This window comes from Peromyscus californicus, unplaced genomic scaffold, assembly GCF_007827085.1.
Source record: "Peromyscus californicus insignis strain IS unplaced genomic scaffold, ASM782708v3 Scaffold_6__1_contigs__length_162567912, whole genome shotgun sequence".
In the NCBI taxonomy this organism is placed as follows: domain Eukaryota; kingdom Metazoa; phylum Chordata; class Mammalia; order Rodentia; family Cricetidae; genus Peromyscus; species Peromyscus californicus.
In genome coordinates, this window is record NW_026294584.1 from 140,463,657 (window position 1) to 140,607,835 (window position 144,179).

General features: G+C 47.2%; 2 protein-coding genes and 1 long non-coding RNA gene across 12 annotated transcripts; all 3 read right to left on the bottom strand.

The window, feature by feature from the left end:
- Nucleotides 1-7,258: 7,258 nt before the first annotated feature.
- On the bottom strand, nt 7,259-10,305 carry Kcna5 (potassium voltage-gated channel subfamily A member 5). Its single transcript, XM_052721034.1, has one exon. It carries the CDS (start codon nt 9,854-9,856, stop codon nt 8,048-8,050), a length of 1,809 nt encoding a protein of 602 aa, XP_052576994.1. The 5' UTR covers nt 9,857-10,305; the 3' UTR covers nt 7,259-8,047.
- An 11,054-nt stretch (nt 10,306-21,359) lies between these two features.
- LOC128099414 (uncharacterized) lies at nt 21,360-64,610 on the bottom strand. 10 transcript variants are annotated; one of them, XR_008214517.1, is made up of 7 exons: nt 60,460-64,610; nt 57,690-57,789; nt 28,744-42,981; nt 28,239-28,300; nt 24,934-28,068; nt 23,753-23,939; nt 21,360-22,159 (listed from the first exon to the last, which is right to left on the bottom strand). It is a non-coding gene; the product is annotated as an uncharacterized LOC128099414 (long non-coding RNA). The 10 variants fall into 10 exon arrangements; XR_008214516.1 differs by lacking the exon at nt 57,690-57,789; XR_008214513.1 differs by having other exon boundaries at nt 28,744-57,789.
- Nucleotides 64,611-119,380: 54,770 nt separating this feature from the next.
- Kcna1 (potassium voltage-gated channel subfamily A member 1) lies at nt 119,381-127,604 on the bottom strand. Its single transcript, XM_052720203.1, has 2 exons — nt 127,039-127,604; nt 119,381-126,667 (listed from the first exon to the last, which is right to left on the bottom strand). The coding sequence occupies exon 2, from the start codon at nt 126,144-126,146 to the stop codon at nt 124,659-124,661; it is 1,488 nt and encodes a 495-aa protein (XP_052576163.1). The 5' UTR covers nt 126,147-126,667; nt 127,039-127,604; the 3' UTR covers nt 119,381-124,658.
- Nucleotides 127,605-144,179: the final 16,575 nt, after the last annotated feature.

Genomic DNA, 144,179 nt, shown 5'->3' on the forward strand with positions numbered 1-144,179 from the left:
GTGAAGGGAAAGTTTTCAGTCCTTAGAGACTGGATCCACCTGCAGTCGAAAAAGGCTAAATTCATTCTTAAGGTGCCTCTGAGTTTTCTTTCCACGGATCTACTTGAACCCACACACCCGTGCCACAAACACTTTGCGACATTTGGTGCCCAAGGTGTCATGTATCTAGCAAGAATCAACTCAAAGAGGAGTGTGTGTGGCTGGAGAGATGGGTCAGCAGTTTGAAAGTTAAAAACACTCTGTGAGTTCGAGGCCAGCCTGGGCTACAGAGTGAGATCCAGGAAAGGGGCAAAGAAACAGAGAAACCCTGTCTCGAAAAACCAAAAAAAGAAAAAAAAAAAAAGAAAAGAAAAAGTTAAAAGTACTGGTTGCTGTCCCAAAGACCTGGGTTTGATTCCCAGCACCCACATGGCAGCTCATAACCATCTGCAACACTGGGGGTCCAGGGCCTCTGAGGCCTTCTTCTGACTCCCTCAGGCTTACACTCATATGCATAAAATAACTTTTCTTTTTTTTTCTTTTTTTTTTTTTTTTTTAGAAGAAAGCTGTGAAAGGCTGTCTTCTGGAAATGGTATGGCCAACATACTCAAGAACTCACAGTGGCCGGGGTTACCTGCACAAAACCTGTACAAGATGGAGCCTGCGAACATTCCAGCATGGATGGGGTGGGCTCACAAAGCCTCACTCCTGGCTAAAGAGCTTTTGGCAGCCAAAGGCTGCAAGGGGAAGGCAAGTCATTTTATTCAGTAATATAGCCACATATGGTGTGTGTGTGTGTGTGTGTGTGTGTGAATGAAATTGTCCAAGAATAAACTCTAAAAAATTTAAATGTCAACCTGAGTGCCCAGTGCCAACTAAAAGAAAAATAACTTGACATTTGACATTTCAACAACAACAACAAAGCAGTGCATGAGCCGTAGAACTCTGGGGTCTTCTTGGCTATGCTGGCCAGTACAGTTTATTTTGAATTTGACATTCTTTCACTGCTTACTGTGTCACCAAGTCTTAAGCTGAGGATTGGATTGTGGCTGTAGGAATGGATTAAAGCCACAGAACATCTTGTTTAGACTGAAATCCCAGCATCCAGCCCAGCAGCTGGCACAGAGGAACTTAGAACATCTGTGGGGGCCTGGCTGAGCTTGGCTCTCCGGGCACTGCTACTGCTTTTATTGTCGTAAACTAGTCAAGTGACTCGGGGCTCCCAAAATAGAGCTGATAACAATGGAAGGAGAAAACGGTGCCTCCATGTTACTTCTACCTCCTCCTGAGTGCTCATGATAACATGTATGCCTGGGTTGTCCTTGGCAAACCAGACTGGATCACTCTCCCTGTCATCAGGGTGCTGACTTTCCATCCTTACTCCATAGCTCCCGCTTGGTCTCTGGAGCAGTGCCCTGAGTCCTTGTTCATAACTGTCCTTATGACTACCAGAAATCTCAGTTCACAAGACATGTTACATCCACCTGGACTGCATCCTTGGTGCACAGGGCAGAGCAAAGGGAAATGACCAGGGAATGAACGCCATTCTCCCACAGCTGCATGGATGCCAAGGGCATTACTTTCTCAATGACAATGTTTGTGCAGGAGCCTGGAAGTAATTGTATTTTGAGTCAAAAGAAGTCAATGTTATTAAAAAAAAAAAAAAAAAAAAAAAAAAAAAAAAGCTTGAGTACGTACTGTAGTCAGAAGTTTCTCTGGCCCTGCCCAGCCCCCATGGTCCTGTAACTGCTTCTAAGATAATCACTCAGAAGCTTATATTAATTATAACTGCTTGGCCATTAGCTCAGGCTTATTACTGACTAGCTCTTACACTTAAATGAACCCGTAATCCTTAATCTATGTTTTTCCATGTGTTCCATGGCTTACCAGCCTGCTGGTATGTTGTTGTTCCTTTGGCAGCAGCTGACATCTCCCCTCCCTCTGCCTTTCTTCTTCCTCCCTTTTTAGTTGGAATGTACCACCTAACCTTATTCTGCTTCACCATTGGTCAAACAGCTTTATTTATCAACCAATCAGAGAACACATATTCACAGCACACAGAAAGGCATCCCACAGAGGGTGGTGGGTTATAGTCTGCTCCTAAGAAGGAATTTGAGCTTGTGTGGAAGAGATGCAGGTAAGCCACCAGCCACCCACAGGCGAGTGGAATACATTTGTGAAGGAAACACCACAGAAGGAGAATGACCAGAGAGACTGGGGACAGCTTCACGGGGAAGAGGGATTTGGCATCACGCTCTGGGGAGCTTTCAAAGTCGGGCTCGGGACACTGACCAAAGTTTGGGAGCCCTGGACTGATGTGATGACAGGAACTGTTCTGAAAGTTACAGGCAGAGCAGCCTGGAGATGTGAAAGAGAAGCAGGAAGACCATCTGAGGAGGTGACTCCATAGATGACTCCACCCCAGATGATGTGGACTTCAGAGGTGACATCACTTCAGCCAAAGAGGAACAGCGAATCGCAACTGCATAATCAAGGGAGTTGGGTAGAGAAGAGATGTGTCAGCAAATGTCAGTTGCCCAGGATAGACACTCAGCGTGGATTGCAACTGATGTGGTGGCTCCTGAGTGCAAATGGGACCATTTGCCTCAGTCACCTAGGTGATCTCCACCTTAACAATGGAAGTGGCCTCAGTGGAGGACAGCTTGGAAGAGAAGCCAAAAACACACAGACACTGGACTCTCCTGTCAGTGGTGGGGGTTCTGAGGCACCATTCACACAGGAGTGATCTCAGTTGTCACAGTAGGCTACCAAGGGGACAGTTGTTAGAGACAAAGCTGCTAATCAGCTCTTGGGTTTCCAAATAGAGTGACGTGGAATTTTGTAATAGGCGTCACATTGCTGCGGTGTTATATTATTGGCTCTTGGGGCATCCTGAAGGTCAGGCTTAGGTTAAAACACAATTTATATGCTTACCAAGCAATGGAGCTGAAGAATTCTTGAAGGAGCCTATTTTAGGAGATGAATTTTTGTAAAACCCAAAGACTTAAAGCCCCAAAAGGCCACACTCTATTTTTTTTTTGAGTATGTGAACACAGTGTTCAACGACTTGCTATGACCTCTCACTATCATACCACAGGGACTTGACCTGTGTCAAAAATCACCACTGTCTAAGCCAAACAGCTCCCAGTCCAAGTCTAGAAGATAAGACACAGACAGGGGCCAAGAACCAGTTCAAAGGGCGAGTGCTTGGGGACAGCAGTGGAGTTGAGTGGAGGTTCCCCGGGCAGGAAAATGGACACCGTGCATTAGCTAACTCTAAAATGACGTGTTCTTCACTGTCTTCCAGACTTATGTCTCTGGGGTACTGGAAACTCGTTCTTTGGTTCTCACCTGGGTCTTCCATGTCCTCAGCTCTAGCAGAGCTCTACTGTTGTAAGGGAACATGGGACTCTCCTCTCAGTCCCCATGGACCCCACATTCCTGTCTGGACTCTGTGCCTTGTTAAGCTTCAATGTTGCGTCTTTAATAGCATGATCCCTCCAAGCCTAGAAATGCTAGAAATGAAATAAATACAACTTTATTTGTCTTAACAAGGATGCAGAAGTTGTTGTCCCAGAGAGCTGGGTGTTAGAATCATACAGGACAAGGATATGCCTCGGGAGCCTAGGCAAGAAACTTGCATGTAGGCTTCTAGAGAGAAATCCAGTCTTGGAGTCAGGGGAAAACAATTTTAATCTCACATGGACAAATACTAGGAATCATCTCTTTCCAGGTCTCAGTTTGCCTATCTGTAAAATGGGTGAGACAAACCAGGTAACATATAAGAGCTCTTCCAGATGAAACAATCCTTGTTGCACAGTTTGACACCAAGGAGGATAATGTATGTCTTGCTTTGTCTGGAGGTCTGTGGGCTGGAGTGGACTTACTCCAGGAGGGGCAGTGACACCTTCATCCATGCATAATGCTGTACACGTCCACACAATGTGCACATAGAGGCTGAACCAGCCCGAAGTCTCTATCTCCTCCTCCTCCTCCTCCTCCTCCTCCTCCTCCTCCTCCTCCTCCTCCTCCTCTCCTCTCTCTCTCTCTCTCTCTCTCTCTCTCTCTCTCTCTCTCTCTCTCTCTGTCTACACACACACACACACACACACACACACACACACACACACACACTCACACAGCAAAAAAAACCTCAGTTGAAGAAGGTCACTGAAGAACATCCTCTGGACTGCCTACGCAATGTCAAATGTCAAATGTGGGAAGGAGCGTCTCCACACTCTTGTAGGCTTCATCATTCTGCCAGCAACTTAAGGAAAACCCTGGACAAGATGTCCAGTGTGACATCTCCTCCCTCCTCACTGAACACAGAGCATCCTGCTCCACAGACAGGTGACAAAAGCCGACTTTCACAAAGTGGCAGGAAAAAGCTAAGTCTTTCTCAAAGGCATTTTCTTAGCAGGGCACTGCCCTCTCCACATCAGGATCTGGCATTGGCGATAAATACAAATAAAGCTGAATACAGAACATCAGGGGAACAGATCTGGGCTCACAAATGTGATGAAACCCCCAAGAGGCGACTCTGTGTGAAAACTAAGCCAAAGTGACAGCGCATGCAGCTCTCCAGCAGGGGCCGATGTTACGTTTGTAAAGGATTACATTCTGAATGGTTATATAAACACCTACAGTAGCTAGATTCTGCCTCAGCCCACAACACCTAAAACATTTTCAAACTGCTCCCTTTCAGAAATGTTGCCAACTAGTACCATAAAAGCCAAGCCTACCCCCTCACTCCTTAGCAAGATTGGAGCTTGCACTGTGGCCCTCAATCCTAAATCAAGACACCACCTGACATAGAGTAGTGTCTTCCTTTAGACTGTTACGGGGAATTCCACTTTGAGCTCTCTAGAACATCCCCGGTGGCCTAGATCAAACTCCTCACGACCCTCAACGATGACATTCCATCTGGGAATCCCTAGGAGGGATTTGACCACTTACTGTCTTGTGGGACTTGCTTTTGTTTTACACTGACTGGTCCTTTTCTCTGTGAGTTCAGAAGCCTTAGGAAGAAGGAATGGTGTCCCTCCATTTGTTCCCGATGTCCCACACCACATTGGAAGACAGTAGGCCCGCAACAGAGAGAAAAGAGCATGTTCCAGGACCAAACTCCATTGCAAACAAACTTGCCATTTCTGGAGGGTACTCAGAACAATGTGCCCCTTCCCCAAAGAAGTTCTGCTCCATCCACCCCAAGGAAGATAGTGTTGCATCATGCAGAATAATGCAATACAAACTCTGTGGAGAAGTCCTCAGGGACCAGCAGTTTGAACTGCTTGAATCCGCCTCCAGGGAGCAGCCCAGCTGGGCCAACCGAGGAAGGAGCTGGGGATTTTTAAAGAGAGTCAAAGATTCTTCTCTTTGCCCCACCTCAGACCCAAAGAAAACCTGTAAACAGTGAAAGAGAAGTGGGGCGGGGATGCAGCGCTCACCTCCCAGAGCACAGCCCCAGCTCTGTGCACACCTTATCCATGCAGAAGACAGGTTTCCTGCTGTGGGAGCCAGGAAGAAACAGCTGGACAAACAAGCATGGCTGACGTCACTTGATTTCATCTCTTCAAAGGAAAAGGATGTGGAAAAGCGAGGACACGGAGAAAAGGAGGATGGGACAGGGCTAGAAATAGCTCAGCAACAGTCTGGACCTCAGGTGGCTTTCCTGGTGACTGGGCACACGGCAAACCACAGTGGTGGGCTGGGTGACTGCAGCAATTTCCCGAATCAGTGCGGGGAGGGGAATGGGGGGGCACACTGAGGGTGTGGAAGGTCCCCTGCTGTCGATGTCTCAAGTAGGAGGCTGAACAGGGGACTGGGAAGCCTAGTTAAATCATCTTGGTCTCTTTTTGTAGACCTGAGCTAGGGGACCCCCAGCACCACCCCCCACACAGGCACAACAGTCAGTCCTGATTTTCTCATTTCCTGCACTCTGTCCCTAAGCATGTGCGGAGCACTGCGCCCATTCCCTGGACACATTAAAGATGAAGTCCTTGTAACCGGGCCAATACTTCATCAAACACCTAGATGAACCGGAAATCTGAGGGCAGCATGGCCGCCTCACTTAATCCTGCCTATCCCTGTTGCCTCTGTTTTGCTTTGCCGGGAAGGTGGAGCCCTAGGGGCTACCTCCCAGATCCAATTCCCAGGCCAGTGCCAAATCTCAAACATTAGCTTTCAAAGCACAGAGAGATCAGAGGTGACACTGTGGAGCAGGACTCTGGCAGGTGCCCTGCTTAGGCAAACTGCACATTGTCAACCAACAGGCCTCTTGCTCCTCCCACTAAGCTTTCGTGCACTGAAAGCCCACAGAGGCAGGCTTCTGGGTCCTTCTGTTTCCCTTGCAAATCATCAGCTACCAGAACAGCTCTTGACTAAAAGTGACTGGGCTTTCAGAAACTAGTTTTTATATCCCATCTTATTTATATCCACAGCTCTTAAATTTGAATTTAGTGAATCGGTAATAGGGAGGCCCAGCCACATTCTCAGAAGTAGCCACTAAGACCCAGTGTCATCTTGAAGCAGGGACCACTGGACCAGCAGCTTCCCCAGTGAGGCTGTAAAGCCACCAGCCTGTATCGTAGAAAAAGCAGCAGCAGGAACCCAGACAGCTCAGGAACCCAGAGAGAAACTGAAGCTGGAATAAGACTTGCTGTGTGGTTATACCACAAACCACCCAGCTGAAAGAGGAACAAAGAGATTCATTCTGAGTTTAGGGATTATGGGGGCGAACCCACGGGCTGTCCTTTAGCTGGAACAAGGAAGCCCTTCCATATTCCCCACCATGAAGGCATGGCTCACACCTCTGCCAAGCCAGGCTCCAGGGTAGTGAACAGGCCGGCGCTTTCCCGAGTGACCTTCACCAGACTACACTCCTCTGAATAGGCTTCTCTGTGAGCATAAGGCTTCTTCTCAGAGCTACTGAGAACAATAACATGAAGGACTTAGGACTTACAGTCAAGGAGACCACCTTGAGAAACTCAGAGCTGGTACCACTAAAGGACAGTTGCAGGGCGGGGTTCACCACCCCTTCCTTTAATCTCACTTCTACAGTCTGTGCTGACTCTAATACATCCATGTCACACAGCCTCGAGACAAGCAATCCATCTATCAGCCTTCTAAGCTCAGAGAGACCCATCAGAAAGAGCATGTTGAGCTTCTTAGTTTTCTAGCTCCATCGAAGCATTTGCACTGACTCTAAATCCAGATAGCAAGTGGCAGACTTCACTCATTAACATGCCAGAACACACATCAGCAGTAGAAAAACTAACACTTGCCCCAACGGAGTCGCATTTTATTTCCTGGTATCAAAATGAAAAGAATGAATTCCCAAATGTTTTCTTCCAGCATCATTAAAATGCTTCTGTGAAGAATGTCACAGGAAATGTTTAAGGGAAACCAAAAAATAAAATAAAATAAAAAGATGTGCTAGTCTTCCAGAATATTCTCTACCCTAGAAACAAAGCACCAATAGCACAGGAACCTGAACATCTTTTTCAGGGTCTCTGGCCCCAAGTGTCCTACGAAAAGATGACTCCACCTCTTTTGTAATTCAAAGTATATCTTAAGAACACACCCAAAAATTCTTCATGTGCACCGCTGTACAAAAATGCACTCATCAGCCATAAAAATATTTGCCCCATACACAAATATAATCACATGTAAAGTAAATTTGGAACACAGGGATAGGGAGGGCTGTGACTCTCTTGGGATCCGAGCTATTTAAAGTCATTTTTGTTTGAGTTATCCCTCTGCTGGGTATAGAAAACTGGCTACGAATACATCCATCTCACAGGGCCCACCATCTCAACAGCTCCTGCGTCATGGAATGTGATACTTCTTAAAAATAGGTGACCCTTGGTGTTCTGCAAAGAGGAGGGAAAAATGGGCAAGTTAGAGGGCAGGGTGGTGGGAAGGGTGAAAAGCAGAAAGGCAGGCAGGCATCCAGACATCGTGATCAGGTGGGCTTCTAATACTCTGTGGTATAAACAGCAGATGCCCAGGCTCCAGAGGGCCACCCCTGTTCCCAGCTCCACGGTCACCAATCTGCCTGGATTTCTCTTTACAAATCTGTTTCCCGGTTAGTGTCCAGACAGAGAGCATATAGGGACCTCCGCAAGTCCACGTTGCTCTTGGCCTTGAGGTGACACTTTTCTAGGGGGCAGCTACCCCTTCTGATACTGTCAGAACTCTCCAGGGAACCCCCAGTCTTGCAGAAGGAGGCCTTGCTGCAGCTGACCTTCCGCTGACCCCCTGTGTCCAGCCCAGACTCCCGCCTCTGGTTGCTCTGCTCTTCCTTCAGGGCAGCCTGCTCCTCATGGTCAGTCTCCCGATGATAGAAGTAATTAAAATTGGAGACGATGACAGGCACGGGAAGGGCGATGGTGAGGACCCCAGCGATGGCACACAGTGAGCCCACAATCTTGCCTCCCACAGTAATGGGCCTCATGTCCCCATAGCCTACAGTGGTCATAGTGACTACTGCCCACCAGAAGGCATCTGGGATACTGGAGAAATGGGACCCCTGGTTGTCTGCCTCTGCGAAGTAGACGGCGCTGGAGAAGAGGATGACTCCGATGAAGAGGAAGAAGATGAGTAGCCCCAGCTCCCGCATGGATGCCTGCAAAGTCTTACCCAGGATTTGCAGCCCCTTGGAATGGCGGGAGAGCTTGAAGATGCGGAACACCCGGACCAGGCGAATCACCCTGAGGATGGCTAGGGACATGGCCTGCTGCCCATTCTGACCACCGCCTCCTGGCTGTTGCTCTGCCAGCTCGGTGCCCAGGGTGATAAAGTAGGGGAAGATGGCCACAATATCAATGATGTTCATGATATTCCGAGAGAACTCTGCCTTGCTAGGGCAAGCAAAGAAGCGCACAAGCAACTCAAAAGTGAACCAGATCACACACGTAGTCTCCACGATGAAGAATGGGTCAGCCAGAGTCCTAGGCAGGAGTGGTGCCACTGTGGGACCAGAGGAAGGGGCACCGGCCCCGCTGCCATTGGCCCCTGGGGCGGGGACTGGGGGCTGGGGCGGCACTGGGGGGTGGCGGAGCAACTCCCGTTCATCCCTGAACTCAGGTAAAGTCTCCAAGCAGAAGGTGATGATAGAGATAAGAATGACCAAGACCGACACGATGGCGATGGCTCTTGCGGACCCCGAGCTTTCTGGGTATTCGAAGATTAGCCAAACCTGGCGCTGGAACTCGTTGCGGGGAAGGGGCTTCTCCTCTTCCTTGATGAAGCCCTCATCCTCCCGGAAGCGCTCCATGGCCTCGTCCCCCAGCTGGTAGAAACGGATCTCATCTGCAAACACATCCAGGGAGACGTTGACCGGCCTGCGCAGGCGCCCCCCAGACTGGTAGTAGTAGAGGATGCCATCGAAGCTGGGCCGGTTGCGATCGAAGAAGTACTCATTTCTCAGGGGGTCGAAGTAGCGCAGGCGCTTGGCTGGGTCCCCTAGGAGGGTGTTGGGAAACTGCGCCAGGGTGCCCAGCTGCGTCTCAAAGCGCAGCCCGGAGATGTTTATGAGGACTCGCTGGTGATGGAGCGAGCCTGCACCCTGTGGACCCTGGTCCTCCTCCACTGTGCCCAGGCCAGGGTCGCCTTCTTCCTCCTCATCCTCAGCAGGTGGCCCTCTAGGCTGTGGCAGCTCCCGAGGCAGAGTGGGCAAAGGCCGCCCCCCCTGGTCCTCATCCTCATGCGTGGCGCGCCCCCTCGGTGAGGGTTCTTCGGACTGATTACTGAGCCCTGCCGTCGGAAGGCACCCACATTCTCCCCTGGGGGTCTGCGCACAGCTTGCCCCTGCCTCCCCTCCTCCTCTGAGGGTCATGGCACTGCCGTTCTCCAGAGGCACCAGGGAGATCTCCATGGCCCAGGGGCAGGGGGCATGCTGCGCCCCAGACAACCGATTCCCACACCCCCAACTCACGTTCAGCGCCTTGCTTCAGGCTTCTCTCCAGCCGAGGGCCCAGCTGGCTCTGGCTGGGGTAGCTGGCCCGATCCCCTTGGCTGGTCCTGACGTCAAGAAGCCTCTGCCCCTACTCCCAGCCTCTCTCTCAGTGTTCTGGCAGCTGGTTACCAGGCAGCAGAAAAGCCTCCTTGCAGCAGATGCAACCTCCAGCAGCCCCTCTCTGGCTGAGCTCTCCGGCCTCCGCCCTTTGTGGCTCCCTCCTCTCCTCCTCCCCCTCCCTTTTCTCCTCTGGGGACCGAGTCGGAGAGTGTCTCTCTGGAGGGTTCAGCTGGGGCTCCACAGCAAAAATGGACGGGAAGGGGAGGAGGGAAAGAGCGGGAGGAGAGAGGAACAGGTTGTTCCAGGAGTGCTGAAACTCCCAGGGCAACAGGATGAGAATAGCTTCAGGATCTCAGATCACCTGGGAACACACTGAAAGCCAAGGGGACACGAGAGGATGGGAGCTGCTTTAGATGGAAGGGCAAGGCTTTTAGCTGAATCTAAGAACAAGAAAATTGGAGAAGAGAGTCCTTTGCATATTGTTTCTTTAGAGCAGTGGTTCTCAAACCTTCCTAGTGCTGCGACCCTTTAATAGAGTTCCTCGTGTTGCGGTGACCCCCAACCACAAAATTACTTCGTTGCTATTTTGTAACTGTAATTTTGCCAGTGTTGTGAATCGCCATGTAGTTTTTGTTTGTTTGTTTGTTTGTTTTTTAAATAGAGGTTTGTCGAGGGTTTGCTGCCCACAGGTTGAGAATCACTGCTTTAGAGTATTTACTACCTCCCTTCTTTCGAGAGAATTAGACTGGGTGGGAGTGGTGAGCTGTGTGTGTGTGTGTGTGTGTGTGTGTGTGTGTGTGTGTGTGTGTGTGTGTGTGAGAGAGAGAGAGAGAGAGAGAGAGAGAGAGAGAGAGAGAGAGAGAGAAGAGAGAGAGAGAGAGAGAGAGAGAGAGAGAGAGAGAGAGAGAGAGAGAGAGAGAGAGAGCTCTTCTGATCTTCCAGGCAATCCATTGAGAGGTAGGAAGCTGAGACCTCACAGCCTCGCAGGTTTCCAACCCAACATTGGGGATCTGATCTGGCAGTACAGACTCAAGGGTAGCCTCGTCAAGAGAGAAACTGTCGGACCTCATGACCCTGCACCCTATGCTGTCCCTGCAACCTCTCAACAAATCCTCAACTGTAGAAACCGCAGTGAGAAAAGAGGGTTATAAGTCCTGGTCGGTAAGATTCTGCAGGGGAAGCCACTGTGCTAGCAGCCGCATAGAGCCTTGTGTGAAGAGAGGGAGGTGGAGGGTGTCTGAGGGACTTACTTGTTGTTGGTGTGTCCATGTCATTCTTGTGTGTTTCTACATCATCTTCCTTTGTAAGTAAGTGCTATTACTACCTTCAACACGCAAAGAAATCGAGGCACAGAGTGACTGACAAAATTGCAGAGGTCCACAGAAATAGAAAGTGTCAAAGCTGGAATTCAAATCCAAGTTGCTTGAATCACTCCTCCCCATATCTGGCCTTGAGAGCATTAGCTGCCATTGCAGGAGGCAGGAGGACAGCTGAGATAACATATAGTCCTCGGCATTTATAGACATCAGCCCCCCTCCTCTCTCTCTCTCTCTCTCTCTCTCTCTCTCTCTCTCTCTCTCTCTCTCTCTCTCTCTCTCTCTCTCTCTCTCCCTCCCTTCGTCTTTAGTCCACGGGGCCACTGCAGGCATCAAAAGCCAAGGGCAGGGTTTTTCAAGGCATGCGTGGCAATTCCAGACACAGCCTCCTCCAGATGTTCCTTGGATTTACACTGCTGTGAAGTTACTGCAGTTTTGAGTGTCTACCTTTGGACAGGACCCTAGGGTGATGAGCAACGGAAGCACTCTGAGGTGGCATGGCTCTTAGACTAAGCTCTTGGGTAGTGCTGATTTAACTGTCTGGAAGTCACACCTTGAATAGCAACCTCATCAGATAAAGTCCAAACGATGACTCTCAAGGAATCTTTTGCAACACCTCATTATTTCTCCAGAATAAAATGTTTGGGGTGGGGGGAGGTTGATTCATAAAAGCAGTCCTCCTAAACCACAAGAAGCCTTGGCAAGACTATGTAACCAAAGAGAGATGTTATAAGCAAGGCATTGAAATGAAAGAGAGCTGGGGCAAGAGGAGAAGGGAGAGAGAAAGTGTCAACTTTGTTAGTCCATTATTAATTGAGAACCAAGAATGGCAAGGCACACCTTTAACCCCAGTACTTGGAAGGTAGAGGCAGGACAATTGAAAGTTTGAGGGCAACTTGGGCTATATAGCAAGACTTTATCTTTCAAAAACGCCTACTAAGGCAGACATGATGGCACATACCTGCAGTGCCAATACTTGGGAGTGGATGTAGGAAGATTAGGAGTTCAAGAGGTCACCCTCAGCTCCACAGACAATTCAAGGCCCACCTGGGCTACTTGAGATAGTATCGAAAACTATTCATTTACTAAATTAATTCATTAATGTCTACTACATGCAAGCTGTTTCTCCAGAGTATAAATAAAACATTAGTGACCAAGGCAGACATATTTTGCAAACCCTTAGTGCTACACCCCAAGAAAGGAAAAACACAGTGACACCTAATTTTACATTGCTTGTTTAATTCCAACTTGGAGACGTTCCTCCCAGAACTCAGGGTGCTGTGACAACAGTGAGGGCTGGGCTTCTTTCAGAACCTCGAGAGGCCCTCCTGAGGGGGTGAGCGGAAGACAGGGTGTTTCGGTGGAAGGAAGGCTATGACTTCAGAATCCAGAAAGGAAATCCCAGGCCTGCCTTGAAGACCAGAAACAAAGTTAATGGAACCGACAGAGCAGGCTGAGGAAGGGCTCTGTGAGACTGGCCAGTCAGGTGGACGGAAGCCAGTTCGTGAGGAGCTGACCGGTCATGTCTTAGTGATCTTCTCTTCCCAGCCCTGTCACAGTGGGGCCTTCCTCCACACTTAGTACTTCTCTTGTGTCTCTATGGAGGCAGCTGTGCTGATGAGTCTGTATTTCATCTCGACCTCTCCCCACTTCACATTCCTCCCTCTAGAATATGTCTTTGTCTCTATGCTTAAGGTGTATGTGAGCACCTACACTTGGTTTTAACCACTCATTATTTGATCTATAATCTATCTGTCTATCTATCTATCTATCTATCTATCATCTATCAATAGACAAGTAAATATATAAGTAGATAAATGAGGGAGAGACAGATACAGAGAGAGAGAGAGAGAGAGAGAGAGAGAGAGAGAGAGAGAGAGAGAGAACTGAAGAGAGAATGTGAACCAGGCTATGCTTTACTAACTTCAGGCTCCTTATAAAATTACACATTATGTGAGTTCTATATTATACATTTTAGTGGAGACACACTGATTGCAGCTGAACTAATAACAAATGCAGCTATTAGATCAGGCATAAAGGGGAAACTGAGGGACAAAAGCAAAGGTGATTTCTAATAATAACTAACACTCACAGAGACTGGGGAGTTGATATCTAACCAGATAAATGTAAGAGCCATTTAGACGGCCAAATAGGGCAAGGAGTAAATTAGGTTTGCTCTGACCTTAGTTCAGGTTATATATTACTGAATTATCTATTATCAAACAAGCCACATCAATTTTGTGGATAAAACAACATTGTGGGTAAAATGTCAATTTAGCATGATGGATTATACAGCCTAACTCCTATTGTTTGAGAAGTAGTCACTGTAGTTCTGTGTACTATATTAATATAATGTTAATCAATTAATATATAATATAACCCCAAACGTGGAAACCTATATTTTCACCTAGATTGGGGGGAAAGCTTCCATTACTGAGCAAGTTTTAAATGGACAGAAAGGAACAGAAATAACATTTGGCTCTAGTTACAGCACCAATTGCGCTTTTCCACTGTGGAGGGTTGACCCACAGGAGACCCTCATCAGAAGTGTTTGCACGGCCGCAGCCTGCAAACAGGCTGAAGATGCTTATCCAGGCAGCAAGCCTTAGTGCTCCAGCTGCTTCCAACCCTCCCATTCGAGGAGGTGGACCAGAGTCTGCTGTGACGGAGCAATAGTTCGGGCAGATTCCACCAGGCAAACTGAGAGATGCTGGATTGGGGGCTGCATCTCACTCCCCCTTTGATCACTCTTGGGAAGGAGCTCTCCCACATTATCCTGCTCACGTGCTTGCCCTATCATCGAATTTCTCCTCCTTTCAAAACAGTAATTAAACAAAACCACCACTCTTTCTAGATGGTGGGACACAGTCACACCCGGATTAGGGAAAACTTGTTTTCTCCATCTGCCTTGCAGCTTTCTGAGGAGCTGTCCAGAGAAGGCGGAGCAGCCTTAAGACTTCCCTGTCTGCACCAATGAGAGCCCAAAAGAAGTCAGTCTGTTTGAAATCTGCCAAAGCATTTTTTTCTTTTCAAATAAATAAAGGAAAAGTTGATCAATGGGTCCTTACTAGTTTGGGTTTAGTGCTGACTCCATAAAATATACAACTCTATGCTACACTAGAAAGATGCATGATCATGCAATCATTGACGGTAGAATGAATGGTGATACTCTTTCGCACAATCTTCTGTCCCAGACACATTTCCCTCCTCCACACATAGCATATACATTAATGAGGGGAGAAGGTGTTCTTCCTCTCCACCCCTTCCCTCCTCATTGCCCCTCAATTCAACACCTTGAAAGGAAGCCCTGGAAGTGACCTCCCTTTCCTGTTTGAGAAAGCACAGAAGTGGAAGGAAACAGCACACACAAGTCAGATGTGTGCATGCTGGAGACACAGGTCTCTCCCTCGCCAGTGGGCACATGGGAAACGATTGGGGGCTGGGCATGGAAGGAGCATCCTGGGAGGATGAGGGGAGAGGGGAAAAGAGATTATGCCTACATTGACCTAGATTTCTGTTTAGAAGGATTAAGATGAGAGGCCATTCACAAATTAAGGTTCACATCTGGAGCTTGGCTTTCCCTGTCCCACCTCCTCCCTTTCTGCCTCCCTCCAGAGTGATAATCGCAGAATAAATTCATTAATGGGTCCAGTGCATTTTCAGGGAACAGAGAGCGTAATGTGACCTAAATATACAGTAGCTGGGAAACTCACCCAACAGCTGGCATTGGTGAGTCTGGGTGTCTTGCTTTCTCCTGGGCCTCCCCATGGCATCCCTCCTCCACCGACAAGCTGCAGGTTAGAGCTGAGTTGCCAGAGTTTCTTTCTTTCTTGTATCCCTCTTTTCCTCTCTCAAACTGTTTAACCACAGCACTCACTCACATAAGATGAAAGCCTCCTGTGAGATCATTCGCCAATAGTTTCCCTGTCCTCTAAGGTTAGAGATAATGGAATTTGTATTTTAAATTTCCCAATTCCAACTATAATTTGTATTTTAAACACTCTTCCCAATGGATAAGACCAAAGACATGAGTTTGGCATATTAGATCCACTGGCTTTTCCAGCTCGTTACAGTCTATGTCAGAAGATACGTTTTTGAATCTAGGTGAGGTTATAAAAAGCATGATAAAGGCATTTTATTTAAAATCAGCTAAGCAAATGTAAGATCCTTTGGTTGTTGTACAATTAGCATTCCTTCTAAGCCTGGGAGGAAACATGAGGATGGTGCACAGTTCATGGCAATACTCATCTCTGCATCGATTTCTACTCAGTATGCCTATCAAAGTAAATCCTCTTCATTCTGATTTTTCCAGAACTTGAATGAATCATGGAAGAGGACTGAGGCTCAGTGATAGTGTTAAAGCAGCTGGTCCTAGTGGTGGAGGCTGAGCTGGGGTAGCCATCAGCTGCATGCTACTCAAATGTGATTCATTGACCAGCAATACTGGATGCAACTGGAGCATCCTGGGAAGTCAGTGCCCTCTCCACACATATGGCATTACAGTATCTGGAGACGGGCCCCGGAACCAGCGTTATTGGAAGTTTCTATGTGATCCTGATATCCACTAAAGCTAGAGAGGACTTCTCAGAGGGCCTGCCTGAGGGCAGAGGCTCAGCAATTCCACTTACTCATGATGACTCAGTTTCCTTGTGTAAAGACGTTATGGAGACAGTAGTAAAGACCACTTCCCATAGAGTTTCTAAGTATCAGCTGTCTCAGAGACCACAGTGGTCAGTGTGTTTACTGACACCAGTCAGTCTGCACCATTTGACTATAGTAAGCACCCACTGATGCTCTGTCCATTAACTGTTCAGAGTGACCGACACTGTCGCTGTGTCATCTCCCTGTGCTGACACCACAATGCAGCCGTGATCCTCTGGGTTAGTGGGAAGTTGGGGAAAGTGGATCTTGGGGTATCAGCTTCAGCATGGGAGACCCTGTTGGAAGGTATTGGGATAAGAGAGCTTTATTGTCTTAGGGTTTCTGTGACTGAGATAAACCACCATGACCAGAACCACCTTGGAAGTAAAGCATTTTTTATTTATTTATTTCTGCTTACAGCTTTCAGAGCGCACTCCACCACTGAGGGAAGTTAGGTCAGGAACTTGAGGCAGGAACCTGGAGGCGGGAACAGAAGCAGAGACAGCAGAGAAATGCTGCTTACTGACTTGCTCCTATGGATCGCTTAGTGCACTTTCTTATACCATCCCGGACCACCATGATAGCTCGGCCCTCCCACATCAATCATCAATCAAGAAAAGCCCAGCAGGCCTGCCTACAGGCAGGTTTTATGGATGTATTTTCTCAGGTGATGTTTCCTCATCTCAGATGACCCTAGTTTGTGTCATCTGAGATGTTGACATCTTGGTGTTGACATCATCTGCCCTAGGCCTTCCTAGGCAGTATCAGCTTTTCATTGCTGCTATAACAATCTGCCAAGAGTAAACTCAGTATTTTGCTGTTCCAGAAGCTAGAAGTTCAAAATTACACTCTTTAAACTAAAATCAAAATTTCAGCAGGTCTGATGCCTTTTAGGGACTCTAGGAGCATTCACTTCCCGGTCTGTTCCAACTTCTCAGGACCACCTGCATTCCCTGGCTAATGGCTCCCTTTTCATCCTTGGTTACACCTCTTTGCCCGACCCATCTTCATCCTCTTCTGTCTGAAGAAGATGTGATTTCATTCACTCCACCCATCTCATCCAAAACATTTCCTAGTTGACGATTCTTAAAATGCACTCACATTTGCAAAGCCTCTTCTACCACACAAAGTAGCATGTTCACAGGTTCTGGGGATGAAGATGCGGACATCCTTAATGGGTGATTATTGTACTGTCACACTGTGCTGACCCTAGGGAGTATGCCTGCTGATTCGGAGTTTAACTTGGAAAGCTGCAAGGGAAATAAGAGGTGAGCTTGTCAAATTGCCTCTTACAGTCGTGAAACATGAGGATGTTTGCCCTGTTGAGGGATTGGAGAGTCTTTGGTTTCAAACCCAGACACATGAGATCCAGCTCAGTCAGTAGTCTCCCCCATAACCCCTGGAAGATGAACAGTGATCCCGAAAACTGACTTATCCCATGCCTACTCCTCAAAGGCTCTGTGTGTGTGGATAGCCCACACATTGGGAGCCTGGGCTCTCATTACTGCCGCTTCTGTGAAACGAGAGGCAGCATGATTTCTCACACACAGCAATCATTTCTTTTCCTGATAAAGACGCTAATCGGGAAAAGGGCAATTATCTCAGCGGACATACCAGCCTTTCAGCGTGACGTTATCGACTGTTTGAAATTACATGGTATTCATCTGCTGCTATTTTAACGTGTGCCTTCTCTTATCCCTCGACTCCTCAGCCCACTGATCGATCCCACCCTCCTACCCTGCTTCTTTTTTATTAATCTGGGGAAAATAACTGACTTATTTTCAGCCAGCTGATGCTGCTAGCAGGACTCTAATATCAAGGGTCATGATGAGGAATTTTAGTCGGCTCGTGTCCAGGCACCACCCACTGGAGGTCTCAGAAGTCCTCACCTTTGTTTCTACCAACAAAGAAATGGCTGACAGCAGCCCCTATGTCTGGTTGCATGAGCTTCATGGCCCCTTAGAAGTCCTGGATTATTTTACTAGATTAGTGGAAGTCATTTACCAACCTCGTGAGCTGCGATCTTACATATCTCTCTCTCTCTCTCTCTCTCTCTCTCTCTCTCTCTCTCTCTCTCTCTCTCTCTCTGTGTGTGTGTGTGTGTGTGTGTGTGTGTGTGTGTGTGTGTGTGTGTCTCAGAGGTGAGGAAAGAAGGTTGCTAACCCTCTATGGAATTAAAGAGCTTGCCACTGGGAGACAAAAGATTAAGGCTGGAGTGCCGCCTTACACTTCTTGCTTTTACATTTTTTATTTTTATTTTTAATTATGTGTATGCATGTGTGTCTATGTGGGGGTATTTTCATGGGAGTACAGTTGCCCTTGCAGGCCAGAAGAAGGTGGCAGATGCCCTGAAACCAGAGTTACAGATGGTTGTGAGCTGACTGAAATGGGTGCTGGGAATTCCGGTCCTCTGCATGGGCAGTATGTGTTCCTAACCACTGAGCCATCTCTCTAGTTCCCCCGGTCTGTACTTGGTATTACTAGTTACATGATGTGGACAGGTAAATGAACCTGTCCAAACCTTTGTTCTTCCTTCTAGAAGATGGAAACGTAGTTTTGAGTTTATAGGTTATCTTAGGTTCCATGTAGAATGCAAGTTCACGTAGAATACATGAACTGAGCTGTATAGTCATGATGCTTGTCTTTCAGCTCCATGTCCTAGAATACAACCCCTAAGATCCTTGGAATCTTCAAAGGGGTGGATTTTTCTCCAGAACAATGAGTGGTCTGAAGACTGAAGCCCCTAGGGAGCTTCAGGATGGGGGCTTGTCACTGGAAGAACTAAGGCAGGACTTGAGGGCTGGTGGGGACTAGGAGGACAGAGAGACTGACGTCAGTTTGTCACTAGCAGCTAACAACTTCATCAGCTGTGTCCATGCAATGAAAACTCCATGAAAATGTCAAAGAGTTGAGTTCAGGGAGCTTGCATGCTGAAGACATCTGGGTCCCTGGAGTGCATTCTGTAGGCCCCATACCTTGTTCCTCTGTGCATCTCTTTATCTGCAGCCTTTAGATTGAATAGGTAAATACATGCATTTCACCAAGGTCTACAGGTCTGTCTGGAGGGGGGTTGTGGGCATCAGATCAGAAGCACAGGTGAAGCAGCCTGGGTTCATAAGTCAATCATTCACCCTCTATATCTGACCCTGTCTCCAGGTAAACTGAGTCAGAACAGAATGTCACTGCCAACACAGTAAACGCTGGGAGGTGGGTGCTGCAAGTAACCCTACTTTATAGATCTGGACACTGAGTGTTAGTTCAAATAAGGTGATTGGGAGGGCGGGTCTTGAGTGGCAAGTGGCATGGCCATGGTCACTCCTAGTGGTGGGAGTGTCATCAGGGCCTTTCTGAGGAACAGAGGCCAGAGGAAGGTTCTTACTGGTTTAGTCCAGTGTTCTTCTTCCATCATGCCCTTGGCTACCTCGAGTCACTGAAAGGCTGGATGGAGAGAAGCCAGTGTCCCAGTGTGTGTTAACGAGAGCCTGGAGCAGTCCCAGACCTGTGCAGGTTCTCATGAGACAGTCACCAAAGGGTGGGGCCTCCATGAGGCAAATGTTGGGGACCAGTTTACTGTCATGTCACAGGCAGGAGTGGCCTGCTTTAATTGAGACAGCACCACCTGCTGGCTGCTCTCTCGTAGGTCAACTCTAGCCTCTGTGTTCACAGCCCAGGAAGGAAAGCAGGCATAAGAAAGGCATCAATTTATGCTCCTCAGCTGCCAGGAGCACTTTGCAAACACTAAAAATGAAATAATATTGTGTACTAAGATAGAACTCAGCTGCCAAGGTGCACAGCTGGGCCACATCTGTGCTCACCTCATGATGGATATTTGTAAAGACTCCAGCTTACTCAGGAACTTCCTTCCGGGGAACTCAGCCCTTGACCCTGTCACCCTCCAAGCACTCTTAGGGAATAGGATCCAACCAAAATAAGACAAGCCTGTGTTCAGGTGGCACTCCATCATTCATACTCTGGGTCACCTTGAACAAGTAAGTCACTTAGCCTCTAAGCCTCTCAGGCTCACTTCTCTCATTTGAGGAGAAAAGGTGTCCGGTTCACACATCCACAGGCTAGTGCTGTGTCCATTGGCAGCACTGGAAGAATTGGATGTGGCCCACCCTTGGTCTGGAGCGGCTCTGAGGTTCTCACTGTCCTCCTCACTGCTGCAGAGGGACAACCAGGAAGTCAAAGCAGTGACCCTGGCAATTCCACTTTAAAGCAGTGTATGTGGGGGGGAAGGGGAATGAGTTTTAAAATCAAGAAAATAGGGTTGAGGATTTAGCTCAGTGGTAGACTCCTTGCCTAGCAAGTACTAAGGCCCTGGGTTTGGTCCTCAGCTCCAGAAAAAAAAAAGAGAAAATCAAGAAAATATTCAGTAGTATAATATAGAAATATAGGGCCGGGTGGTGGTGGTGCATGTCTTTAATCCCAGCACTCAGGAGGCAGAGGCAGGTGGATCTCTGTGAGTTCGAGGCCAGCCTGGGCTACCAAGTGAGTTCTAGGAAAGGCGTAAAGCTACACATAAAAACCCTGTCTCGAAAAACCAAATATAGATAGATAGATAGATAGATAGATAGATAGATAGATAGATATAGATATAGATAGGTAGATAGATAGATAGATAGATAGATAGATAGATAGATAGATAGAGATTAAATTTTGGACATTTTAAAAAATATTATTTTTATATATACAGAAGACAGTAAACTTCAACAAATCCCCAAGTAAAGTAAGGATCAGCTCTTCCACATGCTTCAGGCATTGATGGGTAGATAGAGGCATCTTTCCCCAACCCACGCCACCACATGACAGATGAGTAATGGGGACAGCTCTCCCATGCTTACAACTTCTGGACTGGCTCATCCACACCTCTGCCAATAGGATTGGCTCTATTGTGTTGCCCAGGTGAGGTGCAGGGTCTGCTCTTCCGAGTGTTGCAGCTGGTGGGGGACAGGGACAGCTCTCCTGCTCTCTCTCTCTCTCTCTCTCTCTCTCTCTCTCTCTCTCTCTCTCTCTCTCTTTTTCCTCTTAGGTTTTTTGAGACAAGGTTTCTCTGTGTAGTTTTGGAGCCTGTCATGGATCTTGCTCTGTATACCAGGCTGGCCTTGAACCCACAGAGATCCACCTGACTCTGCCTCCCAAGTGCTGGGATTAGAAGTGTGTGCCATCACTGCCCGGCAGCTCTCCTGCTTTTATGACCCCGGGGGCCAGCTCTCCCACCTGCCTCGGGTCTTGATGGGCAGGGAGGGGGTTCAGGAGACTTCTATATGTGAAAATAAATGAAGATCAACCATTTCTCAACTGTCCCCTTATTCCTCTGTAGAAGCTTTTTGCACAGTTTACATTCAGAGTTCTTAGTGGACTCTAGTATCTCCCACTGAGAAAGGAGAACCGTTGATCTCAGATGATTTCATTTGTCAATATTTATTTGACATTTGAACAAAGCAGAAAAATCCACATGTTGACAGCAAACAATTCTGATCCATGCATATATCCCTTTCTCTCACCCTAATAACGTGCTATGGAATCATGCAACTACACACACCCATGCTGAGGGTGGTGAGCTAAAAGCTGTGTGTGGGAGGGGGTAGTTGTTCATAGCCACATCGGAAACCAAGTAAGTTTCCCACTTCAAGTCAGATGGCAAGCCATCCTTGACTTTGTCCACACCCAGGCCTGTTCTTTACCAGTGGCCATGACCACCAGCTGTAGAATCCAAGCCTTAGAGGTGCATTTTTGAGATGAAGTGGGTGCCCAGTATAGTGGCCACAGAAAAAAAGACAGTTCCTTCCATTAAAGGACTATATCTAGTAGAGGCAGGAGGTTCACAGATAGTATAAATCCATGTGAGCAGTGGGTATGAAGCCTGAGTCCATTTCATTCCTCCTGAACTCTAGAAGGGAGGAGATTTTCCTCTTTCGTTGGATGAGCTGCAGCTCTTGGGGCAGGGCGGGGAGAGAGCTGAGAGCTCTGCTGTCCTCTGCCCAGGTCTCCATGAAGATACCTCTGCTGGTCTTGGTCTCTGGTCCTACTCTTTATTTAAGCCGGCCTCTTCCAGTGTCCCTTGAGGGATGTCTTCTGGTGGAAGCTGAAGAAAAGGATGATGAGGCCAACATGGAAAACCATGGTTGCTGTGAAATTCATCTGTAAGCAGTACTTGGTGAAGAGATGGCAGAGAGTGAGCAGTGATGGCCACAGACTGATCCTAGAAGAAATAAAGCATAGGAGTTAAGGGAGAGAGCATCAGAAATCATCCTGAGGAGGGACAACTCCCTTCCTGGGTCCCTCTTGTTTAGTCCCCTTGTCCACCAGCAGAAGCAAGACCTCCCACTGTTCAGAAACAAACAAACAAAAAACTCAAGCCCCAGCCCATGATCCCAGGAATCTTCTTGCTCCTTCTCCTCATCAGCTACCCCCACCAGTCATCCATTTTTGTCATGCTAACACTGATGGTGAGCTGAGTGACTCCCAGTTCCTATGAGGGATACCTCAGACTGTCACCAATATCTGTCAGTGATGGTCCCTAAGCCTCAGGGTACTCAGGCACCTGTGTTCGATCAGCAGTCATGGGTCACAGGATGCTTGTGCTTAGTGGCCGTCTAGCTGCAGCACTCACATTGTAGGTGATGGGAATGAGACCTGGTCACCTGTTAAAAGTTTTCTATCATGCTCATTCATGATGGTTAGTTCAAAGAACAAAGGAGGTAGCTACTGAAACTCTGACACGTAGGGAGACCAAGGAAGACCCTGGGATAAGAAAGACCTGTTCATGATTAGGTATCAGGACACGGGTGTAACTCAAAACATAGCTGAGGGTTCAGCCCAGAATCCTGGAGCTAACAGGGTCTTCTCACCAGCCAGAGGATGAAAGATTGTAGGTGTAACCATCTTATTAAATAAGAAACACAGAGCCAATGCAAAGATGAAAGCCCAAGACGTCAGAGCTAAAAAAACCTTACCCTTCATTGCCGCTTCTGTCCTCCTCAGCAAGAGAGCTACTTCCTGTCTGTCTGTCTTTTTTATAGACTTTCTATTCTGCCTTCTCATTGGTTGTAAACCCAACCACATGACCTCCTCATCACTGCCTGTCTATACAGACCTCCAGGTCTTCTATGGTTGGTATTGAGATTAAAGGCGTGTGTCTCCATGCTGGCTGTATCCTTGAACACACAGAGATCCGCCTCGCTCTGTCTCCCAAGAGCTGGGATTAAAGGCGTGCACCACCACCACCCAGCTTCTGCTATGGCTTGCTATTAGCTCTGACCCCCAGGCAACTTTATTTATTAACATGCAAATAAAATCACATTTCAGTACAAATAAAATATCACCATAAAAGATGTTTCCCCTATAGACAGAACCTATGAGAGGCCCCAGGCTGCCAGTCCACAGTACAGGTTCTGAAGATGTATGCCAAAAAAACTAAGCATCCACTGAAGAAGGCTGCAGAGAGAGGTGGGAGAGAGCCTCGTCACAGCTGGGAACACTCCTGCAAATCTGCAGAGAAAATCATCAGTAAGATTTTACCTGAGATCTGGAGTGAACCAGCTAAGATCATGATGGAGGGCTGGGGGAGCAGAATGCTATGTGAGTGTATGCATAACCCCCTTTCACTCTCTGGGCTATTGCCTGAGCTCCTGGAAGGCACTAAGGAGCAACAAAGGCCTGGCCTCATGACCTCAGGGAAGGGCCAGCTCAGAGACAAGCTGTGCTGGCACAGACACCCACCTCCCAAGCTGTCACTCAGCCCAGCAGAGACCTGCCCCATGAGAGGCTGAACCTCCACAGGAACATCACTCACCTTCCCAGGCAGAGCACACTGGACTCTGGCCCATCAGATGAAGAGCATGGTGCCATGTCAACAGACACACTGGAAGGTGAGCTGACGTAGGTCCTTATAGAAGGAAGACCTGGAGAGGGAGGAGGGAATCGTGTCCATTCTTGGGGCCTTCTTCCTCCAGGCTCGTCTTCTAGAACTTCAGACACCCCTTTGGAAAGGACAGGTGATTAACTCACTTTACTGAAGGAAAACGTAAAATGAAACAAAACAAATGTCAGCAGCCATTTATTAACATCTATTTAGCACCTACAGTATGTCAAGTTCATTATATGACTCTAAAATCATTTAAACAATACATAATAGTTTGCAATTTATGTTTTTGAGGCTTCTGCCTTTCAGATAAGGAAACTGGGTCTCCAAAAATTTAGACTCTTGTCCAAAGGCACACAACTAATAATACATGGCCAAACTGGGATTTAAGTAGTCTGTCTTCAGAGACTATGCTCCTTCTGACATCCCATCTTGCCTCCCAGAACCCTGGCAATGAACCATGTAAGAGGCTTATAAGAAAAAGGCCCCTTATTTCCACACTACCACAAATGAATTATGAACTGATCCATCCACAGGGTCCTGCAGACCCTCTGGGTTTCCCAGCCGGGCTCCTTCCCTGACTGACATGTAAAGATAGCTTTGGTGGTGATGGCATATGCCTTTAATCCCAGCACTCGGGAGGCAGAGCCAGGTGGATCTCTGTGAGTTCGAAGCCAGCCTGGTCTACAAAGCAAGATCCAGGACAGGCTCCAAAGCTACACAGAGAAACCCTGTCTCAAAAAAACAAAAACAAAAACAAAAACAAAAACAAAAAACAAAAACAAAAAGCAAAGACAGGCTTTGCTGTCTGGTGATCTTTGCCATAATATTTCTGTTTAAATTATTCATTTTCCATTTTAATTTAATCTAGAATCCAGCTGCTAGAAGGTGGGAGGTACCCGCCTCTATGTGGGTGCATAGGTCAAGAGTGAGGAACCCAAGAACTCTTGTGGTAGGGAGATGCTACCTCAGTATCTCAGCATTTCTTTCTGCAAGTACTGGGAACAAAGCTTCTACATCCAGCTGGAGGAAGACATCTTCACTGGATATCTGGAATGCTACCCAGACCTGCCTGATAGAACTCCATAGAGGAGCAGGTGGAGGATTTTTACCTCACAATTCCATGGCATCCAGGACTCAGCAGCACTAACACACGCTCGCCATCTGCTGGTCATGAAGGGGAAGTTCGGTGAGACTATATCCTACTGACAGGGTTAACCAGGGGAGGTCAACCAGCTGTTTCTGTGGGCCTTCTGTTCCCACGGTGTCTACCTGTCTGCAGGCAGATGGCTATTAGCTTAGAAAAGAAGGGGAGAAGCTCCTGGGGTGATCACAAAAGGACTTCCAAATATGCTAAGGCCAACCTTGATCATGGAAGGATTTTGTTCATTGAAAACTCAGATTCTTAGCCAGGCCTGTAATCCCGGCTATTTAGGGAGACTGAGGCAGGAGGATTATGAGTTCAAGACAAGCTTGGGTGAGTTAGTAAAAGACTCTGTCTTAAAAATAAAAACAGAAAGAGTTGAAGACATAGCTCCATGGCAGAGTTCGTGCGTGATGCCCAGGTTCAATCCCCAACCATGAAAAAGTCAAACAAAAGGAGAGAGGAAAGAAATGGAGAGAAAAGCAAAGTGAGTTCTTGGTTGCCACGTGTGGGGTGGAGGCTAAGAACCAGGTTGGCTCTCTCTCCCGGCAGCTGGTTTTCTCACACTAAGGCCCTGCCCAGGTCCCATGATGCTACACCCATTTTCCATCCAGTGACTTGTTGGGCCTCAGATCGGATTTTCCAATCCAGAAACTTTCACTCTGCTTCTGGCTGAAATAGAACCATTAGCAATAATGATGTGACTGTCCCTTGGCTGTGACCAAGCTCTGCCAGGCTGAGAAATGCCCAGGCATCCTCTAGTTCAACCCTCTTTCCAAACATTCCCTTTAGTGGGTAGGTATTGTAACTCTCCATTCACATGTACAAACTGAGTCCCCCACCACCACACTCCCAGGAGAGTTCCATGTCACATGGCAAAGAACCAGCAGCGCGGACACCCAAACTGGTAAAACTCCACGGGAGCTTGTTCACTGACCTGTCGGAAGGTCCCAGGAACACCATCTCACTCCACTCACGTTGGTTCTTCTGGGACGTGCTTTTCTCCCCAACTTCCTGTCGTGTCCTCAGCCCCAGCCCACCATAGTTGAGTGACTGGCAGAGTGAGCAAGCTGTGGTCAGCCAGGAGCCAGGCAGTAGTGAACGTGAAGGACTGGGACAAAGGTGAGGATCAAGTCACAAAGTCACGTTTGCTCAGGATACTCTGGCACTCATGTCTGGGAAGACTGACACAGTGATGCTATGAGAGCATTCCACTGTGTCCAAGACAGTGTGTGTGTGTGTGTGTGTGTGTGTGTGTGTGTGTGTGTGTGTGTGTGTGTGTGTCCTTGCTGGGCACCAAGGAGCTGGCTGAACTAAAGTTTGCACCCACATCCTTCCTATCCACAAGGAGCTCCAAGCCTGCCCAAGGACGGAAGACACATTCCAACCTCCAAGGTTGGTGCCAAGAGAACAGAGTTGTTCTATAGGTCAGGGGTCGACTGGAGATGGACAAACTTCAACAAATGGGAGGAGATACCATTTCTTGCCAGAGCAAGGATGTATGGCACCTGAGTGCACTGAGCTCCTGGGCATCTACAGGTGGATGGAGATCCCTGCCCAGGGAAGCAGGCCACCCACCAGAATTGAGGAAGAGGGGGTAGTTCAGGATGGGGCTGGGGGCTGGTTAAGGAATGTGGCTTCTGCCATTTACTTATTTATTTATCTGACAGTGCTGTGTTGATTGGCTCAGCTCTTGTCCGTGTGAGCACTGTTTGGAGCACCAAGTCACACTGATAGAACACCTGCCTCCAGGGTCATGGAAGCGACGGGAACTACTGAGGATTCTGAGCATGAAGGTGGCATGGGTGAGGCGGGGTTTGCCAAGGAGGAGAGTGGCAGCAGGAAGAGTGGCTGGTTCTCCCATTAAAATGACACATTCTCTAGGGCACATTCTGTGTCCTGTGTGGTATCAGTGTCCCCCATACAGTACCAGCCACTCTGAAGGGCCTGTCTTTAAAGAGATTTGTTAAGTCAAGGGCCCTACCTTTCAACTTTGCAGGTTAGGAGGGAGACAGAAATAAATAATGGGCAAGGGAAAGCCAGAGCCCCGAGGTGCCTCCTCCACAGGCTCTGGGCTAGCAGAAGGAGGGGCAACCACGGGCCTTCAGCCTCAGCCTCAGCCAAGTATTCAGCCACCCACGAAGGTGGTGTGAGGTCCTTTGGTGTTTGGAGTAGGTCACTCTGCCATTTTGGCAGACAGCAAACTAATAAGAAGGAGGCAGGTGGGCCTTGCATCATCAGGCTAGTTCACTGGCTCCTCTAGAGGCTATGGATGGGGGATGGGGATACAGGCTCTACAGCCAGAGCACCTGGCTTCGCATCCTGCCTCTGCGTCCTGACCTCTGGAATGTGCTTGATCTCTGCACCTTTGGTGCCTTGACCATCGGTGTCATGAAGACCTACGAGCCCAGGGCGGTCTCCTGCTCGTGACAAACACGAGCTGCTGCCACATGAAAAGCCCTTGCCCAGAGGCAGGTGCTGCCTCCCTACATGCCCACAGTTTGCGCCTTTAACCGTCTGTCTCCCCTGACTAATAGTCGCCTACATCAACTGACACCCCTGCCCCAGTCCCCACTGGGAGCCCCCTGGGGTAGATGCTGTGTTGGACACAGTAAAAGCTCCTTGTGCACCTCTGGAGTAGTGGCTCCCAAGGATCTAAGGAAGGGCCACACATGTGGGCTTAGAGAGCCGGGCAGAGGTTTGCAGCAGCCGGAAGAAATGGTAGTGGCAGTGGCGTCTGAAGCCATGGCGAATTCCACACTGGCTGTCTGGCTGCCAGACCTCACTGATTTCAGTTAAGATGGTTCACTAAGGTTGGAATGGCCAGAGACAATGAAACAGGGGTCTTAGGCATTACAGTGATTCCTCCAAAGCCTTCCGACTCATCCCTTAGGAGCCCCCAAAAGGAATGGACCTACATCTCTTAGAATATATGGCCTGGAAAGAACACCAGGCCCAAGCTGTAGGCAAGGGATCCTGCCAGCTCCCGAGGGTCCTTCTGGGACCAAAACCACAGGGCCCACTGTTACCTGGAGAAGGCTGAGAACAAAGAAGCTTCTTAGGTTCTCTGGGAGCGGCATACGGACCAGAAACCAGGCACGTCCTTGAATCCAGAGAAGCAAAGCGGGACAATGGCAGTTTGGATGGCTGCTCCCCACCCCATCCGTCCCTTAGCCAGCTCCACAACATGCTCAGCCCCACCTCTTAGCCTCAGAACGGCAGGTCAGCTGAGTAAACAAATGAAAATCCCCATTGCCTGACACTGTCTCCTACCTCTGTTGTCTGAGGCCGGGCTTGTATATTCCACAGCTTTCCAGGGTATGCCAAGTGAGCACCTGTAAGTAGAAGCAGGATTTGCATCTTGTCTAAACCCTTGCTGCCTGCACTTCCTGCCTCCCTCTGTACGTCTATGAACCTAGGATCCCCTCTCCATCACCCTGACACAGCCACTGATGTCCGGGCTTGCTTTGGGACACCCAACACGCACCGTCCGTATACTGCAGGACATGCTATTGGTTACATTGGTCCTTGTGCTTGCCCTTGGTTGCTCTATTTGGGATCTCCAGCCCCTGGCAGTGGCTTCAAGATGACAGGGTTCAAGGGACTGGGATATGGATATGTGCATCAAGTAGGGGGTGGAGGCCGGGGACGGACAGGCGCAAAGATACCCCCTCTTCAGTTTTCTTCTTGTCTCATACTCTAAGGCCGGCTATGACTGAGCATCCCGGGATCCTTCCACTTCCCACCAAACCCTCTGGTCCTCCACTACTTTACTTACTCCTTCCAGGGCTGCTCTTGGCTCCTCAGCGAGTGCAACCACGAGTGCTGCTCCAGCTGTGCAGGCTGACAGGAGTGTGGCTCAAGCATCCTCTGTGCAGGCTGACTGACAGGAGTGTGGCTCAAGCATCCTCTGTGCAGGCTGACTGACAGGAGTGTGGCTCAAGCATCCTCTGTGCAGGCTGACTGACAGGAGTGTGGCTCAAGCATCCTCTGTGCAGGCTGACTGACAGGAGTGTGGCTCAAGCATCCTCTGTGCAGGCTGACTGACAGGAGTGTGGCTCAAGCATCCTCTGTGCAGGCTGACTGACAGGAGTGTGGCTCAAGCATCCTCTGTGCAGGCTGACTGACAGGAGTGTGGCTCAAGCATCCTCTGGGCTGACTCCAGACTTGCCCCACCTCACCCGGAAACTCTCTGATCCTGTGCTCTGGTCTGCTGGTGAGCCCCAGCCCCTTCACACATTCACAGGCACACACACTCACACACACACACACACACACACACACACACACACACACACACACAGTCCCTAAAGCTATCGGTGTCCACTCTGACCGGACACCCTGCTCTTCTTACAATCAAAGAGAATAAGAGGCACCACGGAGGGCAGGGGTCAGGAGGAACTCAGAGTGGACAGTACCACAAGGAGGTGGGCAGTCTTCTACTGTCCCAGTGTGGACTGTCTCACGATGTCTTCTCTTGCAAAGGTGCTCTTACCATGTAGACGTGAACTCAAGACTGACCTGGACTACATGGCAAGGTCTCATCTCAAAATAAAAATAAACGTCAGTGGTGCTAACTAGAAGCAGTATGCATGGGCATCACCAGCACCCTGTAGCCTGTCTGCCCCAGCGTAACTCCTCCTTCCTGTCCCTTTCTCACGGAGATGAAGGATTAGGCCTCTGCCTTTCTCAACCTACTGAATCCTCACCTCTCCTCTAGTTCCCCATGTAGCAACGATTTGCAGGAAAGTTGTAGTCACCACAAACTCCAGATCAAGTCTTCCTTCCACTACCTCCCTCAACCTGCACCTACAGAGCCGAGATTAAAATGGCTGTCCATAGAACTCTCGTTCATAAGCTCCACCCTCCTCACTTCACAAGAGGAAGAGCAACACCCAATTTAGAACTAAACTGGTCTGTGGACTCCTGCACCTGGCTCCACAGCAACGACAGTGCATCTCCTCCCACCAGACTCTTTACAAAATAGTGCCTCAGTTTCCCCTTCTGACAGACTGTGCCCTGTAACCCTGTAAAGACGCAAAGGACCACGGTCAGGGAACTCTCCAGTTTACACACCTGGGGTCAAGATGATGAAGAGACTTCAAGATGTGGAAAGGACAGTGGCTACCTAGAACCATGCTGGGCTGCACATGCTGGGCTGCATGAGATGTAATGCCATGTCCCCTCCAGGGTCCTTCCACATCACTTATCCAGACTGGAGCCATGAAGAGGGTGGAGCCAGGCTGGGTGTAGGCACTCACCCCATCTTGCAAGCCTCTGAGGTGTGCTGCTCTAGGGGTGGTCAATGAGCAATGTTTCTGCTTCAAAGCTAAACTAAAACTGTGGGGGCTTTTTTTCCCCCATCCCAAAGAAGTTACTTCTGAATCGAATCTTCCAGAAAGCAAGAAGAGAACACATGGGCACATGTGGAGATTCGTGTGGTACAGCTTCCTTCAAACACCATGTGTCTCTGCATCCCTGGCTTCAACTTTCCCCAGCCACACCCATCTCTATCTGCCTTTCTTCGTCCTCCTTACCCTTGAGACCCAGCAGTTACAGGCAGTAGAGAAAGGCTGAGGCAGGGGAAAAGGCTGAACCATCACTATGAAACAACGGACAAGAAAAGCCTCCAGAGAGGCAGTGTGAAATGGGATCATGGGGTAGAATGTGAGCCCTGCATTTAGCTGGCCAAGGACGCTTTCTTCAGAACCCTAGTGGCCTCTGCACCATGCTCATCACCACAGAGCTTGGATTAAGCCTTTCCATGCACTGGGAGAAAGCAGTTTCATGTTGTGTGGGTCAAAGCTGGCAGACAAGAAGCCCAGTCCAGCCTCGTATGTCTTGCAGTGATGGACATCAAGCCCAAGGCCCTGTGCTTGTCCAGTAAGATCTGCAGCTGAACCTCAGCCTCAGGCTTATTTATTGGTTTTCCCCTAGAATGCTTCCAGCCCTTGGTTCATGGTGGGGGCAGGGTGGGCCTGTGGTCTCTGGCAGAAAAGAGAGAGCTAATTGTAAAAGCCGCTCACTCGCAGGTGCCTCGGAGGGCATTCCTGCCAGCCTCGTGGCTGCAATAATGAGTTTCTGAGCTTTGTGGGCTATTCCTAACAAGGATAACTAAATCATTCATTTCATTACCGACAGGGCTTGGCAGATAATTGTGCAAGAGGCAATTATCATCATGCACATTCCAGGAAGGCGTGTGACCAGCTGATCCTCAGCAGCAGTGCAGGAGGAAATAGGAGACAGGGCTGAGAGCACGCTGGCCTTCTGCCTGAGATGAGCTATGCTTCCAGGCTCTTGGCTTTATGTAAGGGAGGGAGAGAGGGAGAGGAAAAGGGAGGGGAGAGGAGGAAATAGGCAAGGAGTGGGATGAAAAGAGAATCAGAAAGGGAGGGGTAGAGAGAAAGGAAGGAAGGAAAACTGATGAGGGGACTAGGAAAGGAGGGAGGTGGAGGAGAAAGGAAATCAAGAGGGATAGAAGAGGGGAGAGAATGAAAGGGGGAGAGAGATGGGGGAAAGAAGAGAGAAGAAGAAGGAAGGAGAGAAGGAAGTGAGAGAGGAAAAAGAGCATGAGCAGGAGAGGGACAGAGGGGAGGGGGAGGGAAAAAAAAGTGAGTAAATGGAACTGGGAGGAGCCAGAGAGAGGTGGAGCTTGCACCTGGCACAGAGGTCTCCCTGATGTCCATTCCTAATTTCTGTAGTCCGCCCAGCCTCACTCCCATCTCTGCCTCCCTGCAGACCTGAGTGCCACAGTCCTGCCATAGTAAGTTTCGAAAACACTAATTTTGCCTCATTAGCCTCCTGACTGAGAAATCCTCCTGACTTGATCGTATCCATTGTCTAACCTTCCAGTGCAGCTCTGACCAGTACCCAATTCCCCTAGAATGCATCAATAGATGACAGGATAAACAAAATGTGCTGCAGGTATGCCACAGAATACTGCTCAGCCATGCAAAGGAGTGAAATACTGATACACACCACAACATGGATGAACCTTGAACCTTATGCTAAATGAAGGAAGCCAGCCATAGAAGGCCACACATTATAGGATTCCCTGCTTGATGTAGTGTCCAGAAACAGAATGTCTATTTATATCTCACAACAGAGAGACATAAAGTTGACCAGTGGTCACCTCAAGACAGGGAAGAGAAAAAGGGAGGAAGATGGGTGAGACTTTAGATAGTGATGAGATTTCTTTTGGGAATGATGGGGACATTCTAGAAGTAGTGATGATGGCCACCTTACTCTGTGACTCCGCTAACAGTCACTGGGATATATTCTGATGGTATATAAAAATCCTTCCCTGATTCATGGTGTAGTATAAGATGGGAGTCCCCAAAGGCTGGACATATGGAGTCAGACACACTGTCCATTCACCAGTGCCAGGCTTTGTCAGTGTTGTCATGGGAACAGAATGAAATAGATGCCATTGAGATGTGATACTATGTCCCTTCCAGGGTCCTTCCACATCTCTAATCATGGGTGAGCCCAAAATCCGTATAAAATTGGCCACTTATTACCTTTTCTGTAAATGTAGCATGTTACATATAAGACCAAAATCCATGCTTTGGAGAGATGCATATGTATAAGAAGGTGAGCATCAAGCCTGTGAGCCTGTGTGCCTATGAGGAGTGGGAAGTAAAAAGGATAAGCATATGCGTTAGTGAAGTAAGACATGGACAATTCAACAGTCTGGGGAGTCTGATTAGCCCAAGCTTCTACACAAGAAACAAAAACGAAAATACTAAGATTGATGCCGGGGAATAATAATAATAGCTTATTATTATTATTATTATTATTATTATTATTTCCATGCATCGTTATGTTGTGGGATATTGTGTTGGTTTAATAAAGAGCTGAACAGCCAATAGGTAGGCAGGAGGTATGGGTGGAACTTCTGGGTAGAGAGAGAGGAAGAAGGAGAGGAATCTAGGCATGAGAGAGACACCAGGAGACATAGAACAAGTAAGATACACAGGAGGAGAGGTAATAGCCATGAGCCACGTGACAGTACATAAAAATGAGTTAATTTAAGTTTTAAGAGCTAGTTAGGAACAAGCCTAAGCTGAGCTTTCATAATTAATAATAAGTCTCCATGTCATTATTTGGGAGCTGGCTGGTGGGACAGAAAAAGACTCGTTACATATGGCGCACCCAACCTGGGGCTCAACTATCCAGTCATAGGGTCTGAAAAAGCTAAAAAAGTTCTGGACAAGGAGTCAGATGTGGCTTCCTAGTCCTGCAGTCTCTTAGGTGGGCCAGTGCTTGTCATACAGAGACACAGCTCCTGGCCACTCCCTATGGGCTGGAGCCAGCCACCAGTGCCGTGTACCAGAGTCATGCACCAGAGTCATGTGCTAAACTGAGCAGAGTGGCACCTGACATGGCCATTTAAGGTTTGTCTCACAGTCAGGGAATGCTGCACACACACAAAAAGTCAGGTCCAGACCAAGAAAACCTTTAAACAGATACAGTAAAAAATGGTTATAGACAGTCATAGAAAAAATAGTTTAAAAATAATAAAATAAAGTCTTTAAAGAAAGAGTAAAGTAATATAAAAGGAATAAGCCACATAAGGATGGGAAACATACAGGGCATCTGGATCCTGTATAGTGCATTGCTGACTTTGAATTTTTTAAATGCTAATGTACAAAAAACAATAGCTGCTAATAGACATTGGATTATGGAAACTGCTAAATTAAAGCAACATATATGTTTTAAAAATGTCTTAACTTCAAAATGGAAGTCAGAAGATATGTTGTGCTGGGGGAGAGGTTCAGCCTTTGTTTTATTATCACACCTATCCATAATTCCAGTTCCAGGGAACCTAACACCTTCTTCAGGCCTCTGAGGGTACCAGGCATGCATATGGTGCACAGACTTGCAGCCAAAACCTCCACACACATGAAATAATAAAATAATGTTTAAAACAAAATAAATAATGCTACTACCTAGCTAACACTCAACATTGAATTATTATTGTTATCATTATTATTATTATTACTAATTTTCAGCTTGTATTTAGAGACAACCAACCTGGCAAGCTGTGGCATTCACCATCATGGACCCAACTGCCAATATTCCTACTGTGGCCTTTCTCCCACTGCTATCTTTGAGGACAAGAGAGAAGAAAGATAGAGGGTAAAGTGTGGGATGCAGACAGCCACCCCAGCAGGGATGAAGTAGTGAATTATTGCAAGGGGATGTCAACTTGCAAGCTGGAGTGGGGACAACCACTAAATTCTTAAAGCCTACACCCCATGACAAGAAAGACTCTGCTCATCTCTTGCTTTATTATTCTGTGGGACATCAGGCTATGGGAGATGTGATGGTCAGCTTTGTCAACTTGACATAACCTGGAATCACCAGGGAAGACAGTCTCAGTGAGGGATTGTCTACATTGGGTTGACCTGTGGACATGTTTGTAGGGGAGTTGTCTTTAGTTAAGAGATGTGAGAAAATGGGGTCCACTGTGGCAGCATCATTCCCTAGGCAGGAAGAAGAGCCTAAACTGTATAAAAGTGAGTGAAGAAATTATACTAAACCAGGCAAACAATCAAACAAGTGAGTAAGCATTCATCCATGTCTCTCTACTCTTGTCTGTGAATGTAGTGTGACTAGCTGTTTCAAACTCTTGCCACTGTGGCCTCCCTGAAACTACAGGCTGTAACCTGGACTTATGAACTTAAAAAAAATCCCTTCCCCCAAAAATTCTTTTTGTAAGGGTGTTTATCACAGCAACAGAAACAAAACTTGGAGAAAAACATTAGAATTTCCTAACTGAAAATCATCTCTGGGTAGCACAGCCCAACAATATATATCCTGACTTTGAAATCTCCTGGGTATATAGCCACACCACTTTCTGGGGGGCTTCTCACTGGCTAATGGTACCCTGTGGTGGTAGCCAGTGGCACACTTCCCAGGATTCCTGTTTTTCTGAGGCCTCCTCCCACAATGACCCCTGGTTGAGTTAGGCACATGACCGTCCTTGGCCAATGTGATACAATTAGAATGTCATAAGGACATACACATTGGGGTGCAGACCTCTGTAAACCTCATGGAGTTTTTTCAGCCTTCAGCCACCACATGGAAGTTTCAATGACCCAGGTGGAGTCACTATCAAAGAGAAATGCCTGGCCAGCCTCTGGCTGATTGCAGAGGACCAGACATGTAAGTGAAGATGCCACTGTGGACATTCTAGCTCCAGCAACAATCAGATTAAACAGAAAATCTGCCCCCATCCAGCCCCATAAAACCTCAGAACCCAAGGGAAACATCACAATATTGTCTTCTTAAGTCTTGCAATTTTGGGTTGTTACACGGCCACAGATGATTGAGATACTAGTGTACAGTTGGATCTGAGTGAGATGTGTCAAGTTCATTGTTAAAAGTTTATTTCTTTTTTCAATGAAAGGAGAGGCGTCTTTGAGCCACCTTTCCAAAATCCAGACCATCAGCTTGGCTGGACTAGAGCTCCACATGGCGACAGAAAGCCCAAGGGGCCGCATGCTCCAGTTCACTTGTGACTCATGAGTTCTAGGAGCATGGCTTGAGGGGAACAGGCCAAACTGGGATTTTCAATGACAGGCCCAAGGTCACAAGACTGCTAAGTGGAGGAAACAGGCTCCAACTGTCTAACCCCCGTCTTCCAAGGCTCTTCCCACAGTGGCGTCTTACGATTGGCACCACGTTAAAACAGAATGTGTAGGAAGCCAGTAATCAACCCCTAGCTAATAAAGGTGGGAGCTTCCTGCATCTCCAAGGGAAATGCAAAGTTGAGGAACCCTACTTGAGCCCCAGCAAATACCACACTGGCTTTTTGACACAGAGTGTCAACTCCAGGCGTACCTAGGCTTATCTGTGTGACTTTAGGGGAAAATTTGGTTTTCCAGATTTCTTGAGGTGTATTTTTCAAGTATCCAGTGTGACACTTTGATATGTGCAGATATTGTGAAATAATTAGCACATTCAGCTAATTCACATCTCTGTCACTAAGTTTGTGTGTCATGAAAACATTAAGAATGTCTTAGGAAGCATAAAGTTCACAATAGTGTTATCACCCACGATCACCATGCTCTCTCCACCTAAAACTTAGAACCCACTAAGATATTATTACCAGTCCCCACCCGCAGCTTCTCACCATCCTGCTTTCTATTCTGCATACCTGAAGACAACGTTAGGTTCTTAACATAAATGAAAACACACACGCATGTGTGCACACACATGCACACACCCATGCAGGCACATATTATGTCCTGGGGCAACTAGCTTGTTTTCCTTAACACAAAGTCTACATGTAGTACAGAGCACATAAGCATTTCTTTTCCTTTTCAGGCTAAAAAATGCCCCATTGTTTGTATGTGTGTGCGCGCGCACACACACACACCTTTATCCATTTATGTGTCAATAGATGCCATGATTCTAGGCCTTGGCTACACTACACAGAACTAGAATGAACAGAGGGCCAGTGTTTCTTTGACATGCAGACTTCATTTCCTGTAGACAATGACCCCAAAGTGGGATAATGTGGAGGGTAGGAAGACATGTTTTTAATTCTTTTTTAGAAAGAAAATACTCCGGGTTGATCTTCCTGGTTGGTTCTGCATCCCCATCCACGGTGTGTAGCCGCTGTCTTCCCACGTCCTCACCAATGCTGGCTAGCTGTTGTCTTCTTGATCACAGGCATTCTAACAGAGGTGCAGGGGTGATTCACCATGGTTTGGGGTTATGTGTTTGATGATAAGTGAGTATACTCACTTTTCATATACCTCTCAGCCATGTGCATGACTTCTTCCAATAAAGATCTTTTCTAGACAGTTTCCCCAATTTTCAGTCAGGCATTTTGTTTACTTAAAATTAAGCACCCTGTGTTCCTTTCACATTGCAGACACTAGGCCCCTAGCCACTTATGACTGGCAATGTTTTCTCTTATTTTGCAGTCCGTCTCCTCACTTTGGTGCTTGTTTCTTGACTATACGAAAGTGTCTTAGTTTGATGCAATGCGTGTGTCTATTTCACTTGTTGCCCGTGTCTGGGGGCAATAATCATTGCCTCGATGAAGGTCAAGAAATTCCCTGTTTTCTTCTATTAGAGAGGCGCTTTTAGGGTTGCACAAGAGTCTTTATCCATTTTGAGTTTATTTCTGCATGTGGTATCTGGGTCCAGTGTCACTCCTCTGCACGTGAAGGTGCAGAGCCAGCACCATGTATTATAAAAACCACCCTTCAGCCTGTGTGGCTCCTTAAGAAGGAAAACTTTACACAAAGACCTTACTCTTTGTATACAGCTGCCTCTTTATTAAACTTCTAGAACCTAAGGCAGGGGAGCTGCATTGCCCTGCAGTCTCTTGCTTGGTTCACAGCTCTTTGGGCTTCTGTGCTGTGGAATGGTCTTTTGGTATGCTGTGAATATGTGTTGCTACCATTGGTTAACAAAGAGGCTGCTTTGACCTATGGCAAGACAGATTAAAGCCAGGCAGGAAAACCAAACAAAGATTCGGGGAGAAGAAAGATGAAGTCAAGGAAGACACTGTGAGCTGCTGGAGGAGCAAGATGTAATGGAACACAGGTAAAGCCAAGAGACACATGGCAACACATAGATGAGTAGAAATGGGTCAATTTAAGATAAAAGAGCTAGTTAACAATAAGCCTGAGCCATAGACCAAACAGTTTGTAATAAATATACGCCACTGCATGTTTATTTGGGACTGAGCAGCTGCAGGACACAGGTAAACTTCCAGCTACACTTCTGTGTGTACAGTTGATCAATTTCACATTTCAGTGAAGAGGTGGGCGCCAGGTGGCTAGAGTCACTGCCTTTCTTGGCCACTGCTGCATTCCTACTGCTCGGAGCTGTACTCTCACATGTGGGCACTCCATGTTTGCTGAGTGAAAACAAATTAGCGAAAGAGTGGGTGGGTGAAACCCAAGACTAGGACCTGGAGTGTGTCCCCACCTTGTGACCCAATGCCGCAGACTTCAAGTCTGGCCACCAGGCTGCCAAGCCTGGTAGGAAGCAGCAGCGGTTGTTCCTAACCTTGCCACTAGGGGGCAGATACTTTCCGTATTTTCAAGGCAACACCAGCCACTCCGCCGGCACGGCTGCAAAGGCACCTTGGGCATCAGGCTGAACCGAATGTTAAATGGCTCTGTCCAACTCAGGGATTGCCACAGAGGTACCATGTGGAGAAAAAACACAAGACGGACATTTTAGGTCCTTATTCTTAGGTGCATAGGATGGGCTGAAGTGGGCCTTCTTGTTCCGTTGCTGAGGCACTGGGATCCCCTAACCAAAGCACCGAGACCCTCTCCATGTTTCGATTCCAAGCAACAACACCAAAATGGAGAGGTAGCATTGAGTCAGTTTCCTACACCTTGCTGCTCCCTAGTGAGGGAGGCATGACAACCAACCAGAAAGCTGTTAAGAGGTGGAGTAACCTGCATGCTAAGTTGAAGCCGAGGGCCCTCACTGTGTGCCCTGGAGCATGGAGATTCCCAGCTGCGCCTATGAACTGTCCTGGGTGCCTGTGTCTTCGGCTCACTTCAACTGATCCTCAGGCCCCTCGAGGTAGCAATAAGCATTGTCATGCCACATTTTTAGGTCAAGGGACTGAGAGTAAGGGTGGCTGATAGTCACTCAGCTGAAATGTGACCAGAGTGGGATTCCAACACAGTGGTCTGGCTTCTGCCAACCTCGAGAACAGGGATTTGTGAAGGAGTGAAGCCTGAGGGTTAGAGATGATAGTTGAATCCCAGGGGAGGTTGTCACACACAAACATGACTAACTGCCAAACATGTCTCATCTCCTCGAATGTTCTCAGCCAGTCTACAAAGGCGGGTGGTCAGGCCCTGGACTCACTCAGATAGTACAGAAGGAGGCAGCATCTGCTGGTCCTCATTACCTCATCCCTGATGCAGAGGTGGAGGGCTACGCTGTCACCCAGGTCCTGGTCCTCATGACCTCGTCTCTGAGGCAGAAGTGGAAGGCTATGCTGTCACCCAGTCCTGTTCTCTGGGATCTACACACACTCAGGGAGTTCTAACCTCTGTCGCTTCTCTTTGGAAGTCACCTCATCACTCCCGGCTCCCAGAGATGCAATTCTGGCCGCTCTGCAGTCCAGACTTGACAAGGATAGGAGGAAAGGAAACTACACTGTGGCCCTAAGGTCCCGCTTTTCAAGGGTTTGGTAGGACTGACTCAGACCATATGGGACAAGCCCCAGGCTAGTCTCATTTTCTGTGCTTTATTCTTTAGCTCCTATCTCATCGGGATTCACAGCAGGGGAAGTGGACACAGCTCAGGAGACCGGTGACAGGGACCACGGCGAACAGCCTGGGTGAGTACAGGCAGCCAGGCTCTCCTGGAAGTAAAGGTGGCACAGAGGCCAGACGTCCTGAAAAACGGAGGGTCATGCAGGCACATTTCTTCCACTTAGTAGCTGAGAGGTGACTTCGCTGTCAGGGTAAGTCCATCGACACGCTCTCTCACAGACCACAGAGCCCTCCCTCACTGCTTAGTTGCTGCCTCTGATGCCAAGAGCAAGTTTGTGTTCCCAGATGATACAGTGGTCACAAGAACCATGTCACATGGTTAGGGGCTGCCACTGGGCAAGGCCACTCTACAGAGCCATTTCCTCTGCACCCATGAGGTGACAGGCCTTTCTCCCTGAGTGAACAGCATCCCACTTCTCAGTCCGCGGTGCCTGTTCCGACCTGAGCGCAGCCCAGCAGAGCTGTTTGTGGAGCAGCGGCTGCAGCGAAGGCTTTGCAAGCAGATGCTCCTCCCTCCTCCAAGGCACTGGAAGTTTCCACAAGGTTCCTTTGCTTGAACTCGTGAGAAGGCCATAGAACGGTTCTCCAGAATAGACAGGAAGGGGGCCGGGGCAGACAGCATGTCTGTGTGCATTGCCATGGGTCAGGCAGATGGTAGTGTGCAGGTGCCCACCTCTCCCCTGAGACACAGACCTGAGACACAGACTTGACACTGTGAGCAAATACATTCTAAAAGAGCGTGGGGTCCATCACAAGTGTGCAATGCATGTTTCCTTCTGGGGGGAAGGAAACAGAGGCATGCTTGCTCCTTTCTCAAAAGCATCTCTCAGAAGCCTCTAGAGATGCAGGCCCATCTTCCTGCACTGTGACAATCTGAACTACTCCTTTCCCCTCTACAAGGAGTCCCTGACAAGGGTGGCAGCAGCCCCTGCTTCAGGGAGGGAGGAAGAGAACATCCATGAACAAGGTCCCCAGATTCTACTGTGGTTCTGGGGTAGCATAGTGTCCTGTTTCCTCAGAGGGTCTGATCATCAGCTGGGGCTGGATTGTCTCACAGAGTAGCGGGACCAAGATGACTCCTCAAAGGCTTTCTCAGAGTGTGAATTCAGTACCCAGTTACAAAATTAGGCTCCAAGTGACTTCTGATGGGGGGACAGTAGGAGAGGAGGAGCACCTGGGCATAAGTGAGAGGAATTCTCATCCTATGTGCCTCAGAATTCCAAGACACTCTCAGAACTCCTTCTATTCCAGAGGAGAGTGAAGGGCAAAGGTTACCAGCCTGACAGCTTGGTCATCCTTTCCAGAGAGCGGAGGATGCTGAGGAAATGTGGATCTTCAGATAACTCATATGAGCACTCCCCTCCCACAAAGCCCCACACGGAAGCTGTGTTTCAGAGAAGTGGTGCTACAGAGAGGTGCTATTCGCCACCCCAGGGGGTTGTGTGTGTTGGGAGTTTGCTCTCCAGGGTTGAATGGTTGGGAAGTACTGGGGCACCATTAAGAGGTGGGAATCTAGGAGCTAGGGAGATGGCTCTGTGGGAAAAGTGCTTGTGAGCAAGTATGAAGACCAGAGTTCAAATCCCCAGCACCCACAGCACTCTGGAGGCAGACAGGGTGTCCCTGGAGCTAAGTGGCTAGCTAGACTGTGCTGGTAAGCTCTGGGTTCAACGAGAAACCCAGCCTTTATATGTAAGGTGGAAAGTCAACAAGGGAGACACTCAAGTCTGCTCTGACTCTCACACACATGCATATTATATACACGTTTACCCAGATATGTCCAAACATGTATACACACATGCCACACATGTATACATGCAAAAATGGGGCTACTTCTAGCAGAAGCTCTTCACGTCGGTGCAACGGGCCTTCCTAAGAAGCACTGGGATGCTTCTCATGGGTCTCTGGTTCGTCTTTGTGGGAAGGCTGTTATAAAAACCCGGCTCGATCTCACTCTGTCTGAGGTGTGATCCTTCCTCCCACACACACTCCCGCCATCTGCCGTGCGTCCTTCACCGGAGCCTGGGCCATGCTGTTGAATTCTGAAAGCTCTAAAACTGGGAGTCAAAGGAACCTCTTTTCTTTATAAAGTTAGCCTCCCTCGGATAGTTCCCGATAGCCACGAAAAGCTGACTAATGCATGCAGGATGAAGCATATTTCCCTGGCCAAGGATGACCTGTGATGCCTGGCGGTTGGGAAGGACAGACCATCCTTCCACTGCCTCATGCAGCGTCAGAGAGGTAGAAGGCTGGATACACACCCAGACTGTCCTTAGAGGCAGAGCTGGCCCGACCTTTGGGATCTGGGAAGTAGCAAGCACAAGAGTTCTGAGTCTCTGGTTCTCCGTGAGATCCAAGCAAGTCATGTCTCCTCTGGACCTCATGAGTGACGTTAGGTGATGGCCATGGGTGGCGTGCTTTGGCAGTTCTATGACACTTAGGCAGGTGAATCTCCCACAAACAACCCCCCCAAGACAAGCCACAGCAGGAGGTTGAGATGCACGCCCATCAACAAGCACACATGAATGGCAGGCTCCTTGAACTATTAAAAATGAAGTGTTTCCCACCCTCGGGACTGCTGGGCTCTTCGTGAGAGGTTCTCTCTCAAAATCATTCTCTCCTTCCTGTCTCAGTTGTAGCATCTCATTTTCTAGAAGCTGTATGCAGGAGAAGACCCATCTAGGTGCCTGCTATCCGACTACGCTCAGACTATCAACTCTACACTCATGCAGCCACTCAGTGACCCAGCAGAGATCAGAAAGTAGGCCTGGTCCATTTGGGAAGACGATTCTGACCCATGCATGACTCCTCTGCATTTCTTTGTCCATATTTATCTGTTAAGCTCAGTTAAAATGGTCTTGCCTTGGACTTCTCCAAACCCAAGAAAGGATAAATATAAGAGGTGGAAGGAAATGAAATGAACGTTTTACATAAGAAAGTGTGAGATTTTGCCCAATCAAAAGCTCCCAGGTTGGAAATTGTGTCATCTTTATGCCCTGTGCTACAGTCCAAGTGTGCCCTGCAAGCCAGAATGGACACCTGCCAGGCCATCTGCTGGGTTTCCCCTACCTCACACATAAGCCATGTACATGTCAACTCACACTTGGGGAGGTCACCTCATCTCAGTCTGTGATGGTTATAGGAAAGGAAGATCTCTGTCTCCAGGCCGTTCTGTAAGGCTCCATGGCAAACAGGGTCTATGAAGATGGGACCTAGAGAAGTGAAGACGTTTGTCTAAAGCCACAGAGGAAGTCTGTTCTAGGACTGGGACTCAGCTCTCACACTATGCCCTGAAGGAGTGAGCGCACTCCGATGTCTCAATGATTTTCAGAGGTGCAGGATGACCTTTAGAGGGCCACAGAGCAAACCTGACGGACGCTGTAACTATTAGAGTGCCATCAGAATGAAGCTGGCTTCCGAAGAGTAGGGAACAGTCAAACAGAACGGAATTCAGAGAAGACATTAAATGTGAAGGTAGTCAGGATTAGTGCTATTTCTCTCAAATGATGTTTCATGTATAAGTGTATGTGGACACACACACACACACACACACACACACACACACACACACACACACACACTGAGACAGAAGATATCTTTCTTAGAAGATAACTTTCACAGAAGTCTGAAGAGTTCTAGTTTAACCTGCAAGCTGAGGCACATGGGACACACAGGCATATAGGTTGTCGGTCCTGGTATTGTTCTTTGAGACAGCTATCTTGAGTCTTGCAGAACTTTGGTCTCCACATCTGTAAAGTGAGGATATTGAGGGGCCCAGTCTCAGAAGTATATAAGAACATTAGCGGAGGAACTCCATGTGAGACAGTGAAAATGTCACCTGACACAAAAGCAATATCAACTATTAAATGCGTATAGGATGTGTGTGTATATGTGTTTACGTATATAGTCAATGATACGGTATATATACAAAAGGGATGTGTGTGTGTGCACGCGTGTGTGTGTGTGTGTGTGTGTGTGTGTGTGTGTGTGTGTGTGTGTCCCCGTCCATACACAAGAACTCAAAATTCAAGCTGTCAGCCCTAATAAGAATCCAACTGTGCATAAGAAGTAGGTGTCACCCACCCTGGCTCACTGCACCCAAACTCTGCCTTTCCATACTGCACACAGGAGTGTTTCCTGGACTCTGCCAAGCGTGAATGTGTTTAGAGGCTGACTACCTTTCCAGGAGAAGGAGCAATTTGAGGCCACTTGACACAAAAGGGCACAAGCTGAAGGAGGGGAGAATCCCGAAGAAATGCCTGCTTCCTTAACTGCCCGGCAGTTCTTGGGTCAAGACTCCCCATCTTGCTCCTTGTCTCAGAGGACCTGTATAGACCAGGGGCATTGGTGGCCTTGGCAGGACAGAGCTGAAGGGCACAGGGGGATGCTGCTACCACTGCAGCTGCGTGGTGTTTACTTGTTTTCTGCGCCCCGCCCCCCAGGAGGGAGGGGGAAAGAGAAGGATGCAGAGTCTCAGAAATTTTGCATCCAGGGATGTGAGTGGGTTTTATATTTAGCGGATGACTCACCTCCAAGCACATTAGTCACCACCTCCCAGCTCCAATCCTGCAGGCGGTGTGCTGGGGATCTCAGTGGGGTGAGATTAGACGAGAGATTGGGAGAAAGCGCCAGAGAGGCATGGGGGGGGTAGAGGACACTGGGAGACAGGAGAGAGAGAGAGAGAGAGAGAGAGAGAGAGAGAGAGAGAGAGAGAGAGAGAGAGAGAGAGAATGAATCAGGGCTTCAAATCAGAAGGTCCCTGAGAAGAGAGCAGTCAAGTTAGGCCCAGCAGAGAAGTTCTGGGACAGGAGACTGGCTCAGCCTTGCCCCAAGAACCCAGCCATCAAGGAGAGAGAGAAGATCCCAGGACAGAAGAGACCATGGTACCCATCCACACCTCCTTTAACCCTTCAAATGGTTCTTGTGTGGGGGTGAGAGCAGCTCACCAGCCTGAGTCCCAAGGAGGGGCTGCCTAAGGGAGTGGCAGGTGCCAGAGTAGATTACCACAGTGCCTCAGTGGTACACAGTGCCACAGCTTCCTGATGGAGCCGGAAGACGACAGTGTGAATCTGGACTACCAACATCAGAAGAGTTTGCAGACCTTATGAACAATGAGGATCGGAGTTCCATTCCCTCCCCATAATCCCCTGACTCCCTTTGCCTAGGTCAAGAGCTCGCCCTTGGCAGAGCCCACGTGGTTCTCCTGTGTGTTCAGGCACAGAGCCCAAGTATGCAGCTGGAACATACCTCTGCACCCTTTGACATATGGTATAATGTGAAACCCAGGCAAACATAGGCCCTTCTCTGTGCCTCAGTTTACCATTTGAAAGCTGAGATGCCCACTTAGAAGGACTGTTTGACTTTATAGAACAACAGGAAAGGAGCCGAAAGTTGGCACCACATTTTCTTCTTCCTCTCTCTCTCCTCTCTCTCTCTCTCAGGAATGATCATTGGGTATTGGTCAGCTCTGTCACAGCTTAGTAATATTCTTGAATCTAGAGAAAGATCACTTCTTAGCTCATGAATTTGCCATGGACAGACACCTTCTGGAAGAGGAGCCTCAGCATCAGCCACTCTTCCTCAACTCACCACCTGTCCTGTAAGACCTTCCCCACCCTGGACTGAGGGTAAGAAATTCCATAGAAACAGAGTATATAGTCCAAGCAAGCATGCCCAGTTACCCTTACCCTGTCTCTTTCTGCCCTCAACCAGCAGGCAACATCCTGGATAACAAATTCATGGGCCTCCTTTCCCAACCCAGACACAGCATGCTACTTCCAAGGACATTCTTCTGATGGACCAGGTGTCTTAAGTGAATGACCTGAGATCAGTGCCAGAGGTGACAGCAAAGGTATGAGAGGTACCCTCGTGGAATCCTGGTTCTCCTTCCCAATCTCTGCCTCGGTTGCTCATCTAGAAATCAGCAGCAGCAGGTGCATCACAAACACAGTTGGGAGCGTATTCAATAATATGGGACTTATTGAAATGGCTAGCCAGGTGTAGAATGGCAGATCGGGAACTCGACTAATGTTATATTAGTACAAGCTGTGTGTGCGTGTGCGCGTGTGCGTGTGCGTGCGTGCGTGCGTGCGTGCGTGCGTGTGTGTGTGTGTGTGTGTGTGTGTGTGTAAAGAAATGAAGATGACACATTAGAGTTCCAGCCACCTGCTATGTACTAGTTGACATGAGATGCACTTATGGCAGCATAAGTCTGATGATACAGAAGAGTCAAGCTCAGAGAAAACAAATCATCCACGCAAAGTTATACAACTACCAGGTATACCGTCAAGCCCTGCCTTAAATGGATGCTTGTTTATCCCCAACGTTGGAACTGATTCCTTATAGCAACAGTGTTTCAGGCCCTTAGAAAGAACAGGAAGGAGAGAATTGCTCTCAAGGGAAGTATTGAGGGGTGAGATGGTAAAGGAAAGGTAAGCTACAGAATAACCTTAAAGCATGCGCTTAAGTTCAGATGCGAAGCTGTACAAGGTGGACACTCCTGCAGTCTTAGTACGGGGAGGATGGCAGGTTCAGAGCTAGCCTGGGCTATGGAGGGAAACACTCTCTTTAAACGTAAGAGGCTTCTCCCAAGAGAGGATGCTGAGATGATAGAGTGTTGACAGTTGTCACAGGAGGAAAACGGAGACCAAGTCAAGGCTGAACATAGCCTGTGGGTTGTTAGGGAGGGACATACCAGAAATGCCGCTGGCCTGGAGATGTGGCCTAAGGATGGTCCCAAGGGAAGCAAGGGCTGTCAGTGGCCCAATTTCTACCAGACGCACATGGAAGTAGGGGGTGAGCAGACCCAGCTCACGTATCTTTTAATGTCACACACTTGAAGCTCTTGGGACAAAAGTATTGTGGCCTTTCCCTGTGACAATAGCAGTCCCCATGTTCCAAGATTTAGGACAGAAAGGATGTCCTCTCCTTCCATTTTCATGTCCTGACTTCTTTAAAATCTCCTTCCCGGGTATCTGGAGACGTTGGATGTCCAGCCAGGATTTCTCTTAAGGAAGGAGGAAGAGATTCCCAACTAGCTGGCTTCCCAGTCTAGCAGGCTGCTGACACTTGACTGGCTGGACAATCACCTTGCACTGCACTCGTTAGTGGATGCAGTGGTGACTTTCTTAGGATGTCCCCTGTTTCCCCAGCAGACTTTGAGTCCCCCAAGGGCTCCTCTGTGACTCTGCCATACGCCACTGAATGCTTGGCATTCAGTAGGCAGGTAGTTCTACCTTGGATGGTTTGTTTTGTAACATGTCTAGAAGCACTAGAAGACACAGCCTGGCTTCCCTATTGTTCATTGCGTGCTTGCTAATTTGTGATTAATTAATCATTAAAAAAGGCTGAATGGACCCAGGAGACTGGGTGCCAGGGGCTTCTTGGTTCTCTATTTTTTATGTCTGGTCCTGAGTATTCCTTAGAATTGTGTTTGTGGTATTCTAAATAAGAGAAAGAGAAGGAAGGGATTAAGTGGCCTCGGTCGATGAGGTTTAGGTTGTGTGCTGCGGCTTGGCCTCTCCTAAGCTGCCTGGACAGAATCCTGTTCTTGAAAAGGAGCACAGTTATAGCCTCAGGAGCTGCAGAACCTTCCACAGCACAGTTCTTGCTGTCCTTGCCTGGCTCTGCGCTCGCCTGGCTCTGCCCTCGCCTGGCTCTGCCCTCGCCTGGCTCTGTCCTCATCTGGCTCTGCACTCTAAGCTTTCTGCCCCCTGGTTGAACCAGCCTCCTGGCTCCTCTCTTCCCCTTGACTCTGGAGATCTTGGAGGCCCAGCATTGGTCTGCATGTGTTTGTGACTGCCTGACAATTCATCAAAATCTTTTTTGCCTTGAATGCCACTAGAAGCCCAAGATGCCCAGGAACAGGCTTTTGTTTCCTTCTTGAAGTTTCTCTCTACTCAACAATAGAGAATTCTGCCATAAATAACCCACCCTAAATAACCCACCCCATGAGACCATGATCACAACACATTTGGGCAGAATTTCCTACAGTACCTCACCCCTGAGTCCCCAGAGCTCAAGCCCATGTAAATCCCAGCTCTCAAAGGCATCTCACAGTATAAATATGGTTGTCTGCATTTCGATAGAGCGGTCAATGATGTCAAGATCAAGTTTAAACCAGAACTTTTTTTTTTTTTTTTTTTTTTTTTTGGTTTTTCGAGACAGGGTTTCTCTGTGTAGCTTTGCGCCTGTCCTGGAACTCACTTGGTAGCCCAGGCTGGCCTCGAACTCACAGAGATCCGCCTGGCTCTGCCTCCCGAGTGCTGGGATTAAAGGCGTGCGCCACCACCGCCCGGCTTAAACCAGAACTTTAAACCTGCAGGGCCTATACATGGCACTCAAAACTGAATACCAGTACCAAATGTGTCTCATCTCAAAGCCCATGTCCTTCAAGTGATAAGGAAACTTTGTCTTCCATGCTACTGAGCCTGTATCAATTGAAGTCAGGTTCAGCTCATTGAAAAATTCAAGAAGATAGGGAAATAGTTATGGTGTTGCCAAACTTGCTTGCTATAACGAAACAACCACCAAACAAAACCAAGGTGGCCGGTATTCTCGTGAGCTTCCAGACAACCAGGAAAATGCATTATCCAGAATGGCATAGTCCCTAGAGCATTCAACCAGAGTCCCTTCATCTGTGCTGTCACCAGGGGAAGCGGAAAACTCTAGAAGATGTTGGTACTCACTCAAAGCTTCTTTCTGAAGTTTTGGTCAGCCAAAGGTGTATATGTATATAAATACACATTCACAAATGTGTGTGTGTTTGTGTGTGTGTGTGTGTGTGTGTGTGTGTGTGTGTGTGTGTGTGTGTGTATACACATATGAGCAAGTATACGTGCCTGTTGAAGTGTGAGTATGTGTGTGTTCAGGAGCAAATGTGTGTATGTGAATGGACTATGTGTGTGTTCAGGAGTAAATGTGTGTATGTGAGTGCGTTTACCTGTATAGGTGAATTATCTAAATAAACGTGTTTGAACTGTGCCCATGTTGAGTGTACCTGAACGTACATGTGAGTGACTGTGCTTGTGAGCAGGTAAGTGTGACAGAGAAGAGAAGATGTTGTGATCCAGCCAAGTGACGGACCCAACCAAAGCCAAGGAAAGACAAGCTTTGTAAAGAGTGAACGGGGAGGGCCTGGTGAGGCACAGGGAGGACCCGGTGAGGCACAGGGAGGACCCGGTGAGGCACAGGGAGGGAGGACCTGGCGAGGTACAGGGAGGACCCGGCGAGGCACAGGGAGGACCCGGCGAGGCACAGGGAGGACCCGGTGAGGCACAGGGAGGACCCGGTGAGGCACAGGGAGGACCCGGTGAGGCACAGGGAGGACCCGGTGAGGCACAGGGAGGACCCGGTGAGGCACGGGGAGGACCTGGTGAGGCACGGGGAGGACCTGGTGAGGCACAGGGAGGGAGGACCTGGTGAGGCACAGGGAGGACCTGGTGAGGCACAGGGAGGACCCGGTGAGGCACAGGGAGGACCCAGTGAGGCACTGAGCAACTGGTGCCAAGAACGCCCATGGAACCATGCACAAGTCCAAGCCTGTGACTAAGAATAGACAGAGCTGGACTGATGGCTGAGGGCTCACACTGCCTAGAGTTGAAGCGTGGCTCTACTGGTATATCCACGGAGTTGCTTGGACCCTCCCTTCTGACATTTCACACAGCCCATACCTCCTTACACACAGACATGCTCCTTCTGTGTGACCTGGATTGTTCACTTCAGCTCCGTCCACAGGCCTCACCCTGGCATGGGAGGACTCAGCATTTACAGGGGGTAGAGGGTGAAAGACTCAGCCATCTGAGTTTGCTTAAACAAGTGATGTGCCAACCACATGCCTTTGCACTGGATGGATGGGTGGGTGGATGAATGAATGGATGGAAAAAATGACTAAATAATAGTTATTTTTAATGGATGTATAGAGACAGGCTGAACACCAGCAGGAGCAGGGGTGAATGAGTCTGCATAGGTGATCTGTCTGCCTATAGCACCGAAAACCAGCACCCAGACCCTCAGAAGGAAAGGGGGCCCATGAATTTTCTGTAAGCACTAGGTAAGAGGATATTTAGGGATAAGAAGAAAAGGAACAGTGGCATGTTTTCTCCTTTGGGAGTAGTTCATGTCAGGCCAGTCTAAAGGCCGGAAGCACTGGCCCTGCAGGATCTTCTCATCCATATATCAGGACTAAAATTTAAATCAGTGCTGTAAACCAATCTACTCATCATGATTATTTCATCTGTCTTCAACTTTCTCACCAGAAAAGGTAAAAAGAGAGAGTGTGGGAGAAATTACACAGCACGAACATTTTGTGTGACCTTGAGTGGCCAAGCATCAAAGCCTTGTTACGTGAATGTGTTTTTCTGCCTCAGTAAGCTGATCACACCTAGGTCCACACCTATACCTATAACTATGTCAACCCTGTCATTAGTTCTGGCTGCCTCCAACCCTTTAGGGGAAAAGGCAAGAGACAAAGAAAAATAAAACAGTATTTGTATGTTGCCGGCATATTCACATCTAATGGATGCTAAGAACAATTGAAAAGGGGCAAAACAAGACTCCTCAAAGCACTAAAGTATAGTCTGGGAATCAAATGCATTTGATTCTATAGTCTTGCATCCTCAGATAGAACCAAGAGCATCCGTCCAGGAGACACACTCCCTGTCCTCACTAGCTGGTCCTACCACCTCACCTCAGCATCCCCCTCAGACCTAATGGTTACCAAAATCCAAGACCTACATGCAGAGAGGAGTAGGTGCCAAGCTTCAGCCAACTGTTTCCCTTGACATCCCGAATCACCCTCCGCCAAGACTGCCACGTTCCACTTGCTCAGCTCCTAGACATTGCGTGAGGATTTGCTTGCTCTTCCTGTGCATGCTCAGTCCATGTGCGGTAGAGGAACCAAGCACTCACTTGAAGTTTGGGGTGCTGACATCAGTATTCATGTCCTGAATGCCTACACTGTTCTCATCTTTGCATGGGTAGCAAGCCTGGTTCCGTGCCTCCTGCAAGCAAGGAGACTGAGAACAAAGAGGTGGACTCTCTTCCCGAGGTGACACAGCCACTATCCAGAGCTGCTGATGTCATAGGCTGTGTTGACTTTCGGGTAAGGCTGAAGTCCATGAATGCGGGACAATGTACATGAGGAAGACCTCGTGTCTCCCTGCTTCCTCTGTAGCTCACAACCACCTATTAAAGCCACCTGGACATCAGGCAAAAAGCCTGACCACAGCCTGAAAGGTGAACAACAGTGACAGATGGCAGAGAGAGCTCATACTGACTGCCACTGAAAGGGGAGGCGTTAAGCCCTGGTGTCTCACCCTGAGGCAAGTTCTCTGCAAAGTCTTACCCTTGCTGTGTGTGCAACAGCTCCCCAGGCTAGCCCTGAACCCCAGGAATACTTACCTAGAGAAAGGCTTCTCCTCACTTTGGGCTGAGTCATTCTGTTCTGTGCCTTGTAGGAGTTTGTCTGCATCCCTGGCCACTATCCACTAGATTTACATGACTAAGGAAGGGGTGACAGCCCCAAACACCAGCAGACTCTTTCTGATGTCCCCTGGGGGTTGGAGAACAAAAGTGGACCAGCTTGAGATTTTCTGGCCTAGGGTTCAAGGGTCACTGTGGAGTATGACTCTCTAGACACTAAGGTGTAAAAGGGGTGGCATTGGGTATTTAGATGACTATGGCAGGCCACATAATCTGACTTGAAAGAGCCCCTCAGATTGCAAGAAGTTCAAGGAGCCATGCCACTGACCACCACTCACTCCCTAACCCTGAGCACTATTTTTCTGGAATAATTTCCTAGTTCCCTGCCCTAAGGATGGAGAACTGGTTTGGAAATCAACAGCCTGGGGCATCTAGATTTTGGGGTCTTTTGTGGCATGAGTCCTAGTGATTTGGCATCTGTGACAAATAGGTCAACCTGTGAAATCTCCTCTTTTCTTCAGTTGAAAAGAGGATTCATTTTGCAGATGTGAATGGAGAGTAAGCAGGAGGGCCTGTGTGGTTCACCCTGGCCCGGGGAGGGGGGTCCCACTCTGCTAGCACTTGATGTCTCTGTCCCCATATTCCTGCTCCATCACTGTCTGTCCCATCTCACTGTGAGGACCGACCTTAAAACCTCCAAGGGCACACCTTCCAGACATCACCAAAGGATAACTCAAGACAAGATTGTACACCGATGTCTCCTGAATTCAGAATGCCTGTCTCCCCAGACTATGCTGGCTGACAGCTATGCCCAGGTGGAGGATGGAGTAAAATCAGAATTAGTCACATCTCCCACCTCAGTGAGGCCACCCTTGGGTCCTCTGGGGAGTGATGCCACCTGACGGTATGGTCCAAGCAGTGATTGGCCAGTGCTGAACAGGCTCGGTAGAGCATCAGATCTTGGGGATTTCCTGGGTCTTTCTGCTGGCTGTGCCGTTCAGCAGTCCTTAGCTGTCCTTCTCAACAGAAGCCATGCATCCTAGGTCCTCCCTGTCCCCCACCTGAGGTACTTTAGGATATTTTCATTAAGACATTGAAGCATGGAAAGTCATACTTGAGTCAAGTCTTTTTGTTTCTGGGAGAACCCTGCTGCCTTCTTCTTGGCCACCTGCTCCCAATGTGTCTTTAACCAGAAGGGGCCACAGCTAGTCCTGAAAGCTTGCTATAAACACACAAACTCAGGCCCCACCCAGACCACTGTACCCACAGTCACCTTCTAAGAAGTTCCCTGTGAGGTGGGCCTGCAGGGTGAAACCCAGCTGCAAAGTGTTTCCTTGGAAGTAGGGCTTCTGACTATGGCGAGCCTTTTGTGGTGTACCCCCATGTCTCCTACAAGTCCACAAGTCTATCCCAGCCGTAAACACCCCTGGAGAAGATGTCTTGCCGCCATTGACTTGTCCCAACAGTCTCAGGATGCCACCAGTTGGGCGGCTCTCCCTTTTGCCGGCTCTCCATCTTGCCTGCCATGACTGTGGATGAATTCCGCTTGCTGCAGCATCACCACGTGGCTATTCAATAACACATCATCTGCTTAATGACAGTGAGTCACTAGCTGCTTTATGGCTCATTTCTAGTTATTTTCAGAGGAAAAGCCTAAGGCCACAACAGTGGAGACTAATCACACCGCCAGGCACGGAGCCCAGTGCAGAATGGGCAGAGAACACCGGTCACCCAGCTAGTGGGAATGGACGTACCAGGATTCCAGACCCTCCCTCCTATCCCCATTTTATTGCCTCTGCTTGCAGAGAAGAGATCTGGGAATCTAGACACAACAACCCAAGCTGGGGCTGAGATTACAGGACACCGACTTTGCTTTGTGATGTCAAGAAACCAAGGGTCAGGAAGAAGGGAAGCTGGGGCGTGTGTGAGAGCACAGCAGCAGCTCTCCGTTCCTGGGGCTCTGTTGCTGGCCTGCTGCAGGTAGAGTGCCCTGAGGACCTGTGACCAAACCTCCTGGGGCTCCATGCTAGGGAACTCTCTGGGTTCTAGTACTTCCAAGCAAGGCTTAACAACCCCAGCTGCAAACCGAGAGGGAAGAACCCTGCTCTTTATAACAATGCAAGTGATTCTGGAGTTCTCTAACCTAAGCACTTGGAAGGAAAGTGCAGAAAAACGTAAGTAGCTCCTCCCACCACTCCAGTGGGTTCCCCTGACCCTGCCCTACCCTCCAAAGCCTTGTTTTTTCTTAACTGGCCTGCGAGGCCCCTGCCAGCATTACCATTACCAGTTTATTTGTTTGTCTGTTGTAGGTTTGGGGAACAGGGTCTTGCTGTGTACCTATGACTGGCCTACAACTTTCAATTCTCCTCCCTCAGTTTTTCAAGGCCTGGGATTCCAGGGATGCCACCTAGGTGTTAAGCACCAGCTCAACTTTAGTCTTATCTGGGTCAGGCTCCCCGACTCCCCTGTGAGAATGAATTAAGTGTTCCTTTTCCTGGGTACTGCATTGGTGTCCTGACAGTCCTCTGCATAGCCCCGCCTCTGCAGATATTTGTGATGGAGATGGTGTCACGACTCCTAAACTCTAGCCCACATTCACCTGGTGCCTTAGCAAGGTGATTTAACCTTTAAACCTCAGGTAAAATGGGTGTAATAATGCTTATCTCTTACAAGTGAAGGAGAGATAAGTGAGGTGATTGATATATGCCAAGTACCTTGTATACCACCTGGCACAATTGTGAACTCATACAGTCACTGGAGCCAAGCTGCCAAAGTGCCACCAATAACATGACCATGATGGCAAGAAACCCCAGTGGCCACTAGCCTGCACCCCTGAATGGACAGAGACATATTCAAGTCACCTTTGACCTTTGCCATGTGTGGTGGCTAATGTTAATTGTCAGCTTGACAGAATCAGCTGGGAGATGGGCCTCTGGACTGTTGGATCATTCTGATTACATTAACTCATGTGGGAAAGCCCATATTAATTGTGAGCTGGAGCATCCCTCAGGCTGGGGAGCCTGGGCTGTATAAAAGAGAGACAGGGAGCGGGGCACCAGCATACATCTATGACATTCTCTGCTTCTTGGCTGTGGATTCAATGTGTGCAGCCTGCTTCAAGTCCCCACCGCCCACCCCCAGCGTAATGAACTGGCCTTCGAACTGTGAGCCAAAATGATGCTTTCTCCCTTAAGCTGCTTCTGTCAAGCCATGGGAAAAGTAACCGACGTCATGTTGATACGAGGATGAGGAAGGGGGAGCGAACGAAGGCTGTATGTAACACTCCCACAACTAATGTATCTAGCTTCCACCAAGGAGCTCCAGAGACCTAAATGTCCTTATTTGAGAAAAGAAATATCTTCAGTGTTCCGAGGCTTTCACACTGGAATCAAGGCTGCTAGTTCAAAAGGGCTTAAAGGCTAGGTGATGAGAGCCTGGGGCTAAAACATGGTTTCTATAGCAACGAGGCTCTGCATCTGAACACTGGGAGTTGGTCAGCTGGGGCAGTACCAGCTGTACATCCACATGTTTGGGATGGGTATGAATCAAGTCTTCCGTGTCTCTTTCACACTTGTGAGGTGCCTGCAGGAAGGTGTACAGGGCATGTGCTGGGCAAGCTGGGTGGAATGTGTAGTGGTGCTGAGTCAGAACTTTGGAGGTAGGTAACAGAGGAAATAGGAAAGAGCCCAACCTCCGCCAGAGAAGGGGGTTCGAGAGGTCTGGAGGAATCAAGCGGTCTCCAGGACCTCAGGAGAGAGATTCTGGGGACAAGGGATGCATTAGTGTCTCTGTCCAAATCAATGCTTTCTCCGGGTCATGAAACCGACATGCCTTGGAGGCAGAAAGAAAAACACACTACTTTCTGTTCTTTACCTCAGGGGAAACAAGGCAGAAAGCCCAACAGGAAATGAACACACACACACACACATGCCAGCATGCAGCTCCTCACTCACAGACAGATCTAAGGGACGGCCCTCTGTTCATAACAATAAATAGTTTTCTGGCAAGTGAAAAGCCAGCGTGACTGACAGACAGAAACTACACAGAAGGGAAGCTAGGTTTCTCTACCCTGCCCTCTCCAGTCCCAGGGCGCTCAGCATCTACCACCAAGAACATTAATTCCAAGGCTGCTGTCAGGAGCACCATCCAATGGGAGGCATGTCTTCAACCCATGCTTTCCCATGCACCTGCAGTGAGGAAGTGCTTAGAACTCAACGCACACAGCATCTACCTTTGGGCCTGTGCATTTGGTCCCTCTAAGTGAGAGGGACCATGAGGAGGGGCGTTGGAGGATTCATGCAGAGAGCAGATAAATATTCAGCTGACTGTCACTGCTTTGCCAATGTTAGGGCAACTGTACAATCTTGACTGTGGCTGGGTCTGTGGGATGCTTTAAGCCCATCCCAGAATCCTGGCGTAGAGCTAGACTACATCTCCTGCACAAACATACTCCTTGCTTCTAGATAGGCTCTGGGATTCTTCTCACTGAGACGTGTGCCACTCCCCAGCCATGGATTTTAAGAGTGGGCAATTTTTCTCCATGATCTCAACCACAACACAGAGCCCCCTGTACCCCTGCACCGTAGCCAAGAGAGTCCCCCAGCCTGCATGGGGCTGTGATAAGAATGGACCTCCAGTCTGCTGATTTCAAAGACTGCCCATCACTAGAACTAGGAGAACATATTCCTGGTCCTTCATGGGAGCTCCTGGCTTTCTGGTGATAACGGTGCTGAGATTCAAGGTAGGAAACTGAGCTTCTATTCCAGGCTCAGAAACTTCCAAGCTCTTGTATTGGTGGAAGTATTAAGGCAACTCCACGTAGTTAAAAGGGAAGTTTATGTTGTGGGGTAACTTACAAGTGAAGGGATAGGTTACAGGGTCCTGGAATGGTGTAGCGCAGTCCGGCGGTCTGTTGAGTCTACATCCAGCATCCAGGATCCAGGAAACAAGAGAGCCAGCATATCCAGATCTTAGGTCTTAAGGGTTCCTCTTTCTGCCCTGCCTCATAGGCGTGACAGTTACCAGAAGCCTCAGTGGGGCTAGTACTTCTAGGTCAAAGCTGGAACAGCTACCCACTATACTCTTGGTTTTGAGGGGGCGTCTTCTCCTTCAGGTAACGCAGCTCCTGATTTACAGAGAGTGCTTAACTAGATGGTCAGTACTGTGTCTTTCCACCCTCAGATGTCTACGATGACGAGTGGGGCCCCTCAATCCACTGACCACCTTCCACTGATACACAAACTAATGCTGTGAAGAGCAGTGCCCCCGGACAGCACAGCTGGTAATTGCCAGCCCAGGTCCTCAGGAGCCTGTACTTGCAGAGTCAGCAAGCAGAGCTCATGATCAAACCCCAAGGCCTCCAGAGTTGCTCACCCAGGGTTTGTTGTTGCTCAGTTGCACGTTGACAGCTAAGGCAACAGATGAAACAAGAGCAGAATTTCTCAGGACTCTTCCTCATCCGCCCTCCTTAGGACCGGCTATTGGGCGACTAGATGACCATCTACGCTGCTCACATCTCAAGCTGGGACAGCGGCCTCCCCTGGAGTTGTGTAGCACACAACTGGCGCAACAGTGGGTGGTGGCCTTGGCTCTGCTTCCGTGAATGCCATGCATTCTCACACCTCCCTGTTTTTGTCTGCGCGTCTGCCATCGCCTGGAATAGCTCTTCTCTTCCTCCAGCTGCACAGCTCCTGTGTTCTTTCAAAGGCTGCTTGAAACAGCTCCCTCTCTGGGACCCCTCTCTGATCCCCACTCCTAGCCACAGAATCAATTCCTTATCTCTCCTTGCGGGCCCCCACCCAGCATCAGTCACTTGGTTAATTATTAACACACTTGTCTCCTCTATTGAATTGTATTTCTAGGTACAGTGACCTTGCCTGTGTGGCTTTGAATTCTCAGAGCCCTGCTGCGCCAGGCTTATGATAATTTTTCAGTGAATTCTTGTGAACCACATGAGCCAAGTTTTCTTTTTCTTGATGCTCTGAGTGGAATACAGTGACACCAAAATGTATTTTTGAAAACCAAATCACAGGCTCAGTACAGTGGTGCATATTTGTAATTCCAGCTCATGGAAGGCAGAGGCAGGAGGACCAGGAGTCTAGTCATCTTCAGCTACATAACAGATGCAGCAGCCTGAGCTCCATCAGAATCTGTCACAAACAAACCGAAGACTAAATCACCAAATACAAGGGTCTAAAACTGTTCAGAATGCCCCCCCAAAGTATCAGAGTGTAAGTCATGAAGAAGTGGTTGCTGCTATTACTTCTTAGGGAGAAGAGCAGGAGTGTGCTGCTGTTAGGATCAAATAGAGGGCTGAAGCATGGTCTATGCTGTTCAGTTCCCCCTCAGAGACCCTCGGGGCAATATGGAGTCAGATATGAAAATTCATAGGGTAAAAAACCATGGCCATCATTGCCGAGGAACATACTGAAATGTGATACCTAGGGTCCTCACTGACTTAACAGACCTCCCACAAGGCCAATCCTGTAGGCTGCCAGCCACCACCACTGTTCTGAATTAGTTTTTCTCATCCCCAAGAGTCCAGAGAGTGAAGATAAGAGCCAGTCACAGAATATGAAATGCCTGCGTGGACAGAGGTCAAAGGATCATTCATCGGGGTTTCCATCCAGGTTTTGGGGAGAGGTCAAGAATAGAGGGAGTTTGAGATTGCAATAGGTGAGGTGGAGACCAGGAGCCAGATGGCTGGGCACAAAAGACATCCAAGGACACCCCTCCCCCTCACTGCAGATGCAACCAGGGCAGTGGCCAAAAACCTCAGAGCAAAAGAAGAATGCCTGCTCCCACTGATCTCAGGGATACTGTGCTGCAGACGCCGTCGTCATTAGAGGAAGTAGTTTCCAAGGGAAGACCAGAAGCAAAAGGTGGCTTAAGGTCTCCGGTAGTTTATGTAACCATGTCCACAAACTGTTGGACCTACTCAGCCACTCTTGCTCAGCTGCACTGTCCTATCCATCACTCTTGAGATAATGAACATCTCAATTTTTTTCCAGGATCCTCAGTTGTTCTCCCTACTCACCCGTCCTTAAATCCCCAAAGTCAGTGAGGGTACTGCCTGGAGAAGTCCTCGGGGCCAATGGAACTGGTAAGCATGCCAGGAACAGCTGAGAGCTTCCTTCCTAGAAATGGTTAGAGACTGCAGGAATTCTGACACTCAGACCAACCATCCTTGTTCCCTCCAGAGTGTACAAGCCACACCGACCCTCACTGAAGCGCCTCCTGGTGGTCATGGGCAATTGTACAATCCCACAGGCATAGGTGCTGAAGACCTGATTGTCTCTCCCCATAGACTGTGAGCTCTCTCGTTAGCTGTGCCCCCATAGCCTCTATGTTCAGTAAAGACTTGGACCTTTACCTAAAGAATTCTAGCTTCACCTGTAACTTCTAGGAGGAAACCAATAAGCCCTTGGAATATCACACTCACAGGTGCGTCTTTGCTTGGGGAACTGGAATGTGATTGGCCATGTGGGTTTTGAGCCTCAGCAACAATGTGATGTCAAGGGGAAGCTTTGGGTCACATTGTGTTAGTTTGCCTGGGGGAGGAGGCAGATCTCGAGACTGATAGGAGCCACACAGGAGGTCGCCTATGCTAAACCGGTTGGAGCGTTAATGAAATGCCTGGACACCAAAGGCGGCTGCCCTGTCCGTCAGCAGTCCGAGTGTATCATTACACATTGACATCAGGAAAGTCATGCTGTCCTGAGTCCAAGGAGAAAACATCTGGAAGTTCCAGATTCAGGACTCTTACAGGGACACCTGCTGTTGATCTGTCCCGGCCTGTTTCCAGTAACAAAGCATCACTAGGCATACAACAACTGTCACTGGGCCCCGTGAATCATGTTAGTGGGGCAGTTCTGGGAACCCTGAACTAGTAGTTCAGAAATGGCCTTCTATGAACTAAGCCCCCACACTGCCTCAAAGGGTCTCATCTGGTGAGGTAAAGAGACACTGGTCATGAGTCTCTATTTCTTGGACAATCTTTTGGAGAGCCTCACTCAATCCAGTGAGCTGGTAACAAGTACCTGGGAAGACAAGGCTAATCTTTCTGCCTCTCACCCCAGATGTGGATGAGAGTTCCCTCAGAAGAGAGAACTCTTCTCTGAGCATAGTTTCTCTAGAGCAGGGGTTCTCAACCTTCCTAACGCTGAGGCCCTTTAAGACAGTTCCCCATGTTGTGGTGACCCGCAACCGTAAAGTTATTTTCACTGCTACTTCATAACTGTAATTTTGCTACTGTTATGAATCATAATGTAAATATCTGATATGCAGGATATCTGATATGCGACCCCTGTGAAAGGGCCACAGGTTGATAACTGCTGCTCTGGAAGCTTCTAACCCGTGGCACGGTTGTGAAGGGTTTGAAGGCAGATGCCTCCTTCAGGTGCTCAGCTGTACTTGGAGAAGGAGCACACCATGTTTCTAGCTACCCCGTGACCCTGAGGCTGTAGGAAACAGAAGCTTCTGCTCTGTGTCAAGAGCACGCTCATGCCCTTCTCATCTGAGATGTGGGACTATTAGGAATATTTATAATAGCAGCAGGGAAAAGTGACAGCGCTCTCCACACACCAGCCTTATTCTAAAGACTTTGCCTTCATTAACTTACATAATCTCCACAACTCCATGAGGTGAGTACGTTAATATTCTTGTTCCCATGATGAGACATTTGTGTGGTAGGGAGATTAGTGAGTGACTCACCCAAGGTCACAGAGCAGGTAGAGAACATAACTGATGCTTCCAGCTAGGGCACTTTAACTCCGAGGCAAGCACAAGTGTTGATCCCAGGCACCTCCTAGAGGGGTCTGTAAACCCTTAGGGCAAGGATGCAAGAAGGGGAAGGGCAACTTCACAAGCAACCAACCAGGCCAGTTCTTCTATACATGACACCTAATTAACACTTTGAGGCAATAGTCTCACAGACCAAGGCAGCCATGGTTGCTTTGAAACAAAGAACCCCGAGTCCCTAGATGCTCTCTATCACATATCATATTATTTAGGACCTTTGCTGTATTCAGTTAACCTCTAAAGTATGACCACTAAGTGACCATTCCTGACCATCAAAAATGGTGATTTTATGTGGTTCAATCTAAAACAATATGCTAGGCTAAGCATCTGGAGGGCAGAATGAGTCGGAAATGGCACTCAGTGAATGGCCAGTCCTTCAGCCTTGGGGCCGCCCCCACTGTCACCCATAAGCTTCTCCTTTGAAAGTGCGGGTCATCTCTGAAGCACCCAAAGTCATCCCGTGACATTGCAGGGACAGTTATATAAGACGAGTGCTAATAGCTGAGAGAGAACCCCACTCTTGCAAGCACAGGATTTGGTACTCAAAGACCAGGCTTGTATAGCTTAGTGGGAGAGCATCTGCCTGTCATACACAGGCTCCGGGTTCCACCCCTAACCCCACGAAAAGAAAATGAAATACACCAAAGAAGACTTGGTTTGGGTTTTCAACTCTGCCCTTCAACTTGTATGTGAATGTGACCTTCTGCATTTAACTTAACATCTCAAAGCTCAAAATACATAAAGGAAGGGGAAGAGGGAGAGAGGGTAGGGGGGAGGGTAAGAGAAATTGCTCCCTGGAGAGTGCAAGGAACCAGGGCCACTGAGGCTGTGCAAAGGCTAAGGAGTGTCTTGTGAACATTTTGTCTAAACCCTTTCCATGCAGAATGACCTGTGGCCGTGTCATACACCCAGACAGTCACTGTCAATGTCCCCTCAGCAATTGTCCACCTGGCCCAATTTGTGTTGGTAACTTTTCAGGAAAGTCTTCCATTCAAGCGCCACCTCACCTGGTCACTAGTCCTGAATGCCTGGTGTCCTGCTGGGCATGCCCTGAACAAGGCTGGACCAGGCTAGGCAGTTTGATGCAGAGTAAAGAAGCTCAGCAATGCCTGCACTGCGGCTTTCCTTCCTTCCTCTCCCACCCCTGTGCCTGGAGGGGGAGAGGGGAGAGGGGAGAGGGTCGACACCACAGGAACACCTCTCTTCGCTGGCCTCCATCCTGGAGAGAGAAGTGCCGCTCCGGCTCCGGCTCCGTATACACAAGCCAAAGGAACAGCTTGTGCTGCCTGAGCAGGCAAGCGCCAGGATGGGGATCTGAGTCACTCTGACAGCGAGGAGGGCACTGTGCCAGCCACGCACAAGGCACTCCTCTAGGGCAGGACAGCTGACATCAGGGCAGGGAGATGTCGCTCCCAAGCAGAGGGCTCCAAGTTGGCTTTGAGGCCCCCTGGCCCTTGGAGCACACAGGAGCAAAGATTCCCTTTTCCCTGTGTCTCTTTTTCCTTCTGTGTCCCTTTGGGACACAAGGACCCCTGGCTTCCCTTCTAGCCTGGATCAGCTACATACCCTGCTAAGCGACCGTGGGCCTTCCCTTTTCACTGGACTGTGGTGGACGCCATTGTCGCACAGAGAGGAGAGCACACATTCCCAGGAGGCAGGCTTCCCACTCACACCTCCCAGGAGGCAAGCCTCCCAAACACACACACACATCCTTTGATAGTTTCACATAGACTCTTTTGCTCATGTTTCCCCCTTTTCTTTGTGAGGCTTACATGTTTGTTTGAAGAGTGGGTTCCCAGGTGGCTGTGCTATTTGCAGAGGTTCTAGAGCCTTGTGGACATGAGGCTTAGCTGATATAGGACTTAGGGGTGGGGCCTAATGATTCCATCCTGATCCTCTTTCTAATTCTTATACCTGCTTCCTGCTTCAATAAGATGTGGCAGGGTTCTACCCACAGCGTGATCACGTGGCCGTGAATGCCACTATGCCTTCCCTGCCGTGGTGGACTAAAATTGTGAACCAAAATGCACCCTCCCTCCCTTACATGCTTCTGTCAGATATCTGATCACAGTGAGAAGCATGTACTCCTGCCAGTAACAACTGTGTGCTGCACTGATTCTACATGTGACTTGGTAGCATTCAAGCCAGTAGACAGCTCTCTGATTCTCAACCCTGACTCACTACAGATTCACTCATGAAGATTATAAAACAAAGCCTGGGTGCTGCCACAGGCCAACGAACTCAAGCTATAGGCAAAGATGTGTTTTCTAGGCTCCCAGAATACAATGTGTGCTAAGACCTGCTGGTTCTACCTGCTCCCACATCTTCCAAAGAAGGCACAGGGGCAGCCTTCAAGCATCCTGTTCTAGCTTCTGACTTTGTCAAAGCCAGGTCAACCACTGCCTGGGGTCTCCAACTTTTCTATCTACCAAGTGAAAGGTCTTCCATAATTCTAAGCTCAGCCCTTGCTCAAATGCCATGTTGTTTCTCTCATCTCTGGGCCACTCTAGGGTCAGTCACAGCCCTGATACCTGTTTGAGACTTGATGGCACCTAGAGGCCAGCCACGTGCTACCCACCCACTTCTGGAAGATGCCTAAGTAGGAAGCCCGCTTTCTTGCTCAGTCTTCTCATTAGTCTGGGGCTTGATATCAGGAGAGACTATCTCACAAGGACTGGGTGAAGCCATCTTCACACTGGCCATCAGGAGCAACAACAGGCCACCTTCCTGATGTGTCCTGGGGTCCTGGAGGTGTGTTCATACCCAGAAACAGGGGGGTGATGATTCCCCCACACCCAGGTATATAGATGCTAATGATGCCCCCAGAAGACACCTGTGTGTCATCTTGGAGGTTAAGCAATGGGTCCCTTTGGAAAAGAGAACTGTGTCTGTGACCAGGGATGTGAGCATGGGCAGCAGCAGGATGCTGCCACCACATCAAAATGCCTGCTGGCCCAGATGGTATTCGTTAGAGAGGGCGTCAAGCCAGCACACGCCAGCAGCCCTGTCCCTTCCTCCAGCCTCAAGGACAGCCTGGGAAGAACCCAGTCCTCTCTTCTGGGCATGAGTGTCTGGTGCTGCTTGCAAATTCCAAATTTCTGCAGACAGGAGACACTGCTCCTTCACTGTTACCATTCAGAAGGAAGTGGCAGTTTCTCTTAAGTGTCGCAACTCAGAATCTAGATACTTCGATGGCTGTCGCTTCTTGAGTGACCTTGTACACACCCCTGAGTGCATTGTTACAAGAGGCACAACGTTCCTCATCCTGTTTACATTTCCGAAAACACAAAGAATGTGATGTTATAAAGAAGGTAAATGTCAGGAGTTGCCATCTGCCATCTATAGACCATTGGGGTTCAAGGGCCACACTACAGCAGCCTGGAATGACAATCAGTGAGTGAAAAGTTGGCACAGCTCCATCCCAGAACAGGGGAGGTGGAAGCCGAAGGGTAAGTTCAAGGACAGCCTCAGCTACATAGTGAGTTCCAAGTCAGCCTGGGCTACTGCCTGAGAGTGAGTGAGAAAGAGAGAGCGAAAGAGCGAGAGAGCGAGAGAGCGAGAGCGAGAGAGAGAGAGAGAGAGAGAGAGAGAGAGAGAGAGAGAGAAATCTGAGAATGTAACTCAAAAGTAGAACACTTGCCTAAGCACATGAAATAAATATTCTTGGTTCAATCTCCAGCACTGCCATAAAAATAAATAGATGGATGGATGAATGAGTGAATGAATGAATGGCAGCCAGGCAAAAACCTGAGTAGGTACATGACCTGTGACCCCTGGTCCCCTCAAGGATTGTCCATAGTAAAGCTGAAAAGAGCAGCCAGGCATCCTCAGGTTCAGATTTCCCCTCTGCCCTCTTCCCATGCGACCCTCTAGGCTACAGCGAGTGAGGCGCTGATGTGACCGCTCACAGCTAAATAATGTTCCAAGTTAGTTACCCATTTCATGGCATGTTTAAAAGTAATTCCCTCCAAGGCTTCACATTTACCTAGAGACTCTCTTTCACTGAGCATGCGCTTCTGCCTGCACCTGCTCTATCTGCCTCCCAAGATGTGAGAGGGTATGAGAAGGAGTTTGGAACCAGCACAGCAGGATAGAGCCCCCCAAACAAGCTAAGGGTCAGTAAGAAAACTAGTTTCCTGACTCTGAACCTCCGAGAGACTATGCCATGAAAATGGGGTGGCCTGGCCCTGAGCTGAAGGACTGCTGGCAGCTGCCTCCTCCAGGAAAAGGTGGAAGAGTGGGCAGCTCCGTGGCTCTGAGTCTCCCTCCCCAGCCTGGCACTGCCACCTCACCCAGTCTGCCAGCCCACAGCACCGCCCTTCCCATCATAGCCCAGAGAGGCAACGCAAGACCGTTATGAAAGCAAGCGCTTCTAGATTTCAAGGTCTCCGTTTTAAATTCACGACCTTCGATGCGCTTAAAATGAGGCTCTCCATTTCACAGGAGCCTTTATGTAAGTGTGGAGAGGAGAGGAGGGCTGTCCCGGACAAGCTGTGCCTGTCTCCCAAAGCCTGCTGGGAAAGGGTACCTGACTGCAAAGGCTTTTAGTGGGGAACACTCTCCACAAGCTTGGGGTTTGGATATTTTAAACGAATTTCTTCATCTGGTTCAAAAGCCCACAGCTTTACAAATGTGTCCATCCACTAAGCTTCGCCTCAACGCCCTTGATACATGGACTAGGTAAAAGCAGTGATACTGGGGTGACCCAAGCTCAGAGGGAAGAGATAAAAGGGCCAGAGAAAGATAGGGCCAGAGAAAGATAAGCCCAGAGGGTCCGAATGAGGAGCAGACTTTTCACCTAAATCACCAACAGAGGTCCAAAAGAAAAGGCAGCCCCAGCGTGACCCAGCACAGCTCAGTAACTGCCTGAGCTTGTGTGCCGTGGTGTGGTCGACCAGCACTTTTAATAGAACACAACGGATACCAGGGAAGTCATGTGCAATGCTCGATAATCCCATTGAAAATCGCCACAACTAAAGTTGATTTGTTTTGAGATGAGAACTGTGTAGCCCAGTATAGCCTCAAACTCACTATGTACCCCAGACTGCTCTCAAGGCAATCCTCCTGAGTACTGGGATAAAAGTTGTGTGTCATCATGCCCGGCAGTTTTAATAGTATATTTTAGTTCACTCAGTATATTCAACACATAGTCATTTTTTTTTTTTTTTTTGGTTTTTCGAGACAGGGTTTCTCTGTGCAGCTTTGCGCCTTTCCTGGAACTCGCTTTGGAGACCAGGCTGGCCTCGAACTCACAGAGATCCGCCTGGCTCTGCCTCCCGAGTGCTGGGATTAAAGGCGTGCGCCACCACCGCCCGGCTAACACATAGTCATTTTAACACACAATTTATGTGAAATAACTAACAAGGACATTTCACTTTTTAAGGCCCAGTACTTAAAATCCATGTCTACTTTAGACTCACACATCTCAGCTCATCAATGCCACATGTCAAATGTCTGGCTGCCCCTTTTGATGAATAACTACCATAAGGCCTACATAAGGTTTGGGGTATTCCAGAGAAATTGGCGGGGGCGGGGGGAATGAGTGTGGTAAGGCCCTAGCCTTGGAGGAGCAAGGGGAAGCCATACAAACAATTCCCACATGGAATAGGGACAGTGAGATTGAGGGGCCCCTGGGGGCTTTGCAGCATAACTAATTTTGCCCAACCTAGAGGTTCAGGGTAGCTCCTGAATCCCTGGTGAGGTGATGCTAGAAACAGGCAGTGCTGCAATCAGGAGAGGCTAGGTCCTGTTGGGGGGCCAAGCTGAAGCCAGTCACTTGTGGGGAGAAAGTATAAGCAAAGGCTGGGAGGTGGCCCAGGAGATCAAGCACTCCCTGGGTAAGAGTGAGGAACCGGGTTCAGATCCCCAGGAGCCACATACAATCCATGTGGTGTCATGCACCTGTAACAACAGTGCTGGGGCCACCGGGATGGGTCAGTCTTTCTGGACACCCAGCCTGTGGGAGACAGCAAGCTCGAGGCTGAATGAGAAAGCTCGTCTCTAAAAGTACAGCGGCAAACAATGAAGGAAGATATAGGACCCTGACCTCCGGCCTCTGAGTGCACTTGTAAGGGTAAGAGCATCTGCATGCCAGCTACAAACAGACACTTCCAAAGATGTGTGGAAGTTCTTGGTACCTAGTAAACTCAATTTCAGTGGCAGCCTTATCCTATGAGAAGTCTTGAGAGAGAAAAAAACAAAGACAAAATCCCCCCCAAAGACACCTATTGTCTGCCTTTAAATACTTGTGGAGATTAAAGAGCTGACTCCACATGTCAATGTGTAAAACAAACATTTGGAAAGCTCCAGATAACTACAGTCTTATTGCCTGACCAAAAAAAAAAAAAAAATCCTGATGAACCAAATTAAGAATCTTTCCACCCTCCATTCCCAGATGACGCCTGTCCTGGATCTTCAACCTACCCATGACCTTGATGTGAACAAAAAAGTTCCCATCAACATGCTCCCCTATTCTCTCTGGGGCATTGACATTGGTCGAGCTTCTGAGAGTCCGTTGAGAGAAATGTTCAATGCCCACACCAATTGCCTCTGAAAGATATCGGCACACAGCACAGCCAGATGTGGACTGATGATTTCCATGCTGTGTTCACCAAAGACTCCAAATTACTTCAAGCAGAAAAGGTTCCATCAGTGAGAGGGTCTGGAGAACACAAGACTAGTGAAGCCAAATGGGAGGGAGGCAAATGCTTAGCAACAGAGAAAAGTCATTCTTTTGGGTTCAGGTCTTTAGGGTCAGTATTGTAACAGTGTTGTAACAGAGCAGGGAACCGGGAGAAATGTCCAGTGCTGCTCAAAGGAATCTCTGGAGAGATGAGCTATGACGCTCTGGGACATCTATTGAGTGATATTTACCAAGCACCTTTAACTTACTATGGGATGTACTAGCTTCCATAGAATGTATAGTAATAAAGACAGCGTAATTCCTTCACTTAGAAAGCTTATCATGTAGTAAAGAAAAGAGGACATGTGGGCACATATCTTTTAATTCAAGGCACCATCTGTTATGAAAAATACAAACTGACTCCAGAAGGGACCCAAGAGCTACTTCTTAGTTTCTTCTATATGGTTGGAATGATGGCCATATGGAATGACATCATCTTGTCCCAGAAGATTAGGACAAAGGGAGTGAGGGCCAAGCTTTGCTGGAGATAACTCGGGCTGGAAAATGGCCTGATGTAGAGTCGGTGCACAAAGATATTTAAAATTCCCCTTTTAGGAATCAAAGAAGGGAAATGCAGGTATCCAGCAAATAATTTCAAAGTGAGGCATGCATTGATTCAGGGCAGGTTACAGACCATCCCAAGGTGTGCAGATGAATAGGTGTGCATGTCCTTAGGAACTGTAGAATCGGCTAGGTGATTGGTAGAGTCTTAATATGGTTTATTTGGACTTAAACGTGAGCAGTAAGGCCACTAGTTGAGTTCTACAGAATGAGCCAATAATTGATTTTCTCATTCTGTTATTAGTCTTCTAATCACGGAGCACAATGTACTTTATATTTTCATCTTCCTTCTTTGTCATCTAATTAATGCTAGGAGTAGTAAGCATTCAATGTGTATTGAATGGATAAATAAACGAGAGCATGAACTAACCAGAAAAGGGGTGAACACGTCAGAGCGTACACAGTGGGCTCTCGTTCTGCCAACATGGGCCAATACTCGTTTACATTTTGGGCAAGACATTGGCTGTCTCCAAGCCCTGCTTTCCTCCCCTGTGACACAGTTGCGATTATAGAGACTGCTCTCGGTGCCTGTGGGGATTATGTGACAGGGGAATGTACCCAACAAACTGGAAAACACTAAAAACAAAATCTAAGTTGGTGTCTCACTGGTACAACAAGGGAACATGCGCTGTTGTGGAAGCCGAGAGTCATCCTCACGCCACCATACTTGCTACAAAACTCTCCTGCGAGATCCAGATTGTACACTCACCTTCTTACCCGGGGCAGAGGACCAGCAACAAATGACCAGGTGAAAATCCATAGCCAGAGATGTCCACCTGGCCTTGTTTGCCAAACCATGAAGCTAAGGAGAGTCTTAGCCTGCTACTTGCAAACAGGAAGCTTATTGTGCCTGCCCTGGGTTTCCCGAGCCCTCGAATTAAGACAGCAGCTGGAGATGCAGGCTTTGCTCACTGCAAAAGCTGCCGAGCTAGCAACAACTTTACCCACGTGCACATGCACACACACCCAAACATGTCCAGCTGACACGTGCCTGCTCCTGACAAGACCACTGGGCAACGTCGTGACACAGTAATTAGGCAACTGCTCTAGGCATCTGCTCAACTTTCCACCTGCTTTTCCAGATGTGCACTTAACAAGTAGCCAACAAGTTCTGGCAGGTCAGAATGCTGTGGCTGCAGAGGTGAGAGACAGCTGGACAGACCTCCGGAGGAGGATCTGGTTTCCCCCCTTATCCTGCCACTGAGCTCACTGCTCAGGACTCTGCTGGGGTTTCACCAGGGAAGTGAGTGGCAGAGTGATCATCCTGCTTGGGGGCTTCATATTCACAGGAACAGGGTCCACACTCATCTGCCTTGTGCTAGCTGTGGAGCCTTGACTACTTACCACCTTTCTCCGCCCCCTGCTTTCTCGTGTGCCATTTACACCAATCAGCTCAGCGTCCCTAACCAGTTACTTCTATACCATCATGTCTACTCTCATGGACACCATCACCAGGGCACTCCAATATAGACATCATGTTCCGTTTTGGAATGAGTTGTGCAGAGTGTTATTCTTTTGGATCACATCACAGGCTGCTCTTTACAACACAACATGCTAGGGGTAGGTGATCAGAACTCAAGTTCTACCTAGAGTGGAATTGTTGGGGAAATCCCTCTGGCCGCTTCCTTTTAGGGGCATGTATCATCAGTGTTGGTAGGGATAGGAAAATCACTTTGAAAAACCAACTCTCAGAATCAGCCCACTCTCACGTGAAGAAAACAGCCCCTGAGTTGCCAAGCAGCTATCAGTCCTTCTATTGGGCTGGTTTCATGCCTCCCTTCACCGTCATGAGCTGGTTCCTAAGCAACCCCTGCACTGGAAGGCCTGCAAGGGCTGGTCTCAGAAGCAGTTCTCTGGTCACCACTTTGCAGCTCTCGACACAGAGCCTGGAAGCCTACAGCCTGTTATCTGGGTCTTCATAAACTCCCCTCATTCACGAGTCTCAAGTCCAGCCCAGTGCGTGAGCTCCAGCTCCAGATGACAGAGATGAGGGGCCACATGCCTCTTGGATGGCACCTTCCCCAGCACATAGCCAAGGAGACTATTAACTGAAGGAGAGGGAGAAAATGAGCAAGAGACAGTGAAGTGATTTCAGGATCTGCAACCCCAGGAATCGCAGAAGGAATGGGACAGGCACAGTGCTCCCCTCTGGTAAGGACTGTTCAGGGACATACCAGGGTAATATGCAGCACTCTTAGACGGCTGGTATTCCAGAGTCATTGCGTGAAGGACTCTGGTACAGAAAGCAGAGGGAACTGCCAGCCACCCAGAGGCTTCCACGTGAAAGCCACAGAAGGTCAAACCTCAGCAAACACGGCGATGGGCTCCTCGAGGTCCCTTTCCTCTCTGAGGTTTAGGAAATAAATATTTAAACTTGGATTCAGTGCAAAGAGTAACTGGCCTTTAAAAGCCACTGACGCCTTTATTACATTATTATCATCACTACCGTGGCCACTGTTAGCGTCCCAATGATGACTGTTCAATGTAGTTACTGTGCACCAGGTACAATAGCTTTTCCTCTCAATCATTTTATTCTACCTCCGCATTAGTTTGGGGTGGGTGCTCTTATATCATGAATGACAAAAGTCTGGAGAGATCACATGACAAGAACAGTAGCCCTTTCCTCCCCATGGCCTCTGTACCTTTGGAGCCTCCGTGAGTTAATTTAGTCAGGGGTTGAAAATCCCAGGAAAGAAATGCCTCCTCTGTACTGAACACACAGAGATTGATTTCCCTGCCAATTTTCCATGTGTTTCAATGTACTGACTCTTTTCGTGGCATTTCCATTGTATTGGGTTTTATGAGTAATCTAGAAATGGTTTCAGGTACATGGGTAGCTGTGCACGCAGTATGTGCAAACCAAACTCCATGTCATTTTATGTGAAGGACTTGAGCACTGAGAGATTGGAGCATCTGAGGCGGACCCCTGGATCCAGTTCCATGCAGACAGAGGGATGACTGAAAATCTCCCATTTGGCTTTTCCTTGTACAGTTCTCCCCAACCTTATTGAAGGCTGTTAGGGAAAGTGCACTGTCCCTGCCTCCCAACACTTCTACAGTGGATGCTTTAGATCTGACACTTGGAAGAGAGTTCACTGTCATCCAATCAAGGAAGAATACAAACTAATCACGTTGAGGGTTACTTTGATCCAGATTATTACTAGATTACTGGTTCTTCGTCATACCCCTGAAAATTAGGATTGCTTGAGATGTTTCACTCCAAAAGCAAATCAGTGGCCCGTCACACCTGTGAAACCAAGACTGCATGGTCAAGGGCTTGCTGTCAGTGAGTGACTTGATTCCTTTATCCTTGCAACCTACCGGTGGTTAAATAGAAAGTCAAAACAGGTGGTAAAACCCGAACAGACCTTACCAGGGAATCTGCTCAAACCCCAAACTGCTGTTATAATTCATGTCTTCTTCTCCATTTCTCTTAAAATGATCCCAGAGCTTCCTACACCTCACCCCCTGGACCCTCCCAATGTCACTGGGTGTCCTTTGTCCTGATACAAGTCTCTGCTCCTCAGAGAGAAGCCGTGGGTATGGAGCAAAGGTTTTGAGTCAGCTACCTAAATGGGATCCAAAGTCTGCTCTGCCACCTCCCCTTGTGTGCCCCTAGGAGAGTTACATAAACACACTGAGCATAGTTTTCTCAGCTCGCAGATGGGTACTGTGTAGGACAGAAGGGAGAGTAAAGAGATCAGCTATGCACCATGTGAATGGGCCAGGGACACAATACAGAGCCCAAGGCTAAAAACTGAAACTAGACTAGGCTATTGCTAGCTATACAATTGTGGGAAATGTAGCCAATCCCAGGCTGTTTTCTCATCTGTGGGTTGAGACCAGTAGGGGGCTATGGATACAGCTCAGTGCTAGTGTGCTTGCTTAGCATTCAGGAAACACTAGATTCAACTCTAGAACCACACAAACCAGGTATGCTGGTATGTGCTTGTAATCCCAGCACTCAGAAAGTGGAAAAAAGATCAGAAGTTCAAGGCCATCCTCATCTGTACAGACTATTCCAGTCGCAATCCTGACTAATCAAAACATCCCTCTGGAACATCTGGCTGAGGAAGTTCCTCCTGCCTTCTGACCACCAGGATGAAGGGGCTGTGTCAACCAAGAGTCTGGAGGAAGGAACCACACAGGTGCAAACCAACCACTTGTGAATGTTCCCGCCCAGCCCAACCTGGCTGCTAGATGGATTCCTCAGTGCATGTCTACTGAGTGACTGCTCTGCCAGACCCTCTATTGAGCACTGCAGAAATAGTAAGTAAAATACACAAAGTTCTAAGCAGATAATCATTTAAGGCATATACTAAACTAAGCGTCAACTAGCAAGAAGTACTGCTCAAACAGTTAAATAAGGGAGACGTGATGGGAGGGCATCTACTTTAGAGAATGGTCCAAGAGGATTCTGCAAAGAGGTAGTAGCTGCCCTGAGACCTGAATAGAATGAAGGATGAATGCATGGGGGAGCAGAGGTTGCATGTGCATAGAACCTGAGGCCAAAGTGAGCACAAGTGTTCCATTATTTCCAGGGAGGACACAAGGGACAAAACAGTGTGAGCATGGGCAATGGGGTGGGGCACGGCTCTGTCAGGGGCTGTTACCAAGAGTCTTGGAGGGAAAGGCAAAAGGCTTCACTTTTGCAAATGGAAAATTGTAGGGACCTGGAGCAGAGGGTAAAATGACCTCATCTGTACTTGTAATCCATTGCTCTGGCTGCTGTGCAGGGACGCTGCGGCAATATGAGGAACACAGGGAGCAGTGTGGAAGGTCTGAGGCTGGCTTGTGTTGGTTGGAGGTAACGGAAGAGCTGAGGTATAATCAGAAGTGAGGCAGAAGCCTTTGAAACGTATTCAAATGAGGTCATGTCTCGGAAGGCAAGAGGGACAGGAAGGCTTTTGTGTGAGCAGGTGGTGCTCTGCTCTGCCATCTACTGATGCGGGACCCTGGGAAAGGCAGACTTGGTCCTGGCTGTGATGGAGGGAGCTGAGGGTGCAGTTGGCCAGCCTCCTTCCTCCCCCTCCTCCAGGTAACAACAGTGTAAGGAGTCACATTGAGGGACAAGCCCTTCTGGCTCTGCTGTGACCTCCACTTCTATTGCCACTGTAAAGTGCTATTAGCTTGACCCCTATGACCCCACTGTGAGCTCCTAGGTTTTGATTGGTCCACAATGAAATGGAAAGGACATTTGTAAGTTCCCTAGCTCTACAACACTACAACCCAGCATGTGTGTACACGGTGCACGTGTCTACATGTGAACAGGTGTGTGCATGCATGTTTGCACATGTGTACTGGATTTCAGTGTTGTGGATTTAGAGAACTATAAATGATCTTAGTCCATATTCAAATGGATGCTCTGATTGCTCTGAGTACCCAAAATTGGATAGAGAAGTCATTTACTTCCATTGAATGCTTGGCCATGAGAAGCCACACAGTAAAACGTTCATCTCCTGGCTGGGAAGATGGCTCAGCAGTTAAAGAGTTCATCAAACAAGGAGGAAGACCAGAGTTCAGATTCTCAGAACCCCAGTAAAACGCCCAGTGAGTGTGGCAACCCATATGCAATCCCAGCCTCATAGTGGGAGACAGGAGCTTCCCCAGCCAAACTGTCAAGCAAGATTATCTGTATCATCAAGCTCCGGGTTTGACAGAGACACCTTCAAAGAATAAGATGGAGAAGTAAAGGAGGGAGATTCCCCACATCAACCTTGCTCCTCCACACACGCACACACACACACACACACACACACACACACACACACACACACGCACACACACACGCACACACACACACACACACATACACTCACTCACTCACACATGAACAATCATGCAGGCACCACATACACATACCCAAGAAAGAAGAAGAAGAAAAAAAAAAACAGAGTTGGGCTTCTCAATTTATAGCCTGAGTTCTTAAAAGGGAACCTGTGGAAATATTTGCACACTAAATATTCCTGCACAATAAGTCAACCACACATGCCTTCTAGGTCTGTAATTATCTCTCCTCTCCTACGAGTTGTAATTCCAAGTACAAGGAAGACGTATCTGAGCAGGCTTAGGGGCCAAGGCCAAGAAATTGTTCCTGCTGTCTACAAAGGACCAGGGCCTGTGGGTCCAGTCCCAGATGGGAATGAATTCAGACAAGCATTGGAGAGGAAGGAATCAGAGGCATGACTACAGTAATCTAAAGGCTGGAGAAGTGGATGGCTCTTGCCTCAAAGGCTCTGTGCAGACTCCCTGCTCATCACCACATCTCACAGACAAGCAAATTAAAGGTTGGTGAGACGAAGCAACCTGCCCAACACCAGAATATCCAGGGCCAGAGCCGTGCACCCCTCCCCTCCTGCCTGTCTAGAAGTTTCTGTCACCGATGCTCCCCACCAGCCACTCTTAGCGAAATGCCTCTGCTTCCTCCACCCTGATCCATGTCCACCCCCACCCGACTGTCAGTCTCTATTTTGCACAGAGCGAGACAGGTGGGTCTTGACAAATGAGAAATGACGGCACGATTATCTGGTTTCCTTAGTGATTGGCTGCTGTGGGGAGAACAGAGCACTGCTCTGAGTGAGACAGAGCCCCAGTGTGACTCACAGGAGCACACTAGGGGTGGTGGCATCACCACAAGCAGCAGCTAGGAGGCTGCCTGTCAGAGCTAGCACCAGGGCCAGGGGCCACCTGCAAATGCTCCTGGCTCTACAGAGGGGGCTGAACAAGATTTTGCCCAGCCAACAGAAGCCCGGCCAGCAATCAGGCATATTAGCCAGGACCCTGGCGTCCTAGAGAGAGGAGTTTTGGAGCCCCGCGAAAGTACCATTCTAAAGGTTCCTAAAAATGCCACAGCCTCGGCCTAGGAGCCTTACACAAGGCAGCCAGGGATCATGGGTGGCCTCTGCAAAGAGGGCAGAGCAGGAGGACTTAAGTCTGTGATCCCCAATGCACTTCCTTCTGCTTTAGAAGATGTCATGTGGCTTTTCATTCTGAATTTCACAACTGTGGAATAGCTTTATCTTTCAGAAAAAGCTCAGGTACACAGCTCTGTCACAGTTTTTTTTTTTTTTTCTGCCACCCTTCAGGGGCTGCCCCTCACCACCAGGATGCCATTCTTCATTTTATAATTAGTTAATTACTGTGTATGTGTGGTATCCATATGTGCATGTTTATGCACGAGTGTGTGGAGGCCAAAGGCCCACACAGGGTGGGCCTCTGCCATTCTCCACTGTGTTTTTGAGGCAGTGTCTCTCACTAAACCTAGAACTAACCGATTAGCTGGACTGGATGGCTGGTGAGCCCTGGGGATCCTTCTGTCTCTGTCCTCTCAACGCTAGGGCCACAGATGTGCACCACCACACCTGGCTTTTAGGAGTGATGAAACTCAGATCCTCGTGTTTGAAAGGCAGTCACTTTACCAACTGGGCCATCCCCCAGCCCGGTAAGCAGGTCTTACCTGGACCCTGCATTCTAGCTAAATCAACCAAGTGGACAGTCAGGGACATAGTTGGGGGGGTCCCAGAATGCTTTGCCTTTCCTTTTGCAACAGTTTGGGTGTCTCTTATGAAGCTCATGCATTAAAAGCTTAGCCCATAGTATGGGTATTTCTCATAAAGCCTATGAGTTAAAAGCTTGGCCCAAAGACAAGGTTGAGACCCTGTGGGACCCTCTGGGAGGGCTACGTGTGAGAGACATGGGGATCTGTGCTATCCTCTTTCTCTTTCTCTCTTTGTTTCACGGAGAATCATTTGCTTCTCCATGGTCTCCAGTTAGGAAGAAGTCCCTTGCTAGAGACCTCAAAACAACGGAGTCATTTATTGTGGACTATAACCTCCAAAATCACAACTCAAACAAACCTTATCTTTAGAAGCAAATATGTCTGGTAAAAACTCCTGTGTGCTGGAAAGGAACTGTTACAATTTAAACAGGTTCCAACGTGAGTCGTCACCTGATGATGCTCTGTTGGGAGGTGACAGAACCTCAGGAAGGGAGCCACAACTGGCAGAGATGGGTCACTAGATGTGTGCCCTTGAGGCTTTATAACCTGGCCCCCATTTCCGGTTGAGTTCTCTGCATCCTGAACAGCCAAGATGTGAACAAGTCAGCCACAAGCTCCCACCGCTGGAGACAGCCTCTCCTGTCTCCATGCAGTCCTCTCCATTATGGATTTCACTCCCTGTGACAACGGGGGTGGGGAGGGGTCAAAATACGCCTCCTCCTTCAGTTCCTTCTTTCCGGTGTTGTGCCTCGGCACCCTGTGTGGTCTGTAGGTTGGCTCTGTGATGGCATCTCCTGGAGGCTGGGCCCAGCTCATAGCTTACAGTGTTTCTTCCTTCCTTTGCTCTCAGTCGGGAGCCTGGCCACCTTGCTAAGCTGTTCTGCAGCTGGAGAAAGCCTGCCTGGGAAGTGGACTGACCCAGGAGACCAAAAAGCAGAAATGGACATAAAGGTGGAAGTCTAGGGATTATGTTCCAGCACCTGGATCCAGTCATGCCTGCAGTCCCTGTCTGTGTGTAAACTAAAACAAGGCACACTTAAATCATGTTTCTTCATTTTTAACTATTTTGTGTTTTCTTCTTTTTTTTACTTCTAAAGATTTATTAATTTATCTATTTAACATGCGTGCTCTATCTGTATGTACAACTTTATGCCAGAAGGCATCTGAGAGCATCAGATCCCACTACAGATGGTTGTGAGCCACCATGTGGTTGCTGGGAATTGAACTCAGGACCTCTGGAAGAGCAGGTAGTACTCTTAACTGCTGAGCCATCTCTCCAGCCCTTTGTGTTTTATTCTTACTAGTTTCAAAACCAGAGGGTTCCTGGTGCTTAAGTGTGATATGTTGAGTTCTTGCACATGCTACCCAACCATCTACAGCTTGGACACTGATCTTAAGATCTGTCCAGGTTCAAATCAGGGATCCTGGCTTCAGAGAAATTTTTCTTCCTGCTGTCTCCACAGACATTAGGAGGCCACCCCATAACACTCCTGTGGCGCCTCTGAGCTTTCTCAACTGTGCAGTGATCCCTGGTGAATGTAACTATCTCCCCGACACAGTTTGAACATCCCTAAAGGCCCATGGCTTGCTCCAGTATGGCCATGTTGAAAAGCAGAGCCCAGTGGACATGGTTAGGTCAGGTTATTACAAAGAGTGAGCCTGGCCCCTGAATTGCACTGGCTTCCTGTCTCAACCTGAGGTCTCTCCTTTCACACAACTGTCCCCCATGATGCCATCTGCCATAATGTGGCGTGACTGCGAGGTCCTCACCAAAGCCACCCGGATGCTGGCACCATCCTGAATCTCCAGAACTGTCAACTACATTGGTTTTTTTTTTTTTTTTTTACTTTGTAAAATACTCAGCCTCAGATACTTTTCTATAGTAACGCAAAACCAACAAAGGATTCACACAGTACACTCTGTGTGCTTTAGGAGAGGTTGAACTCTGTTCCTCATCCCTTTAGCTCTACAAGGACAGCAAAAAGGAGAGATGCCAGACAGTAGAGAGGCAGTGGTGTGCAAGGGCCACCTGGAGGAAGCCATGACCTAGCAGGGAAAGTCGGGCACTAAGCACTCAACCTCACTCTCTGCTGCCCTTACTGGAGGCCAGGTAGCCCAAGTGATGTGTTCTTTGCCACCTTGAGGTCACAGAGCAGGTAAAGAAGGCTGGAGTGTGAATATAGGAACTAACAAATATGCCACCAAATTTCTTCCTTCCAAGCAAAAAGAGACCGATGGAGGGACTCGGAGACCATTAAGAAGCCACAGCTGATCACCTCCATGCAATTAATTCTTTCACTCAAGTCTCTGCTGTTTCTTGTGTCTTCCTCCCTGGATGCTGACTGATAAGTGTAGATAATTCAGGATTCCTTCTCCCAGCCTTATCAGCCAGGCACTTCACTACAGAGAGACAGGGCTGCCCGTGCCCAGGGTGGGATCTGGGATGCAGAATGCTGTGAGCTGACTGAGCCAAGAGGAACATAAGCCTCCATGGCCTGCCCAGCATCACATAGCAACAGGGCTAAGAATAGATCTCGGCCTCCTGCTGCCCACCCACCCCCAGACTCTCCTCCATCCTTCAATGAGTGCACGTGACACTGTCTCTCATGCAGAGCCCCAACGTGTGCATGGGAAATACCTACATTTCATTCAATCCAATGATGCTGCTTAGGAACGCAGGGCCTGACTTGTGTCCAGGAAGAGGGGAGTAGAAGAAGCCTTCAGAGAGCAAGCAGATCTGCTCCCGTGAAGAAAAGCCAAGTCCCACCTGCTCTGGGCATCCATGTGCCCAGGGGCTGTGTGTTGACTCTACTTCAGAATCTCAGGTGCCGTCAGTTACTGCCCCAAGTCCCACCTGCCCACACCCAAGGTTCACGCTCAGGGACACTTCTTCTGTAGCCCCCATGCTGCCTTAGCTCTTGGTCACAGTACTGTGGAAAGTGTAAAACTGGGTTGTGAGCCCAATGCCTGGGCCCCTTTCCAGCTCCATCGCTGCTGACAAGCTGAGTGACCATACACAACCCACTCTCTCTTCCTAGACAAACTTTTCTCCATGAAAGGAAGGCATGAAAGCCTGGTCTCTGGCAGCCCAGGTCTTTTCTCTCTTAGGTTCATTGACATGCTAGCTTTTTCTGTTCTTCCATGCTGCAGACTAAGCAACGTGACACAATGGCTTGGCTTCCTGGCTCCCAACACCAACGTCCCTGTGATGACCTCCCTCTTACGTCTACTTGCCCCTGAGAGAGTATGTTCCCTAGGGAGACTTCACCCAGAAAACGCAACAGTCTTGGGAGGGATTGTCACTTTCTCTAGGACTCCCAGCCCCTCCCTCAGGTGAAGTCAGGAAGCCTTTACATGGTGCAGGAATGCCAATATATACAGAATGTTTCTACCCCTTCAATCTAATCTCTAATGTGGGCATTAGGGGATGGCGCTTCTGAGAAGTAGTTAGGTCCTGGGGGCAGAGGGCTCATGAATACTACTCAGTGAAACCACAAAGAGCTCCAATCTCCAGAGAGATCTCTTGTCCCTTTCTCCATGTAAGGACTCAGGGACATCTGGCCATCTATGAACCAGGAAGTGGGCATGATCCAGCACTTGATGGTGTGGGCATCCTGATCTTGAACCTGCAGCTTGTAGAACTCTAAGGAACTTCTTCCTGCCAGCCTGTGGCACTTTATTAATGCAGCCTGCACATGCTAAGGCACTCTGCAGGGTATTTCCTTTCTCTAACATTTCATACCTTTCAAAATGGCTCCTATGCAGTTCTGTGAAGGAAGACAGTCTGCCCTTAGCCCCATTTTAAACATGACATAAAAGCACATGTCCAGCATGCTACCAGAACCAGGTTTCATTCTCACCATGGTTCAGGGGGAGAAGAGCAGGGAAAGACATGGCCCAGGGCTTTGTCACTGGACTAGGCTGGAATTGCCCCTATATTGTTGCCCTCATTGGGGACAGAGAGCATACTGGACTGCAGATGGCCGTTCTTACACAGTGCTGCATGAGGGTGTGATGGTGGCAGAGACCCTAAATTACTTGAGTTTGTTGGAGGGGGCTGCCTGGGAAAGTGAGAGGCCATGAGCAGCACTGCTTTGTAGAGGGGGAATAAGAAAGAGGGATTGCATTTAGTGCTCTCTGGCATCCATGTGGGACCAGAGGGGCTCTCTGAGGATGTTTTCATAGTGGGATCCCATTGCAACACCATTAGGAAAGAATGACTGCTTGGGTAGACCTCCTGAAATGCCCCACTGTTGTGAGCTCTGAGCACAGTGGACTCCCACCTATTCTAGGCTTGCCAAAGTCACCGTTCTCACTGGAAACCTAGGCTTCTTGTCTTGAACATCCCACACATTCAAACTCCAGCCCAAAGCTTGCTGACCGAACTACTCCAACTTCCTTTTCCCGATCGACAACATCTCTGCGGCCCAATCCAGGCAAACGGCGTCGAGGAGGAGAGCGGATGTCTGTGAACTAGCGATTAAGGTACGACCAGCATAGATCACTTCAGTCATCAAAATTTCATGAAGTGTCCATCGGCAAAAGCCACTACAGCGATTCCTCTGAAAGGAGAGCGTCAATATGGCTTCCATGACCCTGCCAAGTGTTTATTAATGTGCTGATTCGGTGAGAAGAAATCACTTCCCTGGGTTCAAAGAGAGGAGTGGGGAAATACAAGCATCCTAGCTACCCTCTCTCTCCATAAGGCAAAATTTCAGATAATAAGCAGATCTACAACAGATGGGCTGGGTTTTAGCACTCCTGAGGGGGAGAGCATGGAGCCAGCCTGTCTCTCTCTGTAAATCTAAAGAGAACGTGAGCCAGAGTGAGAGCCTCTCTCTCTCTCTCTCTCTCTCTCTCTCTCTCTCTCTCTCTCTCTCTCTCTCTCTCCCCCCTCTCCCTCTCCCTCTCCCTCTCTCTCACACTGTGTGTGTGTGTGTGTGTGTGTGTGTGTGTGTGTGTGTGTGTGTGTGTGCGTGCATGTGAATGTGTGCATCTGTGTGTCTGTGTGAGTGTGTGTTTCATCTGTATAACAGAAAGGTTGACAGGAAGCTCTCTCTCCCTCCCCGAACAACTGTGAGGATGGAATGAAAAGCAGGGCATAGGAAGTCTAAGGACTTTGCTTGGCAGGTTCTGAGTACTTAACCACATCAGGCCAGGGAAGTAAATTCTGACACCTTCACATCTCAAAGCAGCATCATCAAAGGAACCTCTTCACATTATGAGCCAAGCTTCCCCCTGGAGTCCCCACAGACCACTTTCTTCTGTGTTCAAATTCTTTGCATCAATCTGGGTTTTCTCCGATGTGGGACTACTCTGAAATGAACTAAATGCCAATTTTTAAGGTCTCCTTTACCTTTCCTGTGAGCAGGCAGCTACGTGCTCCCTCAGTTAAGAGTGAGTCATAGGCATCCTCGCTAGCTGCAGTTCACATTTCTGCTGTCATCCACTGTTACTCTGCATGCCCCCCCCCCCCAACCGCTCTGCCTGAGTCTTTCTGCTTTCAATCACAAATCTCTTCATATACCACACAACCAAGCCGTTCTCATTTTGTTAACCCTTCCACGGATCTGCCCTAGACAAACAGTAGAGAAGCAGTCAGCTTCCAACCCTGGGATTGGATGAGCTGAGTTTGGAGTCCTGACCTCCTGTTTGTGTCCATGTCCTTTGTGAAGATGAGGTTCCCTGGTTCTTATTTAACAACTTTGACCAAGATGGTGATCCTGAGTAGACCTGTTTCTTCTCCCAACTTCCAATTGCTCCAGTGGAGTAAGTTTTACAGAATCACAGACACATCCCTCTCACCTACCCTTTGGTGCCTTGAGGTCCATCAGGGCTGGCCAGGTACATGCCTCTGCTCACTCATCACCTGCTGTTTGCACCCATCTTCTTGCCCAGGATGCTTTCCCATGCCCACTCTCCACCCACACAAAGTCATCTGACAGATGTTCCAGGGTCTCTCACACTTCCAGCCTTCACACACGCTCACCCCACTCCCAGGATATCCGCCTGAGTTATTTCTAATGACTTCTCAAGTCCCGAAAAGCCTTCTTGGTGCCCTTAGGTCTTGCCTCATCTACCCAACCTCAGAGCCACCCTAGGGGAGCAGCCCTTCTCTGGGGCCCCACAGCTGTTCTGCCACATAGCATGTACACACTTCTCTGTCCCTCGTGGAGCTTTCTGAGGGTAGAGACTGCCTTCCTATCCATAACATCTCCAGGACTCTAGCCATCGGACTTGAGCTGCTGAACAGGACAGAATTGAGCAGAAGGAAACAGAGCAGGAACTTTTCTGCTGGCCTAAGAACTACTCAGAAAACACCTTAGGCAAAGAAACCTGAAAGAGGTGGGAGTCAGCAGGTCCCGACAGGAACAGACACACTGCACCTGATTCTCTGGCCTTACACTTCATCTTCTCGACTCCCTGGTGGCCTGAGAGCTACAGATGTTGAGACTGAATAGTGCTGGCTTTACCAACAGCTACGTGCTTGCAGAGGAGTCCACCTAAGTACAGTTAAAGAAGGAACAAAATGCCAGGCTTGGCTCCAGCTTAGCAGGCCTGAAGGCAGTACAGCTCAAGAAAGCTTTTGAATGGCAGGAGATCCAGGTTTATCTGCAAGTGTGGGTTAGAACTGGAGGTCTGGATGCTAATGCTGTCCGTGAGGAGGCTCGAGAGAGTCTGGTGTCTTTTTATGAGCCTCCCCTCCTTTGCCCGCAGCTCTCTGGTCCTTCCCTCAGCATCCTTATTGAGGTCTGTCTTCCCAGTCAGGTGCAATAACTAGGTTTATAAAATCCCCTAATAGGAGGATTTGGTGGTGCATGCTTTTAATCTCAGCATTCCTGAGGCAGGGGTAGCTGGATTTCTGTGAGTTAAAGGATAGCTTGGTCTATAAAGCAAGTTTCAGGACAGACAGGGCTACATAGTAAGAACTTGTCTGAAAAACAACAACAACAACAAAACCACAATCTAACAAAAACCCCCATTAAGGTCTTCTACATCCCAGCTCCTTTTTTAGGTCTTTGGTGCCCTAGAATCCTCTAAATAAGATTAAAGGACAACCTGTGTGCCATTGGTTATTAGTCAATGAACCCTCTCAGGATATTAAGGATCTCATGTGGACACAGACAGGTATCCAGAAAACACACACTCACATTCACACACATGCTTAACACTCACATTCACATACATGCTTACATAAGATTATCAAGACAAAACACACACACATAGCAAATGTCCCTAACGCATGTAAATTTCCTTAAAAGAGGCTAGTTAGACAGCCCATTGCACAAGAAAAGGCCTCGGGAGGGAAGGGGGGCACAGAAAACACTGACCACCCTCACAGCCAAGTTCTCATAATGGCTGAAGTCGCCTGGTGTGCTGGCTCCACTCCAGCATACTGTAGACAGAAGCAGAAGCCTCCAGACAAGGGACAAAACTCCTGTGCCCCTGCCTCACAGGAGGCTGAGTCTAGACAAGATGGTGTCTCCTAAAGGAGAGGCCAGATACACCAAGCCATTCCATCTAAAGTTTTCCTGACCACATCTAAAGCCAGACCTCAACAATGAACTCGATGAATCAAAATTGTGCTGGAAGGCAAGAATATCACAGAAAACTGGCCATGCTTCCTAGGAAGAGGGGATAACTGGACAAAAGTGTACTGATGAGGATGGCTGTATCTTGGACAGGATGATGAGGATGGCTGTATCTTGGACAGGATGATGAGGATGGCTGTATTGTGGACAGGATGATGAGGATGGCTGTATTGTGGACAGGATGATGAGGATGGCTGTATCTTGGACAGGATGATGAGGATGGCTGTATTGTGGACAGGATGATGAGGATGGCTGTATTGTGGACAGGATGGTGAGGATGGCTGTGTTGTGGACAGGATGGTGAGGATGGCTGTATTGTGGACAGGATGGTGAGGATGGCTGTATTGTGGACAGGATGGTGAGGATGGCTGTGTTGTGGACAGGATGATGAGGATGGCTGTATTGTGGACAGGATGGTGAGGATGGCTGTATTGTGGACAGGATGGTGAGGATGGCTGTATTGTGGACAGGATGATGAGGATGGCTGTATTGTGGACAGGATGATGAGGATGGCTGTATCTTGGACAGGATGATGAGGATGGCTGTATTGTGGACAGGATGGTGAGGATGGCTGTATTGTGGACAGGATGGTGAGGATGGCTGTGTTGTGGACAGGATGGTGAGGATGGCTGTATTGTGGACAGGATGGTGAGGATGGCTGTGTTGTGGACAGGATGGTGAGGATGGCTGTGTTGTGGACAGGATGGTGAGGATGGCTGTATTGTGGACAGGATGATGAGGATGGCTGTGTTGTGGACAGGATGGTGAAGATGGCTGTGTTGTGGACAGGATGATGAGGATGGCTGTATCGTGGACAGGATGGTGAAGATGGCTGTATCTTGGACAGGATGGTGAAGATGGCTGTATCTTGGACAGGATGATGAGGATGGCTGTGTTGTGGACAGGATGGTGAGGATGGCTGTGTTGTGGACAGGATGGTGAGGATGGCTGTATTGTGGACAGGATGATGAGGATGGCTGTGTTGTGGACAGGATGGTGAGGATGGCTGTATTGTGGACAGGATGGTGAGGATGGCTGTATCGTGGACAGGATGATGAGGATGGCTGTGTTGTGGACAGGATGGTGAGGATGGCTGTGTTGTGGACAGGATGGTGAGGATGGCTGTATTGTGGACAGGATGGTGAGGATGGCTGTATCTTGGACAAGATGATGAGGATGGCTGTTTGTTTTGTGGAGAGGATGATGAGGATGGATGTATCTTGGACAGGATGATGAGGATGGCTGTTTCATGGATAAGATGATGAGGACAGCTGTATGGTAGACAAGCATGGCATGCATCTATGAACACAGTTACCCAGCTTAAGGTCACACTTGGGTCTGATAGGATGGAGAAATGGTTGTCAGTTCTCAACATTAAGGCTTAGACATTCCAGAAGTTTCTTGGTACCTCAATTACTAACATAGCTATGCCTAGTTAATATTTATCAAATGATAGCTTATGTGGTAGCATGCTAAATAACATTCTTTATCTCATTTGACCCTCATGAGAGCCCTACATGGTCCATCATTTTTATATCACTCCTCAGATAAGGAGAGTGGTACATAAAAAGATCATGTAACCTACCTAAGGTGAATACAGGAGCAAGAACCCAGCTCCCAAACCTGCACTCAGTTAGAAAACAGCCTGGCAGAAAATTTAATTCTACAATTCCATGAAGACAAGGCATGCACTCTGCAGGCAGGTTTACACAAAACTACCCACACTCTAACTTTGGTCAGTCCAAACCTGGTTGACCTTGGCAGGGTTTCAGTCTATGGCCAGGAGACAGAATTTCTCTCCAAATGAAGGTTACTACTCCCACAAAAGCACAAGTACTGTGCCCAGTACTCATATTTAGAAATAAATCATTGTCTAGAAGTGGAAGACACAGGTTAGGGAGCATTGGGGGAAAAAGAAAAAAGAGATCAATATTCTTTTTCACTAAAATTTTGCAGAGAAATCCAATGCAAATTATAGTCTCCCTCTTCTACTCACAAACGTGGGGCAGAGACCACACATGGAAAAAATCAAATCCATCCAGAAAATCCTTCCAAGGGAAATATTAATCTCAGTCACAGAACTTTGGCAGGCAGGAGAGATTTGGAGGGACATCAAGAAAGATCTAAGGATAATGATAACGGTCAGAAAGTTAGACACAGAATTGCAATCCAATAAGACGGTGAGATTCGATGCTGATCCATTTGCAGTTTCCCGAGGGAGCTGGGGTCAGAAGCGGACTGGGCTCCCAGCAGAACCGCTATAGACTACAGTCACAGCAGAGCATTTGGGAGGAGTCTCTGTTCCCGAGTCTCTTCAACCCACAGCCAGTGATCCTAAGAAGGAATGGAACTAAGGCCGAAGAGAGAGAAGGGGAGAATGGGAGTGGCAGGTCAGCAACGTTCTCGTGGCTCTCATGGGGTGCAGACAGGTAGCGGGCCAGGTGGGAAGAGAAAGTAAAAAACTGAGCACAACTAAAAAATGACAGCAGTAATTTCGTTTATTCTCTGAAATTCATAGAGAAGTCCAGGGGATCACGGGGTACACTGAAATGCCATCTATCCCATGTCCTGCTCTGGGTTCTAAGCTGTACCTGTGTTGGCCCCGACTCATGAGTGTGCTACACTTGGCTTCCTTACAGGCTTGCCATGAAAGTGACTTTACATATTCGTTGGGAACTTAGGAAAAGTTATTATCATACTTATGCACAGAGACATGCTTTCTTAGGTCAAACCCAAATCCTTCCTCAACCATAACCATTTTTCTTTCCTTCAGCATTTGAAAGAGAAAGGTTCAGCTCCTTCCTGTAAACAACAATGGTTCAGTGCCTTCTTGGAGGCTAATGAGGCAATGTGGTTTGTGTGTTCCCAAAAAAAAAACAATACCGCAGTTTCTTCCATGCCTTTCATTAAAATCAAAAGACCTGGAAGGACCATAAAGATCTTAATTCTGCTAGTAAGGATCAAAGTATGTGTCCCCCAAATGGCCCACTCCTTCTTCTTAGGCCAGGATTTCTTAACCTCTGCACAACTGATGTGTTGGTTTAGATACTTTTTTTTTAAAAGAGGGAGGAAGGTCTTACATGATAGCTCAGGCTAGCCTGCACCTCATTATATAGCCCAGGCTGGTTTCAAATTCAGCCTCAGTCTCTCACATGCTCGGATTGCATTCGTAAGCACAGATTAGTGTTTAGTGGGGGGAGCTGGACATCATAGAATATTTAGCATCATCCCCAGTCTATGCACTAGATGCCAAGAGTCCCCCCATGCCAGCTGTTCCAACCAAGCATTTCTCCAGATGATACTATATATCCACTGGGGTAGGGGGCAAAGCCAGCTTACTCAGTAAGGATGTCTGTCTGGTGCAACCCATCTTCTCTCTCTGACTGTGTCCCCTTTCAGCACAAACCGCACCCACTCAGGTCACCACTTTGATCCTAAAATGGGACTCTTCCACCCGAGAGAGTTCACAGAAGGAGTTGCATTGCTTCCTCCCTCTAGCTGGACTCCAGACTGAGCAGCCTGGTCAGTGCTGGGTGAAGTACATCTAAGAGGCCAGTAGAGCTGAGCTACTGTTCCCCAGAAAACACAGGAGAGGGAACCCAAGCTCACCTGGGCACTGTGGAGGTCAGACTCAGGGTGAAATTTTCCAACCCAGCCTGCACAAGTCCGCAGACCACCATGCCATGATAATAAGACTGCCAATTGAATGTGGCTCTTAGCTCCGAATGTGGCGTGTGTCCAGCGCTTTTTGCAATGTGATTATTTAAAGTAGCCTTTTCATGCCCACAGAACATTCCTTCCTAGCTGTCTCCCCAGGTTATCAGGCTCTCTGTCTCTGCAGAGTGCCCATCCTGGTGGCTCTGCAGAACAGTCACCGGACCAGAGCCCAACCCTGGAGAGGTGTTCAGTCTCACTAGAATGCCTGCCAGGAGAAACAACAAACAAATCACTCTGGGCACTGCGCAAAACCACAGCAGGGCTGGCACCACCACACTCTGCCGGTGGCAGGAGTGGAGGAGAGAATTCCTGCCTCCGCATCTCCCCAGAAGCCTGGAACGTGAAATTCTAGTGCTGCCAAGTCCCACCCACCCGCATCTAATGCTAAATAACCCATCTTATTGTTCCTATTAATAATTATGAATTTTGACGAGTTAAGAGCCTTTGCACTCTAAATAACCTTTGCAGTTTCCCACCAGGTCATTCATCCAGAGTGGGGAAGAGCTGGGCTAAAATAGTAATTAACATTTTGCAACTTTGTCAGGAAAGACAATGGTCACTTCCTCGGTGACAGGGAATCAACGGTCTAATTGGGTCACATTTAGTTGTCTAGCTAGCAGACTGCTGCCCCAGTGAGGGCAGACCATTTAGTGCGCATGCCCGTGCACTGAAAACTAGCACACCCCTGTGATTTCCAGGCAGAAGAGTCACCAAGTTCAAGTGCAGCCCTCAGTCTTAGGGGGATTCCTTCCTGGTCCTGTGCTTTCAGCACTGCTTGGAACGGGCTTTTGAAAAATAGATGCTGTTGTTATTTGCAGGAAAATAAGTCCAACCAGAGACCATCATATTAGACAAATCAAGTCTGTTTCAGAAAGACACATGTCTCGTTTCCTCTCATTTGCAGAGCCTAGATTATATACAGATACACACATAAATCATGTATGTAGATATGGCACGACAGTAGAAGTATCCAGGAGACATAAGGGACTAACAGAGGGGGAGGGGTTGAGTAGCAAGGGGGATGGAGGATGGTCAAGGTGCATTTTATACCCGCTTGAAAACGTTCCTGTGAAGCCCAGTACTGTACACAATGAATACAAACCAATAACATGTATATGTAAAATAACTTGATAAACACACCATCTCAACAATATGCAAGCAAAATCTGCAATCACTTTACCCAATGGGAAAAATTAATCCATATTCTTTGGCCTCATACACAAGCTAATCACCACACAGTGATTCTTTTGTTGTTTGTTGGTTTGTTTAACACATTCATTGGTGATAATGAGCCTGCTTAAACCTTAATGGACTTTGGGGAAACCTGGGTTGGGGCTTTTCCTTTTTACACACCCATTTCTATTTTAAAGTATTATATATACAGCTTATACAGTCTAGAAAGAAGAGAAAAATATCTATAATCCCAACACTTTGACACACAGTTGCTGTTTCCCTCTCCTCAGAGCAGATGGACGGTTTTGGGCTAGAGAGTGTCGGCTGCAGGATGCTAACCCCATCAGAATCTCAGTGGAGCTGGTGTTCAGTGGAAGCAAAGCACACAGAATCCAGCTGGATGATACACAGTGAGAAAACCTCCCTGCCAACCCCTCTGCAGCCCACTGCACAGGAAAGAAGGTCTCCCCTGCCTGCTCCACACCACAGACCCTCACCTCCTCCTCTTGTCTCTGCTCTATCTTGATCTACCTTCTCCTCCACCAGCCCCACTCAAGATGAGCAGTGCCACGGTACCCATTGTAGGCATCTAGCACACCCATGGGTCAGCGTTCATCTCACCTGCTGCCACACTACTACTACTGGAAGAGCATAGAGCATGGGGGTGGCGGGGACAGACATCCCAGGCCACAGTGCAGAGCAGCCCTGCCGAGGCTTAGCCATCTCACAGTCGCATTAAGACTTTGCAAAAGACCCTACTACACCACATTATAAGATATGGTTACTGTGTGGCTCCAGAACTCGGAACAAATGACTGTTTACCATAACTGAGTCTAGAATTAAAACACAAAACAGAAGAAAGAAGTGGGGGGGGGCGGGGTCCCTCATTCATTCAGTCCACCCAAACAGCCAAAAAAAAAGTGTTTTAACTCCAATCGGCCCCTTCCCTTGAAAGCAGAACTGATGTCTCCAATCTTTTCCCCTTTGCCTGCAGATATGACAGACCTGGCTGAGCAGACCTTGGCTGCCTGAAGGAAGGAAGCACCCTACATCTGTTCAGACTCCATCCTGAGTCAGCAAAGACCCATCGCAGGCGTGTGGATTGGCTCTCTCCTTCCCACTGCATCCCAGTCTCCTGCTCATCATGCTTTGTGCCACAAATCCAAGAGGACAGAGCATACGAGGCAGAAAACGGAAGGCTCAAACCCACTTAGAGCGTGCTTCAGATCACATGCAGTTGGTGGATAGCACTCCAGCCACTGTAACAAACAAAGGCAGAGGCCAAGTATGTTCAGGACCAGTGATTCAGGTCGGGACCTTACATAGACCTCTCTCTAACTCTCACTGTCTCTCTCTGTGTCTCCCTGTGTCTATTGTAGCTAGAGTTTTCCTGCCTGGCCCACAGTCAGGACAAATCTCTCTCACCCGCCAGTCCCAAGCCGCTCAAACCCGATCAAGTAAACACAGAGACTTATATTGGTTAAAAACTGTATGGCCGTGGCAGGCTTCTTGCTAACTGTTCTTACAGCTTAAATTAATCCATTTCTATTAATCTATACCTTGCCACGTGGCTTGTGACTTACGGGTACTTTACATCTTCCTTATCCTGATGGCAGCTGGCAGTGTCTTCCTCACCCAGCTTCTTGTTCTCTCAATTCTCCTCTCTGTTAGTCCCGCCTATACTTCCTGCCTGGCCACTGCCAATCAGTGATTTATTCATTGACCAATCAGCAACACATTTGACATACAGACCATCCCACAGCACTTCCCCTTTTCTTTTTTTAAAAAGGAAGGTTTTTAACCTTTACACATCTCCAAAGTCAGCTTGGTATATTTGGGAATTTGGGCGTAGCTTCTCTTACTACTTCCTGCTGGAGGGGGGCGCTGTATCTTATGGGGACACAAAGAATATTTTAGGATTATGGAGTAGTCCATGAGGGTGTATCATCTGAGCCAGTTGCCTTGAAACGGTTCTGGATGTTGGATCATCTGGGCCATGGTGTCATCGGAGACCTTTCAGGGGGTCTTGGCTGGTCAAACCTGATGTATCTTAATCTGGAACAAATCCATAGCCTCTGGCTTTCTGTGGAAACAAAAGCAGAGCCTCCTTTCCAAAGCACCATATCCTTACATCCAAATTTTGAAGTCAAGGTACCTTTAAAATATACATTTTGGCATAACTCAACAGCTTTTGTAATCAAATGTTTTTCTTCAGTTACGAATATCAAAGAGAACATAATCCAGATTCTCTGTGTGGTAGCCATCTTTACGTGGCTTATTTTTTAATAATAGCTTGAGCCTATTGCTTTAAACTGCAGCCTTCTAAGCCTGAAACGGCGCTGGCGCTGTGGCTGCTGGCTCCGCCCACTTCAGCTTCCCAACATGGCGGTGATACGTTTTCCGCCAGCTCTGGGAGCCATCAACTCTCAGAAATAGTGGGTCTATGCTTCTATCAAAGCAGCGTGTAGCCCAGAAACCTCTTTTTTTTTGTTGTTTTGTTTTGTTTTGTTTTGTTTTGTACTAGCAAAGGCTAAATCCACCACACAGCTTAATGTGCCACTTGCAGAGGCCTCATTCCCGCCATACTGCAGGTCGAGCATGTACGCACGCTAGGAACCCGCCAGTAGCTCAAACCGGCAGCTGCTGCTCATTTGAGAGAGACAATTAGGAACTGTTTTTAGCTCCGTTTTAGAATCTTTTCTCAGTTTTTAGGTGGAAACTCTTGCCACCACGTTGGACGCCATTTGTAGCTAGAGTTTTCCTGCCTGGCCTACAGTCAGGACAAATCTCTCTCACCCGCCAGTCCCAAGCCGCTCAAACCCGATCAAGTAAACACAGAGACTTATATTGGTTAAAAACTGTATGGTCATGGCAGGCTTCTTGCTAACTGTTCTTACATCTTAAATTAATCCATTTCTATTAATCTATACCTTGCCACGTGGCTTGTGGCTTACCGGTACTTTACATCTTCCTTATCCTGATGGCAGCTGGCAGTGTCTTCCTCACCCAGCTTCTTGTTCTCTCAATTCTCCTCTCTGTTAGTCCCGCCTATACTTCCTGCCTGGCCACTGCCAATCAGTGATTTATTCATTGACCAATCAGCAACACATTTGACATACAGACCATCCCACAGCAGTCTATCTCTCTCTGTCTCTCTGTGTCTGTCTGTCTGTCTGTCTCTGTGTATGTGTGTCCCTGTATCTGTCTCTCTCTGTCTCTGTCTATTTGTCTCCCTGTGTCTGTCTGTCTCTGTGTGTGCATGTGTTTCCCTACGTCTCTCTCTTTGCCTCTCTGTCTCTGTCTGTCTGTCTGTGTCTCTCTGTGTTCTCTCTCTCTCTCTCTCTCTCTCTCTCTCTCTCTCTCTCTCTCCCCCCACACACACCCTTTATTGCTGTCTAAAATACTAGCTTACTTTGAACTTTGAAAACAGAGGGCTAACCCCAGTGCATAAGCACAATGAACACCTAAATTCCTTCTGGACTTAATCTTTAATGACAACAATGTACCCTGATATTTATATAAATGAAAGAGTATAATTCGGCTCTCTGAGGATGAGAGACTCACATTTGGGTGAGGTTTTCGGGGTTTAGTTCTTCCTCCTCTGAAAATAAGGCCTAATGTTCTTAAAAACTTCACACTGTCTCAGCAGTCCCAGACAATCACTCAATCACAGGAATTTTCTCGATACCCAGCAAGGAAGGAAAAGAAAGTCCATGCTTGCCTCTTCTCCCCACCCGTACTTGAAAAATTTCTGGCATTTTCTATCAGTCTTTACGAGCCATGCTTTATTCTTGTGCTCCACAGAAATAAGCAGATCCAGAATGTCTGAGAATGCCTGTTGACTGCCCTCCTTCTCAGATGAGGAGACCTTCCAGGGAGCGACGCCTCCATCACTCAGTGTTGCTGTCCACATGCCCTGCCCCAGACTCCACTGTTCTTCATACTTCATGTCCCTAACTCTCCTTCCAACTGGGTATGGTGGCACACATCTTTAATCCCAGCACTCAGAAGGCAGAGGCAGATGGATCTCTGAGTTTGAGACCAGCCTGGTCTACAAAACCAGTCCAGGACATCCAGGGCTACACAGAGAAACCTTGTCTTAAAAAACAAGCAAACAAAAAAATACCACCAACAAAAAAGGCAATAAAACACCTGTACACCTAACCCCCTTCTCCCACACAGCCTCAGTGCATACCCATCCTGTGTAACCAACCAGTGATTTTATTTTTTTTTAAGATAGGGTCTCACTATATAGCTCTGGCTGTCCTGGGAACTCTTACACTGTAGACCAAGCTGGCCTCAAACTCACCGAGATCCACCTGCCTGTTTCTGCCTCCCGAGTGCTGGGATTAAAGATGTGTACCTCTACACTAAGCAGTGATTTTTTTTTAAGTCAAATTCCATAACTTATGGTAACAAGGATAAACTTGCAGGACCTTCTGAGAAGTGAAGCCAGCCAGATTCAGAAAGTTAGACGCCACATGACCTTCCTCATGTGTAATCTAAAGACAAATCACATGACCTCTGTCTTGGATTCTGTAGTTGATGGCACAGAAGCACAGAGCAGAGCGGTCTGGGCTGAGAGAGTGAGCGTGGAGGTTGCAGGGTCAAAAGACGAAGTCACAGTTCCACAGAGTGTTGGAGAGTGACTGCAGTTAACCACAGAACACTCCTCATTCAAGACAGATAGAAGAAAGGATTTTAGATGTTCTTAGCACAAAGAGATGGTGACTATTTTAGGCAATGGACATGCTAAATACCGATTAATCGTTACACAATGCTGCATCGTGTTTACCCCCAGCAATGTGGTCCCTTGCCATGGCATCAGACACAAAGAGCGCTTAAAAGAAGTGAATCCCAGACTAGCCCGGCAGAGCTAAAAAGGGGGAGAATGTACTTGCAGAAATTATGAAGAGGGCAAGGCAGGGCATGTCTGCTGTTGGTCTCTGGGGTCCCCCTGAAAGGGGTACACAGAGGAGCAACCAATGAGGGCAGGTTTGCCAAACTTCTCAGAGCACAGGGCTCTCGGGAAGCAGCCCGTCCGATGGGAAGGCTCTTAGTGGCGCGCTGGGGACCAGTGTCAGGAAACCAACAGCAACTGCTGAAGATCCCGCGGAGATCAGTGATAGCTTAGGGGCCAACTCTGGAAGCCCAACTGGTTTCAGAGGTTTATTGATCCTTAATTTAAAAAGAAATAAGAGCTACTCCACCATCCAAAGTTGGGGCAGCAAGGCTGCCGGAAGATTCCCTGCGGTCTCCTTCCGGCTGTCTCTACCAGGAGCCTGGGGGAAGCTGTCCCAAATGGCTCAGGAGGAATAAGGACAGGGGAGTGTTCTGATTATGGAGGATGAAAAACTCCCCGCTGAGGAGCTCAGGATGCAGAAATACTAAAAAGAATGGATGGCTGGTGGATGTAAATCAATGATCACCTGTGGTGGGTGAGGGGAGGAGACAGCTGTGCGGCTTGGCTCCCTGTGATTTATCTCCAGCTTCCAGAATGTTCTGGAGATCCCAGTTCCTATTTTCTGGTCCAGCCCTATCTATGTCTGGTTTTCCATCTACACTGATGGTTGAGTGGCATCACTCTGTGGGTGTGACCTTGAGCTCCAGAGGCCCACAGGACACTCCCCACCTGTGAGGCCTGAGCAGATGATTGGGGAAGGGGTGCAGAAGCCTCTCCCTCTCATGCTGCCTCTGGTTTCCAGCCCCACCCCTCTCAGCTCCCTCAGGTCAGAGAAAATGGCAGATGCCCACTGAGAGACTGCCACCAAACCAGGCCAGATTGCAAGGTTGTGAGCCAGTATATATGTGTTGGGAATCAAACCCAGATCCTCTGAAAGAGCAGCCAGTGCTCTTAATCTCCGAGCTGTCTCTCCAGCCTTGTGTTTTTTTTTTTAATTAAAATAAAACAAAACAAAAGGAAACAGGACTGGAGGGATGACTCAGACATCAAGGGCACTTATTGTAGATGACCTGGGTTCAATTCCCAGCACCCACATAGTGGCTCACAGCTACCTATGACTCCAGTTCTGGGGGCTCAGGTACCCTCCCCTGATATCCATGGACATACATATGCTGCACATACATGCAGGCCAACACTCACATACACAAAATAGAATTTAAAATCCCCTTCTAAAAAGAAAAATAATGAATGCAGGCAAGGGTGAGTAGAAATTTTACTCACCTTGTGTTACCAGTGACATGACTGATTTGGAAATCGGCTTGACAGCCAGCCTCACCTACTTGGCTAAGATAGAAGTTGCTGTTGGCACTGGGACTTCATCCTGAGGATGCTGGGAGTCTTTAGATGGTGTAGCCTATGCATTTCTGGTGGGAGTTTCTCAAAGCCTAGGTGAAAAGTGAGGAACAAAGGCCTCTTTGGAAAGCTCCTGGGGCAAGCTCAGGCCAGTTGGACAAACGGCAGTCCAGGAAAGCAGACATGACGGAAGAGTAGGCCAGCCTGTTGCTGGAGTGCGAACCAGGCTACAAATCAAAGCTATTGGCTGCAGGAAGCCAAGCCACCTCCCAGGAACCCAGGAAAGGCCGGCCACACTGCCACGTTCTCCCTGGACTGAAGGCTCGTGAACACAGAGCTCACATAAGGTTCACTTGGTGTCTGACTGAGGACAGCCTGTGTCTTCCAAGTGGCTCTGATTGTCAGCAAGCAGGGCCCACAGAGGGGAATGAAGCCAGAGTGACCTCTGGGGAGGTCTATGAGCCCAATGGAAGCCAGGCTCTGGAGGGCACACACTGGGACAGGAGCGGGAAAACTGTTCTGTACCTGTGTGTGGTGTGTGCCAAGCACACTGCTTCCGTCTGAGAAGTTATGGTCCTTGTTCACAGGAGAAAAAGAAAAGACTTAAAAAGCAGTCCTATGTAAAGAGCTAGGGACCAGGACCAAATGGAAAGTGGGAGCGTCCGGCTTCGACTTTGTGCCTTGCCTGACTACCTATCTGCCTTTGTTCAGATCTCAGCTCCCAGTTCACTTCCTGCCATCTTCACCTCTGAACCCCCCCATCCCCCCATTTCCTTCTTTGAGCCCCCTTCTAGAAGTCATTCTAACACGATGGACCTACTTCCTTAAATAAATGAAGCCTTGAGGGATGCATGGTGATCAGACTACTGTGGGTGTGCTTACTTTAATTAATAGTGTGTAATAAAGAATGCACACTTAACCCATACCATTATTGGTTGGAACCAATTGTTGCTTCATGTACTTGTACACATGTGACTTGGCCATCCCATAGTGACATCACCCAGATTATGTCCAGCAATTGACTGCTGAATCCTCACTTACGTCTAGGTGGCCCTATACCAGCTGTTCTGCCCAGTAGGGGAACAGTAGGGGACTGCTGGGTCACAGCATGTCTTGTGCTTAAGTGACTGCTTAGATGGCTTGTATCAATCTTTCCCTCTGCTAAATAAAGTGAAGATTTCCACTTCCCTGGGTACTCATAGGCACTAAATATTTTCACATTCTTAAACTCTCCAAATATGGTAGACTAAGCCTAAAGCAATCTCCCCTTCTCTCTACATAGTTGCCTGTGAGCAAGCTCTGTTTAGATGTGTGTGTGTGCTGTGGAATAATCCTTCTGTACACTGTGTAAATATATGTCACTATAATTGGTTTAATAAAGAAGCTGACTGGCCATTAGCTGAACAGGATAAAGCCTGTTCTCAGTTAGGCAGGAAAGCCAAACTGAGAATGATGGGATAAGGAAGGGTGGAGTCTAAAGTCACCAGCCAGATGCAGAGGGAGCAGGAGATGAACATACCATGCTAACGAAGGTACTGCCACGTGGCAGAGCATAAATAAGGAATATGGGTTAACTTAAAATGCAAGAGCTAGTTAGTAATAAGCCTAAGCAACTGGCTGAGCATTTACAATTAATATTAAGTTTCTAAGTAATTATTTGAGAGTGGCTGCGGAACAGGAAAACTCTACCTGCGTGTGTGGGCAAAGAACTAGGCAAGTTTGAGACTAAAGATCCAAGTTCAAAGACCCAGGGTTGAGAACAATAAACGTGAATCAGTGCTACTCCTTCCTATTTTTTATTTCAAAGGCATACTTGAAGGATTCACAGTGATCCGACTACTATGGACAACTCTGAATCTAAAGCCATGACATGCAGGGTCCCTGTCAGTAGTTACATCCCCACAAGCAAGGCTGCTAGAGCTCTCCATGAGCAAAGATTTCCTACCATGTTTCCAGGATACTTCTCCTCACACCCTGTCTGCACCATCTAGTCAGTATGGGTTCCATATCTCTCCTGGTTACTGATGATGTCCAACAGTCAATCTCCTGCCTCTCCTCACCAAACCTGCTCTCCCTCTTGATTTTTCTATGTCAGAATTCAGCCCCCAGGTAAGAAACTGGGAGTTATTCCATACTCCCCCACCCTCGACAAATTCAATCAGTCCACAAATTCAGCTCATTCTTCTTCCCAAAGTGTACCTGATTCATCTGTTTCTCTTCACTCCTCTTCCACACAACCTCCATCACGTCTTGCCAGGAAGATTCCATTAGTCACCACATTAGTCTCCCCTGACATCTATCCATCACTCTGCAGTCAGAATCAACGATCTTTCTAAAACTAATCCCAGTAGCATTGTGTTGCCCCTATAATAAAGTTCTAAAGAGCCCCTCCTTATCTTGCCCCACCTGCTTCTCCATCTCCTCCTCATGCCACTGCCCTCATCCACTCCCATGTTCTCTGCTCTCTTCACACTGACCACACTGGTTCTTCACCCTATGTCTTGGGCCAAGAAGTACAGTACTGCTCTGGCCTCAGAGTCTTCTAACTCACAGCTTGGTCAGCCTCAGAGACTCTGCTGCTTCTCCCCCATGCATGGCCTCCTCTCAGCCATCAGATTCAACTTTGGTTTTTTTTGGTCCTCTGGAAGAGAAGCCTTTGTGCTCTCAGATGAGGCGAGGGCCATCTGTCGCCCTCATCTGGCCTTCCTAGATGTTTGGTCTTCCTCGGTGTTTGTCTTCCCATCTTACTGTACAGAAGTGAAGGCTTGCCCACACCTGTCTTGCCCTGCATTCTCTGTGGCTGTCACAAGGCTTTGGATGAATGAGGGACAAGGGGAGAGAGAAGCAGCACAGACTCTGAGCATCAGTCTTTCTCTGTGTTGATGTCATCTAGGAAGCCCAGTTCTTCTAATAGGTGGCCAAGTGCTGCAGACCCACTTGCCTTTCTTAATGACAGATGGGATTTCTTGCCTTCTCACCTCCAACTATTTTCTTGTGTTACTCAGTGTAGACATCAACAATATTAAAACGACTTACACGTCCACCATAGTCTGGCCTGTTCCTTTAAGACGGACCTTGCTGTCTGTTGTCCAAACAACAGGCCATTTGTTCTGGAGGGTCCCTCTGTTGGGAATGTGAACCCCACAGGCACCTCATGGCTCTGTGCTTCACTGAAGCTGTCCTCCTTGTCTGCATAATCTCTGCACTGTTTTCCCTGGCTTGTCTGTTTAAGACACCCACCCTCAACCCCCGTTGGGGATTCCTCCTCATCCTCTCCCTTCTTAGTCTCTTAACACTTAGCATCATCCAAAATTCTAGACCAGGGCTTCCCAACCTTCCTAATGCTGTGTCCCCTTAGTACAGTTCCTCATGTTGTGGTGACCCCCAACCATAAAATTATTTTCACTGCTACTTTATAACTGTAATTTTGCTACTGTTGTGAGTCATACTGTAGAATGTGATGCAGGATATCTGACATGTGACTCCCAGAGGGGCTGCAACCCACGGTTTGAGAACCCTGTTCTAGATCATTTACTTATTTACTGTTACTGTCGCCTTCTTCCAGGGGAGAAGAAAGAGACTTCCACCTGTTTTGCGTCCTCCAGCATGTCTCCAAAAGAGAGCCTCAATCAGCGAATACACGCGTGTGAAATGAATGGGTGTCTTCCTCACTCGTCTTTGACCACCGCATGCGGTGTTCAACTGTGTTTTGCCTTCTCTCCAGAGCACCCTGTGGATCCTTTCTATGAGTCTTTTTAGAGTCATCCACCATCTGCCATGTCTGTAACAGATCTCACGAGTGATTGAAAGTTTGAGCTGAATATAATCTATCAGTCTTATTGCCTGCCCCCACACAAGCGCTAACTGTTCTCTATTTAGCAAGTCCCATTATATAGAGAGTCTAATTATAGAGGAGTGTAACAAAAGCAGTTTCAGGTTGCAATAGCGTTTGAGTGTGTTCTTGGAGAAGTACTCAAATGCACATGGCACAGCAGTATTACAGGCCATGCAAGTGCTGGAGTATCAGGACATCACTAAGCTGAACTGAGGAGGTAATCAGATGACTGAGAGAGGAGGAGGGTACAGGGGTATATTCTTGAAGTAGAGTGATTTTCCAGGGACCCACCAGGAAGCACCTTCCTAATTCATTCATTCATTCTATACTTGCTATTTAACAATGTTGGTATGCTAGGCACTTGTTGGCTATTCCATGACTTAGAAGTAAATCCGGCATGTCAACAGATTACTGATCTGACAACGTATTCAGGGCTGTTTCAGACACGGGTGAGCCAATGAGGGAAAATGATCTTTGTGGTGATATATTGTGTACCCCAATAAACTTGCCTGAGGATCAGAGGACACAGCCAGCCACTAGATTAGACATAGAGGTCAGGCAGTGGTGGCACACACCTTTAATCTCAGCACTTGAGATCTCATGCCTTTGCTTGGAAAGCACACATGCCTTTAATCCCAGGAAGTAATATGGCAGGGCAGAAAAATATATACAAGGCATGAAGAAACAGGAACTCACTCTCTTTAAACTGAGGATTTCACAGAGGTAAGAACTAGTGGCTGGCTGCTCTGCTTCTCTGATCTTTCAGCTTTCACCCTGATATCTGGCTCTGGATTTTTTTTTTTATTAAAAGGCCATCTAAGATTTGAACAACAGATCTTTTCATGAGCAAGGAATTTTTGAGCAGGATTATTAAAGAGAGCTAAGAACTATCCAGAGAAAGGTCAACCAACGCACAATGTGGATGTCAAGGGAGCTCTAAGCACAGGCCACGCACCAGGAGGTGTGAAGAGCACAGCATGCTGAGGGCTCCACTTGCAGCTGAAGATGGAGGCTTGGGAGACTTGCTGACGGCTATTGTGAAAGGCTAGACTAGGTGCTGCTTCAGAAATAGAGGCAGGGTGTGATCATGTGCGTACACTGCATTCCTCCATTTTGAAACAGAGACAGGAGAAGAGGGACTAGCCTGGGAGAGAGGAGGGGTGGTCAAGGATACATAGAAGGAATCTTGTGGATGCCCTGGTCACCAAGCAGCTTTGTTTCACTGCGTCTCCATTGAGACACATGTTTAACAGATGTCCTTTTAAAAAAAAAAAAAAACAACAATAACAACACCCTTCTCAGAACTTAAAATCTGAGAGTTACTCTTGTTTAATCATGACTGAGTACAACATCAATCAATTCTTCCACAAAAGCTGCGAGTCTACTGTGAACCAGACTGGGGAATCCACCTATGAGCAGGGCATGGACCCTACTCTGGAATGTCTTCCAAAGGCTCAGAAGCTTGGTGTCCAGGTAGCACTACTGGAAGGTGATAGTAACTCAAGAGATATAGCCTACTGGGGGTGGGAGGCAACCTTACTCAGGTTATGGGAGGTATGACCTTGAGTGAGTCTGTGAGACCCTAGCCTCCTCTCTCTTCCTGGGCATTAAGCATGTGGTTTGCTTCTTTGTGAGCGCCCTACATGATATACTGGCTTGCCCCAAGCCAGTAAGCTGGGGCTAGGTGGTCATGGATGAAATTCTCCCAAACTGTAAGCCAAAGCAACCCTTTTCTCTTCATAAAGGACCTCAAGTGATATGTTACAGGAAAGTGGTGAGAACAGACCATGTCTTCTGAGGGTCAACAATGAGAGTTAAGGAAATCAACATTAGCCAAAGAAGGCTAGAACAGAACATTCTGGAACCCAGGTCTAGTTTTTGAAGGGCACTGTAATTAGCTGATAGAAGTAACTTATGTGTCTCATCATGGGATTTGGACCCCGACTAATCAACAAAAGGCTGTGAGGGCCATCATAAGCAAGAAAGCAAAATTCAAATGCTCTTACAGGGAGGGAGTAAGTGAGGGCAAGGGTCTGCTCCCAACCTCCATAATCACACCCTTTCTCTGTCTGCCTTTCCCCACCTTGCATCGTCTTTTACCTTAGATTACATTTATGTGTTGTGTGTACCCACATGTGTGCCATGCCTCTCCTAATATGGAGGGCAGAGAACAAGCCAGGACAGTTTTCTCCTTACTTCACGCAATCCTAGGAAGTGATCTCAGATAGTCAGGCTTGGCTACAAACACCTTTATCCACCAGGTCATCTTGCTGGCCCCATCCTGCTCTTCTGTGTTCTTCACTCTAGGATAACTGCCTTCAATCGTGTCCCTGGAAAAACAGTATATCCAATAAACTGCTCCATGGCTGAGATGTCCTGCTCCAGTACCCTGTGTGGCAGCTCCACCTTTAGACCCACCCTCAAACAGGAATCAGATGAACTGTAAATGTGAAATTGACTCTTACACCCCACCTGCTATCTTCTCTCCTGTGCTGGTCTCCACGCTCCCAGTGCATGGAGTCCTTCTTACCCATCTCTCCCACACCTCAGCATGTGCTAGTGTCCATGCTTGCTTAGCTAAGGCTTATTTCCCCTTCCCACCTAGGGTTAGAAGCCACTTCTTCCAGGTTGACTTCCTGGATCTTCAGTCTTGGGTTTCTCCATCCTGCACCTTGTGTTTTTCTGATCAAAGCACTTACCTTGAAATAATGGAACCCATATTGATTTGTCTGGGTCTTCTCCAAACTGTGATCTTAAGGCCAGAGTTCAGGTCTAGCACAGTAGAGACATCAGTGTTTCTGAATACGGTAAATATTTTGGTGCCTCCAACAGCCAGTTACCATCATCTACTACTGCCTAACGTTCTATTTGCACATGAGTCAGGTGGCCCATCAGTAGGGTGTTACTCTCATCACACAAAGGGACAATATAGAAAGTATCATAAGGTCTAGGTCAGTTGCCTAGTTAGCTATTGGGCCTTAGGCTAATTGCTTAACTTTTTTTTGTTGTTTGTTTTTTGCTTTGGTTTCCTTTTTAAAAAATGACAGCAAAAAAGGCCATGGTTGAGGGTGGGCACAGTAGTATCGGGAAATGTCTCACAATTGGCCCTTCCATAAATGAAGAAAATCTGCAGCATTAGCCAATTTCCACAGTGTAAATACTCTCACTGTGTCAGTGTCAAGCCACTAACTTCATGTCATTGGCCACTGGGCTTTTTAGTGGAGTGAAAGATGTGTTCTACAAATGCAAAAGGGGTATAAGTAATCTTTGCTGGGGGTGGGGCTCAATGTTAGAGCAAGACCGTGGGTTCACTTCTCAGTACTGTAAAACAAATAAGTAAGTAACCAAAAGCACATCTGTAATAGTGAAATGGAATAACTGAGAAACAGAATTGCAAGCATTGCTTTGTTTGTAACTTCTTAATTTCAAGTTTATAAAAAAAAATGAGACGATCTCCTAGGATGGCCTGGAATTTACCATGTAGCCCAGGCTAGCCTCAAAGTCCTGCTATTTCTGCCTCAGCATATCTTATGATGGGACTATAATTTTTTTAAAGTAATGACCTTGGCTTAAAACATTGAAGAAAAATTAATAATTGGTTCTCTATGTAGGAGACTCCCGTATGACATTGGGTACGTGGTGAAGGTAAAGGATCACTCACAGGCTGGGTGGGTTCAGTTCACAGAGATGGAAAAAGAGAAGGTTCTTTCTAAGTTCCAAGTTTGTAAGTGTCCTGAAATTCAATTTGGCAGAGCCTGGGTAATAAGCTGTCTTGCAGATCCTTATTTATCTTAGTACTTTGTTCTCATTCTTTACTACGATGGCTGATTTGAGTGGTCAACTTGACATGGCTGGGAAGATGGAATCTCGACTGAGGAATTGTTTCGATCAGATCGGCCTGTGGCCATGTCTGTGGGGAATGTTCTTGATTTCTGATTGATGTGAGGGGGCCCAGCCCACCATGGGCAGTGCTATTCATAGGCAGTTGGTCCTGGGCTTTATAAGAAAGCAAGCTGAGCAAGCCAGGGGAAGAAAGCCAGTGAGCAGTGTTCCTCCATGGGTCTGTTTCAGTTCCTGCCTCTAGGTTCCTGCCTGAGCTCTCTTCATGATGGACTATAGTCGGTAACCTGAAAAAAACTCTTCCTCCTTCAAGGTGTTTTTGGTCAATGTTTTACTGGAACAACAAAAAGCAAAGGAAAACCATTTCCTACCAAAGTACTCTATAAAAGCAAAGGGGCTTAGATCTCAAACTTGGCTCTAACAAGAGAAACTAGCACCAAATAGTTTTTTATCTGTTCAAAGACTGCTATTATAAGTTACATACCATCTTATCATTTCAACATATCTTTATGACATTAGTCACTGTCTATGTATACTAAACATATGGACCAAATTTTGATCATTTCTTACAATGGTGAATTCATCTGTGATACCACATGTTCAGCACGCCTTACATTCCATTAGCAACTCCTGAAAGTCTGTCAATATGCTGTAAGTAAAAAATAGAGCTCCCTGGGTTTGTGGGTTTGTGAAATGCTGCTTCATAGCTCTCTCCATGAGCTTCAAGAATGAACTTTCCAGGCTAGAGGGATGGCTCAGTGATTAAAAGTATGGGTTGCTCTTCCAGAGGATGCAGGTTCAATTCCCAGTACTCACATGGCAACTCACAATTCCCTGTAACTCCATTTCCATGAGACCCAATGCCCTCTTCTGGTCTCTGTGGGTACTGCACACCTAGTGCACTTACCTATATGCAGGCAAACACTCATACATATAAAATAAAGTATATGAAGGAACCAACTTTTCTCCTCAAGACATTCCCACTGAATGTCATAGTCATGCTATGTGGGAAATTCCTCCTCCTTCATAGCTGTTCTTAACTTTAAAATAAAAGGCTAACCTGGCCTGCCTTCTCCCTCTTTCACAGAATAGATTTTTGTAGGGTAAGAATATGATAGAAAAATGATTGCATGATAAAGTCTTGACTTTGCCAGAAGCCTGCCCTATAGCTTAAGCATATGGTGACTTTTTCCATGAACAGGTGGACTTCTGTACATCTCGCAGTCATCAAAGACCTGCAGGTGGCCATTAATCTTCAAAGCAGATATTATAAAAAACATGATCACAATTGGATCTTCTGGTTTCCGAAGCCCTATTACTGCAGTTAGTCAAATTATCAAAATCACTGCATGAAAACAAATGCCTATGTCCTTGGACTGCTTAATTCAACCCAAGTACAAATGCTTCCACAGTCACAGTCTGGCAGGCCTGCAGCTGTGCTTCAAGGCCAATATAAAATATGGTTTTAGGAAATAAAAATTATATGTGCATCTTAAAAGTACTATCAAAGTACTAAAATAATGTCAAATAACATGAAAATGAGATACTACATTTCTCTTAAAGCTTGATATAAGAGAGTATGGAAGATTGTTTCCTCTGAAGTTACAGCAGGCCTGTGCCACCAGCTGGTAAGAGCCAGGTGACTTGTACTCCCTTTCTCTCCACATCTGACAGGAATCTTAAAGATAAAATAGGCACTCAACCAAAAGGAAGACCTATCTCTTCTGCCATCGCTCCACAGCTCCTTTATCTTGGCTTGGAAAGTCCTTTGGAAAGAGAGTTTTTTATTCTATACCTCTCCATATTAACTCTTGGAGAATTCCAAGCATGAATAATTAATAAGTGAATAAATGTAGCTCTCTGGGTTCAGCTTAGTCAGCCTGTCCCTGCCTCATCACCGTCCTTATAAATGCTAGCAGAAGTCATTCTGCTAGGAACCACGAATTGTCCAGACCATTACTGTTAAAAGAAACTGTCGATTTCTACTTTTTTGGACTTATGGGACAGTGTGTTTAAAAAAAAAATAAACCAAATCCACAAAGAACAGAAAAGAAAGCCGGGCGGTGGTGGCGCACGCCTTTAATCCCAGCACTCAGGCGGCAGAGGCAGGAGGATCTCTGTGAGTTCCAGGCCAGCCTGGGGGCTACAGAGTGAGTTCCAGGAAAGGCGCAAAGCTACACAGAGAAACCTTGTCTTGAAAACAAAACAAAACAAACAAATAAAAGAACTGAAAATATTTGGTTAAAAACCCTACTCCAATCTCCTGCCTGACATGATTTTTTTTTAAATGTATAGAAGTAGCATTTGATTCCATTTCTTGCCTTACTTCCTCTCACCCAATCAAAAAGAAGCATGGGGAGTTCTGGGAAGCCAGAATTCCATTCATGAAGTGAAGAACTATCGCATGGTAATACAGAGCTAGCTATGCTTGGAAATAACAAATCTGTGCTGAAAATAGAAATGGCGACTCTTCATAAGAAGCACCTTGCCATCTGGCACACTCAAAGTGATGTGGACACCTAGAGACCACTTACACCGAGGCCCAGGATCACACTGCCTATTAGTGACAAAGCGAGACTAGATCTTAGATGTTCCCACAGAGCTGTTCTATAGAATCTGCTCTCTCCACATACGTCCTGCCTACATATGTAACTGTCGACCTCTCTCCTGGTATTTTCATTCTCAAGTGAAAAAGAGAAAGAATTGTATTTCCACCTTTGCCAGTGCCAACATTCTCTTTAGTCAAGAAAATGAAAATACAATTTTGAGCAACAGGGTGCATGCATGCATGCCTGTGTGCATGTGTGTGTGCGTGCGTGTGTGCGTGCGTGCATGAGTGTGTGTGTGTGTGTGTGTGTGTGTGTGTGTGTGTGTGCGCGCTACCTTTCTCACTACTGTCACCAAATACCTGACATAAGCAACGGAAGGGAGGAATTTTACCTTGGTTAACAGTGTCTTGGGCCCTACCCATGGTCATTGCCTGTGTTATTGTGAGGAAGAACATCATGGCAGTGGGACCACGTGGCAGAAGAGGCTGCTCACTTTATAGTCGGCAAGAGGTGGCCAGGGGGCAGATATCCCTAAGGGCATGCCCCCAGTGACCTACTTCCTCCAGCTAGCCCCCACCTCTCAGTTTCCAGAACTCCCCCAACTAGCACCAGTAGCTAAGACCAAAGCCCTAAGACATGAGCCATTGAGAGGAACTATTCTGTATGTAAACTCCAACAACATGTAAGTGATATCAACAGGCTAAAAGGGGAGGGGAGAATGAGAAGACACAGCAGTCTGCAGAAAGATTAAAAAGGTGTATGTAGATGTAAATTCGCATGCCTTCGCTGAGTGGTGTAAGTGCTGTACACCAAGGCAGGTAGAACTCAGGGTTCTGAGCGTGTTAGGTGAACTAAGTGTCACCCCATCCAGCCCTCTCACAAAAGAGAGGAGCTAGCATCCCTGAGACTGCCAAGGATGATGGGAAAAAAAGAGCAAAAAAGTCAGATAACGGGAGTATATACAGAACGGTAAGTATCAAACATATTCCATTTCATGATTAAAGCTGATGTTCTCTAACTTCCTCTTCCTCTGTGCATCTGTTGCCGTTGTAAAGCAGAAGTGGGAGGGGATGATTTCAGGGGGAAAAAACATAATGCTTTCCTTGGTGTTTAGTTCGGAAACTATGAGGGTCGTCTACTCATTGGTTCAAAGTTCCTTTGTCCCTGTAGTCATCCATCTCCTCACCCATTCAGTAATACGCAAGTATATTTTCTAGAAGGTTGCATGTGTATAGACAACGTGATGACTGCCAGGGAGTGCCACACAGCGTGTGAGAGATAAACATACAGACAGTTATGAAGCACTAAGGAGCATAAAAGAGGCCAACTTAGTATCTTGGGAGTTTAGAGGCTAAAGACACTTGGTTGCAATCAGCCTACGGATTTGCTCCAGCTAAACAGGTATGACATAAGACGGGTAAGTGAAATGCCTCACTGGCCTGTAAGGTCTATCCGTGCCTGAACCACAATATGCAGTTTGGAAAACTGTAACTAAAGAGAGGGAATGGATGGACACGTTCAAATAATCAATGGCAGGAGCGAGGGGTTGGGGGTGATGATGAGCAGTAGGGAGGCTTCCTGAGTTACAGGGGGCTGAATCGAGCGACCCAAGGCTTTCAACATGAGGGAAATTTGCACAGAGACATAGAGGAAAGGCGGCCATGTGGCTACTGGAGGTGGAGACTGGAGCAAAGCAGGTACAGGCCAAGGATCACCATCGACCACCAGAGGGTGACCGGAGCATCCTTCTCCGGGGCCTTTAGGGAGATCACGGCTTTGTTGGTGTCTTGATTTCAGATGCCTTGCATACAGAATTGTGAAGAAATGATTTCTGTGGTATTAAGCAAAAATCAGGTAAACGAGAGTGCTCTAAGGCTCAATGTCACTACTTACTAGGAGGCCTTCTAAGACTCTCCTTTCAGAATGAGATAACCTCTCCACCATCTGACCTCTGCCTTCCCATGCCTCAGATCACTGGCCCTGTGGTATTTACAGTACACAACAGGCTGCCCATGGCAGGGGAATGTCTGATTTGTTTTTTCTATTCCCTAGAGTCTGGAGTTAGAATATCAAAATTAAATACAATCCAATCTGAAGAAGAGACCAGGGGAATATGGTTCCTCATTGAACATTTGGGTGTCAAAGTGATGGTTAATCTTCAGTGGAAACTTGACCGGATTTGGAATCATATAAGAGATACAGCTCTGGGCTTCTCTGTGTGTGTGTGTATCTGTCTGTGTCTGTCTGTGTCTGTCGCTCTTTCTCTCTGTCTGTCTCTCTGTCTCTGTCTCTGTCTCTGTCTCTGTCTCTGTCTCTGTCTCTCTCTCTCTCTCTCTCTCTCTCTCTCTCGTGTGTGTGTGTGTGTGTGTGTGTGTGTGTGTGTGTGTGTGTGTGTGTTTTCCACAAGTTTTTAACTGAAGAGGGAAGACACATCCTGAACACGGGAGGCACCACCCCATTGTCTGGCATTCCCCACAGAATAAAAAGGAGAGAGAGAGCTGAGCACCAGCATTTCCTGCTGCTTCCCACCTGTGTCTCCCATGTGACCAGTCGCCTCCTTTCTGCTGCCACGCCTTCTGCGCCATGATGGACCGTCCTGTCAGACTGTGAGCCCAAACAAACCCTTCTCTCCTTACCTTGTTTTTGTCAAGTACTGAGTCACAATGATGATAAAAGTAACTGAGACGTAAGGGCCAGCTCCGAGCCTGTTCTTAACCCACGAGAAAAACATGTGTGCACACGCGTGTGCATCCGTCAGTGTCTCTTCATACATCCCAAGATGGCAGAAGCGGTTAGCATCTCTATGGCGCATGAACGGGATGCCCTTTCCGGGCATCTGGCTTCTGTGTGAACTTTGGCACCGCTTCCCTAGAAACCATCACTAAAAAGGCAGACCTCAAACATCTGTATTCTTTCCTCACCAAAGCCCATACTTCTCACCCAACTGCCCCTCCCTTTCTCTCTCTCCCCCTCTCTCTCTCTAAACCAAGCCTCTCCCACTGATTGCAGGATAGCTGCAGAGTGTGTGCAGGATTCTGTTTCCCTCCTAGAACCAGGCTAAGCGTTGGCTGGGATATAAGCACCACACACGGGTTAGAAACAGTGGAGAGGATTGTAAACAAAGGGTAATGATAAATGCTTATGCAGCTAGAGGTGGGAGGTGTTTGGTGGGGTGCTCGGTGGTTGGTGATGGGCCCAGTTTCCCTCAGCATCTTCATTAATGATGAGGTGGGAGAAGGAAAACACCAACAGCACATTCATTAGAGGATGCTAAATCGGGAAGTGTGGCGAACATCAGAAAGGACCAAAGAATTGTACAGGACTGATGTGATGGAGCCAATCTCGGCTCAGGGAAGCAGGGCAGGGTTCAACCCATATACCACCCACCCCACAGAACGTTCAGTCTTCATTGGAAACCATTTCTTTGGAGGAAAAAAATGTTGAAAAATAAGAACTTATGATAGAATTTTTGTGCTTGCATTTCTTTTTTTTTTTTTTTCTTTTCTCTTCTTTTTGGTATGGGCTGGTTTCACAATGGATATATTACAGATAATTAATCTGCTTTTATGCGCCACAAAAAAAACCATCAGAATGCCTAAATGGAAATGTCTTTATCACTCCTGGACTCTAGTGAGAAGAGACAGACAAAAAGCAGCCCCCACTGCACCATGAATAGCAACATAAACATGGGCCTTCTGGCTACCAGCCTGAGGTCCGCCATTAACATGGCATTGATTTTGAAGGTTTCTCCCATGTCTGAGCCTGGTTCATCATTACCAGGAAGGTCTCCTGTTCCCCTTTCTGTTTCCATTTGGTTATCCTTCCTACCATGTGATTTTTAATTTACTGTATCAAAGCTTAAAATTCATAAGAAGACACCGGGGGCCATGTGAAGGCGAGGAGTCTGTTTCCTGCCCACAGGAATAACAGATGGAGAACTATTTACCCTATTTTCAAAAGTCAAATGGTTAATCTGGAAGGAGAAAATATAGCTGAAGACTTTAGAACATTAAGCTCCTTGAAGAAAGCTGTTGTATAAATAATATATTATAAGCACTTAAAAATCTTACCTGCTTGCAGAATTTCCCTGAGTCCTTGCCACAGCATCCAACTTGAAAAAAAAATTACTTCTTTCCTCATTAATTCAGAACTTATCAAACATTGCGTGCTAAACACGACCCCTTCCCCAGTGAAACTCAGGGTAATGGAGGTGACAGGTATAAAGAATGACTCTAAATACATTTTTTAAAAAATGTTGAGATGTACTAGTAGTGATGTCTCAGCTGGGTCTTTACAGACTGAATATTGTCTACAGAAAATCAAATGGGAGGGCCAGATAGCAAAGGGCTGTGCACCTACAGGCGTAATCGCTGAGTAACAACTACATCACCGACGGAGCTTCAAGACACGAGGCGCTGCTCTGTGAGGTTAGGATGAATGCAGACTGAACAGAGACAAGACTTTGTCAGGTGTGGCCAGCTGACAAATGGGTTAGGAAGTTTAGTCTCGTGCGGCAGGTTTGCTGGGCTGGACTTTTGTTGTCTCTTGTTAGCGCGCTAAGGAGTCTGAACTCAACTCTCTGCATAACTCGGAAGCATCAGTACCTTCAAAGCAGAGAATGCTGATTCTAAAAATTCTAAATTCTAAAATCATCTTTTTGCTACTACAGCTGTTAGCTAACCAAAGTCTCAGTTTACTTACCTCATGCCCAAATGCTCACACTAATAAGATGGTATTTTATATGCCATCATATATAATCTTATAGGAAGAAGACTTCACACACTTGTTAAAAATGTGGCTTTTGACAATTTACAAGCATTCTGTTTGTACAAGCAAATGCATTTTGGAAGTATGTGAATTTTACTAACATCCACTACACAAACAATGAGTCAGGAGAGGCTGACTCAACCAGAACATAAGAATAAAAGATGTTAATCACGGTTTTCATTACCATTCTAAGCATTAGATCACTTATGAGATCTTGTGAACTAAATTCTAGTTCAGAATCGGTTCTCCTTGCTCCCTTGACTTCTATCAGTGAGTTGCATGACGCTAAGGCTCTGCCCTTTGATATTAGCACAAACGAGTTTATAATGTATTAGTATGATGATAAAGAACTGGATTTGAAACTCTTCTTCAAGGCAAGACATTTGAGAAAGAGTATGACAGGGATGCTGCTGAGGTGATCCAATACAAAAAGAAGAGGACTTGTAAGGCTCAGTGAATTCTGAGAATTGATGGTTCCATGACACACAGCCAAAACATTATCGGTACCTTGTCTGTGGTCAGTAGCTTGCAGATGACATCAAAAAGTGCATTTAGCTTCTTTCGATATGAAGATTTCAATGCTGTGATGGAAATGGAGTCATCTCAACATATCACCAAGAAGAACAAACTATGAAGGCTAAGGGAACTCTCTTAACAACCTAAATGAATAGTTTGGGAGCTCAGATTCCTGTGAATATTTCCACTGAAACTGCTTCTGGCATCACTGGGATCCTGGAGTTACTCTTCCCTGTGGCTGCAGAAACTCAAAGCAAAAATGCAACAATTGTGTCCCTCTTGCCCTTCCCTCTTAGTGAGCTGGTACCCCAGAAATGTTCACTGTCTGGAATATCATCTTTTTATGAACAATTACTGCCTGAACAATTACTTCCCTGGGGTCTATTTTCTGATGAAAAAAATCTAAATAACTGTCATTTCTGCTCCACATGCCAACGTAACTCTCTTAATGTGGATACAGATGTATTGTCTGTTACAACTCTAGACTGGATGGATGCTTCCCAAACTGACCTGGCCTAGACAGCACTATGGGTTGTTTTTAACCATTGATAACAACTGTATCACATGCTATCATACTTATTTCTCTTCAAAATCTGGAACTTAATTCCTGTAATATGGCTCACTTGGTAGCTGTATTCAAGATTTGTTTCTATGTGACCTGAGAGAGAAAAACTGTACATATAATAGTCTTCTATTGCTCTATTAAATGTGAATGAAGCAAAATTCCACCTAAATTGAAGCCAAGCTGCTTGATATGGTAATATTGGAAGAGTAAGGCTCTGTGATGCTGAAGTCCAGAACAGAGCCCCTACCTAACAGTAACCTGTGCGCTTTTCATAAAGAAAAATGATGATAAATCACACTCCCTTACACACACACACACACACACACACACACACACACACACACACACACACACACACAGCGTTCATCAAAATGAAATCCGGAACAGGTAACTCAGAGCCTTGCCTCTGTACTGAGCCTTAGCTAGGCATACAGGTCACAATTTGCCAAGTCTGTCCCATCCCTGCAGCTTGCAGGTCTGTGTGTCTGTCCAGTTTGTTCCTTCACCAGAAGTTGCACACATCAATGGTAATGATGTCATTTGGTTAGAGCCCTTTGGGTTTTGAGCCCTGAGAAAATCAATCAGTTTGGGGAGCTAGCTCATGTTTCTAAGAAGAAGGAGATGAAGTTTCTAGAAAGAAATGAACTCTTCTGTTCCGGCTCAGTCTTTCCCAGTAGGCACTTTTCTAGAAGAGCCTGAGTCAGAAATAAGATCATAAGAAACTACTCTTTTTACTGATGGCTAAAGGTTTTTTTTTTTAATTAAAAGTTAGATGGCTGACCTCCCCTCTCCTCCTTCAGAGATTTAGGGATCCTGCTTACTTCATGGCCTGTGATCTCAGCAATACCAAGATACCCTTGGAACCTAGACATCTCTGAAAATGACTTATCTTAAAAATGGCTAATCTAGTCTGACATCTCAGAGACCTTCAACTAATAGGATTTATTACTAAGCCAGAAGTTGTCATTTTATTCCAGAAGTCAAGCACTAAACTGCTAAGATTCCCAACACAACTGTGATATGACTGAACACAATGGCAGATATTTGGGGAATCCTGTTTGTTCTATGAATCCTTTCGAGTCTATTCTGAATCTTACGTGTCTCTGATGCAACAAGCTGGTCTCTCTCTCTTTTTCCCCCCAAAATGCAAATTCTCTGGTCACAGGTTGAAGCCCGAGAGTCCCAGGAATCACCATCCAGCACAGAGCCTGGGAGTTCCAGGAATCCCCATTCAGCACAGAGCCTGGGAGTTCCTTTAGATCCAGGGGCAAAGCTGCCTGAACAATTACTTCCCTGGGGTCTATTTTCAGATGAAAAAAATCTAAATAACTGTCATTTCTGCTCCACATGCCAACCTGACTCTCTTAATGTGGATGCAGGTGTATGAAGTCCACTGAGGGTAATTTTAAATGGGCGACGAAAATACTCAGGGACCCAGTGACAGTGCCCAGAGGGCTGAGAGTCTGCTTTAAAAGGTTCCTTCCCACCAGCTCCCTTCCAGGTACTGCTCTATCATCCCTGTGACACATTAAGAGGAAATGCTAAGGTTGCACAGATGCATTAAGTCACGCAGTGGTTTCATGCACGTCTCTGGGCCCTCGAAGCATTACACCGCAGAGGTGTCCAGACGCAGGCAGGAGCAGGCTGCATGCACTCCAGCCAAGCCTGTGTTCAGAACACACATTACAAAGGAGTGTGACGCCCCAGCCTGTGCCATTAGGCCACATTAGCCAGCATCACCCATCGCCTCTGATTAATAATTGAATTCAATCCATACAGAAGAGCTCAGGCTAGGCTGGAGGAGGCCTACCATGCATTAGAATGGAGCATCTCCCGGGGCCTTCGAAGCACTTTGTCCATTTAACAAGTCAATCTATAAACTACAGTCAACGAGTGGTCATTAGAAGCAGATGACCCACCCGGAATGTTCCATCTGCTCACCCATTCACCTTGTTTTCCATGGTGCCTTTCCTTTGGCCACACACAAGCTTATTGCCCTTCATGTGGCATGCTTTCATGTACCAGTCTGGTCTCCTAATCCCCCCAGCTTACATAACATTCTTAGCTCCCTTCAGGGATGATTTACAGCAAGAGAACTACCTTCCCCGAGGTAGTTTCCTTCCCAGAGCAGCTGTGTCCAAACATAGGTTAATGAGAAAACATGAAGCCTTGGCCTTCACATGTCAAATAAAGGCAACCTGAAAGAACACCCTGGTTCCAGTGCCCCCTACAAGGATGGCTGAGCTTCTGTTTAGATGCTTACAGCTCAGCTTCCTCTCTGCCCACCCTACTTTCAATCCTACCCTCAAGTATCATCCCAGGGTCATTGCCCAACAACACTCCTGCACACTTCTCCACTTCCAGATCTGTGTCCCAGAAACTCTGTCTACACCTGGAAAGCTATAGGGTATTTTACCTGCTACCTAAGAGGCCAGCCCTGGGTTCAAATAAATAACCCTTGTGGAAGTCCTTCATAAGTTGTTAAAGATGTAAGCAGAACACTGGCTACACTTCCCCTCTAACTCGGACATCAGGGAATTTGGTAGGTTTTTTTTTTTTGACAGATGAATGCAAATGTGATCTGTAAATTTAGGGCTTAGGGAAAACTAGGGTTTAGGGGAATGGCCCAAGCAAACAAATCTGTGGGTTTAACTGACACTAAACTGCATATATAATATCCCACAAATATTCATTCATTTTTATGATGTCTTCCATTCACACGAATTTGAGAAGTGTTGCTCAGACTTGCAAGAGCAAATATTGTCTTCAGAAATCATCAATACAGCCTGGCATCAGTGATTCAGCCATGTAGCATGGCCAGAACAGGTGTTCTTATTACTTCCTATGTTTATAAATCAGAAAGTAAAAGTCTTTGACTAGGGAAGAAGTATATGATTGTCCCACAAACCCAAATTCCTGCACATTCAAGGTAATAACTTAAGCTTAAGTGTTCTATTTAGGAAAGGCCCTTCCTGAGCAGGATAAAAAGCATCTACTATTTGAATCTAACACAAGAAAAGAAATGGGGCAGTTAGGAATTGAACCAATGTTCAGAAAGGGCCACAGGTCAGTCCTTTTAGGATTCCACTCTATCCTGGACCCACTATCTATCACTGTGCCTTCAAGGGACCTGAAGAGCAGATGAAATGTTAGTCCAAGCAGGGCAGAATCAAAGAGGCCCTCATCACACTCACTGTATTGAATACCCAGGGTCCAGAGAATAATGTTCCCAACTTCCCCAGGTCAATTTTCCTTTACATGACAGATTCTCTCATTGCAAAGTGGAAAACGTTGTCGCGAAGTCTTTATAAACTTGGTTTTTGCCTCATTGAAAGGGCATGGTACCAAATCATCACAATCATTGAAAGTGCCGTCCCATGAGGGCTGACGTAGACCGGTACTATAGCACAGGCAATGCCTGCACCATAAGTTCAAGGACAGCTAGATGAGTAGAGACCATAGTATGTGGATATGTGTGTACATGCATGGGTGGGTCACATGCGTGTAGATATGTGATGATACATGAAATGAAGCCGTGGATAGGTGTCTTTCTAGGGACACGAGTAAGTGGTAAATGTGTATCTAGAAACATGAGGAAATAATGGAAAGTACCTGGAATATAATTCCAACTACATAAACTGTTTTACCAGCCTAACTTTCTGTGGAATCCTGTTTCTCCATCTTCAAGTTTAGTGCCTAGTTTCACTCCTCCCCTTTCGTTAATGTGGCAGTAAAACAACCATGAAAGTCTCACGGAAAATTAGAAGGTGTGTAGGCATCATTCCTAGTGATCAGAAAGTAATCAATCATAACCCACAGGTCCAAAATGCAAGTGCAGCAATCTACTAGCAAAAGTAGATACCAGCCTCTGACTTCTCAAGGAAGCGGGAATATATGTGAAGAGATGTACTAATATGTGAAGAGATGTACTAATATGGTCTTAACTAGAATGGATGAAGAACTTTGTTATGTGGAAGTGTTCAGCCTGTGCATCTTGAGTAGAAACCTAATTGTCAATGAACTATTTTGGTTAAGCTAAGAACCACTCTCCATACAAACCACAGTGAAGATTCAGCCCCCAAAGAGAGAACACACAAACAACAGTTTGTTGATAACCTCAGCTACTGGGTTTTCTGGATTGGAGACCTGATCTCAGTACAGAGAAGATGAAATGTCAACTCAACTGGAGAAGTTAAGACTTGCTGAAACTTGCTAAGATGTACAGGACCTTCCAGAGTAATTGTAGATGTGTGTGGCTGTACAAGCAGTGCCCACATCAACGTTTATGAGGATGGTAAAGTCTATCTTAGTGAATGCCACCAAACTTCCTGGATAATTTTGTCCATAGTACAGCAAGCAATTTCTCTCACAATTTAGCTTAAGAGTCCATCACTTAACAAGTAATATAATTAACCAACGAGCCATTGTTTCAGCCATCAAAATAACCATGGGCATTAATGAGCATAATGACCATCAGCAATTAATTCGCTTCTTACTACTCACCAAATAAGTCAAGTGTCTCCAGTCTCCCCCATGCCAGTTCATTTTCTAAGCACTCACCTGAAAAATGTTCTGGCCAAACACCCTGCCGTCAAGCACATAAATGTTAGCATGTCCACACTCCACCATCCTCTTGCTGTAAACCCTTGAGAATCACAAAGTCAGGTGGCTGACTATTACATGCTAAATAGCCCGTGTCCACTCTTGCTTCACCTACAGGGGATGCTTTGGCTTTAAATATCCTATTCTGATGAGTTCTCCCAACAACACTGACTGTGGGATGGCAACCTAGTGTGGTTTTAGAATGACCAACACAAAGATTGAATGGTAAGATCACATGCTTGATTTTATCCATGTAAAAAATACTTTTTCATCTTGGTATGTATACACACACACACACACACACATTTTCATGTGTGAGTGCACATGTGTGCATGCCATGGCACACATGTGGAGATCAGGGGACAACCTCAAATATCAGCCCTTGCCGTCCACCTTGTCTGAGGCAGGACCTCCTGCTTCACTGCTGCATGTGCCAGGATAGCTTGCCTGAAAGCTCTCAGGTGTTCCCTTACCTCAGTTTCCCACCTTACTGTAGATCATTGAGATAACAGATTAACACTACTGTACCCAGCTTTACATGTTGTGCTGGCTAGTTTGATGTCAACTAGACAAGATAGAGTCATCTGAAAGGAAGGAACCTTAATTGAGAAAAAGCCTCCATGATATCAGCCTGTAGGGTATTTTCTTTTTTTTTTTTTTTTTTTTTTTTTTTTGGTTTTTTGAGACAGGGTTTCCCTGTGTAGCTTTGCGCCTTTTCCTGGATCTCGCTCTGTCGACCAGGCTGGCCTCGAACTCACAAAGATCCACCTGCCTCTGCCTCCCGAGTGCTGGGATTAAAGGCGTGCGCCACCACCGCCCGGCTGTAGGGTATTTTCTTAATGATTAATGGGGAGGGCCCAGCCCATGGTTGGTGGTGCTGTCCCTAGGTTGGTGGTCTTAGGTTCTATAAGAAAGCAGGCTGAGCAAGCCATGGTGAGCAAGCCAGTAAGCAGCACTCCTCCATGGCCTCTGTATCAGTTCCTGCTTCCAGGTTCCTGCCCTGTTTGAGTTCCTGTCCTGACGTCCTTCAGTGATGGACTAAGAAATGGAAGTGGAAGCTAAATAAACCCTTTTCTCTCCAAGTTGGTTTGGCCATGGCTTTTCATTACAGCAATAGAAAACCTAAGACACACGGGTTCTGGGGATTCAAACTCAGACCCTAATATTTGTACAGCAAGTGTCTACTGGGTGATCTATTGACTATCCCGAGGGTATTATTCTTTAAATCAATTGATGTGATCTTCATCCTGTTGGGTTTCAGAGACAGCTATTCCAGTTTCATTAGAAATGTCCTTTAACAATAAGCTAATATCCTGTAATCTTTCAAAAACAGAGGTGGGCGTCTCATCTTGGAAGGGTTGACATACGCACAACTTTCTCTAAGATTAAGAACTGGTTTTGCTTGTTAATACGAAGGTGGAACATACTGTATGGTGAATCTGAGTCTCAGACTGATTCCCTATGAAACTCATATAAAACAACATTGCTTCCTCACTGAAGCAGAGAAATGATGGCATGCCATGGAATACAGTGGGTGGGGAGAGCAATCTCTGGCTTAGAAATAGTTTAAGTGTCTTGGGTTTCCACATTCTTAGCTCACTATATTGAGCAATAAGAATTTTTATTATCAAATGGTCTCGTCTCTAAGCTCAAAACAATTATCTTAAATGTAAGCCTCTCCTCTTCTTGGTCATCTCTGATTTTAATTCTGGGGCGGCGGGGGGTGGGGTGGGGAGACAATAAATTTCAGCTAGAATTAGACTTTCCTGGGATGTTCCTAGAGTGTGCTTGAACAATGAGAATAGGTCACCTTCTATGCAAATACAGGCATACCACATAAAATCTACTTTTAAAAGGTGTTAATAGGCAAAAGAACTCAATTTAGCCCCTGAAGGTTATTCTCCAGAAAAACATTTCATGAACCATAGATTCTTCCAACTTCTCGCTCAACTACATACAACAAAATGCCTTAGGGAAAGCTGCCAGGAGCTTCACTGTGGTTTACATCCAGCCAGTATGAGGAGGTAAGGGCTAGACCACCATAGAAATGTTATAATGTACCAGTTTTATCAGCATCTCTGTGGTGCGTGCTATTCAGGAAAAGACTATATTGACTCATAGATGCTCATGAGCGTTTTATTTTTAGTGAGGACAGTTAAGAATAGTTTCTTTTAATATATTTATAAAATGTCTCTCAGACAAGCATATGAGAAAAATTTCCAAGCAACATCTTGCTTTATTTCTCAATATTCGCAGGTGGAAGAGCGGAGGGGGATCAAACCAGACAACATTTTGCGATCCAAACTGAGATCATTATCACATACCTTCTGGTCCCTCAACATATTGCAAGGCAGAGTCTGCCCTTGGTATTTAGGGTCTGAAGATGGCAAACAGAATTCATGCCAAAAGCAAGGGAGGGACAGAATTAAGAAGGGCGGCCAAGCATCTTGGGACTGCAGACTGCCTAGTATTATGTGCAAAATGTACTGAAGTATCCTCTTGAAACATGTACCCCCACCAGAGCTTCAGACTTCACCGTCACCCAGCTAGGCATGTGACTGCAGCATCTCTCTTCCCTGGATTCTTCCTTTAAAACAGAGCTCCTGCTACAGGGAGGGAGGAACTGACTCCTGCTGATCCGCCATGCAGCGCCTTCCTCCACTACTGTAATTAACAACATATTGCCATCTCAAATTCCTATAACACATCTGAATGTACTAAACACGTGGTCCTAGTCTCTCTTACAGAACCTACACAACTTTGGGGTGATTATATTTCTCTTTCAGAAATGAGAGCAGTTAGAAGAAGCCAAGCACCTATGAGCATCCTCTGTGCCCTTTCCTCACTGTGTCAGCCTTTCCCAGCAGTCAGTCAGCTCAACAAATGCTCTACCATGGCTAGACCCCAAGCCTCAACTCCACCATAAACCCACACCACCCCTCCACCCTGCACCTTGGGCAGGTCCTTTAGTCTATAAAACAGGAATACTCACAACAGCCCCATCTAATCCACGAGGGAGGCAGGTGGGGGAGGAAGCAATATAATTAAAGAAAGGGTGATTTAGAAACTGCAAAGAGAGCTACACAGACCTGAAGTGTTGCTATTAGCACCTTATGGGGAAAGGCTATGCCTTCGACTTTAAGCAAAGGGTTGCTAGTGACTCTAGAGGTTTGTGGCAGAGAGGTGCAAGGGGGAAGGAGGAAGAAGGGGAAGACTGAACCTCATTCAGTAAGTTACAACTATATCCCAGGCCCTCTCTGGGCAAATGACCTCCAGAACACAATGCTCTCCTGAGTAGTGCATCTCCAAGATACTCTAGAACAAAGTCATTGCTGAGGAAGGACAGCCAAGACCATGGGATTAAAAAAATGTTTAAAGAAGATCTAAAGCTTCTCATTGGTAGAATGATTGCCTGATGCGTGCCGGGCTCCAACTTTGCTCCCCAGCATGAAGGTGGAGATAGAGATGGAGACAGATGGGGATGGAGATGGAGTGGAGATGGGATTGGGGATGGAGATGGAGTGGAGATGGGATTGGGGATGGAGATGGAGAGAGATAGAGATAGAGTGAGAGATAGAAATAGAGATAGAGTGAGAAACAGAGATAGAGTTAGAGATAGAGGGAGAGACAGAGATAGAGGGAGAGAGATAGGGAAAGGGAGAGGGAGACTAGCCAGAGTTCTGGTGCAAAAGAACTTTGCAAATTTAAAGAGTTCGGATTTCAGGAAACAAAACAGCAAAAGCACTATGGTCATTGTTGATGTGTCTGTTTTAGTAGTTTACACAACTGAGCTACATCCCCATCCCAAAGAACCAAGTTGGGTTTTGTGTGTTGGTTGGTTGGTTGGTTGGTTGGTCTTTGGAGCAGGGAATAAGAGGTAGTTTCTGTCTCTCACTCTATCCTGGAACCATTTTAAGTGGCCACGAGCCCAGGAACATAGATCTAGGTTACCCCAAAGTTCCATGTTCCAATGTGGAAGCAGTTTCATGAAGTTTTATAGTTTACAGAACAAAGAAAGCCATAAATCAAGGGCAAGTTTAAAATATTTTGGTGGGTGCATCAGATAGGCAGGTCCAGCACAATGGGGAAAGCTTTCCTATAGGCCTAAGATGCTATCTGGTGATCGTCTTAGCCTTTGTACTGATAGAAGCTAGTAGTCTGTTAAAAACCAAAAGACTTTTATTTTCATCAATTCTAAGATTCCTTTTTAAAAATGCAAATATTATTATACCCCTAAAAGTGGGATGAATGAACAGCATGCTCGGTCCTAAGCATCACTGTCCTCTCTTTCCCAAGAGTGTCAGACAATGGTGCACACAGCCACTCACACCACCTTAGGCCCAATGAATGAAGAAGGATGCTCTGAAAGCCACTTCTCAGCTGGTTCACCATGGGGCTTGGCAGTGACCAGCCCAACCATGCTGCGTCCTGCCCTCCTAAGACCTGCAGCCAGGCACTTTGCTCAGCCTGGCACTAATCTCCCTCCACACACCAGCCTCGACAACATCTCGAATCGGACTGACTGCAGCAAGCAGCTACCTGATCAGCCACAAAGGGGCTGCGACTCAATCCCGTCCAGCTGTCTGCTCTCATCTCTCTGTTTGGCTCCCCCTAAAACTGCCATGACTGCTTTTTAAAGGCTCCATGAATACCACAGCTTCCAGTCACAGGGCTGCCTCTGGCATCAACCTAGCACTGTTTGCCTTCTAGACCATTCTAAGGCTGGGCGCTGAGAAACATAGTGGAAGTTGTACTTTTCCTGACACGTATGTCTCCAGGGCTATCAGCATGCACTAGCTCTCTCCTTCCTTTGCTTAGCCTGACCTATAATTTGACCGAAACTGAAAATTCACAGGCAGCTTCCTTCCTAGCCTCAGACTCTGCTTCTGGTAGCAACTTCTATAGCAAAAGTAGGCTCCATCTCCAGATTACCCATGCCACCAAGGTGCAAGGTAACTATGATGGTGCCCAGACACCCAGAGCACTAGGATCAAACCAGAACCCTGTCCTGAGCATGGAATCCTGTTTGCTCTGACACAGAAGTGGAATAAGATGTGATATTCGCAAGGAAAGAGAGAGGTCTAAATTTTAGGAAATGCATCAAGTCATTTGTTCAAAGTGAAGAAAGAAAAGATAACCACACAGAGAACGAGGTAAGGAAATGTGTGTAGAGAGCACCCAGGATCTTTTGTCTTTTTACATCAAAATCACTACTAACAGCACTGTGTATCTAACAAGTCATTTGATGTCATGTCATAGCGCTGTTCTGAGCATATACACGCAGACACACACGCACACACACACACACACACACACACACACACACTCTTCTTTCATGCACAGGGCTGAAACGCTGTTCCAATTCAAAGCAATTTCATCAAGAATAACTAATGGTTCTACTCCCTTTGGCTTCTTTTCTTTGCCCTTTTCAAAACAGGATTCCCCACCATTTGCACAGGCCACTCCAAGGGTCTGGGATCCCACCTACAACCTTATACTCTTTCTAACAATCTTATACTATGGATGGTTACCACCCACCAATTCTCACCACCCCCAGGAATAAGTGAGCTGATTGTCAAGATTCAAACCTGGAGCACCTCTTTGGATGGCAGCAACTGTTCGCCAGCCCCAAAGAAAATGAGGTCACTCCCTGGCATCTACCTTGAATCACCATTATGTCATTTAAATAGACCCCAAAGCAGATGGCATGAGCAGAGGGCCCCCAAAAGACCAATTAAGACAAGACACAAAGAAACAATCAAGGGATTTCCATGATAAGATCCTTAAAAATTATCTTTAATTGATGCCAAATATGAACAGATCATGAAATGACAGAACCAAGTAAAACTGCATAGATGAAAACTATGCACATTGTTAGGTTCTCCCTTCGTAACACTCACTGTCCTCGACCCGACATGGTAAACGGTTAGGGCAGGGCAAGTGCAGGGGAGATGAGATGAGACATGTCCTTAGCTCAAGGAGCAAGCGACTGGCAAAGCCAAGAAACAAAACAGAACGGCATCAGCTTCAATGGTTTGTCGTCCTGAGGGTGCACTTCAAATGGACACTTCTCAACTTTAGTTTTTAGCCTCAGAAATACTTTGTCTTTAATCTTAGAGGTATGTCACAGCGTCCATGTTACTTATGGCTGCTGCATCAACAGTCCCTAAACAGTGCACTGAAGAAGAAAGAGACTCTTACAAGTTTTGGAAAGGGAAGACCACTTATGACCTAGCATATATTCTGCAAGGGCTTTTCTTGTTTTATTTCCTTTCCTCATTCCATTTTTCTTCTTCTGTGATTTAGGAACAAAACTTCTCTAGATCCTTTGAAGTTTCACACCACGAATTCCCTGTTAACTACCAAAGAAAAATCACTGTGACCAGGGTTGACCTCCTCAAAGCTGTCCTAAGGGCAGCAGAGCTTAACCCTTTGCTTGCACATGGGCATCCCCAAGAGTCAATGAGCAAAGAGGCTGCCATTTGCTCTCAAGGCTTTTAACCTTATGTCTACGCCCTGAATGAGTTTGCACAGTGGCCCAAGGTAATGGGCTGGTTTTGGTTAGCAATTCAGTTCCTGCTTGCTTCTTTACAAAAGTGGTAAGTAATGTACATTCCTTGAAGATTTACCTGAGTCATTCTAGACATGTTTGCATATACCCTGAAGTCCCATGCTATAAATGTAAGTACTACTGGACCACACCATAGGTGAGAGTCTACCTCCTGAGATCACAGTTCAACCTAGCTTGGGTCTGCTCCTCAAATTCAAGCTTGCTTGTCTTCTCAAAATGAATATAAACATCAAAAGGCCTCAGTCTTGCTTGGAAAAGGCTGGAAGATAACGTGGTTGTTTGGCCGTTCATACTCTTTCTAACAATCTTATACTATGGATGGTTACCGCCCACCATTCTCACCACTCCCAGGAATAAGTCATTCCTGGAAGAAAATGGGGGGATTGCCTTCTGCTAATGTTCCCTTTCTACTTTCTGTTCAATCCAATCTACCAAACAAGAAATTAAAGTTTAAAGTTGCCTTTTTAAAAATGTGTTTTGAGGCCTCCTATGTTGAGTATGAGGTTGAAAACTAATTTTTTTACTGATTCTTTTAGACACTAGTTTGAAGAATTTGTAACTACACCCAACATGAAGAAAGTCCTTTCTGGGTTGAACGTCATTTCTACTTAGGAAAATTTCTCAGCCACCACTCAGACATTTTTTTTTTTTCTGTTCTAGCTCTTAAGAGGATCAAGGCTGTGGTAACCTCTGTACTTCAGTTCTACCACAGCAGAATCTAAAGCCACAACACGGTTCCATTTTAGAGAAATGACTGTTCATTGACTACAATGTGGGAGAAGTATCTGACCTGCTGTTCTGGACTAAGCCATAAACACTCCCAGTGAACAGATGTCACTGAGCTTCAGAATTCAAGTCTCAAGGGGGAGTGAGATGGGGGGTGTGCACAGATGCAGAAAGGGGGGAGAAAAGCCAAACCAAAACAAACCCTTTCCTGGCTCTAGTCAGTCTTCTAGAAATCTGAGGACAGAGGAAATGAGTATCTTTGGTCTCTCTGATTCAGATCGCTTGAAGTGAATTAAGCACTTCAGAGATTCTGGGATGGCTAATAGCCACAGGATGACCTGACCCTTCCAAGGGCACCCTATTTAACTAGGGACCTGCATGTTGGAAGAGCCGGGCTATGGCTATCAGTGCATCGTAAGTCTTCTCCTTTCAGAGAAAACAGGTATAATAAGCATTAGGGCCTGAGCTATCAAGGCTCAGTACCTAAGCAGGGGGTGAAAGGACAAAAAGCCTGGGAGTCATGAAGTGGACCAAATAGAGTCATTCCTTAGTAGGCAGTTTAGTTAAGTGCACCTTCAGGTCTACAAAGACATCTCAGCACATTTCAGTGCAGGGGTAAGAGCTTGGTCAAAGGTCGCATGCCTATGCTACACAGATCATCCCTGTACTCCTTGTCATCGAGCTCATTGCAATGAGCTACAAATGGATAACCAGCATCCAAATCCCCCATCCACTCCAAATGCACAGCAACAGCACATCCCCAACCCCAGGCAGACCACTTTGCCACGTGCAGCACTTTTTTCTTGTAACGTATACAGAGGATTCAACCTGTCCAGGGCATAGCTACAAGAGGCACACCAAGTGTCCGGGGCTGGCTGATCAGTCTCGGCCTCATTGTCTCCTCCTCTAAGTCATCCATCCCATAGTACCGAGTGGATTATTGCTGTTGACAGAGTTCTGTTGTGTCCTAGATCTCAGAGTCAAAATAAAACTACAAGATATCCCTGGAGGCTGGAGGAGTTGGCATTTTGCCCCCAACTGGAGACTTGCAAGCATGTAGAAGCAAAGATCAGAATGATGATCTAAGGTTCAAAGAGTGAGCAACACACGGGAGGGTTTAATACCCTATAGTCAGAGGTTGGCAGTTCTCAGTCCCTCATCTTCCAGAATATGTGTTGCGTTCACCCTGAATACTCACAAAAGTTGTGCAGGGAAAGAAATGTCCATCTTCCTTCAGTTGAGCTAGACAGCCTGTATGTTGTCATAGTTTCTTGGTTGATGGCCTCACTTCTCTGAAGACTGGATGGGGTAAAGGAATGGAAGTACCAGGGAAGATTCCAGAAGAAGCCAGGCAAGGATGTAAGGCAGACAGTAGTAGGCAGCCACATGCTAAAAGCAGTATGAAGGTTCCCCACTCTACCGTCCTTAAAAAGACAATGACTGCCTCTCCATTGGTGAATAGCTGCTGGGCTCCAGAGCCTGTGTGATATGGCTATCTTTCAGCTGGACACAGGGTCCCCATCATTCTCTGGATTCAGTGGCTGGGGCAGCAGCAGTCAGGTGTTCAGCCAGTGAAGTGACTTCTACGTGGGACAGTCATAGGAGCATCATAGGAGATATCTAGAGGAGGTTGGCCAAGAAGGCTGGCCTATGTAAGGTCACTGTGAGCTAAGTGTTCCCATGGTTCACAATGATACCCCCAAAGACCAGACTATCAGAGATCTGCAAAGTGCTGTGCTGACAGGGAGAGAGTGGGGAGAAGGAACCACTGAACCTGAGGAAGCTTTGTCTGTCCAGAGTGGCCTTCCATGCTCCCCAAAACATTTCTCTTGCCTTCTTATGGAGAAGAAAAAGAAACAAAACAGTACAGAACAGGTTTACGGTTCATGTCCAGTTCAAAGACGGGTCTCAGTTCATATCCAGAGTCAGGCTGCCAAAGAGACCAAGTCCCGTAAATGGCCAGAGAGGCAGCACCTGCTTTCTCTTTCTCTTCTTTGGGGCTCGGAGGGTGGTGTGGTCTTCTCACAGTGGTGAAGTGAGAGAGTGAGGATGGAAAAACAAACAAAACCAAAAAGCGAAAGTTCTGTGCCCCAACCCTTCCTCCCCTTTGTTAAATGACTTCCCAGCTGAGTTATGGAGGCACTTTCTGCAGTTCACTGTGGGTACAGATAAAGGCACTAAGCAACTATTAAATCAATTGGCTGAGTTTCTTCAGGGAGCCTCAAGGGGAGGGCTGAAGTCTCTATGGACTTCAAATCATGACTGCAAAAAGAAATCAGCTCTGCTCTGGGTGCATGAAGAGATAAACATTCTCACTTACATCCTAGGAATGCACCAAAAAACCATGCAATATTGCACCTTTTTGTGTTGTTTGTTTTGCTTGTAGTTATGTTCAGCTAGAGAGAATGCTTGTCTTAGGTGTATTAAATACCTTGATGACTTATTTAGTTTTCCACAGTTTTCCCTTAAAGGATGGGCATATTGGTCCTCTCTCTGCCTATACCTGCACAGAAGCTTGACATTTCCCTGAGCAAAGGCAGGAAAATTGACGGGAGTGTCCCCCACCCCCACCCCCACCCCCATTGTTTCTTTTGGGCCTTTCATCCCACAGACTTGTGATTTTTAGTATTTTCTAATTTTTATTACTGAAATCATGCATTAATTAAGTCAAGGTACATCTTAATCAAATAGGCCATAATGCTGACTAAGAGAACATGCTTTGAGCTCCAAAAAGGGATTGTTCCCATCTGACTAACATATGTACTTAAATACAGTACTTTAGTTGCTAAGAAAAGAGTTAATAAATGAAGGAGTGCACTTTTGGTGAATGAAAATGAAAAAGGGCCTATATTTAGAAGAGTTAATTTCAACGTAAGCTTATCCCCTATTGCCTGGGTTAACTGTCTCAGCATGCTATTATAAAATAAATGTTATCAGATTCAAACATGCTTACCATTTAACTCTTGTGCTCTTGCAATAAAGAGGGTAGGGTGGTGAGGTTTTGCATCCACTTCTGAAGGTCAGGGGTCAGGGTGCAGGATTAGTGAGAAAAGACCTGTATTTGGATCATCTGCAGTTGAGAGAACTTAGCAGCCCTACAGATGAATTGACTCATTTAATCAAGTTACCCTTTTCTTAGAGAATAGACTGGATTTGGGAGAATGGGGCAGATGGAAAATCCCAACAGACTGGGACCGGTAACAGATGTATATGGTGCTTTGAGAACCGTTCTTAATTAGTCTGGATTTTGGTTGCCTTGTATGCGGTTCAGTTGATCAAAATAAAAGCATTTGTTCACTGACCACTGAGGCTGTTAAGTGTTCCACAGAGAACACTAGCTGAAATGTGGTGTGCAGTTTGCAAAGATTTTAGAGTGGAGTCCCATGCAAATCTGAATTTTGTATTCCTAAGTGGTCATCTGATTTTTAGGTTTTAAAAAAAAACTTATGCCAAAAGATTGGAAATATTTCAGTACAGGGAGAGCATGAGTCTTGTTTCACACAGACTACTTCATGGATAGCATTGAAGCCAGTTTTATAAAATACTTTCTTTTCTCATTTTTAATAAAATGACAATAGTTTCTTTTTGATGGGTCTTGAAAGCTTCAGGTTGGCCACTCCCCAAATTCACAATGCAACAATGCATTGCCAGTTAAATAAAGCATTCAAAGACTAATGTTTAGTAAAGTATCTACAGAGTGGGACATGAGTCACCAGGGGCTTTGTTTGGGGCTTTTGCTTGCTTGCCTGTTGCTTTTTAAACATCGGTCAGGAGCTTGCTCTTATTAACGCAGTTTTGATCAGCTGTGGTGCAGTTACCAGTTCTGATATTAGCCTGTCTGTAATGGGCTATGCTATTGTTCATATCCTCTTCAATCTCCATGTACTCAGATTTGCTGATAGTAGAGGAGCTGCGTCGGCTGAGGTCACTGTCAGAGGCTAAATTAGGAGAGCTAACGTGGAGCAACTGAGCCTGCTCTTCCCCCTCAGTTTCTCGGTGGTAGAAATAGTTGAAATTGGACACAATGACAGGTACGGGCAGGGCAATTGTCAGCACACCAGCGATGGCACACAAGGAGCCCACGATCTTGCCTCCAATTGTCACAGGGTACATGTCACCGTATCCCACAGTGGTCATGGACACCACCGCCCACCAGAAAGCATCGGGGATACTGGAGAAGTGCGACTCAGCTTCTTCCGCCTCGGCAAAGTACACTGCGCTAGAAAACAGTATGACCCCAATGAAGAGGAAAAAGATGAGCAACCCTAACTCCCTCATGCTAGCTTTGAGGGTTTGGCCCAGGATCTGGAGGCCCTTAGAGTGGCGAGAGAGTTTGAAGATTCTGAACACCCTTACCAAGCGGATGACCCTGAGGATGGCCAGGGAAGTGGCCTGCTCGCCCTTCTGATTTCCCTCCTGCTCAGCTATCTCCGTGCCCAGGGTAATGAAATAAGGAATGATAGCCACGATGTCAATGAAGTTCATGATGTTCTTAAAGAAGTCTGTCTTGCTGGGGCAGGCGAAGAAGCGCACCACCAGCTCGAAAGAGAACCAGATGATACACAAGGTTTCCACAATGAAGAAGGGGTCTGTGAAGATGTTGGAAGTATAGATGACTGTGGTGTTGTCGATGCGGTGGATGGTGCCCGTGAAGTCCTTGTCATCCTTCAGCTCAGGGAGAGTCTCCAGGCAAAAGATGACTATGGAGATGAGGATGACCATGACCGATACAATGGCTATAACTCTGGCAGGCCCTGAGCTCTCCGGATACTCAAAGAGCAGCCACACCTGACGCTGGTACTCCTTCTCAGGTAGGGGGCGCTCCTCTTCCTTGATGAAGCCCTCATCTTCCCGGAACTTCTCCATGGCCTCCTCGCCCAACTCGTAAAATTTGATCTCCTCGGAGAACATGTCCAGGGGCACGTTGACCGGCCTGCGCAGGCGGCCCCCTGACTGGTAGTAATAAAGGATGGCATCAAAGCTGGGCCGGTTGCGGTCAAAGAAGTACTCGTTCCTTAGGGGGTCGAAGTAGCGCATGCGTTTCTTTGGGTTGCCCAGCAGTGTGTTGGGGAACTGTGCCAGGGTCTTGAGCTGCGTCTCGAAGCGTAGCCCGGAGATGTTGATCACCACGCGTTCGCAGCATTCGTGGTCGTCGTGGTCGGCCTGCCGTGGGTAGCTGCCATCCTGGGGGTGACCCGGAGCGGCCGAAGCCTCATCCGCATTCTCCCCCGACATCACCGTCATGATGGAAGCAGGATGCAGGGGTGGGAGGCCAGGAGAGAGCCCGGGGTGTGAAGGAGCGAGAGAAGAGGGGTGGGGGGGACCCAAGCGCCCCCCCCACCGGAGAGTGAGTCTCCCCCACGCTCACGGGGAGGGGCTTCAGAGCCCGAAGGTTCAGAGGTCTTCAACTTTGCTAGTTACCACCTCCCCCTCCTCCACTCTGCCTTTCCCCAATTTGGAAAGCCCTCTCGCCTGAGGGCCCCCAGTGCAGCTTTTTTGAGAGGCTTGGGTTTTGGGGGTGTGCTCTGTTTTTTGTGTTGGTAAGTGGGTTTTTCTTCCTGCTCTGATTGCCTTAACGCACACCTGCCATTGCTCCGGGGCTCGCCACAGCTCCCCTCCCCTCCTGCAGCCCTCCTAGGACCCGGTGCAGTGCCAACTCAGCAGATCCCCACGCCTGTCACCCCCTTTGCTGCTCCTTGGCTCTCCCCCCTCCTACCCCTCTTCGCCTGCCGCCTTCTAAGCTCCCACGGGGCGATCGATGGACGCTGCAGAGAAATAAAAAGTGATACGAGGGTAGAAAATCAGAAGCATTCCGGTGGGACGAACCTATAGACACCGAAGAGCACAGACTACTAGCTTTTGTAGAACACACCGGACTTTTACTGGGGTTAACACATATGCACATACAGACACACAACAGACACCCAGAAATCCAAGTTTGGAAATCTTCCATCCCACTTTTCCCCCAATGCCCAACAGCCGATCTGTTTACAACTTCGTTAAACTGGAGATCGGAAAAGCGCTTAGAGATACTGGAGGAGCTTCTGGTCCTGGGCAGCAACCCCTCACCCTCAGCCTCCCCCACCCTGTCACCTTAACCTCGGATTCCGCAACCCCGAACTGGGGAGCTTCCTACCTGGCGGGCCGGCTTGGCGCAGGGGCGGTGCTGAGTCGGCGGAGAGTCGGAATGCGGCAGGTCGCCTTTGCAGCAGCCGGAGCGAGCAGCGGCCACCTCCACAGCCGCATCCGAGAGGCACCGGGCCCCTCGTGGTTCGCGTCCTTCCCCTCTCAGAGGTCCGATCGTTTTATTGAGCAGCTAAGGAGGAAATGTCCGCTCCCTACCCCCATCCTCACATGGTGCAAGCAACCTGGAGGCGCTGTCCTCTCTCCGGTGCAGGGAGTTCCGGAGGATGCAGGGTGGAAAAGCAAAAAGGCCACCCTCTTCCGAGTCACCCAAGCAAATGGCGATAAGCAGCACTCTCGCCCCCTCCGAACACTACGGGAGCCCTTGATTCGATCCCGAGGGAGGCGGGCGGCCCAAAGCCTGGCTCTACATGGCTCTCGGGTCTCCGCACCACCGCATGGACCTCGCTGCTCCGCGGCGCGCCCGGAGCCTTCAGCCGCTCGGAGTGGGGCAGAGAGCGTGTGGCCGCAGGTCCGCTCGGTCCATTTCTGTTCGCTGCAAGATCAGCAGAAACCTGAGAAAGCGCCTGGAATGCGGAGCAGCGATTGGCCCACCCGGGCGTGGGTTGGGGAGGGCGGGGGAGGGCAGGAGCGAGGAGGTAGATGGAAAATATGAGGGGGTGGTTTGGCAGAGGGGGGTTGTCATTCAGTTCCCATCCTTGCCAGCACAGCTTTTCTTCTTTTTCCCTCCTCTCCTCCTCGAAAAGCCCACCACCAACTCCTCTTCCCCGGTGGCCCGCAGCCCCGCCCACGCACGGCCCTAAGCTGCGCGCGCGACCTTCCCCGGGAATTTCACATTGGAGATGGTCAGGTCCGACGCAATGCAGGCGGTGATGTCCCTGGCAGAACTCCTTGGACCGGTCTGCTTTAGATGCAGTCGCACAAGCAATCCTCCTGCATCCCGCTCCTCGGCGACACCCGCCCCTCCCCCAGGGGCCTCTCTGTCCAGCCACCCTACTCCCCGCCCCCGCAACCCCGACCTCCACTCCAGCCGCACTCTGAAGGGTGCAGAGTTTGGTTAGAGCGCTGCAGTTGAGGATCCCCGGGTTTCATCCACGCAGTGTTACTGCTAGAAGGTGGTGGTGCCAAGTGTCTGTTCCTCTTGAACCTACCAGAGGGAGCTGAAGTTTCCTTACAGTCAGAATATTCTGAAATGCAGAGAATGTGATGGGGGACGGTGGGCGAAGGCACCGTGGGCTTGTGGGTTGTCTGCCAACTTGGTGCTAATTGGAACAAACGTGAGGAGAAGCAAGCCGCCCATTTGCCTCCTTTGGTCCTGCCTCCCACACCCCACATCCACCCACTCAGTGGCCCTCTGCCCCCTCAGCACCACTTTATAGGCTCTGGACATATTCGCGCAAGGGTCCCCGCAGAAGCGCAAAGCAGTCTGAGCTGGGGACCTGCGCGGCGTCCCCAGAGGCTCGGCGCCTAGGCGATAGCAGCACGGGAGGAGGCAGCCAGCAACTCTAGTCCTTCCACTCCCGCAGAGCCTCTGAGGAGCCCGCAAGAACCCAGAGTCGCCGCTGATTGGTTCCTCGCACGGCTTTCGCACCGCCCCTTCGCACCACCGCGGCTCTAGTCGCCTCCCGCCCACACCACCCACCACTTTTAATCAAAGCCAATGATCGCATCCTCCTGACTCTATTGTGGCTAGTGGAAGGCAGGGGGACTCTACAAGGATCCCAGGGATACAGCTAGTTAAATCCCTCCTCCAGATTGAGATCCCGGCTTTCCTTTCAGAAAAATAAGTGTTTGTTCTCTTCTCTCCTCCAGATTCCTACTCTGTCTTTTCTTCGACGAACAGCAAGTTCTGTTATTGCACAGTACTCCTTCCCACTTTAAACTCCACCCAGTGCACGCAGGTCCCTCCATCCCAGAAACTCCACGACCCCCTCCTCTTCTGCACTGATGCTCTATTGGTGGAAAAAAAAAAAAAAAGAAAAAACAAAAAGCACAGCAAATGCGAGACTCTACCATGAAATGTCAAGTACGGTGGTTTGGCGGTCACCGCTGCTAGAACCTCATGGTGAGCCTGCTGCATGTAATAAACGTTTCCTGGCCGTGTTCTTGCACTACTACACCTCCGTCTTCCCGTTCTTCAGTTCCACTTTCTTCTTCCTGCTCCCGAATCCTAGTTTCCTGTGCATGGCCTTGTCCTGATCCATCCCTTATTATGAGGAGATTGCCTTATTAGAAAAGTGTCTCAGGCTACATAGGATCCCAATTCATAAATTCAGAGTTGTGTATGATAGGATTAGTGGGTCCTCCACATGCCTAATAGATGTGATTAAAGTGGGGCTTGAATCTCCAAGGAACTGGAAAAAAAATTTTTTTTTCACGTGAATCCTCGGTTGCTAAGAACCTGAAGGCACTTAAACATTAAACAAAAGTTTGCTCTGCCTCAGCTATGGACCAGACATGTCCTAGGACTGTGTGACTAGACAAGACACACAGGTCCCAGATCACAGGGAGCTTACATTCAATGGGAGGCACAGAGAATGAATCAATAAAAAGTAGAATGTAGGTAGGTCCAGTACTGGCATGGATTTACAGACAAGCAGGCCCTCTCTGCAGAGAGATTATTAGAAACCTGAAACAGAGGCCAGCGACTAAAAGAACAGACTGGTAGATGTATGAACAATGTGCAGGTCCTAAGGCAGGAAAGAACTTAGGAAACAAAAGGTTATTGTGGACAGAAAAACATTACCAAGGAAGAAGGTCGTAGTGCGTGGATCATAAGGGCCCCTTTGCAGGGTGGGGCGGGGGACGGGGACGTTTATTTGGGTTGCAATGGGAAGGGAAGGTACTAAAGGACGCACAGCAACATAGAATGTTGTGTTGGGGAGGGTGTTGTTTACTCGTTTGCTTTTTTTGTTGTTTGAAATGATATCACATTGAAGCCCAGGCTGACCACAAAGTCAGAGCAACCCTCCTGCCTCCACCTCCCTAGTTTTGGGATTACAGGCATGAGGCACTATGCTCTGTTTCGCTTTGTTTAACTTTTTTAAATGTTTTATTATGTATTTGTTTGTTTGTTTAGGTGAGGGGGGCACATGTGTGCGGTCAGAAGACAATTCAGAATCAGTTCTCTCCATCTGTTGTGTGGATCCTAAGAATCGAGTATGGGTCATCAGGCGTGGTGGCACGCTCCTTGACCCACTGAGCCAACTCACCAGCCCTGCTACAGTGTTTTAAAAGATTACAAGAATTATCGGTAACAGGGTACTGGTATGGCAGGTGTCACAAGCTGTGCTGGCTTAGAAGTGTGCTGAGAAGATCTTGGAACTGGCTTATGCTTTTAGAGGGAGTGGAGCAGGGACACGAACAGAGCAGGGTTTCAACAACGTCCCTAGGCCTGTGGCCTCAATAACTGCACAGGTGTTAACATTATGTACTAGAATAGAGTCTGAATTCATTTCTCTGCTATCTGCATGTGAAGTCTGGAAGTTTCTGTGTGCCCCTCTCATTACCTGGTCATGTTCTCCTCGTCTCTCTCCACTGTAGACACTACTTGGAAGAGCCAGCTCTGCGTGTAGCCACAGTTTGCTTCCAAGGGTTGCCACACTGCAATGAGTGATACTCGCTTCCCCCAAACTACGAGAAGCCCCCAGAGAGCCAAACCGCCACCTAGAAATAAAATACTGCCTCAATAAACCACTAGAAGCTGGTCCCATCAGAGATGCAAGCTAGGATGGAGCTGTACAATCTCTCTAGCTTTGCTTGTGTCAAGACCAACCAGCCACGTGGTTCAGCCACAGAGTCTAGTGACAGGCTGTGTCTGTGTTCATGAAACAGCAGCCAACCTGGTAGCTTGTTGCTTTGTTCCACCCCTGCCCCGCCACACACACACACACACACACACACACACACACACACACACACACACACACACACTCCCATATCTTCACTACTTGGGATCACAGCATCCACTAAATCTTTAACATTATCCTGTCTCTGATAATGTCTCATGGGGAACGTGGCCGCGGCCGGGGAAATTAAAGCTTGTTTGGGGCATGTTAAGATTGAAATGACTGGGACATATATGTGTCGAGCATACATAAGTCAGAGAGGTGAGGCTAGGTAGAGTGGGTTTCTCATCAGCAATGATGATCTTTGGGCTGGACACTTTTCTGTCCTTGAAGACTGCCCTATGGATTTTAAAGTGTTCAGCATCCCTCTCCCTGAAAGACACCAGCAGCACTTATCACCAGCTGTCTCAACCCAAACTGTCTCCATCCATTGCCAAGGTCACCTTCAGTTGAGAACCATGGAAATAGATGGTCCTCAGGGATCGGCCTTGAGCTTGAGCATGGAAAAAGAGGAAATGTGCTTGAATCTTGTGCTTCAGGATGCTCTAATGCCAGGAGGCCAGTTTTTTAAAAAAAACCAACCAATAGTCAGAGAGTGACAGGGCAGTGTAAGCAAGGAGAATGCCGGACTTCTGGACTTCTGAAGCCAGATGAAAGTCTGTGCTTCAAAAGGAGTGGGATCAACCAAGTGCTGCGCGCTGCTAATGGAGAAAGCAGAGTGAGGAACTTGGAATGCGCTGCCAGCTTTGGAGATACGCAGTCAAAACGAAACAGAGGGAGAGATGATATAGGTAAAATTGACTCTTGAGTTTGGATGTCCAGAGAAGCAGGAGGGTGGGGTAGCCGGCTGAAGGAAAATGGAGGGTAACAAGCCTTTAGCAAAAGATAAGCACTATTGCGATACATTTGTATGCTAATGGGAATGATTCAGTAGAAAAGGAAAGATTGGTGATGCAGAAGAGAAAAATTAGAGCGTGTAATTGAGAAGGAAGAGGAAGAGTAGGATCTAAGATGAAAATCCCAGATTGGCCTTGGGAGAGGACAGTTATTCTACAGAAAAGGAGGGAAAGAGGGGCATGGAGGAGAGGGGTGGGGAGGTACACAGTAGAGAAAGGTGATAGAATGGATGTGGTTGTAGGCTTTTGGGACATCACCATCAGAAGAAACCTACACAGGAGGCAAGTACTACTCACCTGGGAGAATAAAGGGGACCACATGAGGGGTGAGGGAAGAAATGCCAGGGGCTCCCTGTGGTGAGGGCTGGTGCAGTGAAGCGATCAGTCCATGCTTGTTTGACAGAAACTTGGATGTGAGTTGACACAGAATTAGTCCTGGTGACCTTTTATGAGACAATGTGTAACTAGTTCTAAATATAGCCTCCTTCTTGGGTTGTTTTCATAAATGCCACAAAGTGGCAGTAAAGAAGTTGTCTTACCAGGAAGGGGTGTCCATGAGGACTCACCCCCACCCTGCCGGAGGGCAGTGCCACAGTAAGGGAATCACCAGGCTCTTTGGGCTTCATCTATCTGCACAGCTTTTGGAAGTACCTCTAGACAGGGCCAAGGTGGAACTGTTAACAGTTATGTAGAATTCCTAGGAGTCAAAAAGAAAAGCTTGGGAGTCACTGAGGCTGAGATGACGGGGAGCAACCTTTCTGGCCACAGCAATCCTTGATGTTTCTCTTCTGCTAGCATTTGTGACTGTGTTGTTGAAGGCCCTCGAGTCCCGTGGACCATGAAGGAAAGCTACTTGTCGAGGCAAGGGTTCATTTGGCTTACAGATGACCGTCTCTCATCAAGGGAAGCCAGGGCAGGAACTCCAGGCAGGGGTTTGAAGCAGAAAGCATAGAGGATTGCTGCTTATTGGCTTGTTCCCTCTGGCATGCTCAGCTACTGTTCTTAGACAACTCAGGCCCAACCATTTAGAAATGGCACCACCCACAGTGGGCTGTGGCCCTCCCTTCATGTCAGTCAGCAGTCAGGAAAGTGCCCCCACAGACACGGCCACAGGTCAACCTGAAGAAGGCAAGTTCTCAGTTGAAGTTCTTTCCAGGCATGTCAAATTGACAACCAACATCAGCCACCGTAGTTACCTAAACATTTAACGTGTCCTTCCCTTGTTTACCAAGAAGGAGATGAGAGTTTGCGTGTGTAAAATGCAGTGCCTGTATCACAGGCTATTGTGAGAAATCAAATTTTTATCAGTGCCAGGTACCAAGTTCATGCTCACCAAAACACCATCTTCCAAAAAAAAAAGTCCAATAGCTCAGGAAAACCACTACTTTAAATGAACTTCTAATTTTCTAATTTACACTCACTGGGACGAAACATTTCCTAGATACTCAAGAACCAGAAGAAAAAGAAAATGCAATCCTTGTCATCAGGAGCTGCTACTGGTACTTTTAACATTCAACTATCTCATAGTAAGTGACACAGGACTATTTCAACATATGCTAAATATGTGACCTTGTTATTTATAAACATGTATTATATATGTATTATTATGTGATATAGACATAACTGCATGTGTGACAGCACTGGGCAACTGTGATCTTTTAGAAGGAGATGAAATGGATCCTACATTAAGTCTGTGTTTCTTCCTGTTGGCACTTTCCAGAAACCATACAGAGAGGAAGAACCCAAGCAAAGTCTGCAGATCTCACTAAGGCCAAGACAGGACTCGGCTGAGGCAAAGATGACCAAAAACCATGAGAGGAAGCATTAGAGAAGAAGAAGCTACAGCGAGGAAAGATCACCAAGCACCTGCAGGGCTCCCCCTTTAATTCTGCTGCTCAATGATAACCACGTGGTGTGAGCTCAAAGTCTATGGGCGGAGTCCCTCCGTCTTCTAAAAGGAGCCAATGCAGTTTTCTATTGGGGAACTCACAGGAGACTCTGCAGTTAGAAAAGCTGTTTGACAAAATTCAAGCATGTGTTCATGATAAAACAAAGCAAAGGAAGCCTTTCCAGTATGAGAAAGAACTTCCTCAACCTGATTAATTACATCTAGAAAAACAACCAACAGCGAATGCCACACTTGAAAAGGCTGAATGCTTTCTCTCTGGAACAAGGCGTGAATATGTTCCCACTGCTTACTTAACAGTGCATTAGAGGTCCTAGACAGTGCCACAAAAAGAAATAAAAGACATATGGGCTGGAAAGGATGAAGGAAAATTGCCATTATTTGGAGATAGTATGATTGTAGATGTGGGAAATACAAGGGAATATGCATTAAAAATCTACTGGAACTATTAAGTGAATTTAGTACGCCTACAGGTTCAGTGTAAAAATGTAAAAATCAATATATCTTTACCCTTTATAATAAAACAAAAACATATGAAATAGATTCATGTAATAATTTGTGTTACGTATAAGACTTGTGCATGAAAGATTATAATGCATCCTGAGTTAAATGAAGGAAGATCTACCATGGAAAGGTATACCATGATCATGGACTGGAGGATTCAATTCTATTAGACTGTAAATTGATCAGAACACTCGACATAATCTCAGATTGGTTCTAAAATCAGCTTGAACTTATGAGAAAACATAAAGGGCCTAAAATAGCTTTAAAAATCCCCCAAAGAACTGGTTTCAGGATTTACATTATCATGTGCCAAGTGACAGTGTTAATATAAGGAAAGACATACAGCTTCATAGAAGTCCAGGAGTCAACTCATTTCCATGTTCTTAATAGATCTGCAACAAAGATACCAAGGTAACTCAATAGGAAAAATATAGTTTTCTCAACAAATGGACCCAAGATAACTTGATATCTATAAATCTTCACATTTATCTCATGCCTTCAAAACTGTGCAACTTTCAAGAAGAAAATGAGAAAATTCTTACAACTTGCACAAAAAGATACAAGCCATGAATAGAAAAACTGAGACATGACATCACGCTTCATAAAAATCAGAAGTTAAAACTTTGTGCTCTTCAAAAAAAAACTGATAAGTAAGTGAAAAGTGTGTCACAGACTCAGAAAATATACACAGCATGAGTATCTGGCAAAGGACTCATATTCAAACATAGATGTAATTGAAATCTTACCACTAAATGAGGAAGCTGTACAATTAAATGGCTGGAGAGATGGCTCAGAGCTTAAGAGCATTGCTGCTCTTCCAAAAGGCCCAGGTTCAATTCCCAGAACCCACATGGCTGTTCACAACCCTCTCTAACTCCAGTTCCAGTAGATCCAATACCCTCTTCTGGCCTGTATGGACACCAGGTATATGTGTGGTGTACATACATGTAAACAGTCAAAACATTCATGTACATAAATTAAAATAAAACATATTAAATCTTTAAAAACTAAAAAATAAAAATGGTCAGAAGATTTAAGAAAATGTTTCTAAAAATCACAACGTTTCCATTTTTATGAAGTCGTGAGTCAAACAAACATAAGCCAGTGGTTCCTGCTCCCAGAGTGAGGGCATTGTCTGGAGAGTGGCTTGAGAAGATATTGGGAGTGCTACATCTCGATTGTGGTGGTGAGTATTTAGGTCAGTCAAAATTCGTACATTGGCATACTTGAAACCAGTATGTTTTATAGTACATAAATGATAAATAAGTAAGTTAATGTTAGAAATACTCTGTCAGGGTTGGAGAAATGGCTCAGCAGTTAAAGAGCATTTGATGTTCTTGCAGAGGACCTGGTTCAGTTCCTAGCACCCACATGGTGCCTCACAACTATCTGTAACATCAATTCTAGGGAATCCAATACCTTATTCTTGCCTCCTCAGGCACCAGGCATGTACATGATGTGCATGCATACATGCATACAAAATACTACTCATATACATAAAATAAAAATAAATAAATCCTTAAAAGACTTGGTCAAAAAGATATATTGAATTATTGACTTGACAGAAGCATCTTAGGAATTTTTCTAAACTTGAGGAGTTTGACTCACAAAGACTTTTTATTTTATTTCATTTCACTGCCCTGTTGCATTAACAGTTGTACAAATTCTGTGCTAATCCTAGAGGTAAATCACTCGGCCTTTTTATCATTGGGTTTTGTTTTACACCATTGCCATTGACAGATTGGGGAGTTCTTCCTTAGAAAGGTTTCTTTTATTTTTTTTTTACCCCCACCATGAATGTCTGTTCAATTTTGTTGAATAGCTCTCCTGATTCTGTAGAGAACCTACTTGAGTCTTCCAACAGAGTGAATGAAATTGACTTAAAGAAACTACTGTGAGGTGTCACTAGAAGGAAGCGTGTGGGGGGGGGGGGGGGCTAGAGGGATGATCTGCCTTCCCAAGACCACTGGGGAAATAGAAAATGCCTCAGTCATTATATAATACACCAGACTAAGCCAGAAGCCCTGAACTCGAGGTCAAAGTCTAACTGGAAACAAGTAAAGAGATAACCACCATACAATGTGATACAGTCTTCAATGGGAAGGAGACGGTGTGTTAGGAGGTGGTCCCCTACCTGGGACCTGCAGCTGAGAAAGGAGTTATCAGGGGAAGTCACCAGATAACAAGAGGCATAGTGAGTGATAGGAATGGTGACTGAAGAGTCTCATAAATAAAAACACCCACACTCTGAGGTTCAGCTGCATAAGTGACTGTATAGCATGCTCAAACTAATGAACAACCCCCCCCCCAAAAAAATTAGGGGTAGAGCTTGAGGGTAAAGTCCAAAGAGGTGAGTGGTGAAAGAGAGTCCGGGGACTCTGCAGGAGCCAGGTCATGAAGCCGCCTGTAACCAGTGGTAGTGGACCCTGATTGGCCTTCTCCTTATTTTCCAAGCAGAACTGCCTTCCACAGAGCCATGTGCCTGAAAGGAAGCCCTCTGCTCCAGGGGATCTCATTCAGAAACTTGTGTGTGACCCAGTGCCAGCAGAGGACATCTGAGAGGATGCCCGCGGGAGGCCTTCAAGGAGCCATGTCTTTAGTGAGAAAAAGCCATAGGGAATTTGCTTCCTCTGTGCTCTCTAGATGTCACAGCACGATGAGGATGAGTCATTGCTGTATCCATGTTCTCATCAGACTGGATGAGTAAGCCAATACTGATGATGTCATAGCCAAGAGAGGGGGAGAAGCTTGGAATCCAATGACATCAACAAGCAGCTGAAGCAGTCATCTGTGAGCCTTCCTTCCATGACGTCTTAGTAGGCATCTCAGAACTGCCCCCCTTGTCATGCCATTAGGGCTGAGCTTAGTCATGGCATTCATGAAGCAATGTCTCACTAAAGATTTCAAATGAGATGGGAGTGTAATTCAACAGTATAGCACTCATCTGATGGATGTGAAGCCATGGACTCCATCTTCATTACTGCAAAAATAAAACAAAATGGCTTAAATACAGAAACCTACAAAATATTGTGACTATCTAGAGAAGTGATTTGGATGAAGAAGCTGTCAGAACACTTTCTGGTGACCAGTGTGACTTCAAATGGCTTAAGGAAAGAGAGGGAAGGGGCAGAGAGACACAAAGAGACTAAGAAAGCTGAGCATGTTGAAAACAGGTCTTCAGGAATGGTTTGACTCAGCACTTTAGTGCCAGTTTATCCAGGGTGCATATTTTTCTTTCTGCCTCTCTCCAGTCCTCCCATCCTTGCTGATGACTCTACCTTCAAGTAGGCCTCTTCATTGCTTGTTTCCACGATAACTACCTTACTACTATACTTTCTGTCAGGTGAGCAACAAGACCATTTCTCTCACAGCTCAATTTAAGTTTGGGGACTGGATCTTAGTGAGTGACCTGGGTTGGGTTTATTTACTGAGCCCAAACCAATCACTGAAGCCAGGGAGATGAGGTGCACTAATTAGGTGAAGAAAATTAAGAGCCTACTCTGGAGACAGAATGGGGTTCCTCTCATCTAAACTATGAGACTAGATGTTTCAGAGCACTGTTATAAAGAAAGAATAACATGCTTGGGGGGACCAACCAATGTCCATAACAGCAGGTAAGGATGCTCCTGAGTGTCTTGGCTGAGCATCCTCAAGAGGAGCATATAGAGAAAAAGAAGCATTTCTGGGAAATCAGGTAAGGTAAAGATAGCAAGAGGTAGCTAGCAACTGGACACTGGTTATTTTTATTGAGACAGAAGTTTGAGTGCAGAAGTGGGTACAGGTGGCAATTATACCAGCGAAGGGAGTGGAGTGAGAGAAAGATGTTATGATCGATTGTCACTGTTTGAAGAAGCTTGGAACCAGGGAGCGGGAGGAGAGAGATGGAAGGCATGCTTAAAGAAGTTCACTTCAATATATATATATATATAATCCTTCTCAGTGTTAATCCTTGTTGTTAGCTTGACTAGTTTGAGAGTCACCCAGAAGACAACAACCTTCAACATCTGTGAGAGTGTTTCCGGAGAGGTTTAAGAGAGGAGAGAAAACCAACTTCAACTTGTGGGTGACGTCTTGAGCTGAGGTCCCAGGCTGAATTAGATAGGGGAAGGAAGAAAGCAAGTGAGGCCCCAGAGCCTAGCACTCTCCACTTCCTGCCACTGTACCTTCTATACCATGATGAGCTGTCACTCCTCAAACCATGAGCCAAAATAAAACTTTCCTCCATGCAGTCACTTCTGTTATTTTGTCATAGCACTAAGAAGAGCAGCTAATAGAGTAGATGGATCTTAAGATGCTTAAATGCAGAGATTGAGGGGAAAAGATAAGGAAGAACATAACCAAAGGTCCAGGAGAGAAATGGGATCTTTGATGGTGTAGGACCTCTAGGAGTAACAAGCAGGGGAATCTAGCTTACAGCTCCATCAACTAATCTTTCAGAGGAGCAAGGTAACATTCTCACTGTGGTGAATGAGGCAGTGAGGTGAGGAGAGATAGGAATGGCTACCTCAAGTGGGCAAATGCATCTGGAAAACAGAAGGAGACCTGAGAGACCTTGAGTTTCCACTGATCTCTGAAAGATCCCATGGAAGGTGGAAGATGGGCCCTGGGAAGAACAGAAGAAATGGTAAGTTAGGAAAGAGTGAGGACCACATCCTCTAGAAGGTATGTGGTCCATTGCCATGGCAACCTTATCCCATGGACCAACACAAATCCAGCAGTATATGATGGCTGGAATCATCTAATTCTCTACTAGATTGATTCTCCCCTCCTCATTTAAGCCTCTCTGGAAACACTCTCACAGGTAACCCACAGAGGTGTCTCCTAGATGGATTCTAGAACTAGCTAAGCTGATCATGAAGATAGCAGTCACATTCATGAGAAGACTAACAATACACTCTGGTGCCATCTTGAGTGGAAACCCAAGAGTTCTTTCTCTCCCCAGTGACTCCCTCACTCTGTGTCTACGCCACGGCTCCACCTTGACCTTCCTGGGGCAGGCGAGAGAAACCTTTTGTTCCCTGTGCCGAGTCCCATGTTTACTCTCATCACCTCAGAACACAAATGGGGGCCTCCGAAGGGCCCCTACGATAGTGGGAGCTTCTCTCTGGACCGTTTCCCATTTGAAGAAATAATCCATCAGTGAGAATGGAAAGTATAAAAAAGGTACATGTAGAAGATTTAAAAAATGTACTGAAGGTCTTAAGATCACACCCAGAATGTGTGTGTTTTGTGGGGTTTTTTTTTTCTCAAAAGAAGGCATCTCAAGTATTGAATGGAAAAGGAAGTTAAATGTATCGATAATTTCTAAAAAGAAGTATTAAAATGATGCAGATGTCTAGAAAGCATAAAAAGATCAAAGCATGAAGACATAGATTATAATTTCTGCCACGGCTCCAAAGCTCATGTTGAAGTTCATGGCTGTGGGAACAGTATTGAGAGGTGAGGCCTTATAGGTCATGAGCGTTCTACCCTCTTAAATGGTTTTATGCTGCTATTCATGAATGGGTTAGTTAATACAGGAGTAGGTTACTGATAAAAAGGTGAGTTTGGGACTGGGGATGTTGCTCAGTGGTAGAGTCAGTGCTCTGCATGCAAAAACTCCCTGAGTTTAATTCCCAGTATTGAATAACAGTGTTCTGGTTTGCTTTGTATCATTGTGATAAAGACATTGACCAAAAGCAACTTGGGGTGTAAAGGGTTTATTTCGTCTTCCAAGATCACACTCCATCACTGAGGGAATTCAGGGCAGGAGCTCGAAATGGGAACCGAGAAGCAGGAACTGAGGCAAGGGCTGTAGAAGAATGCTGCTGTAGAAGAATGCTGCTCCCGGGCTTGCTCTGAAGCCCCTGCTTGTTTATGCAACCCAGGGCCTCTCACCGGGGGTGACACTGCCCTCTCCTGGGCCTTCCAGTATCAACCATCAATTAAGAAGATCCCGCTGGCGGTGGTGGCACACGCCTTTAGTCCCAGCACTCGGGAGGCCTAGCCAGGTGGATCTCTGTGAGTTCGAGGCCAGTCTAGGCTACCAAGTGAGTTCCAGGAAAGGTGCAAAGCTACACAGAGAAACCCTGTCTCGAAAAACCAAAAAAAAAAAAAAAAAAAAAAAAAAAAACGCACAAAAAACAAATAAACAAACAAACAAACAAACAAAACAAAAAAGAAGATCCCCACAGACTTGCTTAGAGGTCAGTCTGATGGAGGCATTTTCTCAACTGAGAGTCCCTCTTCCCAGGTGACTCGAGCTTCTCTGGAGGTGAAAAAAAACTGTTGAGCACTAACAGTAGAGCTGATTTGATTCTTTCTTTCCTCCGAATGCTTTTTTTGCCCTTCTGCCATGCTGCATGACAAAAGTTCTCACCCACATGCCAGTGTTGGGCAAACCAGTGCTGAGTTCTGGCTCCATTTCCCTCTCAACTTTGTGTTCTCGGGGACTCCTCTCCCTACACCCTGCCAGTACTTTGAGTCAAATCAACTTCAGTATTTTATAAATGACCAAGTCAAAGGTTTCTGTCAAGGCAGCAAAGGACACACAGAGTCAATCTAAAGGCAAAGTAAATAATCCGGGTGAGGTGTGGTAATTCATACATGGAATCTCAACACTCAGGTGGTGGAGGCGGAAGGCTTGTGGCAAGCTCAAGGCCAGCCTGGGCTACAGGTTCCAGGACAGGCTCTATCTCAAACAAACAAATAAAACATGACATTAAGTAAGCAATAAGGGTGGTGTGGAGTAAAGTCTCTCAAAGGCCTCTGAGGTCATGCCTTGTGATTTTAACCTTGGAACCGTCCATCCCATGCATGGTTCAGCAGCCCCAAATGTTTTCAGAGCAGAGTTAGCTCCTGCATCCCTGAAAGCTCATCCCTAGGATGTACACTTGAGACATGTTGCCTGCTGTCCCCTGCCCGTCGCTTTAGCCACATAGCCACAAATATGTGAGGTTAGGTCAGAGCTGAACTTCTGTTCTTCATCACACAGGCGAGGACCTCATGGCTACATGTGACAGTTGACAACTACATCACACAGTAAACAGACATGTCCACCACCGCAGGATGTCTTATCAGACAAAGCGCCCTCTGAGAAGCTGGCCTTGGGTCACCCCAGGCCACCAATGAGCTCACAGCAAGCAACATAGCTTGTGTGCCTGCAAGAATTATCTTTTTGTCTCTAGTTTGCAAGGTTTGAAGCGAAGGCCCTGTTTGCTCTGGTAACAATGACTTTGTGGAAGGCATCATCTGCCTCAGGGCACAGTGGCTCCTCTCAGAAGGATTCCCAGAAGAAATCCCACTATGGGTGTCAGACACAGCTCCATATCCTTTCAAAATTGGGTGGTTTTCATGGTGTGGTCACTGTGGATCCGGAAGCTGAATCCATTACTTTATTGTCCTTAGGCGAACATTGTGCCAGGTCTGAAGCCGTCTTTCAGCCATCAAATAGGACATCACAGTCTCTCCCCTCCCCCTTTTCCCTCTCCCTCCTCTCTCTCTTCCTCTCCTTCCATCCCTTGTGTGTGCTTGAAGGATGGGGGTATTTTCTGAACTCATTCCCTCCAAAATGTATGTGTTTAGGTTGTATTTTTTTTTATTTTGTAGGTTTCTACCAACACAGAAGTAAAAAACAAGTAAATAAATGCACCATGGCATGCATGCCAGGATAGCTCTATGTATACAACTATCTGACATTCTCACCTGCCATGTGGGACCCTCTGAAATGGTGATATAAAATAAACCTTCCTGTCAAAACACAAAACGCAGGTATCCATCCCTACTGTGTAGCTACACTGCTGAGCTCCGACCCTTGTTTTACACATGGCCTGAGCACTAGAATTCATCGCCCTAGGATCCTTTTCAAGCACCTAGTATGACACCCCAAAACATCACTTTTCTGTAGTAACGGAGTAGTCACAACCACAGTGACAAACATTCAAAGCTACTAATAGAATGGGGTAGGCTTCCCGACGTGACCTATCTAGTAGGTGACTGCTGCTGGCTGGGAGCCGGCAGACTATTGGAATGATTTTGATGGTGTCTAAAGTGGCTTCAGTGTGTTTCAGCGAATGGTGTCCTAATAAAGTTACATTTATCTGTTGTGTGCACACCCATGTTATGGCACATGTATGACAGTCCAGTGACAACTTGCTGGAATCAGTTCTCTCCTTCCACCGTGTGAGTAAGTCCCAAGAATGGAACTCAGGTCATCAGGCTTGGCAGGAAGCATCTTACCCTCTGAGCCATCTTGACAACCCATCATGTATTTTTCTTCTCAAACGTGAGAAATGATGCTGTGTTGACTTTAAACTACTAGAATCTTCTCACGAGCTACTCTCTCCCACCTTTTTTTGGTGACATACATTTTACTTACATGATATATGAGTCCATAAATAAATACTAGGATTAGTTATCTAACATAAAAAAGTTGAATAGCATTCCATTCACTGACTTTCCAAACCAATTCTCTTTCTTTCTTTCTTTCTTTCATTCTTTCTTTCTTCCTTCCTTCCTTCCTTCTTCCTTCCTTCCTTCCTTCCTTCCTTCCTTCCTTCCTTTTCTTTTCTTTCTTGTCACAGTCCCCATAGGGTGAACTCCTCAATGTCTCACTTTTTTCCTTTGTATTCCCTTTCTAAACACTGTTTATAGTACCTTATTATATTTACATGACACCTATCTTTTTTGCTGTGGAAAAGGCAGTGGGGGAAAAGAGCATTGTCCACATCCTCAGCAAATCTGTAATCTTTCTTTAGGAGACAAGCCTTGTCTGGATGACAGCTGGGAAAAGCAGGCAAGTGCACACAGCAATCTGAGGTGTCCCAGCTAGGGACAGGTGGGGCAGGCAGGGCCGCCATGAATGGATTCTGGGGCACTTTGCAGATGCTGTGATGGGCGAAGTCTCTGCCAAAGGGAGGGAAGGGAAGGGTGTAGTTGATGAAGGGAGGGAGACAGGGGTAAAGATGTCTCTGTGGAGCACAGAGTCCTTACAGGGGTCAGATCAGCCAGTGTGATGGAAGCAGGCTCGGGCAGAGCTGCTCCTGCGAAGACGCGAGATGACAGAGCCAGGCAAGAAGGAGACGGAACATGACGAAGGAACTGTGACAGCCTTGTGGCCCTGGCAATGCACCTTAGGACACACCTCGGAGAGTCAGTGATAAATTACACTATACCCAGGTCTTGGTGAGAGAGAATAGCAAAAGAAGGTGGAGTCCTGAAGGCGCTGGTCACTCAGCATGAGGCAAGAGGTAGCGTTAATCTTCATCTTTACATGCTGTCGAAAACCCTTGGTTAGGCACGATTCTTCAATTCTCATATAAACTCTTGAAGGGGGCTCGCAAGAAGACTTCAGAAGTAAAGTTTGTTTCCGCACAAGCCTGAAGACTTGAGTTCAAGACCCGGATCTCACAGCAGGAGGTAAGAACTGACTCCAGTTGTTCTCTGACTACCACACATGCCATAGCATGCATGTACCTGTGTGCATACACGCATGTGCACGTGCATACACACACCATTAATATAATAAACAAACAAACAAACAAATAGATAGATAGATAAATAAATAAATAAATAAAAATAAGTAATTTGCGTTGTTACAGGGAGCGGCAGCAAGCACTGATTATTCCCACATAAGAAGATCACTGAGGGCCGGGCGGTGGTGGCGCACGCCTTTAATCCCAGCACTCGGGAGGCAGAGCCAGGCGGATCTCTGTGAGTTCGAGGCCAGCCTGGGCTACCAAGTGAGTTCCAGGAAAGGTGCAAAGCTACACAGAGAAACCCTGTCTCGAAAAACCAAAAAAAAAAAAAAAAAAGAAGATCACTGAGGAATTCTGAGTGGGACAAACTGGTGTCCTTGGTTCACCCAGGTTTGTATACATGATGACGGATTAAGCCTGAAAATGTGGGCCGCTGGGTGAGTCCCAGCAGACTCAAGAATCTCTCACTATCTACCCCACACTGCCTTAAGCCTTCTGACCTCTGGAACTGAGAGCCATTGTCA

Excerpts from the sequence above, each read along its gene's own strand:
- Kcna1 (XM_052720203.1), bottom strand. The coding sequence starts at position 126,146 with ATGACGGTGATGTCGGGGGAGAATGCGGATGAGGCTTCGGCCGCTCCG.
- Kcna5 (XM_052721034.1), bottom strand. The coding sequence starts at position 9,856 with ATGGAGATCTCCCTGGTGCCTCTGGAGAACGGCAGTGCCATGACCCTC.